This window comes from Perissodus microlepis, chromosome 7 (genome assembly GCF_051167445.1).
Source record: "Perissodus microlepis isolate ML-2025 ecotype Zambia chromosome 7, ASM5116744v1, whole genome shotgun sequence".
NCBI classification, from domain to species: domain Eukaryota; kingdom Metazoa; phylum Chordata; class Actinopteri; order Cichliformes; family Cichlidae; genus Perissodus; species Perissodus microlepis.
This window is the reverse complement of record NC_140467.1, coordinates 18,881,736-19,025,281: the sequence shown is the minus strand read 5'-3', so window position 1 is coordinate 19,025,281 and position 143,546 is coordinate 18,881,736. Positions and strand designations below refer to the sequence as shown.

Sequence of the window (143,546 nt, the reverse complement as noted above, 5' to 3'; positions counted from 1 at the left end):
TCTGACTAGATTTAGAAATAAAATGTTCTTTAATGAAAGATTGTGTTTAGGGTTAAAGTATGGCCATACACAACAGTGACGCTGTAATTGAAAGCCTGTGTCCACATGTAACACTTGTCCACAAGCGATGAATAGATAGCGAGACCCGTCTCACTTTTTCCATATCCTGATCTATGGCACCAGTACCAAAGGATGCATTGTATGTATTTGTGAGCTGCCTGGCGGTTTGTGGATTTTATTTTTGCCTTATTTGGTTGGTGGTGTGGGTTAGCACTGTTGCCTGACAGCTGTTCTGGGTTTGAACTTATTGGTTGGCTGGGGCCTTTCTGCATAGAGTTTACTGGCTTTCCTGTGGGTACACTGGTTTCCTCCCACAGTCCAAAGACATGGTTGTTAGGTTAAATGCTAAAGCTAAACTGGCTCTAAGTATGTATCTGTTAATGGTTGTCTGTTCCTCTGTGTAGTACTTAAATAAATTCATCCATGATTATACTGCCATCCTGGGAATTCCAGGTGAAAAGATATAAATTATCCATTATTTCCATATTTATCACACTATAAACCATATTTCTATAAGTCTTAAATATCTGGATTAATAACACCCAAAGAAAAATTGCAACTTTTCTTATGTTTTAAACTTTCCGCTTGTGACATTACTCTATTGTTCAATTGTCTGAATTCAGACAATTGAATAACACATAATGTGTATAAATAACACATGAACTGTCTTCATCAATTTTATCTCTTCTCTCCATTTACTCTTTTCTTATTATTACCATATTCTTCTGTAGTCACTATTTTAGCTGCCAATGAGGTCTGGATGCGATTCAGTACCCTGGAGAAAACAGGAGACATGGACTGTGTTTTTTCTTGTAGAGCCTAGGGCCATACAGCTGTTCCTAAAATTAACAAAGATGTTTTTAACTATTTAATGTGCTGATGCATTGAATATTATTCCAGTGTAATTCTTTAGAGAGCAGATTTAAAGTAAGGTTTTCTTTTTTCCTTGTGTTCGGGGATTTTTGGTTGATAATTTTTTCTCGCTATAAATAAGATTAAAAATAAATAAGATAAAATTACTATAAAATTGTAGATGCAAAAAATTTAAAATGGGTCATTTTGACAACTACAACTACAACTAACAGCTTCCATTCCCAAATAAAAACTAGTCAGCGTCCACAGTCTTACTATTGAATCCAAAGAACACTCAGCAGGATTTACTGCACTCAAGCAGAAATTATTATTATTAACTAATAAGTAAAGACTGCCAAATCTGACAGTAAATATACAGTAAATTATTATTGGCATATATAGCAAATTTTTACTGCATATGCCAGAATGTACATTCATATGCATATATTAGCATACTGATCACAGACATGTCACTGAGGTAAAATAAAACAGGAAACTGGCTTATGTTTCAACTTGCAAGTTGTCCACAGGTGGAAAGAAGAAACCAAGATCAAGCTGCAGCATGATCAGTTATCACAGGATATTAATCATATTTCTTCTACTGTCTCTTACAGATGAATACAGACATTTTGATGATATATAAAATTGTGGCAGACATGTCACAGCACTTCCTTTGACTGCATGCTGAGCACATACACATACACAAAAAGGAAAATCCCCCCATGCAGCTCCTCTAGTTGTAACTCTAATTGAAGCCTCATGCCAGCAATTGCTACATTTGCTTTTATAGCCCAAATTCAGCAAATGATTTTAATGAGAAGGTGGCACGGGCTCTAAGATGCTAACCTACTGCTTAAGTGGACACTTGATTAAAAACAAATGTTCTCACTCAGCAACTAGAAATTCATCAAACTCTATGAAACTTGGCAATGTGCAAAAAAAGAAAGAAAAGCATACGTTTTTTTCTTTAATTTGATGACACGTATTGTCTAAACATGCAATATTTTAAAGTAATGCTTACAAAGGGCTTTCCCCTGCTTTTTCAGTAAATCACAGAAGCACAATATTTTCTTTTTTTTGTGTTGTGACATGCAGTATTTTGAGATTTTTATTGCCATCATGTCACATAAAGAGCATTCTGGGCAACAAAAAATTCCCTTTGATACTTCATGGCCAATGTCTTTTAAGTAAGTCTGCCAAAACAACCTCAAAGAACCAAAATTGCTGTTTTGGGGAGGCTGGTGGAACATGAAGCACATTTGCCCCAGGGCAGCTCTGTCTGGGGAGGGCTCCACTCTGGCTCCAGTGGTCTACAGTTAGTTAGGGAGTCTTCAGACAGATGTGGAGAGCTGCATGCGATCACTGCCACTTTAATTTTAGTTTAGTCATCATGTGGTTGTGAACATGGCTGGCTGATGCCAGGCTGGCTAGAGGTAAAGTGGATGGAGCCCTCTTCAGTCACCACCCTGCTCAATGTCTTTCTCATTTAAGAAAGATTCAGTTTTTATTTTTATTTACTTTGAACTCATTATCAAACTTGCATACAATATAGTTTGATTTATAATATAGTTTGTAATAATTTGCACCCGATACACCACTGAATACTGATGTAAATTTGTGGGCCTGGAAGCATCTCATGGATGCTCGTGTTATGATTCTGTGGGAAAGACTCCTTCAAAGATGAAGGTTTAAGCTTAATTTAGACTTGAATCTATATAGCAGTTACAAAATAGTCAGCACAAGTGGCTGAGAAGAGATTATAGATGTGACATCGATAATCTATACTAGGCACGGATTTAATGCAGAAGCAAAATATGTTGTCGTCTTAACAAGATGCCTTTGTGCCCTGAATGATGCCGCACTGTCCTTTTTGTGAAATAGTTAAAATTATTTGTGCAGGTTTTCGTTAAACAAATATGATGCACACATATATATATATGTCCACACCTCTCAAACTTCAGAATGACTGGTGGAAACAGTGTGGGTGTTTTTGACCCTGAGTGTGAGGTACTTCCTATATGTAATGAGTAGGCCCTGTATATTGAGTGGGAGGGCAGCAGCTGACCATGAAGCAGTACTGTCAGGGTCAGTCTATAATTAGCAGCTTTTGGCATGTCCAAATAGAGAAGAACGGAAGTGTGGCTACAGTCTAATCAGCTTTACATCAGAGAGTAGGAGGAGGAAAGCGCCACACTGAATATATGGAAGGTCAAATTACAAACTGTGGTTACATGCATCAACACAACCCACACACACCCAGCTGTGTTTCCATCACTTCAGAGGACATCACGTTGCCTTAACTTAATCCTAACCATACCACAACTTGGCTATGTTATAACCCTACCTCTAGTCTACAGCCAGACTTTTAACCCTAAATTTAAGGATTTGTGTTGTAAGCAGAAGGCGGGTCCCCACAAAGTGACTCCGACAGATTTACAGCTCTGAAACATGAGTAATATAAGCAGATAGAGAATTTCCAGCAGGCACCTACATTCAAAAGTCAACAGGCAAACACACAGGATAACTTTTGAGTACATTTCCCCTCTTTGTTTCTCTCTGTCTCTCGGTCTTACACTCAAAAAAGAAACTTCCCAAGTTTTCAGGTTTAAACGTCATTCTCATCACAGTTTCATAAGTCATGTAATTTCTAAACAAAATTCAGTAAATGTTGAATGCTTATGCTGTCCTGTGGGTCTGTTTGTATACAAAATGCAATTCTTAACCACATTCTGTATTTGGCGAGCTTTCATTAGAGCTATTTTGGAGGAGAAATTACACTGACTTGAAATTGTTATATATTACTTAAAAGACCTTTAGAAGCCTGTGAACTAAGTAAAGGCTGAGGTATGCTTGAAATGCCCTAAAAAAAAGGCAAAGTAAAAAGCCAGTCATCACAAAGTGAACTGAAATATACAGACAGTGCATTCTGGAGGGTATTGATAGCGTTTGTTCACATGAAAAGTGACAGATGAAAGAGTGTGTGGGGTTTAGAGGGGAAATTCAAACATTGGAAAGCAGATGTGGTGGGAGGGGATTTCATATACTGTTCATTCATCAAACAGATTTTCTGATGGGCTCCAGTATGCTTTTCACAGTAACAAATACACAATTTTTTTCTGTGGGTATGTATGTATTGTTTGCAGAAAGTCACACATTCTTGTTCTATTAATCTTATTCTAAAAATCATGCCGAAATTTGTGTTTTTTGTAACACTTTTGATCCATGTCCAGCGATAACTGTGCAATAAGTTATAACTGCTAGAAGATGCAGTAAAGCTTATTATGATAGTTCAGAGCTAGAATCGTACTATATGTTCACTTTGTGTAGGATAAATGCTTTTTTGTGTGTTTGAACACAGTAGTTATTTGAATGTGTGTTTATGAAGGTGTCAGACAAGGAGGTGATTGGGCCGTGTGCACTGCCAACGACCTTGACGTTTCACTGTCACATTTTTGCATACCAAGTGCAATTACTTAATTGTGGTGGTTTGCGGTTGCTCGCATATGTTGGCAAAGCCTTCCGAAAGAAGCATGCAGCTGGTTTAAAACAGTGGCTCGACTCTTCCCTCTAAGACAAAGAACCCAGGTTTGAATTCCTCCTCATGTCAGTATGGGTGAAATTTAAGCTTTCCCTTCGTAACCTCAGCCTTAATCATAGTTGTTTTAGTTTTGCAAACCATTACATGTGGCCAACAAGGCAGTGGGAAGTCTAACTTGAACTATTGTCACATCATTTGTGGTAGAGGATCATACTCATCACATAATTTGTGTCTACAACATGTAATCTGCATGTGTTCTTTTCATCAAGTTTTGGGAGACATTGGTTTTGGAGGCATAACTTGTAAAAATAATATATATCTCCTGTCTCACGCCATGTCTGTCCTTGGATATCTGTTACAAATAATCTTTTACACTCTATTCGCCTCCACCCTCACCTCTCCCTTTCCACTGTGGTGATAGATGTTATCGGGGCTTCTGCAGGAAGAGCTAAAAAACTAAAAAACAGCATATACAGAAGGTATAACTGGCTCAGTGCCCAGCTGTGAGTGTGGTTGCAACACCCCAGTTGTGTGTGTGTGTGTGTGTGTGTGTGTGTGTGTGTGTGTGTGTGTGTGTGTGTGTGTGTGTGTGTGTGTGTGTGTGTGTGTGTTGAAAATGGTCTAGAAACAGCGTTTGAGTCTATATAATGTGCGTGATGGGGGTAGATTGGAGAAACCTTCGTCTTGATGTTTGCTTAGAGTGGTTGGATGTTAGCCCAGTGCCTTGAAGATTAGGATTACTGGAGAGCAAATTGACACTTGTGTGGATGTGCTTGTGCTAAGCAGTTCACTGCAGGTTGCAGCAGGAAGATATTACAAATGCATATTATATTTGCAAGCAGTATTTTGAAGTATAGTCTTCTGATGATGGGCAAATTTTATGATGGAATTATGCTGAAAAACGCATATATACAAGTATACAAGTTAGAAATAAAAATAATAATAAGGTTTACTTTATTTACTTTTGCTGAATCCTTTAGCCTTCCACAATGAGACTGTAAAAAGGACATCACACTGTCCTATCCAGGAGTGTAGCTATCAGAATTGTTGTCTGAAAGCCAATAAAATGCCAAACCCATTTAGTTTCACAAGTGGAACATTACATCATTCACTATAATTGTCCACTTGACAGTCATATTTTATTATTACTTTATTAGGATTTTTTCATTTTGAATTATTACAACCATAACAGACAAAACCAGGGAACAGAAGAGGAAAAAAAGTGAAGTTGAGGAGAAAGTTAACAGAAAGAGGAGGAGGGGGAATTGAGAGAAAGGACGAGAGAGAGAAAAAACGCTGAGAATCTGCTTCAACACATGTTGAAAAAAAAACAGCAGAGAAACCACGGCAACAACAAACGTGTATCAATAACAATGACAATGTTACTGAAAAGCACACAGCACTAATAATACAAGACATTTTTAGAGGCAGCAGCAACCCAAGATAGTGTGTGTCTGTGCAAACCTGTGTGAACACTTGCGTGCATGAGTGCACTTGTGTTCATAAGGTTTCTCCATGCAAGTGTCTAATAGTGGGTTTGGGGAGCATGAAGAAGGCATGGAGGAGAGCGGGGCCCCAGAGGCTCCCCAGAGGTCACCCAGCAGTCACAGTGCAAAAGCCCCATTAAGCTGCAGCGACGAGCCCGCAGGGTCAACCGGCAGTCGGCTATGCTAGAGCAGACCTGGCTCTGGGACCCAAGGGCACCCTTAAGAAGGGGCCTGACGGAGTCAGGGGGCCCAGGCGGCTGCCAGGAGCCAACCAGTACACACCCGAGCACCTAGCCTCGGACACCGAGAACCTCCAATGCACTGATGGGTAAGGTGCACCAGCCACTGGCAGGGGAGTGTGGTGGGAGGAAATAGGTTCCACACCTGGGGGAGCCTATGATGTTCTAAGGCTATGTCCAAAAGAATGCGTTTTCATTTGAAAACACATCGTTTTCTCTCCGTTTTGCCCTCCCGTCCTCATGGAAAATGCAGCGTTTTGAAAACGCTCTCAAAAACGCATACATTTGAAAACGGTGCAGCAAAAATGCAGACTTTCTAAAACGATGATGCGTGTTAGTCATATGATGCAGTTATGTGACCAATTAAACTAAGATAGCGGAGTGCATTATACAGCAGTTGTTTTGTTCGCTCTGAATTTTGACAGCCCTATTAAAGATTAATATCAGGGGGTGAAAAGACCCAGGTCCACTCTGCCCACTCTTATGTGGTTTTGTTGCGTGGTGTTGTAAAGTGCATTTAAAACAGGTGTGGACATGGTACCAACAGGATCCTCTGCCAGACAACAGTTGGCATCAGCACGGCCCCTCTCCAGGACCCTTAATGTTTGCATGTGATTTAAAATTGAAAAGTGGACACTTGCATCAGAAGTGAGGGTGAATAAACAGACCCATTCCCCACCCCACCCCCCACTGGATGCCGGTGACTGTGCCCCCACCCAGGGCTTTATCTGTAGGTGTCATGAGAATGTAATCAATGAGAGTGTGTGTGTGAGTCTATATGTCTGTTTACACTGTGAGGTCATAGTGGATGTGTTAATTCTGATTGCGTATGTGTGTGATCATGCCATGCAGATGAAATAATCATTGCGTAAAGATCGAGGGTGCAGAAACAGTAACGAACAGCTCAGAATCTTAGAGGAAAGTTCTGTCTGACTAAGTAGGAAAGCAGATGATCTGCGCAATGAGAGAAGGGAGAAGGAAGAAAAACATGCAATGGGGCATGAAAGAGAAGATTTAGAAGAAAACAAGAAAATTGTAACCAATACCTTTAAGCTGCGGAGACTGCTGCTGATTTATCTGTTATGAGTCACATCGAATTAACAAAATGACATGAATAGCGCTGGCAGATATTAAGGGAAGAGGAGGAGAGAAAAATGTAGTGGATTCTTATCTGGAGTGACAATAATATAACCAGGGAGTGGTGCTGGGGTTGTGGTAGAGCTGTCCATTCACATAGAGCAGCCATGACAGCAAGGAAAGCCCTTCTGAATGAAGGTAGGTCGGACTGGACCTTGCATCGCTCCAGGATCTCTTTGGGGATACTGGTCATTTATGCTGAAGTCACTTTCATTCAGCTCCCTGTCGTAATTCTTCACTGTTTCCTTCTCATTGAAATGTTTGAATTTGGTCACAATAGGACACAGCCTTTGGGCTTCAGGCCCGCTGGCTCCCAGGCAATGGATGCGGTGGAAGGTGATATTCTTCACGGTGTTCCCCAGAAGCTTCAGGTGGGTCTTGATGAAGGTTTTAACTGTAACTTCTGCGTCCTCCTCAGGTGACTCTGGGATGCCTGAAAACACCAGGTTATCTCTCATGCTACAGGCCTGGAGATCAATGACAGTCTCTTTTATTTTTTATTTTCTTCACTGAGCTATTGTCGGTATGAGCCCATACCGAGGTGTTTTCAGTAGCGAGTGTTTCTGCCTGCTGCTGGCCAAATTCCAAAGATTCCCTTAGGTATTAGAATTCCCGTTGTAGAATTTTGACCAAAGACATCGCATCATCGCATCAAAACTGGACAATCACTTATCAGTTGAGTCCATGACGTCGGCAGTCTTTTACCAGGCAGTGATGTTGTTCTGGGGGAGTCAGATCTTCTCTTGGAAGACAGCTTCTCGTTCTTCTCTGAGGAAGAGGAACTCTGAGCTTTCTCCATGACTATAGCGTCGAAGCACCAGTGAATGTACTCCTGGAGAGCATCCAAATTCTCCCTGTTGTCCCCCAGGGTGTTGGAAATGATTATGCGGCTGTGTTTTGCTGTTTGTTTAATTCTGAGCAGTTTCTTCAGTTTTTTTTCCACTACGTCTCCAGCATCTGACATCACCTACAGCATTTTCACTCTCCTCTCCTCTCAAGATTAAGAAGGACATCACGTGATCTATACAAAAAGCAATGTAAATAGAAAAAGGCTTTGACAAATAGTAGAAAATGCATGTGAACAAAAATATTAAAAGCTCGCTTAATAATAAAACATTTTTGAATTCAGTGGTACACATGCACAGAGTTGGACCAAAATATTGTTGGACCATTAAGGTTTCCTCCGTGATCCTGTTCTCAAATACATAAATTCAAATCATGCAACATCTTTTATATTTCAATGCTTCTGTCTATCTACAATACACCACCAAGACATCACAGTCACTGGCCAAAAAGGAACACTTGGTCAAAGCCAGTTCCCCTTTATTATAGGACAACGGCAAACATATCTGTGGCCCTCAAACAGAAGTTTGGTTTCTTGCAGCATAAATGTCCTTCTGCCTTTTTTATTCTGGGTTAGTTCGTATGTATTATGTAGCTGTAACAGTTGTGGTTATATGTAAAAAGAACCAAGCATTTCTGAATTTGCTGCTTTGACTTACAACAAATTTCTCAAACCACGTTATGTGTTATGGTATTTAAAACAATCACACCTGATTCTAGGAAAGTTTAAATAATATGGTTAATACTTTATCTAGTATCATTTTAATTATTATGGAGCCTTTGCTTATGTATAATAAAGTACAGTAGTTATGTTGCCCTCTCACAAAGTTAAACAAGTTTAAGACTTTAAACTGGCCCTTCATGCCTGCCATAAATTACACATGTCAGACGGTTGGATAGGGTCAGAAATTCTATCTGCCTTCACCTTTCCAAAATCAGAAAATGGGGGGAGGTGTCTGTGTTAGCCATTTGCCCTGTGGGATTGTAGACCCACAGAGGCATGTCTGGGCGTCTGGATGCTGCGTGATTCACTTATAAAGCTCCAGAAGATGGAAACACTGAGCTGATTGTCGTCTGACTTAGTCTACAAGTTTACTTTAAGAGGCTTTGTGTGAGCTGACATATGTTAGCAGCAGAGAACCACATGCAAGAATTACAATCAAGTGTCAGAGTTGACTGGACAGACAGAAAAATGCCTGTTTAGGCTCACCAGCAATGATTTTAAACTGGGGTGCACTGTGTGTGCGGATGAGACAAGGAAGAGTCACAATGAGAACATATTGAGGTGACTTTTTTTTTTTTTTTTTTTTTTTCTCTTCTTTTGAGGTGTTATGTTTATACACTTAAAAACAAAGCAAGGTTTGTTTGCTTTGTTTTTGCCATTATTCCTGTTTATTAAACAGGAATAATTGCATTTGAATCTATATATTCAGAAGTGAAATAGCTAAAAATTAGAAAAAAGTTGCATTATTAATTACTTGAATCTCCCTTTGTGAAGCACACTTTGTCATTTGGGTCATTTGTGGTTTCCAGGATGGGAGTTGGAGCTGAATGCCTCACTTAAAAGCTGAAATAGATAAATATATCTCATATATTAGAAACACAATCTTCCATCCTAATATGTCAAAGGCTACATTTACTTTCCAGGTTGCACCATGTGAGGGACCAAGCAGCCAAAGCAAAGAGGACACAGGCAAAAAAAAATATCTTCACAAAAAGGGTTTTCTTTATTTTAACCCTCAAAAAGTCCAAAATTCACCAAATTCAAAAACATACTTAGCAGGCCCATAAAAGAGGTCAACTAAATATAACTCTACAAAAAGGAATTTCCAGAAACTTAAACAAAACAAAGTGAGACACAACTTAACTCACAAACTGACCTAATTACAAAGACACATGAGGGTAGCTTTTATAATGATTTGGCCAAACCATTTGAACACAATAGGGGGGAAACAAAAAACACACACTAATATTAACTAAGCACAGAATAACCTAACTAAACCAAACACCCCTGCTCCTGGTAAGCCCATGGTTAGACCTGCTGAGCAGGCATTTTGTTCCCAGAGTCCTCAGCCACGCCTTTTGCCCAGACAGGAAACAGCCACCGCCCAAACCCAGGTAACTCAAAGAGAAACATATATAACAAAACATTTTAGAAAAACCACACAATGTTACTATGTGCGCGCCTCATAATACCAGTGTTAGGTTTAACCAAATGATTAATGAATTATATTAAAGAAAACTGCAAAGCAAACTAATAAAGTGAAAAATGGACTAATTTACCCCTGTGTGGCTGATGCCATCACACACACCCCCCTCTTCAGGACTCTCGCTGGTACAGCGAGAGAGGAAGTCGGCGGTAACGTTGTTCTTCCCAGGAATGTGCTTGATGACAAACCGGAAAGGTTGCAGAGCAAGGTACCATCTTGTGATCCTTCCGTTCTTATCTTTCATCTTTTCCATCCCCTGAAGTGCACTGTGATCCGTCTCCAGGGTGAATTCTCTTCCAAGAAGGTAGTACCTGAAGGAATCAAGGGCCCACTTGATGGCAAGGGCCTCCTTTTCCACTGTTGAATACCGAACCTCTCTTGGGAACAGCTTTCGGCTGATATAAGCAACAGGATGACGTTCTCCTTCCAAGCCTTGAAGTAGCACTGCTCCCAGACCCCAATGAGATGCATCCGTTTGAAGGAAAAAGGGCTCATTAAAGTCTGGACTGTATAAAACTGGTTCGCTACTCAGTGATTGACTGGTGTCCTTGAAAGCTGCTATGGCCTCCTCTGTCCAGTTAATCTGATTAGGACACTTGATGCCTGTCAAGTCTGTTAGTGGAGCTGCCCTGGTGGAGAATCGTGGTATGAACCGACGATAAAAGCCTGCCATGCCCAAAAAGGATCTTAGTTGCTTCCTTGTCTGTGGGAGAGGACAAGACTCAATGGCTTGGATCTTACTGACCTGAGGCTTGATCACCCCATTCCCGATCACATGGCCCAGGTACGCAGTCTCAGCAGAGGCAAAAACACACTTAGAGGGGTTCACCGTCAACCCAGCAGTGCCAAGACGGTCGAAGACAGCATGCAGATGTTCCAAGTGTTCCTTCCATGTGGTGCTGTAGATTACAATATCATCAAGATATGCAGATGCAATTCAATTCAATTTTATTTCTATAGCACCAAATCACAACAAAAGTCGCCTCAAGGCGCTTCATAGATACAGAGAAAAACCCAACAATCATATGACCCCCTATGAGCAAGCACTTTGGTGACAGTGGGAAGGAAAAACTCCCTTTTAACAGGAAGAAACCTCCGGCAGAACCAGGCTCAGGGAGGGGCGGCCATCTGCTGCGACCGGTTGGGGTGAGAGAAGGAAGACAGGATAAAAGACATGCTGTGGAAGAGAGACAGAGGTTAATAACAGATATGATTCAATGCAGAGAGGTCTGTTAATACATAGTGAGTGAGAAAGGTGACTGGAAAGGAAAAACTCAATGCATCTTGGGAATCCCCCGGCAGCCTACGTCTATTGCAGCATAACTAAGGGAGGATTCAGGGTCACCTGGTCCAGCCCTAACTATATGCTTTAGCAAAAAGGAAAGTTTGAAGCCTAATCTTAAAAGTGTAGGGAAGCATGTATAATGTAAACAGAATTGGTCCTAGCACTGAACCCTGTGGAACTCCATAATTAACCTCAGTGTGTGAAGAGGACTCTCCATTTACATGCACAAATTGGAGTCTATTAGATAGATATGATACAAACCACTGCAGTGCAGTACCTGTAATACCTACAGCATGTTCTAATCGCTCTAATAGGATATTATGGTCAACAGTATCGAACGCTGCACTGAGGTCTAGCAGGACAAGCACAGAGATGAGTCCACTGTCAGAGGCCATAAGAAGATCATTTGTAACCTTCACTAAAGCTGTTTCTGTGCTGTGATGAGCTCTGAAACCTGACTGAAACTCTTCAAATAAACCATTCCTCTGCAGATGATCTGTTAGCTGTTTGACAACTACTCTTTCAAGGATTTTTGATATGAAAGGAAGGTTGGAGATTGGCCTATAATTAGCTAAGACTGCTGGGTCTAGAGATGGCTTTTTGAGTAAAGGTTTAACCACAGCCAGCTTGAAGGCCTGTGGTACATAGCCGACCATTAGAGATAGGTTGATCATATTTAAGATCGAAGAATTAATCAATGGCAGGACTTCTTTGAGCAGTTTTGTAGGAATGGGGTCTAAAAGACACGTTGATGGTTTTGAGGAAGTAATTATTGAAGTTAACTCAGAAAGATCAATTGGAGAAAAAGAGTCTAACTTAACATCAATGGTACTAAGAGTAGCTGTAGATAATATTACATCTGTGGGATGATTACTGGTAATTTTTTCTCTAATGATAAAAATTTTATTTGTGAAGAAGTTCATGAAGTCATTACTAGTTAACGTTAAAGGGATGGTTGGCTCAACAGAGCTCTGACTCTTTGTCAGCCTGGCTACAGTGCTGAAGAGAAACCTGGGGTTGTTCTTATTTTCTTCAATCAGTGATGAATAGTAAGATGTTCTGGCTTTGCGGAGGGCTTTCTTATAAAGCAGCAAACTATTTCTCCAGGCTAAATGATGATCCTCTAAATTTGTGACACGCCATTTCCTCTCCAGATTACGAGTCATCTGCTTTAGGGTACGTGTTTGAGAATTATACCACGGAGTCAGGTACTTCTGATTAGAGACCTTAGTTTTCACTGGAGCTACAGTATCCAGAGTCGTACGTAGTGAGGAGGTGAAATTATTAACAAGATAATCGACCTCTGTTGGGGTAGCGTTCAGATAGCTGCTCTGCTCTGTGTTGGTACAGGGCATTGAAGATGATAACAGTGGGTGGATTATATTCTTAAACTTAGTTACAGCGCTTTCGGAAAGACATCTACTTTGATAAAATCTACTCTCCACCGCTGTGTAATCAATTATTGTAAATGTAAATGTTATCAGGAAATGATCAGACAGGAGAGGGTTTTCAGGAAACACTGTTAAATGTTCAGTTTCTATTCCATATGTTAAAACAAGATCTAGAGTGTGATTAAAGTGGTGGGTGGGTTCTTTTACATTTTGAGAGAAGCCAATTGAGTCTAATAACAGACTAAATGCCATGTTGAGGCTGTCATTTTTAGCATCTACATGGATGTTAAAATCACCCACAATAATTATTTTATTTGAGCTCAGAACTAAATTAGATATAAAGTCTGAGAAGTCAGACAGAAACTCTGTGTAAGGCCCAGGTGGATGATAGATGATAACAAGTAAGACTGGTTTCTGAGTTTCACAGCTGGGGTGGACAATGTTAAGCATCAGGCTTTCAAATGAATTAGAAGTCTGTCTTGGTCTTTCATTAATTAATAGGCTGGTGTGAAAAATTGCTGCCACACCGCCCCCTCGGCCTGTGCTTCGAGGTTTCTGGTAGTTAGAATGACTCGGGGGTGTTGATTCATTTAAACTAACATAATCATCCTGCTGCAACCAGGTTTCTGTAAGGCAGAGTAAATCAATTTGTTGATCAATTATTAAGTCATGTACTAACAGAGACTTGGAGGAGAGAGACCTAATATTTAATAATCCACATTTCACTGTTTTACTCTTTGGTTCAGATGTGGATACTGTACTGTTCTTTCTTTGTAATTGTTTATGTTTAAGTTGTTTGTTGCTGGTTTTTAGTTTGTTTTTTGTCTTTTTGGAAGCTGACACAGTCTCTATGGAGATGGGTTTTTGGGGGGGTAGCAGGAGGAGAGAAGCTGCAGAGAGGCGTGTAAGACTGCAACTCTGCTTCCTGGTCCCAACTCTGGATAGTCATATTTTGGGGGGTTTAATAAATTTGTCCATATTTCTAGAAATGAGAGCTGCTCCATCCAAAGTGGGATGGATGCCGTCTCTCCTAACAAGACCAGGTTTCCTCCAGAAGGTTTGCCAATTATCTGTGAAGCCCACATCGTTTCTGGGACACCACTCAGACAGCCAGCAATTTAAGGAGAACATGCGGCTAAACATGTCACTCCTGGTCTGATTGGGGAGGGGACCAGAGAAAACTACAGAGTCCGACATTGTTTTAGCAAAGTTGCACATCGATTCAATATTGATTTTAGTGACCTCCGATTGGCGTAACCGGGTGTCATTACTGCCGACGTGAATTATGATTTTACTGAATTTACGTTTACCCTTAGCCAGCAGTTTTAAATTTCCTTCAATGTCGCCTGCTCTGGCCCCTGGAAGACAATTGACTATGGTTGCCGGTGTCTCTAGCTTCACATGTCTGAGAACAGAATCACCAATTACCAGAGTTTGACCCCCGGCGGGTGTGTCACCGAGTGGGGAAAAACGGTTAGACACATGAACGGGTTGGTGGTGTACCTGGGGCTTCTGTTTAGGACTATGCTTCCTCCTCACCGTGACCCAGCCGCCCTCTTTCCCCAGCTGCTTGGGGTCTGCCGGGGAACAGCTAGCGGGGCCTACGCTATCTTCGGCTGCACCAGCTACAGGGGCCTGGCTAGCTACGGGTGAATGAAGGGTGCGAAGCCGAGTCTCCAATTCAGTAATCCTGGCCTCCAGAGCTGCAAATATGCTACATTTGTTACAGATATCATTACTGCTAAAGGAGGCCGAGGAGTAACTAAACATCTGACACAATGAGCAAGAAAGTGCAGGAGGGACAGGTGAAGTAGCCATGGTGCTAACGAGTCGGCTGCGAGCTAAGCTAAGCAAGCGAAACAGTACAGAGACAGTGAGTGAATACTTTGGCTATAAATTAGGTAGTGAGTACACAGAAAGTGTGCTTCGGATGAAGCACGTGAAGATTATACTATGAAAGAAGAATGTATTTAAAAGTTGTTAATTAAATTGCTAAGCAAATAAGCTACTCAGAAACACCACTGTGTTTGAGCAGGAACAGGAAGTGATACTCTACCGCAGAGCGAGCGAACACCAAGTGACAGCGCCACCAAGAGATACAAAATCTGAGAAACCACATAGTACTTGGTCCATTAATCTCTGAAAGGTTGCTGGAGCCCCATGCAGCCCGAATGGCATCACTGTAAATTGGAAGAGACCCCAAGGTATTCGAAAGGCAGTCAACTTCTTTGATCGCTCCGTTAGTGGCACCTGCCAATATCCCTTGCACAGGTCAAGTGTGGTCAAGTACTTTGCCTTCCCCAGCCGTTCCAGCAAATCATCAATGCGTGGCGTGGGGTATGAATCAAACAGTGATATTGAGTTTAGGTACCTGAAGTCTATACAGAACCTCATGCTTTCATCCTTCTTTGGCACCAGGACCACCGGATTACACCACTCACTCTTTGATGGCTCGATGATCCCCAAGGACAACATGAGGTCAATTTCCTTTTTCAGGGATATCAGCAGACGTTCAGGGATCCTGTAGCTCAAACGCTTTACTGAGACGCCCTCTTTAATGACAATGTCATGCTCAACAATATCTGTTCGGCCAGGATTCACTTGAAGCACCTCAGAGTTGCATGCAGCTCTCACCTGAAGCTGTTTACCATCTGGCAGATGACTAAGGTCAAAATCTACCACATCAGCAGAAGGCAAGTATTGCTCACCAACCTCTTCTTCCTCTGGCACACCCCTTATGAGCATCACCTCTGCTGTCTTTTCAGGGCGCTGCGCCCATTCCTTCAAAAGATTTATGTGCAGAACCCTGCTGGAGCGTGGCTTTCCAGGGATGAACACTTGGTAAGTAGTGGACCCCAATTTCTTCTGAACCTCAAAGGGCCCTTGCCACTTAGCCAATAGCTTGTTGTTGTCAGTGGGGAGGAGCACCAACACCTTTTGTCCAGGACTAAAAGACCTCTGACGAGCTGCTCGGTCATACCAAAACTTCTGCTGGATTTTGGTCATATTTGACTGAGCAAGCTCACTCATTTTCTGCAGTCGCTCCCTCATCTGCACAACATAGGAAACAATGTTAACAGAGTCCATCTTTTCCTTGCCTCCCTCCCAGATGTTTCTTAACAGGGCTAGAGGTCCTTGTACCTCATACCCATACAAAAGTTCGAATGGAGGGAAATCAGTGGAGGCTTGTGGCACTTCCCTGTAGGCAAAGAGAAGATAAGGAAGCCACTGATCCCAATCAGCACCATTCTTATCTACCACCTTCTGGAGCATCTGCTTCAGAGTCTGATTGAACCGTTCTGTTAGCCCATCAGTCTGAGGATGGTATGGGGTGGTCCTCAGGCTTCTAATGCCCAGCAGCTTGTACACCTGTTTTAGTAAGTTGGACATAAAGTTACTCCCCTGATCAGTCAGTATTTCCTGTGGGAACCCTACTCTTGTGAAGAGCTGTACGAGGCAGAAAGCTACTGATTTTGCCTTGATGAATTTCAGTGGGAAGACGTCTGGATATTTAGTTGCATAATCAGTGATTACAAGCATATAGCGATTCCCTGACTTACTCTTCTCAACGGGTCCAACAATATCCATTCCGAGGCGCTCAAATGGGGTACCAATAATAGGCAGTGGTTGGAGTGGAGCTTTGGAAGGGACTTTGGAGGATGTCATCTGGCACTGAGGACAGCTCTTACAGAAGTAGGCTACATCTCTATGGAGGCCAGGCCAGAAAAAATGTTGTTCAATACGAGCTGTGGTTTTGTGCTTACCAAGGTGGCCAGACCAGGGAATAGAGTGTCCCAAATTAAGCACGGTTTCTCTAACTTCTTGGGGGACCACTAGCTTCAGAAGTGAGCCCATCTGATGGTAAAGTATGCCATTTTGCAAGACATAGTCACTTTTGTTAATGCCTGCCTCCTCTACTTGGTCCTTGTCTATTGCTCGCTGAAAACAGGAAGCTAAACTAGGATCAGTTTTTTGCAACTCTATTATATTGCCAGGAATTTGAAGTCCCAAAGGCAAGTCTGGGTCAGTATGCATTTCTGGGTGTACTATAGTATGCTGGAACTTCTCCTGTCTCCTCTGTCTGCGACTTTTCCGAGGCTTCACAGGTGCAACTTCCCATTCCTCATTAAAAAAATGGCAAGGCACTGAAAACTTCTGAGGTTTCACTAGATTTTTGAGCTCGGGCTCTAGTAACAGCCACATTGCATTGATGATTCTGGTCTGACTCCAACAAATCAAAAAGCACTGGAAAATCTCGTCCCAGAATAGCTGAATATGGCAAGTTATCAACCCCCCTTACATTTAGAAGGTAAGTCTGTCCATTAACCTTAATGTACATGTCAGCTGTTGAGTACATCTTCTCATCTCTGTGCACACAACAAATGGGGATGGTATCACTGACACGGACAATATTGGGGGCACAAAATCTCTGTGTATCAACGTACGAGAACTACCAGAATCAAGTAAAGCTCTTAAAGTTGTTCCATTAGCTTCAATTTTTATCATTTTAACAGTCTGGTCACACTGGAACCCCTGTTCAGCATGTGAACGTGGCATGAAACACATTTGAACCATCTTAGCTGAGGTTTTTGGGCACATTGGCTTTGTGTGGCCCTCTAACCCACAGAGGTAACAAAAGATCTTTTTTGAATTTTTTAATGGTCTGCCAGCAAACTGGTTCTCACCCACAGGAGTTTTATCTGCTGACAATGGCTTTTGATGATACATCTGGGCTGATTTGGGGCCTTCCTTTTGCATTTTATTTGCATTACAGGTCCAAGGTTGCCCTTTCCTCCTGGCAGCTACAAACACTTCTGCCAGCTCAGCTGCCTTCACTGCAGAAGACGGATTGTGCTCTCGAATCCAAACCTGTAGCTCAGGGGACAACATTCTCAAATATTGTTCAAGGATGATTATTTCACCAATTTCTTGGTTCGTTTTACCTTTTGGCTGAATCCATTTCCCGTACAGATCTTTAAGTCGAGCATACAACTCCTTAGGGTTCTCATCAAGCCTGACTTCCAGTGAACGGAATCGCTGCCTGTAGGTCTCAGGGTTAACATCATACTTGGACAAAATTGCAGCTTTAACTTTGTCATAGCTGAGAGAGTCATCAATATCCATATGAACGTATGCCCCTCTTGCCTTGCCCGTTAGCAGTGGTATTAATCGAAAAACCCAGTCTGTTTTTTCCCAACGATATGCTAAGGCAATGCGTTCAAATGTAGTCAAAAAATGCTCAATATCATCACTATCAGTCAACTTTTCCAGTCTGGGTTCATGCAATGAAAACTGACCTGATAATGACTGACTGGATTCAGCTTGAGGAGAACTAGAAATGTGAGGTAGCTCCCTTGACTCTGGTGACTCTGTGGTAGATAATGGTAGCTCTGGTACTGGTGATGTCCGGGACTGCACCTCTAACTGTAAAAGCTGAAATTGATGTTGCAATGCTTTGAATTTTTGTTCTTGTCGTGCAGTTACCTCTTCTTGCCTTGCTTCCCGAGCCTCCTGTTGACCCATATGAGCTTGCAATATTGACATCAGATCTGACAGAGATGGCTCCCTTTCTTCAACCTCAGTGCTCTCCACCATTTCAGAGACTCCAATTTCCTCCTCAGCATCAGCTTCCTTCTGAACAGTTACTCCTTTCTTCTTTTCCACCTTTCCTCCCCGATGCATTTTCCTTTTTTTCTGGGGGTGAAAAAACCTCAAAGGAAAAAAAACTGTGTCCTCAACTGGCAGATCCCACCGCTGCCACCAATTGTGAGGGACCAAGCAGCCAAAGCAAAGAGGACACAGGCAAAAAAATATCTTCACAAAAAGGGTTTTCTTTATTTTAACCCTCAAAAAGTCCAAAATTCACCAAATTCAAAAACATACTTAGCAGGCCCATAAAAGAGGTCAACTAAATATAACTCTACAAAAAGGAATTTCCAGAAACTTAAACAAAACAAAGTGAGACACAACTTAACTCACAAACTGACCTAATTACAAAGACACATGAGGGTAGCTTTTATAATGATTTGGCCAAACCATTTGAACACAATAGGGGGGAAACAAAAAACACACACTAATATTAACTAAGCACAGAATAACCTAACTAAACCTAAAACACCCCTGCTCCTGGTAAGCCCATGGTTAGACCTGCTGAGCAGGCATTTTGTTCCCAGAGTCCTCAGCCACGCCTTTTGCCCAGACAGGAAACAGCCACCGCCCAAACCCAGGTAACTCAAAGAGAAACATAATTAATATAACAAAACATTTTAGAAAAACCACACAATGTTACTATGTGCGCGCCTCATAATACCAGTGTTAGGTTTAACAAAATGATTAATGAATTATATTAAAGAAAACTGCAAAGCAAACTAATACAGTGAAAAATGGACTAATTTACCCCTGTGTGGCTGATGCCATCACACACCACATGTCCAGACAGGCTGCATTCATGGAAAAGCATTGAGAGTACAGCTGTGTGGCAGGATTCCACTCAGTATGACTCCAAGAAAATTTAAGAAAAATTCATGCCTGAACTTGTAATAAAATAGAAGCTAATGTTGCACACAACTATTGGTTTAATAATTTGGTTAAAATTATTTGCGTGGCAAACTCTAAGTTTATGCACTTGGAACAGAAAGTCCACTTTTTTAAGTTTGTATTGTTTTATTTGGTTTGTTTTAGCTGAAACTGCTCAAGTGCAAGCCTCTTTAATCAGGTTATAAATCTGACTTGTTAAGGTTTCAGACTTTGATAACATTCAGTTTTTATCCAGAGTTTGCTGCCAGTTGTTTGTATCTAATTTTCTCTATGTTTTTAATGGAATACGTTTCAGCCAAGCAACAGTGTGCTTCAAAAGGATTTCTGGAAGAAGCTGAGAACTTAAATAAATGTAACTGACAAAAACGCACTGATTTTTCTGGCCTGGCCTACATATATAGCACCTCTAGCTAGTTTTTTCAAATTCTTAGTGGTGAGTCGAACACACTCATTTTAGTGACTATTAAGTCACTAAAATGAGTGTGATACATTAAAAAAAAAAAAAAAACTTTTATAAAGATAGTAACATTGCATTTGCAGGGGGATGAAGAAATTAACATAATTTAAACACAAATCTAAAGAATTTTGATTTATAATCCCATATAGCAATTAATAATTAGTGAACATGTGTACATGTCCCCACCATTAAGGAGGCGATAGGGTGCAGACAGACATATGCTACATGATAGTAAGACTTCTAGGACCTTGTGAGTGGAGGCATTTATCTAATGTGCCATAGCAAATGTAATGACAAATCAGTTCATTGAGATGAGCAAATTCAAGTATATGAACTGTAATTTAATTGAAATCTTTAGGATCGTCTCTGAGAAACATGATCCTGCTAGAAACTTTGTTGAGATCAAATTCATTGCTGCTCAGCTGGTGACACAAAACTAACAGGACTGTCAGTCATTAGTAAATCATTCTTAATACTATCGAATGCTATTTGATTGGCCCTTGAACATAACTTATTTCAATGCATATGTAATCCGTTTGGGACTCTGGATAAAGTACTTACTGTCATTTCTTAGTGTTCATTTTTTGTGACCTGTGACCCTGTGTGAGAGGAGTGCCTCTATGTTGCCTTAGTGATGGGTCAAGTCACAAAGAGGAGATGAGAGATTTTATAGATTTTTAAAGAATTTGTTAGCTGACAGTTCAGGTGGGAGACAGCAGAGGACTGAAGCAGTGGTTTAGTATATGAAGGAGCCAACAGTAGCCAGTGGATTAGTGAATGTTACTCATTAACCCAATCATAATAATTTGACTGGGTTTGCTCTTGGCTGTGGGGCTGTATGTACGTACATATATAATAACAGCGTATGGAACAGCAGCAACCCGGTGGGTGGATGTCTGCCCACCCGCGGTTGTCTAAGGGCTATTTAGGGGGTCCCCTGTCTGCTTTGAGAGGTTATTATAGGGGATGCGGGGTTGGACCAAAGCTGGGGGCATGTCAGGAGATAAGGGAGGTCCTTGTTGGAGGGGCCACAAATTTAGTATAGGTTTCAGACCCTGACTGCTTTTTTTTTTTTTAATCTAGTAGAAAGGAGGCAATGATTGTAATTATTTGATAGCCCACTCATTTAGCTGAGTTACAACCCTCAGTGGAGTTGTATAGCTCTGATCCACAGCTGCTCTGAAACACAGTTTCATTTGTTTTCACCATCGTCTAGGGGTCATGGCATTATTAATGATGCTTGCAGGTCTTTAAGTGACATGGGCTGTGTTATAGAATTCGCGTGCTGAAAAGAAAAAGAGTCCTCTGTGTATAGAAGCAGTGCCGAAAAAAAAATCACACATCAGATAATTGAGCCACCATTTCAGTTACGAGCGTGGTCAATTAGTGAACAAAACAACATTTCTGTTTTTTAACTAACCTGAAAAAAAGAAAAAAAAATGATTACATTTAAAAGCCACAAAGCTGCCATTATTCTCATCACAGATTTTGATATTATCAGTAAACATATTTGCTTTTCCACTAGAAAACACCTTAAAGGTTAAATGAGTTTAACAGAAGAGTAAATAATACCAGTAATGCTTGTTTACCATGACAATTTGGAGCCTGACTTCTTTCCTGTCTTAACATGACTTTGCTGACGTACATTAAAGAGATGGCATTAACGGACACTATTTCTAAAGGCATCATCCAAATATACCCAGCAAAACAACCAGCCACAGCTGCGTTTCCAGAAAGCCAATCACAACTGAATCAATCATCCCTCTGGCTGATTCCATCAAGCAACAACTGTTAGAAAATTGATTTGATTAGACATGAGACATGCACAGTCAAAATCTTCCATCTGACTGCCAATTAGTGGCACACAGTTGTGCTGTGTTGACACTGAGCCCGATCTAGTAAGTGTGCAGATGCAATTTTAGAGGAAAGTGGCATTGGACACAATGCCCGCATGCTCAGATGGTATCAGATTCATGGAAAGGAGTGCATGTATGAAAGGGGCTTTATAAAGTCATGTAACTAACATAGTTAGTAAAACACAGTGCATTTTTCAGTACTGGTTGTCAGTCTCATTGGCAGCTCTTTTGCTCACGCCAGGTCTCTCAGCCTATCAAAATAAAGTAGGCTCCTGACACTCCCCGGAGACGCTCTTGTGGTTACTGCTTGGGTATTTTAAGGTCCTAAAAGCCCCGTTGAGCTCAGGTAAAAGGGCTGTTGAGCGGGTTATTTTCAGCCACCAGGTGTTTATCAAGTGCAAACATACGTTGTGTGTGCCCAATGTCTGCTTTTGGATTTGTGTATTTAAACTATGTGCGATAGCTGCATACTTGGCTGTGTGCAGACTTCATCATGGGCAGTTCGTGCACTTATTTTACTGGGCTTCTCAAAATAGCTCTGGCCCCAGTGTGATTGTGTGTTTATGTGTGACGGACACTTCTAAAAGCCGGGGGGAAAGCTAGCCTGGCAGCCCGAGTTGTCTTGGAGCCAAACCTCCAGCTTGATGTGTGGTTAGCCTGCACAACTATACTTAGTGTATCACACCCTGTGTGCAGTTATGTGTGTGCGTATGTGTTTGTGCATGTGCCGTGTGGGGTCTGGCAGACAGAGACAAGGGGATGTCTATGTGCACCCCTACCTATTAATTCTGTTGGGGTGGGGGCTGTGGCTAACGGTTAAAGCTAACCACAGCTAAATTGAGCTGTTTGTAAATCCAGGCCTAGAACATATCAATGTGAGATGTGTATGTAAAACTGTCAGCTTAGTTCAAAACTTTAAGGTTCTGTGTGTGTGTGTGTGTGTGTGTGTGTGTGTGTGTGTGTGTGTGTGTGTGTGTGTGTGTGTGTGTGTGTGTGTGTGTGTGTTTGATTGTGTGAGTCCATATTAGTCATCAATTACTCGTAGTACAGGGACATTGCTTCTTTTAGAGACTCAAGAGTTCCCATAACAAAAATCTTTCATTTTTGTGGACACTCAGTTTCAGTTTAAGATCAAGGTGCCCTTAAGTTAATATCTGGTTAGGTTATAGTTAGCTGAGGGTAATGCTGGATCAGTCCCCGTGATGTCAGTTGAGATGTGAGAGAAAGTGAGAGACGTGGATGAATACTCCATATTTACAACCAACTTAGGAAGGGAGTGAATTAGGAACAAAGAAACAGTGAAAGAATATTTAATAAAATGAATGTGGCCTAAAAATTTCTGTCATCATATGTATGCTTTATTGGTACAGCATCAAAAGTGTTTATTGAGTTTTGTTTATCTCTGGTCAATGAGTTTATTACATGGTGAAAACATTAATTAAAGATGGATATCCATAACGTTTCATTTATTAAGGGGGGGGAAATGCTGTTCTCACCCACCTGGCCCTGCATGAAAAAGTAATTTCCCCCTAAACATAATAATAATTGTGCCACCTTTGGCTGAAAGAAATGTTGTTGTAATCAAGCATTCGCAATAACTGGCAGGCCTTTCACATTGCTGTGGAGGAATTTTGGCCCACTGATTTGTTTTTATTCAGCTCCACATTGCAGGGTTTTCAAGCATGAATGGCTTGTTTAAGTTATCGCCAAAGCATCACAATTGAATTTAATACCAAACTTGAACTAAGCCACTCCAAAACCTTTTCTTTTTTTCTTCTCTTTTTTTTTTAAGCCACTAAGATTTGGACTTGCTGGTGTGTTTCAAATCATTGTTGTGCTACAAAAGCCAAAGTGTAAAGTGTACTTCAGTCATGAACTGAGCATATTGCGCCCAAACACAGCAGAACCCTTCCTCCCACTTCGGTGTGGGTGTAGTGAGTCGCCACACATCCACACATGCGCGCCCCCCCCCCCCCCCCCTCCCCCGAACACCTAAACAAACAGTCCACTAGTCCGGGACCCGGGGCTTAATCAAACGTCCAGAACGGCTGAAACGGGGAGTCCGAGAACTGGCTGTGGGTTCACCAGGCCGGGAAAGACAGGTCGAACCCTCCGCTGGCCAGACGAGTGCTCGCGGGCACGGAGCGCTCTCAGAGGGAGGGTCAGAGTCCAACGTTCCAGCAGGGGCCGGCACCACAGGAGCATCCTGCAGAACGTGTGGAGGCTTAAGGCGGTCCACTGAAACTACCTCCTGCCGGCCCCCAAAATCCAAAACAAAATGCTTGGGATCTGGTGCAATAACCCAAAACGGGCCGTCGTAAAGCGGATGCAAAGGGGGTTGATGGGTGTCACGCCGAATAAAAACGAAACGAGAAGATTCCAACGACCGCAGAACAAAAACATCTGGCAGGCAGTGGTGCACAGGGCCAGGGACAGAAAAGGGGCCTCCAGGGGAGTGGAGAGCCGGCACCGAGACATGCCCAAGGACCAGTTCAGCAGGAGAAACCCCAAGGTCCTCCTTAACTGCGCTGCACAACCCCAACAAAACCCAAGGCAGACGGTTGACCAAGTTACCACTCGTTAAGGAAGCACGGAGCGCGGCCTTGAGCAACCGGTGCAACCGCTCACACATCCCGTTAGCCTGCGGGTGGTATGCCGTGGTGCGGTGGACCTTGACCCCCAGGCCGTCAGCCATGGCGGACCAAAGTTCTGACACAAACTGAGGGCCTCTGTCCGAGGTAATGTCAGTGGGGGGACCAAAACGCGAAACCCACGTGGACACGAATGCCAGGGGAAACACCTCCGGCCACCTGGTGGTGCGGTCCACCACAGTCAAAAGGTGTGTGAAACCCTGCGACTGTGGGAGCGGTCCGACCAAATCGACACATCGCACATGGTCGAAAACGCCTACCAGGTACGCGGAAAGGTTTGAGGGGTGCCTGAGTGTGCCTGTGGACCTTTGAGCGTTGGCACGGAACACATATGGCAGCCCAACTCTTTGCCGCTTTCCGCATGCCCGGCCAAACAAACTTGTCGCTGACCAGCTTGACCGAAGCCTGGACGCCCAGGTGAGAAAGAGCATGGATGGAGTCTAAAACACGATGGTGCCACGAAAGGGGAACGACGGGGCGCAACCCGTAGACACGTCGCACAGCAAACGTGGACCGCCATCCCACACCAGCGTGTCTTCCAGCACGAGGCCCGTCTGCGATGAGCAAAGGACGAGGACGTCCGGGTCGGCGCTCTGCTCCACAGCCATGGTGGCGTAGTCAACACCGACATACACTGGGGAGACCAGCGCGCGGGACAGGCAATCAGCAACCTGGTTGGACTTACCAGCTATGTGCTGAATGTCTGTAGTAAACTCTGATATTGCTGCCAACTGACGCTGCTGGCGCGCGCTCCAAGGATCAGAAACCTTGGACATGGCAGATACAGAGCAGATACGCGAGATACAGAGCCAACAACTCTCTGTCGAAAACACTGTACTTGCGCTCAGCGTCTCGGAGCGTGCGACTGAAAAAGGCGAGGGGCTGCCAGATGCCGGAGATGCGCTGTTCCAACACAGCGCCCACTGCTACATCCGACGCATCGGTGGTCAATGTAATCTCCACTGACGGGAACGGATGGGCCAGCAGAGCAGCGTCGGCCAATGCCGACTTCGCAGCGGAAAACGCACGGAAGCGGTCAGGGGACCAGTCAACGGGGTCTTTTGCTATTTTACCTTTTAAAGTAGCATAGAGTGGTTGTAACCAGTGAGCAGCCCGGGGAAGGAAACGATTATAAAAATTGACCATCCCCAGGAACTCCTGCAACGCTTTAACCGAGGCGGGATGCGGAAAAGCTGTGACGGCTTGGACCCTGTCTGGCAACAGGACCACACTGTCAGCGGAGATGCGGTGCCCCAGGAAATCCAGGACCGGAAAACCAAACTGGCACTGGCACTGATCATCAACCGACACGAACTCCTCCCGAGCGACGGACAGTTTTGCGGGGTCGAGGCGACGAGTGCGGGCGAACACCGGGGGTCCGACCATGGACATAAAATGCTCAACTCCGTGTTTTTCTGCCGCGCTGGAGAAATTAGGAGTTGACAGCGACGGAAACTCTAACAGCAAATGCTGAAACACGTCTCCGGAGGCCACTAAATTGGCCTGGATGAGGGGGTCGGCGGCCCGGGTAAAACGGGGTAGTGAAACAAATGACACAGCATCGATCAAACGTCTGTGGGCAACATCGACTAACAGCCCATGGGCACGAAGGAAATCTGAGCCTAGGATAGGCACAGAGCTGGTAGCAAACAACAAAGTTCCACTGGAATTCCCTGCCGTGGAAACTAACAGTCCAAACATGAACTGAGCATATTGCGCCCAAACACAGCAGACCCTTCCTCCCAGCTTGGGTGTGAGTGGAGCCCTCTAGTGGGTCGCCACACAACTATTTTGCTGGTAATACCTGAAATGAGTAAAGAAAATCAACAGCCTATTTATGCAACATATATTCATAATTTTATTGGGGGGGGGGGGGGGGGGTATATTGGTTGGTTCTGATTATTGGTGGGGTCATAACCCCCCTAACCCCCCTGGAAATTATGCCCCTGGTAGAATTCATGGCTCCATCAATCACAGCAAGTTGTTCAGATCCTGAAGCAGCAGCCCCCAGACCATCACACTAAGTCTGCCTGCTGGTATGATGTACTTTTTATGAAATGCTGTGTGAGTTTTATGCCAGATGTAACAAGACACAAACCTTCCAGAAACTTCAGCTTTTGTCTCATCAGTCCACCGTGAGCCCTTGCAGCTGACCTCTCATATGTCAGTACATGATGTCTTTTACTTTTATTACTAGCACCTTCAGTTTCTTTAGTTTAGTTTAGTTTAGTTTTTCACATCCTCAGTTTGTTTTGCCTGTTGTTAAAAGTTGCTGGATTTTATTGACCTTGGGTACCATTGCTGCTGTGTGTGCTCCTTTAGACGAAGAAGAAAACAGAATGCATGCAGGTAGCCTTTGTGGTGTTTTACCATCATGCAGTTACAGCTAAGTTTTTATCACCAGATTTAGATATATATGTACTTGGATGATTAATTCTGTGAGTTTGTAGAGTATGTGAGCATATTTCTGTCAGTGATAATAGATGTGGACAATGACTTCACTCCCCTTTTTTTGTACAAAATTGTCTTGATGTTTCTTGACCAGCATAACTGCTGTCTTGCTAGTAAAGAGTTTCCCACATTCAGGCATCTTTAACGTGATGGATCAAGCACAACCCATACAAAAATCCAAAATATTCAGACAATAATGCAAATTCAGACATTCTTTTTCTTTCATGCTCCTTTTTATAATACATGATAACAAACTAGTGTCCAGTGTAACATTGTTTCATGATATCCAGCTACATTATTCCTTCTTGTTTAGTGAACCAGTTTTTAAACTGCTCCACCAGCAGGAATATTTTCTCTTGAATTCCTCCTTGTTAGAAGCTCTCAGGACATTATAGCTCTGACTTTTGGCCTATTTGTCATTAGTCCTATTGAGGTAGGAAGTGAAGCTTATTGTATTGTCTCACACATTTTCCTGTTCTAGTTTTTTCCAGCCCAAACAATGGTGTCTTGATCCTTTCCCGTTCAAACAAGACATAAAAGCAAACAGCTCTGTCAAACACTGACTTTGATTTTGGTCAGTGGTATTATTTGGCTTTCTTTAGCTATCTTTAGGGGATAGACATCTATTAAACAGGTGATTTCACTTTAATTTTCCTGGGTTTTTAAGTCTTATCACCTTACACACAAAGAGGAATCTATGAGGGCTTAGTGGGGTTAAAGCTTTGCCTGACTTGCCATTTTCACCCTTCTTAAAACAGCAAGACCCCCCCTTCTTTAGTTTCCTATGACCTACTGATTTATAACCTAGGTAGTGCTTATTTCATTTGGGTCGGTTACAAAACCAAAATTATGCTATTTAAGACTTGTTTGGGATCTCAGGAAGATTTGTGACTCTCCACCATGGGGGGGCTGAAGGGAACAGGAGAGAGCTTATAGAGCCACAATGGCATGCTTAATAGTAACTCGTTATTACACTGGTGGGATTTTGGGTGATCATTTTATAACTTCGAGACTGTCAGCGAGGCCTGAAACATTTTTGAACGCTCACTTGTTTCACACAGACGAGAGAGCGAGAGGGCAGGGATTGACTTTAGTGATGGATGTTACAGTCTGGAGGGTTGTGTGGTCCAAATAACACCCCTACCCCTTCCGGCTTCACCTTTTAACTTCAGGAGTAAAGAAAAGGGGTTTAACACGATTAAGAATCAGTCACTGTATTCAAGATGGCAGGACAACATGGTGGCTTCCGCAAACCAGCACCCGCTCCTGTGTAGTTTGTGTGAATGAATTGGTTTGCGGGAAGATGTAATCATATACTAATGAGTATAAGTAGATGAGTACAATATTTTTTTTTCTATTAAACAAACCTTAAAAAATGACTGACTGTACCTTTAAAATGACCAAATACCAACAGAAGAAAGAGGTCAAATTAATTACCTTTGTAATTATGTCTGACATACACAGTAATTTAGCCTCGGGTCACTCCAGTTTCTGTCATTGATATTTTTTTTTTTTTTTTTTGGGGGGGGGGGGGGGGTTCTCTGCTGATGGATGTAGTGAAGCACCTTATCACTACAGCGCTCTGCGTTTACTCTGCGTTTACTCTGCAGCAAGGTGTGATGTAAGCCTCCTTCCATGGTGTCTTGGGCAGGAACAGCACTGCCTCATCCTGCTGTGCAGCACCAAGCTGCAGCGGAATTTTCATTATTTTCAAAGCTGCTGCTCCTTCTTGGGTGGTCCTCGCCATGTGTCGGCCCCCAGTATGCGTAAATATGTGAGTGTTTGAGTGTGTATGTGCGTTCGTGAGTTTGTGTCTTGTTGCTTGCACATTTTCTGAATAAATTTTATCTACGTGGCTTCTCAAGTATATATTTTTGCCAAAAGCTCCACAAGTCACAGATTCCCTCCCCAACTAATTAGCCATAGCTGCATTTTATGAGGGTGATAATCTAAAGTGGGCAGCAGCCAAGTGGTTAGATACCTGTTGATGCCTGTTTGTGATATCTTATCTTTTATCTTAGGAAAGCAGTCAAAAAATTTAAGCAGTGTAATAGTTCTGATATATCTTTCCACATAGGCTGCAGATGGTACTTAGAGTATTCACAAGTTGTTTAAAGATACCTAAGGCAGGATTTGTGGCTTAAAAAGTATATTTGAGAACACTGTACGTATAATATTGGATTACAGTGACACTCAGTTTGACAACAGATCCATTCTTGGTCATTTCAGGTTGTTTCAGCATTTTCAAAATAAAAAAATGGAAATTTCCTTTAACATATTTGTACTAAATTGCACTTTTGCTTCAAGGAAATCTTCCCAGCAAAGTATGAGGAAATTAAGCACACAAAAAGGCTAAATGACCTACACACTCCACACGATTGTGTATTTGGACATTTGCACTCAGGCATGAATTTGAGCTTTTTATGAGTTCACTGTGCATTGTCTGATGATGTCTAAACTATTCTGTGGAACAAGTTGAACAGTACTCTTTTTGTTTATGAGTCTAGTTATCGACTTTTTAATACGAAAAAGGCAGAAATCCAGGTATTGGTCAAAATTCTCATTTATTTTGCTTATGCAGAAGATTATATTGAATATCTGTCTGCGCAAAAATTCCTTCTGGCTGAGTGCACACCCAGTGTGCATGCACTACAGCTTGATGTAGAAAATCATCCGCTTAAATATTTGTGGTTGTTTAAGAAGAAGCTTGCTTGGAAATTTGACTCTTCCTCCTCCAAAATGATTTTTCCGTTGTTTTGGCCAATTCCACAGAACCTGGAAACAGAGCCAAGCTCCGAGCCAAAAGAGCCAACTATTAGTCCGTGCAAAACTGCACATGTTCTGTAGAGTATAAACCAGCTGTATGTGCCATCATGCTATTATCACAGTACAACTGTAGCACATGATCATCACACAGAAAAACTGCAACCAATTTTCTTGTCATGAGGTGGCTGCATGATGAGGACTATTCCTGATATGAAGAAATGTGTAAAGGAAAGTGGAGAAGTCAAAACACTCTTTATGCTATTTTTTGATACTATGGACTATCATTCTCAGACCCAGAGGTGCATTATAGTTTCCACAAGAGCTTTATGTGAGAATGGTTTCCGCATATCTACTACATAGCATCCTAACTAACTTCCTCTGCTGCTGCCGCAGAACTAAAATTCTCTGATGCTGTCAGTTTACTTTGAGCTCTGGTGAATCATTTCTACATTTGAGGTTAGGTCAAAGCTGAAACACTAATATTGTGAATATTGTGAATATTGTGAACTGTGTTGAGCATTGTCATTGCAATGTAGCAAGGCTCCTACAACAGTATCTCGAAGATCTGATGCAAAGTCAGAATTTTATAGAAAAAAAGGGGATTTGGATGTGGGAAAGCAAATTCAACCACTGAACAATAAACAAGCACACACACTAGTGAGACCACTGACTTTAACTAAGTTTAGAATAGAAAAGGAAAGAAAACAAAAGGTTTTAAAGAAGAGTTAGCAACAAATATACTTCATTCAATACAGTTTTATTTACATAGCACCAAATCACAACAGCAGTCACCTTAAGGTGCTTTAAATTGTTAGGTGAAGACTCTATAATAATATAGAAGTCCCCAATAAACAGACAGCCGCTTATGATCAACTAGCAGTGGTAAATAAAAACTCCCTTTTAACAGGAAGGAACCCTCCGGCAGGACCAGGCTTAGGGAGGGGCAACCATCTGCCGTGAGAAGTTGGTTCGCTTAACCATTACTTTCACAAAGTGATATCATGCAGGCTGGCTTCATAGAAATACATGAATTGGCCATGTCTTCTTACCACAATATTCTGTTGTGGTGACACCTAACTGGTTAAAATAATACATGAGGATTAAAGCGGCTGGTTTGTCGTTCATTGTCCAGGTTGCTAGCAATGATCAGTCCCACTTCCATCATTTTCAACATTAACCCAAGTAGTTTAGATGCCTGAATCTAGGAAAAATAGAGAGAAACAAAGAAAAAAAAATGTCTAACATCTAAAAACAGTAACCTCAAATACATCTCAGCTCAAATACAGATTAATGAAAATAACTACTTTGTGTGAACTGGTTTGAAATGTAAAGGTCGATTTTTGTTTAACCATGTTCAACTCTGATTCGGCGTGTTACTACATGATACCACACCTGTCACCAGCTCAACAGGTTTTTAAGGAAAAATCAGTTACCTACAGAAAGCTTTCTTGTATATCACCTACCTGCAGCCAGAAGACTTACATGTAATAAGAAAGGAGCATGCAGGCATGAATTTAACTGATGGAGTGTGGAGAGTCAATAATAAGTCTACAAGAAAACGATGGAGGCCAACACCTTCATTAATCAGATGAGGTGCTTGTGTGAATGCAAATGTCAGATGCAGCAACCTGTTCTTTGCACCCATGTGTGTCCGATCGCACCCATGTGACAGTGGCATAAGTAATAGTCCGGTCTGAGATATCTTTTTTTTTGAGGGGGGGGGATTCTTAGTATAAAAGTGCACACGAGTGTGTCTCAGTCTGAGTGACTTTGTCCTTTTTTGTGCAAACATGCTTCTCTCTCTCTTCAACAATCTCAAAAACAATAGCCTGTGGTGAAGTCCTGAGAAGCAGCCAAAGCTAGAAACAATAAGAGGGGCGTTGCATGTCTCAGCAGGAAGCTGTTCATTGCCAGAGTCTTGATCAAGGCAAATGTGAAAGACACAGCAAAAGCTGCAGCTGAAGTCAGGTGAAATACCTGAAATCTCAGAATCATACTGGGCTGCTTGCAATAGAGAATTTGCCCATTAAAAGACTAGGAGCAGAGAAAGTGATGGATAACTTTCACTGTTCATAGGAGTTTGTTAGGCTGGGAAGGACAAAAAGGCAATGGAATTCATTGACTAAAAACTCAAGATTAAATCACTTCTCTCTCTCTCTCTGCGTTAGCTGTGCAAAAGACTGGTGAACTGTCCAGAGTGTACCCTGTCTCTCACCTAGGGATGGGTATCGTTTAGGTTTTATCCAATACCGGTGCCAAACCGGTACTTTTGAAACGGTGCCGGTGCTTAAACGGTGCTCAAACCGATGCTTAAAGAATGGAGAACACAAACTTGGTCCAAAAACCTCTCATGTTCAGCTGTTTTTTTTGTAAAAAGATAACAATGTTAGCCTTTTCTGCAGCTATGGGGCATATATGGTATCACTCTTGGCTGGAAGCAGTGCTTAAACAATGGAAAAAACTTTGTCCAAAAACCTCTCATGTTTAACTGTTTTCCACTTTTTCTTTGGTCATTTTAGCCTTTTTGGCCAGGGTGAAGGGAGCATCTGCCATCAAACAAGAAGACAGCCGCATGTAGCTATGATGATGTTTGCTAGTTCACCTTACATGCATTAATGTAATAACGTGGTTAGCCTACTCAACGTAAATTATACACGAACAACATTAAGCTACTCACGCAGAGAAGAACGGCTGCTGCTGCCATCATCATCTGTCATCATTTCTGCTACACTGGCAGGGCTAGGGGCCAGGACTCTCCTCTTCGGGTTTTTGGGGGATGTTGCTAACTCCAGGACCGATAACAGGCACCACACCCGCAGTAGATGTGCACGGTGTGAGGTCTCGCAGCAAGCTATCAAATACGGCGCATTTTTCAGCTTTTTTAAAAAAAACGCTATGCGTCACCAGGTGTTTCATCGGATTTGAGGTGTTACCTCCTTTGAAAGTATCACAGTATCACCTTAAAGCACTTGTTGCAGGCTGCTGAGTTTCCATATTTTGCTGTGAAGTACAGCCAGACTTTTGACCGCTTCGCCTTGGGCATTTTTAATCTGTAGCTCTGCTCTAAAAGAACGTACGTACCTGGGCCCGCCTACTATCCTCGGAAACGTAAGATGATTGGCTAGAATCTAAAGTGTATCACAGCTCAGGAAAAAAAAGCACCGAAATGTGCGCTGCTTTTTGGTCTGGTTACTACCGTTTATGTCAGAACCGGTGCCATCATGGCACCGGATACTGGTACCCATCCCTACTCTCACCCTTCAGCAGCTGGGATAGAGTCCAGCCTCCCTCCAACCCTGAATTAGAAAATGAATGAATGGATAGAAGAAACAGCAAATGTTTATACCCTGATTGCAATTTGAGGGATTTCTCAAATGTTCACAGCAGCTAGGATCTTGTAGTAGAAAAAAACCTCCTAAAACATCAATCTTTGCTAAATCACCTTTTGTGAGTTTTATATACCTTGATAAAGGTGAGACAAACAGATATACAGAAGCTCTTCGCATTATTTTCCTGTTATTTATTTATTAAAAGCAAAATGTTTTGAATCAAATTTAAAATAGAAATTCAGCTACTGAAATGTGTTATCAATCAAGTCACCAGGCAGGTAAGACACAAGGACAAGTCTGGCCTTGTCTATCAGTCTCGGTGCCAAGTCAATATTTTCATAGCCCTGAATCCCAAATCACAAGTTTGACTAAGAGTCCTTGCCAATCTGTACAAACCTTACCCAGCCCCTAACTGCTGCTTCAATAATTTGATATAAACAAGTAAGAGAGGCTGTGTGAAAACAAGCCTGGACACATCGGTGTGCTCACTTTCACTTTTTGGTTCATCCCAGATCGTTCAATTATTTCAGTCTGAGGAAGGACAAGCACTGACTGATGAAAAGAAAATGCAGTTTGAACACGATTAGGTAAAACCCCCGTACTTTCCCCAGACTAAATCCTGCACACATGAATAAATAAAGGAGAAAAAGCCCACTTACTTAGTTCTTTACCTTTTGCTCTTTCTCATTCTGCTTTTTGTATCCATGTTTCTCCTGCTATCCTTCCTCTGTATCGCCCTCAAAGTCCTTTCCTGAAGTGTGAACGTTATTAAAACCATATTGTGCAGCACCGGCCTTTTTTAGATATCATTTTTAATTCATAGTCCCTGTGGAGTGAGTGAAGGTCTCCTTTTTCCTCTGTACTGTCTTGTACATTTACTGAAATCTTATACCTCTCCCTCTCTGTCTATCTGTGTTTATACAAAGAGCTGTCAAACTTACCAAAACATTAATTTAAAAAAAGTGACAAGATATATTGTAATTCCTCCAAAGGCACTTTATAGTACTGCCAGATGATAATTCTGAGGGATGCAGCAGAACAGGCTCACACTAAGAGGCAAACACATACGATTATGTGAGGTGTACAGCAGCAAAAGCTTACCACATAGAAAGGCGCTCTTCAGATTAGACGTGTCATATTGTAAGCAAATAAACATCAGCTGCAAGTGGAAAAGTTCTTGTTTTATTCTATTTTCTATTGCTAAAATTGAAATGAAAATATTTCGGAATGATCAATAATAATAGACATCAGTAATGCAGGCCGCAACTGTTTACATCTTTAACAACTTTAAGTCTGCATTATTCGCCTTCTTCATTGCAGCCTTAAAGTGTCCCGATGTCTTTGTCACCACATTAGAAGATCCACTCACTTTACTGGTAACTTGCTTCCCTAAACATTTATGTATGCTGCCAAACAACAATATGTAAATTAATAATTGTTTAAATCACTACCACTTAGTACTGAACCCTGAATGATTTAACCATAATAAAGCCACTTTACGCAAGGGAGGAACTAGTTTGGCACATAACAGACAATTTAACCCATTTTAAACTGTATTTTTGGTAATAGAAGTATGTCACAAAAAACTGATTGCTGTAGTTGAACCTCTGACAGATGTCAAAGATACTGCAGTTTGACGGGCATGAAATTATATTTTTACACCAACAAGGTGAGTCCCAGAGATCTATTAGCTGAAAACCTGGCATATCTTGGCATCATGTGTAGTGCGTCCTTAGAACAAGAGCAGGACAAAAGAACAAGTGGCAATCTCAAAATCTATGTACCGCAGATGAACATTTGTGCCCTGAAGAAATAAGGAGGAATCTACCAACGGACCTGACACTACAGTGTAGCCGTCTATGGTTTTGCTGAAGTCTCATCGGAAGGTGTCTCAGTGGAAGGTTGACTGTCAACGAGCCAGTCTTTAGGAATGAAAATAAGGAGAAAAGACCAAGGTACATCAAATTACATAAGAAATGGACTAAAAATCATCAGCAGCAGGTCTTTTGCAGTGATGAATCCAGATTTGACATGTTTGTTTCAAATTGTCAGTATGTATGGAGAAGGTCAGAAGAGAGATACAATAAGTAGGTCCTTCTCTTCTGGCTAGAAAGCCATCAGTAAAACATGGTGGAGGCTCTGTCATGGTTTGTGGCTGCCAGAAATTTTGTGGATATTGTCAAATTGATGGAATTATGAATGCAGAAAAGTACAGTCAGCTTTTGACCATGCAATATCATCTGGAAAGCATCTGATTGGCAACAGCTTCATTTTCCAGTATGACGACGATTTCATCCACACTGGAAATTCACTAAATCATAACTGGATAGAAAAAACATCCAATACAACACTATCAGTCATGGATTGACTTCCCCTGAGCCTGGCCCTCAACATTATTAAAGCAGTGTGGGATCATCTTGACAAAGAATGGAACAAAAGACAGACAAACATTATATGATAAAAGTCTGGTTTGAATATATTGTCTTTATGTGGCCAGATTCTTTAGCTAAAGTGATTGCATTAATTGCATTAATGTTAATCACTTTAGTGTTCCAGTTTCCAGCTTCCAAAGAAGCCATCTATGTCCACTGTGAGCGACCATCTTTGAACAGAGGCGGGGGTTTACGACACCAACTCTCTGCCATCTATAATCCAGTTTTGAGATCCCTTCCCAGACGCCTTAACGCCCACTCACATCCTGGGCCATCTGACCTCAGGAATTCGCATGATAAGGTGGGGCCAGGTTTCACAATGAACACACCCGAAACTCTGGCTGATTGGGACCCACACCCAGTTTCACACCTTGGCTCAGGCGATTAGAAGATCATCAGGGGGTCCTTTTGTCCCTCTGTGGGGGGATACTCCCACTAGGTTTATATCTGGGACTCTCCACCATTTGACCTTAGAACTGAAGAAGCTTCTCGGATGAGAGGTGAAACGTCTTCAAGTAAACTTAAAGAAGTCCAGACGCTTTTCTTTGCAAGCTCCTTTGACTCCAGTGTTAAAGAAAGCAGAGTGCTGAGCTGGAAGGGGACTAGAAAAACCACACGATCTTAGAAATCCAGTTACAATAAAATGTTTAATCTGTATGAAGCCTTACTCATGTGACTGTTTGTTAATTAATAATTATACAACTCTGAAAACTGTAAAAATCTGTTTTATCATTCATCACAATGCTGCAAAACGACGCTAAAGTACTTTAGTCACTTCATTCAAAAAGATGCCATCCAGTGGTGAGTGCTGTGGCCACACAGCAAGGAGTTTCCTGGTTTGAATCTGTTGGCCAGCTGGAGCCTTTCTGTTTGGGTACTCTGGCTTCTTTCCGCAGTCCAAAGTCATGCACGTATGGTTAATTGGCGTTTCTGAACTGGCTGCAGCAGCGAATGGTTGTGTGTCCCTCTGTGTTAGCCCTATAATGGATGTCAAGGGTGTACAGTGCTTTTCAGCCTTTGGTATGGTATGGGCTTTAGCACTCTATCTCCATGAACTGGAGAAGCAGTTGAGAACAAGCGTGGACAGGAAGTGTATATAGATGTGTATTGTCCCAAAGCTGCAGACAGTGTTTCAATAAGGCTGAACCAGCTTCATTTTTCTGCAGGACCTGTTTTGCCAAAGCATTAGTTCATCAATCCCACTGATGAAATCACTTGAATCAACTTAATGTCCACGGTTCAACTATAGTTCTTTAAACTGCATTTGCAACACCACATTTCAGGTATATGATCATTTTCACCTCAAAGAAATACTTTTGTCGTAAGATTTATTCAGGAAACGCAAACCTCAGTGTGCTCCAGTGTCTTGGGTTGTTTTGTGCAGGTGGGAACAGGAGGAACGCTGTGAATGTTGAATATGGTGTTGCTGAAAATAGCAGGTGTGCACAGCAAACCGATGGAAGTCAAATTTTTAGGGTCTGCCTCAAGGGACTTTAAGCATTAGTCGCTATAGCAGAGCCTTTTGACAGAATACCCAGGCCTGTTTATGTAACTACATTTCCAGATTTTGCATCAAAGGGACTCTTTGTAGCCATCAGAGTTCAATTTGAATTTCAAAGGGAATACGCCAGTGCTTATTAAAGTACAGAGGATAAAATCAATGTATTCATTTGCAACACCAATGAGTTGAGTCAAATTAATTCTGTTTAATCTGCAAGTTTTTTGGCATTCACTCTTTGAGTCCCTGCCAGTGTTTTAATAAACAGCTTCGGGATCATGTTTGACCCTTCTGTTCCAGCGTTCTTTCCTTTGTGCAAAATCTCATTTAATCACTGTTATTGATTCTTCTTAATCACTACTGCCGGTTTCATCTCATTTGGTGACCTCATCTGCAGTACTAATGATATACGCAGTGCCATCTGTTCAGTTTGAAGGCAGATCTGGTTATCTGCCAGGTGGCACCTATTCCCAATTGGCATACCCATACAAAGCTCAAATGAGTTGGTCATTCATTACAGAGCTTCTCCTCCACACTAGCTCATTATGTACTACTGAACAGCATTTATACTTGTCTATTTATTACTATTGTTTATTACACTCTTACCTGGTAAATGTTGAGTTATTGCTATTTACTGTTTTAACCCTTTTTTTTTTTCATTTTTTTATTTTTGCACCAATCAAAATTTTATACCTTAGTGAATATGTTTTGTTTATGTGACCTACATGACCTAGATGACTGAAAACCTACACAGACATGTGCAAAAGATCTTCACTCGTGCATCACAAATGCTTAATGCTTAATGTGTTGAAATGAATGCAGGTGGGATGGGGTGGTGCTTTAATTATCCCTTCAAAATTCACTATCTTTATGTAAATTCTCTCAAGCAAGCATGGTCTTTACTTCAAAACATGCATTATATTAAACCTCCTTTTTAAAATTCTCATTGCATTTTTCCCGGTGGACAAATTTCCACTTGTGGTAACTGTTAAATTATGTGCAGGCGACATACGCTGAACGTGACATGTTAAACAAATGGAAATCATAACATTCACAGGGGGATGATGAAATGAAAAGAATATATACAAAAATAAAAAGAATTTGGATTTATATTAAATCTGTTCTTTTTTAAACATAGGCTTTGATAGTCACTGTATGTGTGAATATGTTCGTGCAGAGTTTCATTCAGACATGTTCAGGAGGAGATGGGGTACACACAGGCACATATACACACATGTGCTACAATCATAGTAAGATTTTACGGCAAAGCGTAAAGTTATAGAAAATAATGGCAAAGGCCAACAGAGGGTGGGCCTCCAAACTCAAGCATATCCCTCGAACCAACCTGCCACAACAGAGACAAAAAGGCAAACAAATCAAGCAGTGCTGACCAACAACTGAATTGTCATTGAGTGCTTGTGCTCAGAGCAATGATAATGGGCACTCTGCACTGTGTCTGACAGCCCACCGTTTTATGGCCAGAAGAGAAGGCCTTTTACTCTCTGGTAACTCAGCACCAACAGATGTGTTTACGCAACCTTTATTACCTGTCATTAACGAGCTGTCATTGTGTGTGTGTGTGTGTGTGTGTGTGTGTGTGTGCGTGCGTGTGTGGAAACAACTGAAGGCTTACTTCAGAGGCATATGTGCACAGGATGTGACTGAAACTGTGGGCTCAATCAAAGAATGGGTTAAAATACTAAGATGCCTTCAACAGAAGAAGCTCTCAGCATGTCTGCTCTTTTGCCTATATGAAAAGGCAGATACTAGCATTGTGTCTATCCAGAAGATAGACATAGCATGCTGGAAGCAGAGAGGCAATTCATGTTTGTGAAGCAAGCAGGTGTAATCGAAGCTCCAGTTAAGCAGGGATTACAGTAACTACTGTATTTCTAACACTTAGTGTAAAATGATATTTTAGTAAAGAAGACAAATCCAGCAAAACCGAAAATGACCTAAAGCAGGTTTTCAAAACATCCTCAGCGTATTTTCTGGGTTTTAAGCAAAGATCATTTTGGCATTACTATTTCAGTAAGCTAGCCTGTTGGAATAAAGTGCTAAACAAGTTTTGTTCCTTTTTCTGCAACAAAGCCTGTTGCAACATATTTTATCTATGAAAAACAGTTTTTTCATGTGATGATATTTTTCGTGTTGTTATTGTTGTTGCCATTGTTTTCAGCATACAAAGATGGTGAATAGCATGCAAAAAGCCACAGAACCAAGGCTTGAAAAAGAGGAAATGTTTATGATACAAAGATAAAATCATAACATTTTGCCTACAATTTCAGTGTGTGCAAAATGTTACACCATCAACTTATTTTTCAGCGTATAAAGATAAAATGTGGAGAAGTCAGAGTTGCTAAACAGGAACTTGGCATGCTTGAAAATATGCTTGTTCCCTTTTTTTGCTGATGCTTAGATAAAAAGATGACACTCATATTGATCCCTGTCTCTTATGTGAAAGAGGAAGGGGGGTGTCTGCTCTGCAAAGACAAAAGCTGGTTATTTCCCTTCGTTTCAGAGCTTAGTGCTAAGGTACCAAGTATCAGTAATAGTAATCGTAATAGTTTGTGGAGGCCCATCCATGACTGATAGTGTTTCCACTGTGTGGTTTTCTATTGACTTTGGTTTATACTGCATTGGCAGTGTGTTTGGGCTCATTGCCATGCTAAAAAATGAAGTCATTGCCAATCAGATGCTTTCCACATCATATTGTACGATAAATCAAAATCGGACTTTACTCTTCTGCATTCATAATTTTTTCAACTTTAACAAGATTCCCAGCACCACTGGCTGAAATAATGCCGAATCCGTGGTAGAGCCTCCACCGTGTTTTACCTGTAGACACTCACCTCTCTCCTTACATCCTGAAAACAATTTGAAGTTAAAATTTTCCATTTGAATTCATTACTCCATTGCGCCTGTTGCCACTGATTTGCTTTCATCTATTTTTTTCCCATGTTTTAGCGACAGACTGCTAATAATAAAGTACTTAAAGATAACATTTAAAATTGGCCCTTACCCTTTAAAAAAAACACAAGAGTGTGTGTCTCTTTGTCAGTTAAATATAAAGAAATGAAGAATGAGGGGGAGTTCAAGATTGCATAGCATAGTACAGGTGCAGCTGTTTTACTGTTTAATAATGTATTTGCACAAGGAAGAGGAAACACACAAAGAATTGTAAAAAGAAAATAATCTATTACATTTTTTAATGGGAAATGTTACTGAATATATAATAGAGGAATTAATTAAGATGTAAATATATACAGAAACATTAACGGCATATGAATTTATTCACAGTTTTTTTCTTAATTATTTCTGTATTTTAGCATTTTTGGTCCACCAGAAAGCACTTCTGGAAAAAGAAAACAAGAAGATAAGACAGTAAAGAAAAAACACAAAACAGTAAAAGGAACAAAGAAAATTGCAAATAAATAAATAACAAATAACACAGGCATCCAAAAATAAGAAAACAGCCATGACAGGACCAATAAGAGTGTGACTGTGAGGATATAACGAAAGCCCATGGTGGCAATGATACTACCGCAACGAGCAGCTGCTATGTTTGCGCTCTGCTCGAATAAACAAGGCACAAAAACTATTTACTGAAAAAAAACCTTCCCTTTATGTGCTATGAAAAATCTGGCAATCCTATGAAAAATGACTGGAGAGGCCAAGCTAAAGACTAAAGTGTCTGTTTATTTTCCGCCTGTTCAGAGTTTGTTTCTGTTTCTGGTTGACTGCACTGTAAGCTTTGGAGAGGTCCACAGCTGCAGGCTATAGTATACCATACAGACCACTGCAATTATAGTAGAGCATGTCAAACAGCTACAGTGGACACTCCAGGGAGTGTGTGTGCTTGTCTTTTCTGTTACATTGTGCGTTTAGTTATATGGACAGCTGCCAGTGGAAGGAGGAGGGAGGGGCGTCTGGTTGGATATCAGTGTTTGCCCTGGCTCGGCACCAAGAGACTCCTCTGTTTTTCTCAGCTGGCGATAATAAATGGAGAGGACAGAGACCGAGAAGCCTCTCGGCTAGGAGAAGGGGGGAAGAAAAGGAATAAAACATAAAGACTGCCATGTACTGTGTAATAAACACAGAGAACGGGAACAAAAAAATATAGGCGATAAAATCAGAAAAGGAAATATAATATTTATATATATATAATATTTATAAATATTTATATTTATAGATATTTATATATATTTATATATATATATATATATATATATATATATATATATATATATATATATATATATATATATATTTATTTATATTTAAATATTTATATATTTATATTTATATTTAAATATTTATATATTTATATTTATATATATATAAATATTAGGAAAGAAAGAGGTGGAGAAAACACAAAGAACAATACAGGGGGGAACAGGAAGAAGGAAAAAAAAGAGGAAAATGCCAAAAAGTGCATAAAGTCTGTGTATAAGGATGAGGAAGCGCTGATCACATTTCTGAAAGCTCTCACATTTCCTTTTGTACTATTGTACAGCAAAACGTGAATAGTAATTAGTTTAAGAAATCAGCCAAATTATGTTTTGAATGCCTTGTACCTTACAGACGTTTTAGAAAGAACAACCAACAACAATCAAAAAATGACTGTTTCTATTCTTCTTAGTGAAATGTCTGTGTAGGTTCTCAGCCATCCAGATCATGGTAATCTACAGAGACTGGACTTGTTTAAGTTTCTTGAAGATGTTTCACTTCTCATCTGAGAAGCTTCTTCACTTCTAAGACCAAACAGAATAAAAGAGCCACTTCAAGAGGTCAAGACTCAGGTGTACATGTGTATCTAAAGGTGAAAGGTCACTCTTTCGAGGAGGCCAATGTTCACATTTTTGACAGAGAAGTTTGAAACAGGAGTGAAAGAAGTCATCTATGTCCACTGTGAAAGGTCATCTTTGAACAGAGGGGGTGGCTTACAACACCAGCTGTCTGCCACTTACAGTCAGTGTTTTGAGGCACCTTGAGGCCCACTCACAACTTGTGTCAGTTGATCTAAATAAGCACCATGACAGGGTGAGGCAAGGTCTCACAATGGTTTCACCTAAAACCTCCACAGCCTTTTTCACACCTTAGCTCATGTGATGAGGCACATGATCAATTGTAGGTCAATGACCCTCTAAAGGGAAAACTCCGACTAGGGCTTAAAAACCTGGGACTCAACACAATTTGGTCTCAGAAGAGGCAAGTCCTTAGATTACTCAGTGAGGAGCATAAATTACTCTGTTTATCACTGATTCAGAAAATGTTGCCTCTCCTTAGCTCAACAGTTAAGCAGTATTGCTTTCAATCAATTCACATCACATCATCAGACGTGGTGAAAGTCCTTTCCACAGTCTAAAATTCATGGATTCACCATTTTCAAGCTCTGTAACACTGAAATCTTTACAAAGCAAATTTCTAATTGCTACAGTCTCAGTCTGCCTTCAGTTTGCTTTGAAACACTTCGTTAGCAAAATTTATTGACATGCATTCCCTATTGTTGGAAACATGGACACATAAGCCTATACCTTTCTTCAGTCTTCTTCCTAGCACTGGTTGAGTGTGGACACTTAAGTCTTTCTGCTTAACAGACATGCTTATACATAACATGTAATACTTTTTTAATGGCATTTATGGGACTGTGAATAGTAAAGCTCAATGTTTGGTTAAAAAATCTGGAAAAGCATCTGATTGTTTGATGCTTTTAAAATGGGACATTGTAGTGTATTGTTACTATTTTCTTTTTTTCCAGTGTAGGAAATGAGCTTATATTTTCAACATGAAAAAAACATCATGGATGCTTCACCAGTGACTCTAGTACACATTCTGCACTTGTAAGTCTGTTAGTATCTGCTGGGGTCTGGTAGATGTGAATTTAATTATCAGAGTCAGTATGCATGCGTAACTTTCAAAGCACAAACTTTTACAAGCCTTTTACAAACACACGCAGAGAGGTTAGCATGTTAGCGTAATGTTCGCTCATCAACCTGTACAGCAGCTACAGTCATAAAGAATTACAACTCGCGAACCCATACATTACCTTCTCTCTGACACAAGCTTGCACACATGCAGCCTAGGGCTTATCATCTCAATTTGTTGCTTTGATCGCAGCGACCACAAATCCAGCTGGAGTGGTGTTTATAGTGTGTAGTTGTCGCCTCTCTGTGACTGTAGAGTGGAAGACGTGGGTGTCATACCACGTAACATGGCTTCCAACTTCATAAAGATCAGCCAATTAGTTGCGTATTTACACTGCAGTCCAGCTACCCAGCACCTCATGCCCTTTTCATGTAGGCTTCCCTGTCTGTTGGATTTTCTGTCTGGGGTGTATGGTGAGGCAACGTTGGCTAATTGGGACCCACATCTGACACGGGCTTGCTCACTGATGTCAGAGCCCAGCCCAGATGTGACGCTGTGGACAGATGAAAGAGTTTAGTAGGCGCATTTCTTTTTCCATCAAGGGAAGCAAGGAGTGAGCGGTGATCTGGTAGAAGAAAAGATTAAATAACTGGCAATAATCTTAACTGTAATGGTTCGATAACAACGAGCTTTCCGCAATCTCCACGTTAAGAGCGGATGGGAGGGAGGCAGATAAAAGAGGCCGGCTCCTCGGATTCAGATGGCTTTTAAAATGTTTGTTGTTGTTCAGTTTGAAGTTTTCTGTTGACGATAAGAGCCCCCTCTGATCACAAGACCTATTATTGAACTATTCAGAAGGCAGCTCATTACAGACATCTGATAAAAAAGGAGAAAAAAGCTAAACAAAAAGGGGTGATTTGTGTTTTCAAGACAAAAGACAAACACACAATATCTAAGTCCCAGTGGGTTTGTTTGCTTGGTTTGCTTGCCCCCCCTCTGAGCTGTGCTGCAAGTGTCTCTTAAGGCTGACAGTGTTTTTCGGGTGGGGTGGGAGGGGGTTCTAATCAAAGGGGTGAAAATCCTCTTGGATGCAGTAAAAGTAGGGATTGTGTCAGTTAATGAGATGACCAACAAGCTTCTCAACTGCAAATGAAGCCTTCTGATCCACAGTGAAAAGACATGATCTGGTCCACTCGCTAGTTTGCTGACGGGAGTATACCACAGGATGAGGAGTTTACTTCACCTGTCAGCATCTGATATGGGCCATTGCAGTTTTTTGCAAACAATAAAGTATCTTAATTACAATTATTATAAAAAAGGTATTTTTTTATTGTTTATTTGTAATATAATAAATCCAATTTCTTAACCAGTTATACAACTAGTGTCCTGGAACAGAACAGGTCCTGTGAGCCTGTTCCAGATAATACTGGGTAGGGCAAGGTACATCCTGGACAACTTCATATATTTATATGAATTTATGTAGGGGCTGTTAAGTTGTGGGACAGACAAAGGAAATGCAAGCTAAAGCTATAGAGCTTGTATTTTCACATTAAAATTCAGCTGCATTTTTCATTGCTATTGTTATTTCTGTTTTTACAGTCTAACCTCTATCTGAGATAACCAAATAAAAATGAAAAAATAGAACAACAGAAGATGTTAGATAAAGCTCATTCTATATATAATCACTCCCCGCTCGTCTTTCTACAGTGCATCAGTTTGTTGGAAGACTAGTTCCACACTAATGTCATATTTAAGATGCTATAACATGTTTTGACCAGCCAATTAGCCCACATAGGATAACCCGAAAGCAGTTTTTCAATTTTTCTTCCACAAATCAGAAAAGCAGATCAAATATCCAGGGCTCAGTGCTTATTATAGACATTAAATTGGTTTCGTTTTGCTACTCAAGCTATGATGTATCCCATTACATTGACTGCACTGATGCTCAAAGCTGTACCTAGGGCTGCCATTATGGTCACCAGGTTAAGTAAGCGATATGTCTAAAAGGGCCTGGTTTCGATTCTGCCTGAGGCCACTTCCTGCATCTCATTTCCCTCCATGTTCTCTTCTTCCTTTTTTTGATCTGCTGTACTGACATGCTGACGAATAATAAAGGCAGAAAATAAATAAATAAAATGTTGCACGTAATAAAATGTTCTGGAACTTTAGATTTCCTTGGGTTTTAACTGAAAAATTCCTACGTCCCGTACTTGGGAAATTATAAAGGACCAGAATTACTGGAAAAATAAGTCAAATGAAAAACGCTAAAATTTGAACCCACACTTATGCATGTCATGAAAAATGTTCACAATATGAAGGTAAAATATTGCATGGTTACATATAACAAAAGCTTCAACGTATGAGATATGCTAACAGTGAACAAAGGTGGGGGCCTACGTCACCAGCTATCAGCAACCTATAACACACACCTGAGATTTTTTCCCGGGTAATTTAACTGCCATTTACACCTGACCCGAGTGACCTTAATGACTAACATGATGGTAGGGTGGGGCAATGATACACAAACATGCCCTGACATGTTTGGATTCTGGGCTTGTTGGGACCACTTCCAAGGTGACAGCCACGCTAGAGATTAAGACTGATTTTCCATGGAATGACCATTGCAACAGTTTTGCAAAGTGTACCTTGGTCATAATGATTTGGCTACATTGTTTTCAATTGTAGCAAAAAGAAGCTCAACAGTAATTCCACAAATAATGTTGCTCATAAAAATCCCCCCCTTCCACCGAAGTTGCACAATGAGCTGGGTCAGTCAACGGTAAATCTACCCACAATCATCACAGTGAGTGATAACAGATGGAAGTGTGAGATTCAGAAAGTGAAGGTGGAATCAGAGCAAATAACTAGAGGAAAAAAGCTTTGACTAAAAGGAAGGCTACACAGATTGACATTAAATTATAGATACAGAAGATCAGAAATGACAAAAGGCTTCCAAAACCCAGAATCAACACTGACATGTTATTTTTTTTAAAAAAGAAGAAGAAGAAAGTACAAAAAAGCCTGCCTTCCTCCTGCTTTGACCCTTTACTTCTCCCAACTATCACACGGGGGCATACTTGAACCAGCAGACCGCTTTTTCTCACCCTCTCCGGCCTGTTGTGACATATGCACGCAAGCTCGCACACACAAACACACGCCCTCACTCACCGAGGGCTCCGACATTCACTCTCACACAGGGCGACACCCCCTCTCTTTTGAAAATCCACAATCACCATTCACTCTGCAAAATCCACACACACCACGTCCTGTCTGCTTGGGTACACTTCATCAACGCACACACGCTCCTGCCTACACACATACACTCACACCGACTTGTGCATACACACTTCACAGAGGGCCCCCTCGCCTTATTGCCTCTCTATTTGACTGGTGCCATTTGTTTCACACTTTTTATCTGCTTAAGGCTGCTGATGAAAGCCTCGTCCCCGGTTGTTAAAGACTTATGTGATCACTTAAGATTTAAACAAAACGTCAGCTAAATCAGTATAAAGATATTTTGAGCGCTCAGCATTTGAAAACTGATATTCCATCCATCCGTCAGTCATTTTTTTAACTACTCACCTGATTCAGAGTCATAATGAGGGGTGGAGTCTATCTCAGGTGACTTTGGGCTATCACAGGGGACTGATAAACATCATGTACATTTAACTTATCTCAGAGTCAAACTGAACGCTGCCAACCAGCTAAGGTTGTGACCTCTATGGAGCTACTCAGTAGTTAAACTAATGTGTTGCTCTTTATTAACCTCAAATATCTCATATCATTCCATGGCAGACAGTGAGGATCTGTTGCACTTAACGTGTTTGACTGTGAAAGTGATAGCGTCAGTCATCTGAATGAGCACATTTTTTATTTTTACATAATAATCTTGGTCAGGTCTTTTTTCACATGAACGCCAGACTGTGGTCCACACATTATGTTGAAGGTTTTCTGTTCCACATGTAGCACAAAGGTGTTTTCTTATTACTTACACCAGATTTATATACGTTTTATATACGCTGTATAACGTTTGATGTAACCTGATGTGGATCTTCCGGGAAATGAAACTACACGTCGGGTTGACACACCCCACAACTGTTGTGTCTGGCCTGTCCACTGCTGTTGAATCCTCTTGTATAGTTCTGGCTATTTTTGTGCTTGAGTTTGTGAATTTATCAGTGAGAGAATAACAATCAACATATCACTATAAGGAATAATAACCATAGAATCAATATAAGGATTCACAAATATCAGAATAAATGTGAGGGAATCTACAAAGAAGTGGAAAAACTGGATAGACAAATATGTTTCCTCCCGAACAAACTGGCACTGCATATGAAACACTGGGACAGGAGTGCATGGTAATTAACACGTAATACACTGGCACAAGCATGAACGTAGTTTACATCTTAGGCTCTACAAAGATTTCCTGTAGAAGTCTAAATCAGGAGTTAAACTGTCATTCACTGGACAATTACCTGTGCTATTCTCACATGGGTGCGAGTGAACAACACTCAGAATTGTGTTAGAGAGCCGGCAGTATAAAGTGTGTTTAATGTCCCATCTGTCTGACCCACCTCAAAAACAGGGCTGCAGTGCATGTGCGAAATCTGCACTAAGAACCCAGTGAATCACGTGCGTCTCTGCAACAGTTTTGGTTACATCTGAACGCAGATGTGTAAAATGTTAATGTGAAACTGACCTCTGAATGACACAAGTCATAAATGTTACAAATGCTATGTGCGAACGAGTCTTAACTACTGAGGACCAACACTAGACTACTGAGCTGAACACTACTTTTCAATGTGGTTCTGGAGATTGATGAGTGCAACCAAAATTGGGTTCTTGACACCAGGACACAAATGTCGCGATGCTTTACCCTATTTTTCTAACTCTGTCTTTTATCAGTGACTTTCCAAGATGCCTAAATTCCTAATACCCTCAAGAACAAAACAAACCAAGTTGGAATAAGGAGGCTGACAGGTCTTTAAAGATCTGGACAAGTGGCAAAAGATGCATTGGTGGATGACTTTAACTTCATAATTTCCAGCTTACTTTATCCTTTTTTGATATCTCTGTTAAGCTATAGGACAAAGCAACTACATCACACACCTGATTTCCTTCCCTTCCGTCTTCCTCTCTTATTGCCTTTGAAAAAGTTTCCAGTATTTATTGTTCTCTCTGCGTGCACATGCAGGGGCGCACAAGACCAAGAAAAGCATCTGATTATGCTTAAACGAACTGGACCACACACCAGCACGCTCGTAAGCAACGTGTGGTGAACACACACCTGAGCCACGTTTGGCTCAGTGGGTGGTGAAGAGATCACCACATTTCACCTCGTTAAACAGAGCAGAACTATTCGGCACCATGCGGAACAATGTGAACTGAATGGGAGAGCTCCTTAACATAGGGCTGAAAGAGTAAGAGTTGGCATCTTGATAAAACATATCGGTACCTTCACACTTTGTAACGAGGTTTGCAATCTCTCAAAAAGTCTTGGGTACTTACATCTTTGTCTTTGCTCCTGGCATAATAAAGCTTTATAAATATCAACTTATAATGTAAAATAAAATTAAGCTTGTACTCTCCAAACCTCCAAAAAATAATGCTCCTTTTTAAGCAATATGTTTACAAAGATCGTGTGCAGCAACTGTGCACATCTCAAGCAGCAAGAAGATCCCCATACAGAAAGTTGCACAGGTAGGTAGAAAGCATTATAATTTGTAAAGCCCCTAAGCAAAGTACGCAAGGTGTTGTTGTCCTGGTTCCTCACTGACCTGCTCTCAGAGTATAAAAACAGTGATGGTTGAACATATTTCTATGAAAAGAGTAGTGTGTCAGGTTATATTTTGCATACACGACATGAAAAGCAAAGACTCGCGCAATGTAAATTTCCCAATATCCTCACCAGAATCATGTCTAACGTTTAAATGTCTGAGTACTTTTTTTTCAGCGCTGTGAAATAATAATTGTGGGTCAACATTTTTAAAAAATGATCCACAGAAATGTAGAAAACAACCATTGCTAATCCTTAATTTTAAATAAGTACAATAAAAAGTCTGGAAATCACCGATCTACACAGTGATTGCTAATATGTTATTTGGGGTGTTTTGTTTATTTTAAATTAGTATTAATAATAATAATAATAATAATAATAATAATAATAACTTTATTTATAAAGCGCTTTCAAACAAAGTGCTGTACAGCTATTTGAAACTGAAAAGACAAATAAATAAAAGCGATACCTAGCAATACAAGTTAAGACCAGTAAGAATTTTAAAAAGGCATAGAATTAAGACATGTAAGATAGGGTAAACAAATGTGTCTTCAATTTAGTTTTAAAAACCTCCACAAAGCATGCCTGCCTAACATCTTGAGGGAGGTTGTTCCCCAAAAATGGGGCACAAAAAGAAAAAGCACGTTCTCCAGTTGTCTTTTTTCTGGCTCTAGGAACCTTTAGAAGGCCAGAGTCCTGAGATCATAGAGCACGGGATGGAACATAAAGGTGTAAATTAATAAGCTAAAGAACAAAAGCGCAAGTTAAAAGTCCAGGTGCATTTATTCACTGCACAAATCAAAGAAAGCTGTTCCCTGTCCATGCTGCTCTCCCATCCTCAACCACTCTCTAGGAACAGATCAGGGATCATACGCAGGTTTGAAGGGGTGAAAGGTAAAAAAATAGAATAAAAAGGGCGTGGGGGTGAATTTGGGGGACAGACAGGAAAGGGGGGTGCCCACCATATCTGGGAGCAGATGGCGTGCCTCTCCCTCTCGCTCTCTCTTTTGGTGACGTCCACTGGGAATTGAAGAGGCCTTTAAGCATTCCTTTAGAGGCCAGAGACAGATAAGTGAGTTATGCAGTTCACCACCATCTGGGCTCAGACAGCGCCTGGACTGCAGCTGACAAGTGTGTGAGTGTATGTGTATACTATAGTAATAGTAGTGGGGAGGGGTAGGAGTAGGGGCGTGTTTCCATAGCGATAGGTCCTATTCCTAGAGAGAGGTCTGTGCATACACTTGGACGGTGCCCTCCTCCGTGGTGCGGTGTGGTTATTGTTAACTCTGGATGCTGACTTTGAGAATGCTTCTTTGTGTGTGTGTGTGTGTGTGTGTGTGTGTGTGTGTGTGTGTGTGTGTGTGTGTGTGTGTGTGTGTGTGTGTGTGTGTGTGTTTTGTTGTTTTTCTTTTTTTTTTTCTTTTTTTTTTGTCCGCTGTCATTGTCGACAAATTTTGGGCCCATTCTTGTGCAGCTGACAGTGTCTTCATGGAACATAGCATCTGTTGTGAAACAGAGGGAGGGAGTGAGGGATGATGGCAGGATACCATGTTAGGTTTGCCAATTTCCCTGTTCCCATCGTCGAGGGCTTTGTGCACATTGTAAGATGCTCTGCGCCACTGCCAATTCTGATCTGCGCTTGACCTGCTGTGTATCTGCCTGTTGTTATCTAGGTCTACTCTTTTGTTTTGCTCAAGCTCTGCAAATGCATCTGTGTATATAGTTCTGGAGACGTGTTGTATTTTGCAGAGTTTTTCTTTTTCTTTTCTTAAATCCAGATACAATATTTACTACTTCTTGGACATCAACCTCTGCTACTATATCGACCACACTTAAAACTTTTGTAATGAATTAACAAAGTTGCCGACTGCAGAAGTTGGTAATAATTGGTAATACATAAAAGTTGGTAATAATTGGTAATACATAAAAGTTGGTAATAATTGTCTCTGAATTCCAAGAGATAAAGGATGCAAAACAGTCCAAGGGAGGTGGCCAAGCTAAATGAATAAATGAAAACAAACTGAAGATGTGCAGTAATTCTTTAGAATTAATTTCTCAAAATGTACTCTGTTGCAGCGGTTCCCTTTTTTTTTCTTCTTCTGTCCGTTCATGCAGGATGCTGAGAACTATGACGCATCACACTGTGACACATCGGGCCTTTCTGTGCATTGTAATCTCTTCCTTGATTAGCAAGAAGTAAGTTAATAAGTGGGGAGGGGAGACCACAAAGTACGTGAAAATGACCATCTACGTCAAAAAATTAATTAATTAATTCAGCAGGCTGTGTTGTACAAACTACCTGTCTTGTGGCTTCAATTTGACAGGGTATGTCAACAGCCCTCAACCACAGTACGTCATCTGTGGGCTGAAAGCTAAAGAGAGAGAAAAACAACAGCAGGAGGAATTGTTTTATTTTGTGAAAATGCCTGAAAAAAAGCAATGCTTAAAAAGACTATGTCAAACTCGTTTCAGGTCGATGACCTGAAACGAGTTTGACCCATGAAACTCTCTTTCTGTCAGTGTATGGAAATTTAACTTACATATAATCCCTGACGAATCTTAACATAAGGGGGGAAAAGTGCAATTTCAGCAATATGTCCGAGTTTTTCTGCACAATGAAGAAATCAGAAATCAGCACAACTCTTTGGGCTTATATTGTAAAAAGTAAAATGTGTAAAGTTACAGAAATCTAGAACTTGCTTACTTTGGTGTGGTATGAATGACCATGGGGGAGCTCTTTGTCAAAGCTGTAAAACGTGTGTTAAATACAGTTAAAACTACAAAAACAAAAAAAATCCTCTTTGAGTTATATTTTCCAAAGCCAGACTGGAGTACTCATTGGGCCAATTCTGGCCCCCAGGCCTTATGTTTGACACCCCTGTGCTAGAAGTATGTGTGAAAAAAAAAAATCCATAATCAGTTTATGAGCGACTGGCATATGATCAATTCTAAAATTTAAACGAACAATAATGATCAAAAACATTTACTGTTGTTACATTGCTCCAATCTTGGCTGCTGAGGAAAACACAACATTTTCATATTTAACATTCTGATCCTCTTTGGGGTTAAAGCGTGGTCGCTATGAAGATAAGCTGTTGCTCAGCTCCTCGATACATTGATTTCCATGTACACAATGTAGGCTGAATTCCCACTGTGTAAGTACAAAGCACCAAAACACACACTGAGACAGTTTCCCTTTCAATTCAGTTGCCCTCTCCCTTTCTCAATTCTTCTTCAAAGCAGCCTTCCGTCACATCACCTGCTTCTTTTTTCCTTCTTAGCCAGCTATTCATCCATCCTTCTTTCCATCCATACAGTTTATATGTGTGTGTGTGTGTGTGTGTGTGTGTGTGTGTGTGTGTGTGTGTGTGTGTGTGTGTGTGTGTGTGTGTGTGTGTGTGTGTACACACTTGCATATGGGTGCGTGTCTAAGCAGGCCTTTCCTGCTGTGTAATTGCAGAGTGCATATCAACCCATTTCTGCTGCCCAGCGAGAAGAGTAAAAGATGTTGCTAATCCGCCAGGTCAAGCAGCCAGCAATGGCTGAATTCAACCCCAGGACCACAGCCACAAATTAGGACAGGCTGACAAGACCCTGAGGCATTCTGGATATTGTTATGAGCTGCCAACAGCCCTCCAAAGCTTCAGATCTTGTATGAAAGGGCAGCCAAAGGAAAGGTGAAGATTAATAGTGGCTTGGTGACCTGGGAGCATGGCTGTAGATCTATATCGACACCAGACACATTCACACACGCACATAATGTGAAAGTTCAGCACAGAACAGAATTTGTGCAAACAAAACATAAGCTTTTAACACTTTGCAAGATGCTTTATTTTTAATTTAAAGAAATAGCCTTGAAGAATGAAGACTACACGCTGCACTTGCTCAGAATCAACATTAATTTATTAATGCATGTATGGTTCGTTCTTTTTTAAAATACCTACACCTGAGATGTTTGAATCTGTGCATAATGCCTTCAAAAAAAAAAAAGATAAAAGAGCCATGAAAGAGTGCGGAAGATTAGAGGAAAGACACCCATGCCTGAACACGATGTTGGCTAAAGCGAGCGACTGAGTGCTAGCGGGATGAACCCAAATTCTGCCACCGCTGGGTGCTTTGCTGCCTGATGAATGATGGCCCTTTGTTACGTGTCCCATAAAGGCTTCCACAGCCATCCCTTTTCATTGGACCTGGTGAGCAAATGTGAGGCGTGAATAGCATTAGTCCAAGTCAGTGCACCCATAGCAGTGTAGCCAGCCCTGAAAACACAGCCTGCTAGCCCTCCTCCCTAAGTTTTATGAGCCAAGATGATTGAAGGAGAAGAGAACAGCACGTCCAATAGAGAGGACCAGGGAAGAGAGGAGCAGGGAGGAGAGGCCTCAGAGATGGATGGATGGACAGATAAAACGTAGACAGCAGCCGCTCAACAGAGGACTCACATCCCGAGGAAGAAGGGATGTGAAGGGGAACAGGTTTGCCTGAGACACACTGAAAGGGATTCGCACAAAGGGACAAAGGAAAAGAATGGAGGTGGAGGACTCTGTCTGTCAGGACTGGCGCTGGGATGGAGTTAGATCTCATTTCTCAAGTGTCATCACACTATCTGTGTCTCCTCCTCTCTCCTCTCTGTCCAATTACTGTCACAATGAAGCAGACCTCTTCCCGTGGAGCTGCATATGGCTCTCTGGTTGTAAGGCCATCACTCCCAAGCAAAGCTATGCACTTTTTGATATGTACAGTATGTGCAAAGCTCAAAGGGCCTCAGTAGGTTGTTGTTAGACCTAGCATGAGCGGCCGCTGGGACACTCTTGTTAACACGATGTGTTCTGAATGCTAAGATGGAAAACACTATCACAGACTACGACAACTGAGTAGGATTAAAGTATCTTCTGCATATGTATTAGAGCTGGGGGAGAAGAATCGATACAGCAAAGAATTGCAATATTTTGCATTGTGATATTAGGATATTAGGAGCAACAACTGTCAATATTATAATACACAGTACAATCACAAGGTCTCATCTCACCTGATAGCATGTCTTTTGTCCTGTTTCCCTCCCCTCACCCCCAACAGATGGCTGCCCCTCTGTGAGCCTAGTTGTGCCAGAGGTTTCTTCCTGTTAAAAGGACATTTTTCTTTTCCACTTTTGCCAAAATGCTTGTTCTTAGGAGGTCATCTGATCATTGGGGTTTTCTCTGTATTATTTTGGGGTCTTTACCTTGCAATATAAAGCACCTTGAGGTGACTGTTGTTGTGATTTGGTGTTATATAAATAAAATTGAATTGAACTGAGAGGAGGCAACCTTTCTCCAAACAGTTGCAGTCTGACTCAGACTGACTGCAATCACTCTCGGACAGATTTTTTAAGGTTTAAAACTAACTGCTGTCTACTTTATAAATAACTGAAATTATAATTTATAAATGCAAACAGATTTCTGGCATTTTTCCATCTGAAAGAGTTAACATGTGCAACCTGAGGGGACTGGGTTTAACTAGCTGTCGCCTGGTTGTATTTTGGTTAAATTACTGTAGAACAGAAATGTTGCTGCACACAAATGGAGTAATTCATTGTCAATTTATATAGACAGCAACGCATGTGATTTCTGACTATTTATTACACTTACCTGCTGGATTATCAGAAAGCGATTGCATGTAAGTGCCAACTTGATCCCATTCAATCACAGAGCCGCTGATAGCAGTCTTATGCCAGCATTTGTACATTTACGACAGGTTTTAGTGACGGTGCTGAGTGATGCATTGTGATAAAATCGTATCATGGGGTTTCTGATGAGTCCCACCTCGGGTATGTAAGTATGTTTGCTTTTTGTTAGGATGACTGACAGTAAGGTAGATAATAAAGATATACTATCTACCGGCCAACTGATTGATGGTAACGCTATTTTGATTTGAGGATACTGCAAAGTCCAGGTTCAACAGGTTGCTGCTTGATGTCTAATGAAGCTGCTGCCAGATAACAAGTAAGTACTCCAAACATTCCCATGTGTCATTCATGTTGTAAAGGCACTTGATACTCACACAGCATCACTGGTGTGTGTCCTGTGTGGGAATGCAACATATGCCATATGTTCATGGTAATCTGTCATGGTTCCACAGAGACTAATGCTTTGTGCAGTTAACCACAGCCATGTTGCCCTTTGCTTTATTTAATTATTTTTAAAATGACATTTAATCATATTAAAAATTACAAATTACATTTCTGACAGTTGTGTTGATTAAAAAAAAGCAAAAGAAACAAACAATAGTTTTCACAAAAGGTTGAGAGGTCACCACATAGCACTCGACTAGACATTTTTTAAGTTGTGGAATGCTGCAAATATGTACAAACATACACTGTCAAGTTTAGGTGAGCTTTACTTAAGGCCTGAGAAAACTTGAGGCAGCAAGTTACATCAGACTGTTCATTCTGAGTGTCGGGGGGCACAGCGGTACAATGTTTTGCACTGTCGCCTCACAGCAAGACGGTTCTGGTCCTGTGTGCGATCTTTCTGCATGCTTGTCAGGATAATTGGTGATTCTAAATTGGGCTTAGATGTAGATGCAAGGGTGTGCGTTTGTGTGGCTCCTTCTGTGTTAGCCCTGTGATAAACTGGCGACTTATCCAGGGTGCACCCTGCCTTTCACCCTATGACAGCTGAAATAGACTACAGCCCCCGACACCACCCCCCACCCCCACCGTGTTGTGTGTATGTGGGGGGGGGGCTGTATTCTGCTGCCCCCATTAAGGAAATGGATGGATTTAGTAAGTAAGAGGTCGCTGCTTAAATTAAACATTGTTAATAGACTTTAGTATTCCTGACTTAACTGTAACAATCTCTTATGCTATGCTAAAACTTTGACTGTGGATGACAAGATACATTTTGTGTCATGGAAAGTTTCTCAGTTATTGTCACTGTAACTAATGTTTTGACAGCCCTGAACTTGAACAGAGGCCAAAAGTGATTAATCATTACTGCAGTGTTGGTTATGGTGGCCAAGCTCAGCTTTAACACTGTTCTTGGCCACACAAATAATGGAAACCACAGCACACGTCCATGATCTAAGTTTTAGCACAACCTAGCAGATTGTAGCTACGTACTATTGATAATAACACTACTGAATTAATTATTATTAAAGGAATTAAGCAATCAGGAAACATGATAACACAGTGTAGTAGGCAAACATAAAACACTAGTGTCAATTGTTTGTTATTTACTTTAGAAATTAGAAGCAACAGTACAAATACGCAGGAGTAATATGACATTGGTATAGCTAACAACATCAGTTATGCCTCCATTCTAATTTTTCAGCCAGTACAAGAATCCTGGTATTGTATTGAGGTGCCTCAGTCATTCTTATGGCTGACAGGGACACTTTAATGGTACTGTGCCATTGTTAATGTTATTAGTTACACTTGCTTTTCCTGCTGGGCAAATCCAGCTGCTGTTTTCTCCAAGTCTTTAAGACACATGTTATATAGAGGCCTGATCTGTGTGCACCTAACATAAGCACCTGAAGACAAACTCAAGACAAATAGAGATTTGGCTTTTATTTAGGTTGAGACAGGCATGCGGTGAGAAACACTGTGACTCATTTTGAGCCTTTCAGTGGTGGAATGAAGACGGTTTGTTGTTGAGCCAGACGTGGTGGACCTTTTCACCTTTTCAGGGGAAAAACAAGCCACCTTTTATTTAAATAGAGAGGCTTTAACTTAGACCTTAAACCTTTTACACTATTTTTGTCTTGTATAATGTTTACCTTTAAAATTACAACCCACAGTGGGCTCTAGTCAGAGAAACATCATATGGGACTTTTATATAAATATACCAAAATTAAGACTTTTTTGTCAAGCCTACAAAAAAAGAAGGAAAGAAGAAAATATTCAATTTGACAAGATTTTTAAAAAACTAACATTTATGATAAAAATCACATATTAAACTTTATTATAGTGATTAGGACTTTTTTTGGTTACTTGAATTGTGCCGAACTTGTACTTCCTGTACACACTTAAAACTGGCCTTGAGCTACAAAATTCCTAAATTGGGATTAGCTACAAAAATCATATATTTATAAAATTGATATCATCTATATACTGTGCTGCACATGTCTCCAGACTCTAGTCCAAAACCTATGCGAGCCACTCCCTCTTTCTTGTTGTGAAACATTGCGAAGGAGGAGCCTTTATTTTTCTGCGCAGCATTAAATCCGATCCCCTTGATGCGTGCGGAGAGGAAAGTGAATTAGAGATTGAGGTGCCAGCCCGAGTCACACCCCACTCCCACCCCATCCTCTACCCTCACCTCCCTCCGCCTCCTCCACCGGAGACCAAAGCCGTGATGCAAAAAGGAGAGAGAGAGAGAGAGAGAGAGAAAAGAGAACGAGACACAGAAAGAAGATATTTGAAAAGCTGCCACGAGTTCCCTGTCACACCGCCTCCTGCGTGGATTGAGCCGTGCTCTTTGTTATCTACAGGCATGAATACTGAGTGGATGTAAAGGGGGGGGGGGAGGGGGGGACAGGAGGGAGGAAAGGGGGAAACACGGATATGTCTGCATATGGTAGAATCCAAATTGAAAATCACATGACTTACATTTTTCTTTGAATTCTCTTGTTGTACTTTAATATACGGAAATTCCCTGTGGTGTCATCACCATATGCATGACATAACACGACAGCCCTGATATTATTTGGTATTTGTTTTTTGAATGGTATCATCGTGAGAATGCTCACGTGAATTTTCTCCTTTAAACCCGCGAAACTGTCTCAACATTAATTTTTAACTTAGTTAAAGGCCTCTGATTTTTGATGCAATCCAGCAGGCTGTTTGCATCTCACCGTGTGCGTGATGTTTTGTGACTTAAACGGTCCACGAAGATCCACTGCTTGTTCTAACTGTGCGAGCATTGTGTTTAAGACTTACTTTAGCTTTAACCCCCACACACAACGTGCACACACATACACACAAACAGCCAATTTGCCCTACACAACAATACAATCACCTTTCACATGCGTGTCTACCCACTCCACTCAGCCGCACTCAGTGGAGGAGGACAGGTGTCCCAGCTAGCTGTCCAAGTCTTATTCATCCCCCAGATACGTTCTGCACAGAGCACTCCTGCTATTGATCGCACGGAAGACAACAGGGTGCAAGCTTCCGGGAAAAAACACACACACACACATATATATATATATGTATATATATCATCGTTAAATACAAGCAATGCGCAGGAGAACATGCAGAGACTCCTTAAAGAGTTACTCATGAGTAAAGATCGACAAGGCCTAAAGATATATCAGAGCTTATCGAGAGTCACTCTTTTTTTTTCTTTTTGCATTTCTATCTACACATAAACCAAGAAGCCTCGTGTTTGTTCAATAATTATAATTATTTATAGCAGGGAACATAAACACAGCTGTACTACTAATTTGAACTTGTGTTTTCTTTGAAATACACGCAGATTTTAATGATAAAGAGACGAACAGACCTGCAATATTGCAGTTTGCACTTTCTCAATAACTCCTTCTTTTGACAGTTTTGGTCTGCAGCTCTTAAACATACACAGGCCTGGACTTAGGCCCCCATTCGTCACACTATAGGTTTTTTTTTTTAAGTGTTTTGTACGGGAGGGGGGTAAAGGGGGTCAGGGAGCTTTAACTCGGTGACAAAGCCTCATTTGCAGGTCAATGCGATGGCACACTCGCCTCTCCTCTCCATCCAGCTTGCCTTTGTTCCCTGTCGCCTGCGCCGATGCCAGATGGTCATGGAAAATGCTAATTCCCCCTGACTGATTTTCCTCCTTTCTATATTTAATTGCAGTCTTTGTAGACTGCCCCGTTAATTGTGTGTTTTGAGTGGAAAATGTGCTCTCTGGAATTATATTTTTGGTTGCTACATTGCTCGAAACCAATAAGATATAGGCCTACTAAAGAAGCACATAGATAGAAAACAATAGGGCAGGGCGTTTTAAACAAAACACCGACGCATTTTATAACATATAGTTCATAACAAAGTCACGAATGCGAGAATCTAACCCGTATGCCCACCAAACCTTCAATTTTATAAAACTTGACTTATCTTAATTAATCAAAAAACATCAAATAAGAGTCAGACTTATAACTTTCTTTTTGCCAACTTACATATTTTCATTGTCTAGTGTCACATTAAAGGACGAATAAAATGTGTTCGTTTTTCGTTTGTTGGGGAGAGGTGTTTTTTGAATCGTAATTGTAATATGGTAAATGACAGTAAGAACTACTTTTATTTCTTTAAAGATTTGAGAAAATGATGATAAATCGTAATATAAATTGTAATGCTCAACATATAACAACATCGCAAGAAATGGCTATTTTATTTATTTATTTATTTTTTTGGTGTAATGATCGAAAGTCTGCTATATCACATAATCACGTAGCTCATAGCTAATGTAAAAAGAAAGCTACATTTTTATCCGTGTATTGTGGGGCCTAATGAAGCACATGCGCACTGTTTTGCTCGTGACTGAGGCAAATGTATCTGATGTGAGTTAAAGGTCAGACGGGAGAGTGTAGGGCCCTTGAGGCTGATTCTCTCCATCAGCAGCTGGCTGTTTAATGATATTCATGTTAATGGGGTCTGTATGTTGGCTGTCATCTCTTTCCTTTATGTCCATCATATCTGGGCTCAATTGAATGAAGTCATAACTGCCAAACAGCAATTTCTGTGAAGCTCAAACCTTAAAATATCCACTAACACAGTTTTAGGCGTTGACCTTGAAGCTGATGAATGAAATGTGATATAATACAGCTTATTATTTATGTGTAGTCGGATAAAATTATTTTGATTTTCTATATATATACTCCAAATACAACTAATTATCACTTTAATAATTAATTCTGCTTAAACGGAAGTCTACCAGTTGATTTTCAGGCTTTAACCCGTGACCTCTCCCATAATGGATCCAGTTCAATAGCTGTTTGAAAAGACGAATACGAATTTAAGTTCTATTTACTGCGACAAATTTTATATAGTTACACAGCTGCAGAGACAAATAAAGGAAGATGAGCCTTTTTAGCACGGTGGGGTATTGGAGCCCCCAGAATGTGTCCAGTCTCCAACATTGGGACTTCATTAAAGTAACACATAAACAGCTGTTGTCTTTAACATGTAAACTATTGAGAATTTAAAACTGCGGCTGAATGGCCCCCGCAGCTCCCCGTGGGCATATGGGCGTTAATTAGCTGGATATAGCCATAGATTAATTATAATATTTTTTCGCCCATTCGTATCAATAGACCAGGCAGACAAAGTGTCTTTTGTTCCGTGATGCAGGACATTCTGTGGCTGACTGAATAGGTCTTGGCTATGTCTACATGGATTTGCCATATGGCAACAAAAAAGAAAGAATGGAGCCGGAGAGCGCTTTGTGTTGGAAATCAGAACAAGCTCCGTCAGAGCTTATGGCTGCATGGAAATGACAAAGTCACTCTGGCCATCAAAAGTCTCCTTTTTTTTTGTCAGAAACACTCGTGTCACGCAGTCAAAGCTGCTCAACGAAGGGAGAAACTTGTGGAAAATTATGAAATGTGGCTTTATTTACTTGTGAAAACAGCCCAAAGGGCCGGGAGCGCATTCACACAGACGCAGCATTTGGCTTCTTTCAATTAAGGGTAAACTTGCAAGTATGACCTGCTGAATGGTTTGTTTCAATAGACGAGGACAATTACAAAGACTAGTAGTTTTCTTTTTCCAGCTCTGGCAGGTGGCCTCCACGCCCGGTGTATCTACGCCGGGGTAAACAGTGTGTGTGCGTGTGTGTGTGTGTGTGTGTGAGAGAGAGAGAGAGAGAGTGGGTCTTTAGAGGGGCTTGTCGAGTGCGGGTGGATGTGGGGGTGTCTTCGTGGCAGACAAAGCGGGATCCAAAGGCAGCTGCTGCTTCTTTTAGGGAGCGAAAGGGCCTTTAAATCCTCGCCTTATATCCCGCAGCTGCCAAGCAGCATACGGCTGCGACTCAATGCGTTTTCCTCCCGCAAGAGTCTGCGTGAAGAGGACACACTTCCACCGGGGGGAAGGTGAAATCAGGTAGACATGTCTGTCACAACAGCATGTGTGTTCTTGTGTTCTTCGCAGGGTTTCTTGTGTAACTTTGCAACTGAGTGACCCAATCTCAGAGTGATCGAGGAGCACGATGCAGTTTCACAAGTAACCCGGCCGCTGATGATGGCAGCTTTGTGGCAACCACGCAAAGACGTCATCTGCCTCCTATCTCTGTTTCAATTTCCCTTTTCTTGTTACTCTCATAACAAAACACACAAACACATGTGTTTAAAATTAAAGTGGAAGAAAGAAATTTTTATTCACGTCATTCGCAAGACATAATTAGGTCACTTGTATAGAAAAAATGCACACAAAATGAAACCGGCTCAGAGATACAAAGAAAACTATTTTTTCAAGTGTGGGACTAATATGAGGAAGCTACATGATTGCGAAAGTTAAGAACAACAAACCAAAAAAAAAAAAAAACCACAAAATTTCAAAAGAAAAATGTAAATAATAAAATTAAAATTACAAAATATGCCCTTTGGCTAAATCAACAAGGCATTTATCAAATATGAACGAACATAAATAAATTATAAGTTAGAATAGACTTAAAAAAATATACATTTTACCGAACAAAGGGAAAACAAATAATAATAAACACGCACGCATACACAAACGAGAACAGAAATAAACATTTATAAGGTATTGTCTCTATAAAGCTGTACACTTTTGGCCAGTGTAGACGATTCTTTTAAAGAAATTTTTTTTATAATTGCACAGATGTTAAAACATTTAACACTGTCGAGTGGCTGTATGCAAAAGCAACAATGAAATGCTACATTTGTACTGGATAGAAGTCATTCGGAGAAATCTCCTCTCTCTTTCCTTTTCTCCTGTCCCCCTCCCACCCCACCCCCAAACCGTTCAGAGTCTTGAGCCTGGTCAGGAGCTCGGATTGCGCTCCGCCGGGGCGCATCGAGCCACAGCCGACCGTTCGGACTTCTTTGTCCCCCCAACACCGTCCTCTTCTCTCTCCCCTGCGTTTCAGTTGCTTGAGTGGATGGGTCGGTTGACGGGGTGGTGGAGAAACAGTCTCCCGTGATCCTCAAAATGCGCAGGAAAATAGTGCAAAACGAACAAAAAACACCTGAGGAAGAAACAAAACGCAATAAGTTTTATGAGAAAAGAAGAAGAGGAAAAAAACCCTGCCATTCCTAAGAAAGACGGCGAGTCAGCTTTCTGAGGAAACCTGAGACTCGCACTCAGCAGAAGGCGTCACCCTTTGCCAGAGCCCTTTTTCCCGCCACATCGTGACGCACGAACACTCCTCCCTCCCCTCCCCCAACCGCTGGTGTTACTACATCAACTACTATCACTACTACTGCGATTTCGCCACCGCAGTCTCGCCCCCCCCCACCCACCCACCCACCGACACACACACACACACACACAAATAAGGCTGTCTGTGCCTTTTGGCTCACGTAATCCGCTGCAATAATTAAAGCGTAAAAACCATAACAAACACACAAAGACCCCCCCCCAAAAAAAAAAAAACAAAAAAAAAAAACGAGGATGCTGAACATGAGAATCTGTTACTCTCTTTATAATAAAGCTTCATTGTCTCCTCTGAGTGTGTAAAAGAAAACAATTTTGATTCGTTTAGAAAATACCTTCAACGGATCCTCTTCCGCGGAGTTTGTTCCACCTGGATTGGAGACTTGGAGAGGAGACAGGCGGTCATGTCACTCTGTTTTATATCAGCAGGCCTCTTTCGTTTCACGTAGAAGTCTGTGACAAAAGAAACAACAATAGTGAAAAATTAATTTGGATTTATGAGCCGTTATGAAATGATGCGCTGCGCACAGCGGGAGGATAGGAGGATGGTGTGGATGCTGGTCTAGGAGCCAATAGCAGGCTCGATTTTCAAAATACGAAAGCCGCTGAATTTACCTGTGATGTGTGTGTTGTTGTCAGGAGCGGCCGTTCTCTTGCGCCTGACACACGGGAGCTGCCTGGTGGTCGCTTTCCCTGAGTTGATCTTGTCTATGCGGTTCTCCTGGTTGATCTCCCCCGCGCAAGGAGAGCTGCTGCTCTCTGGCACGGCCAGGCGATCCAGTGCGTCCGCACGAGGGCTCTCCGGAAGAGCAGAATCCGAGGGTGACTGCAAGGGCACTCGGATTTTGCCGTCCTGCACAGAGTCCTGGTAAAACACCGGGGTCTTATCCGCAGTCACCGCCTCCCACTCGTAATCCCCTTCCAACGGGGTGTTGGCCTCGAAATTAAAGTTCCATCTCTGCTGGTCCCGTTCGGAAATCTCTCGCAATTTTTCTTTCATCTCCCGGTTCAGCTCGTCGTGATCCACCGGTCCGAAGAGGTTTCGACAGACTCCGGTGCGCCTCTGGAGAGGGAAGGTCTTCCTGGCCACCAGCCTCTCTAGCGTGGTTGATAATTGGACGTGGGACATCTCCAAAAACAAATTTCCCCTGGAAAAAAAGAATCCAAAGTGATAGACTGATCCCTGCTGAGGTTGTATGTTGATAAATGTTGTTGTCGTTCAGCCCGAAGTGCGTTTATATGTGTATCCTAATTCTTAAGCTCGTGCCTATGCACGCCGCACCGTTCCGTTTAAATGTACAGCTTTCATAGTAAGTCTTTGGAGTATATAACCTCCTAACGGGCACCTTGATCGCCCTTCTCATTGGTTGCCTGGAAGTCCAGCCCTCTCCAAAACCCCCACCCTGATTTCCCATTTCCCGTTGTACCTATTGGCTTCGTGCCGACCAGAGCGCAGCGTTTTGATTTTTTCTCTCTCTGAGTGTCAACCCTCGGGGAAACGGAGCAGTTTTTTTCTTGTGTCAGCAGGAATGTGTTTTACTTCGCATTTGTGTATCTGATTCTATTTTCGGACACCTTGGTTTTTGGTCTTGTCTTCCGTGTTTAGTTGTAAATGCCTCCGACCAAGGGCGTAAAAACGCACCATCGCATTATTTTCATACTTCATATTTAGTGTTCAGCAGTTGAACAGCTTCAGTGTGTTATTCTTTAATATGTAAGGAAAGAAAAACAAATGCTGAAACCCGATCTAACCACTTAACTGATGTTTGACCCTGCCATGTCATCCGGCACATAAATCCACCCACTTTTCGATTTCTTCACGTTTTCGTTTATTTATTTATTTTTTCGCCGATCGCAATGACAGCGATTCCAGTCTGCGGGGATTTGCCCCACAGTGAGCAACTCTGTCTGCAGTACAGAAGCAACGTAAACATTAGTGAGACCTCAATAAACCACAATTTAAGCAGTTTCTTAAATGTCTTTTCTCATTTACTTAATAAAGCAAGGCAACTTTTCGAAATCATTTTTTCTTTTCTAAATGCGTTTTGTTGCATTTTTTATTTATTTATTTATTTATTTATTTACCTTAATATATAATATAGCAAATCGAGAATTTAAGCACCACGCCGTGTTATTTTTGGCAATTAAACATGTACGTCTATCCACTCACAAAGGCATAAATCACGCAGGTCACAATCCGCCTGTTACCACTAATGTGTGCGTGTGGCTCTGGGGATTGTTACTGGTAAATAGTCATTATTACTTATGAATAACTTCAAAATATGTACAGTAGCATTTACTACAATACAGGATTTACGTTTTAAATATCATAGCAAGCTTTATTATAAGGGGAGACTCGGGGAGCTCATTCTCCGCCGAAGACCATGCAATATTTGGCAATTTTGAAGAAAACGATCCGGATCCACACCAAAATGTACTGAGTGCTTCAGCTGCCAGTGTTTCACCACACAAACGAGTTTCCAGAAATTCCACTGTATTTATTTATTTTTATTTTATTTTTCTCGTGCATAGTCGTGCTGACAGTCAGGCACTGGAAGCACAACTTCCATAAGTTTGACTTCAGGGTACCGGCTGTCTTAACAAGCAGGGAAACAGTCACGGGAGACGGGCAACGCCTTTTTGCAAGCAATGATGGGTGCATGGCGTCCCGTAGAGGTTCCAGTCTGATACTGCAGCTCAAACCTCAAACTAAACGCAACCATCATCCCCAGAAGAAAATAAAGGAGCAAGACTTACAGTGTATCACCTCCTAGTTTACACATGTGCACATAGATGTTTTTTTAAGTGACACTGGTAACATATTCAGGAGAAAATCTCTATAAAAGAATTTTATCCACATTCATCCTGAAAAGGAGGATGAATGCAAGCTCTGTGTAACAACGTGATGTCACATAAGGTCAAGAGGTTTACATGTGAGCGTCATCAAAGCAGCATGAAGAAGACAGAGGGACACAGGGTCTGGCCATATGTGTGCAGGCTTCCTAAAACACTTCCAGTAAAGGTCAGGTGGTCTCATGTGACAGCGACAGTAATATGTGACGCATTTTTCCTGATTCAGGACCGTAAACTGAATCCATGAGGACTGAAACGATATTATAAGGGTGTAACGTTCATTAGAGGGTTTTTTTTAATGATTTTGAAAATAATTAGCTTTCTTTTTACAAGAACAACTAATTGTCTATTAAGAAGGAGCATTTAAAGCACGCATGCTTGAACAATGCTCTTCAACAACAACAAAAAGATTTGTCTTTTAACCTTGAAGTGACCATCCTGGCTAGATTAAATGTGCTTTAGTGATTTTGTTTAATAAACATGCTGCATAGCACAAATTTGTCAGTCTACTCCTGAAAATTTTACAGGTATTTGTTCAATGTTAAGTGGAATTTTCAGTTTCTCTTCACTACACTGTATTGTTTGCAGTCATAGCTCACAGACCAAAGATTGTGTGTGTGTGTGTGTGTGTGTGTGTGTGTGTGTGTGTGTGTGTGTGTGTGTGTGTGTGTGTGTGTGTGTGTAAACCACAAATCAGTACACTCACAAAAACAGCATGGTCACTTGAGGGTTAAAGTGAAAATGAACGTAAGCAGGCAGAAATCTCACTGTCTTTTGGCGCCCTCTGCTGGTAATACAAGTTTACTAAAAATTTGACCCAGCTGGTGAACCTAATTTGAAGCCATGTAAAGTCGATGTAAATTAATAAACACATAAATCGGTTTTATTTTGCTTATACTGATGGTAACCAATTAACTGCACACACAACATCCTCCTAAGCAGATCACAGATAAGGTTGATCAGTGCCTCTGCTGCTGATTATTTACATATAACTCAGTCAGTGCTAACCAAAACTTATCTCATCACTTCGCTCAGTCCCAAGCTGGTTACAGATTTGCTTCACAATTCTTTGATTGTGGGAATAACTCTTCTGCTCCTCGGGCGTACTCCACCAGCTGATACTATCACCTGATGGTTTCAAGTCAATTAAAGTGCAAAGAGAAAGTCTGGATTCATTCGTTTTTCAAAGGGGAAAATAATCTCTTTCATCAGGAGTGGTCAGTCAGCTATGTAGCCTGACTCATTTAGCTGACACATGCAGGAGTATGATTCTTTCATCTTTACACACACACACACACACACACACACACACACACACACACACACACACACACACACACACACACACACACACACACACACACACACACACACACACGCTACAGATGACTTAACTTGCTCTTTGACTTGAATGGAAATATCCAGAGGGCCCAATCCAAGTAAAAAAAAAAAAAGACCCCTGAGGCTCACTAGACTGTGGGCAACATGTTGATTGATGGAACAGACAAAGAGGGTTGAGCTCTAACTGTGTTTAAGCTATTGTCAAACACTTGATTAATCAAAGGAAGGCCTTGAACCAAATAGAACAGAATGTGAAATTAAACTGAACTCAAATAAAACATTTAATTAAAAAGTGCATATGAGCAGTAGGTTTTTGGATTGGATTTTATTTGTTTTAACGTGTTTCCTTTCCACTGGTCACGTTAAAGCAGTAAAACAAATGTGCATATATGTAGTATATGAAAAAAAAGAGGCCAACAGCTATGGTCTTTTTTTTAAAGTTAACTGAAGACGAAAGAATGTAAACACAATAGGAAGAAAACAGCTGTCTACTGATTTATAATGAGTGCATTAATCCCAATTGATGTATTTAACTAGGGACTTGTGTGTTTTTCAGGTTGACTGTGCAAACACATTGTTTGTGTTCTGTTTTTATTGTCGCGGCTCTTGAGTAACTAAAAAGCACACACACGCAGACCCCTCACCTGAACAAACTGATCCTTTTGATCCTGCAGAGTGTCTGCAGGCATCACCGCTGGGACTTTTAGCAGATGAATATACGGTCATCGAGGCCCGCTGTTCCACATGACAGCTATAAAACTGTTTTGTCTGCATGCTTTCTCTGAAGACTGAAGCTGGCAAACATGTGACACACCCATGACGACCCACTCCACGAGTGATGAGCCACTCCGTCAAACGACATTTAAGATCATCAGACCTTTTACAAAAAATGCATATTCTACAATACAAAGAGAAATGCAACTATAGAGACACTTCAAACTTCTGCTGTGCTACTGATGCAATCATTCGCAACAGCACGACATAGGCAAACATCTGCATATGTTATTTTTAAAGTTGTGCATTGCTGTCAGGACCTTGAAAATACTACCCATTACTGACTATTGCCTTAATACATGTCAGCAAAAGAAAACAAACTTGAAAATGAAAATGTTATGTCACGAAATCAACTTCTTTTTCTGACAGAAAATTGAAGGAGTACATGCTTCATTTGCTTAGTTAATCCACCAGCTACCATCCAACTGGATGGTACATTTCTGCCAAATTGTGAGCTGTAATTATATAAGCCTGTGTCCAGTCCTTTAAAACATTCTGTGCCAAGCTGTTTGTTCAGAAGTTAAAATAGTGCTTTCAGTGTTTTTATAGCACTTATGCATGAGTAAATATCTAAAATGTGCTGCGGTTTGCGGCTGACTTGTTCTATTTCTCTTCAGGCAAAAGACTTTATAGTTCATCTACATGACCCCTGAACATTTTTTGAACCCTGCCTCTCAATTACTTTAGCTGCAAGGGGCTTTACTTCCTTGATTTATGTTGTGCTTTATAATTTTAAAAGTTTTATTATAACTATGGTTAAAGTGCAACATGCCATGTTCTTAATCATAGAGAGGCAGAGGAATGCTCTATTTAAAGCAACATATATACTTTAATGCTACTGTTTTTAAAAGCCAGCCAATCAAACTGTTTCCAAGAAATGCTTAAAGCTTCGGGCTACACCATTTATTTCCGTTATGAAAACAAAAGCCAAACACATGCTTCACTCATATGAGTCACTGCACTCAACATTATACAAAGCTAATTAAAACTTGCTTATTATCACTTTGACCTTCAGCTCAGTCTATTGGCTTTGACAGAGAGGTCAGAGGACAAATATGACATATTTTAAATATTTGTATGGTACTTTGTATTTGTTGATAAATTGACAACACACACTACACGTCTACAAAGTTTCATTGGAATTCATTCAAAACTTTTTGAGCTATACAACTACCTATACAGATTTATTACTGCCATTGTTTGTACTGAGAACATATGGGCTTATAGGCAATGATATATGGGTATTCTAAATATCACCTTATAGTTTGCATCCAAATATCATATCATATTTGACCTCTGACCTCGTGTTTACATCTCACATCTAACTTTCTTTCAAGTTGAACCCACAATGTTTTATATCTTTAAAGAAAGTGTCGTCAAAACAAAGAATGAGCTGCCTAGTTAGTTTGAAATATCCTGTTGTATAATATTATATAATAAGCTAAATTATTCAGGTCCTCTTATTTACAAGTCAGTACCTTTTACCCATTACTAACCCCTGCATAATGTTTGTGTAATCACTGTAAGTATTTTTCATGCTACCCTTATCTGATTTTTACGGCTTCACAAACGTATTAAAGTATGTTTAAAAAGAACAAAGAAAAAAGAATATATACAAAATAGAGGGATTGTTAGTTTAGTTTCGATAATAACTTCAGAACAGCTTTCCCACCTTGCGTTTTCACCTTTGGCAAGATCTCTAGTTACACAACACATAATAATAGCTGCCATGTGCAGTCAGGTATGTTGAGAGGGACGTCTTAAGGAGGAGCTTCTGTTAAGATCGTGAACTAAATAAACTCGGTGAGGACGTTTTAGCAAATATTATACCAACCTCACTGTGGCAAACTTTTAAAAGTTTCTGTAACAGCTGTCAGAGAACAGACAGTACAGGCACATGTTAACATCTTGGCAGATTGCTCCATCTACGGGTAAATAAGACTGTCAAGGAACATTGGGTAAGTTTACACCACATTGATTAGTAGAGACAAGATCTTGTGTATCAGGCGCTAAAGGTCCCAATTAAATATTTTGATTTAATTGGGAAACAATAAGTATGATAATAATAATCAATAAAAGTATGAGCTATCGGATAGTAAACCTGTAATTTCAAGAAGGCCAAAAAAGGAAACATATTGTTTAATAAGTAACTGACTATTAACGTCAGAGGTGAGTATTATAAACACTATTTGTGGAAATTGTGGAAAGTTGTTTGGATTTTATGCTTCTTATGTTTTTCACTGACTTTATGAATGTAATGCTTCACATCATCAGAAAGTCAGCACAGTTGAGTTTTACTGAATAACCTGGCAATGCTTTTGTATGCTCTCTGAAACAATTACGCATATCATTTTGTCATATGAAAAACAAAACTAAAAAAAAAAGTTTGCTTTAAATAATAAGTACAAATACCATTTTGTTTATTTATATTTAACTGATTATTTAGCCATTTCTGTATGCAAATAACGTCAGACTTTTAAACTAGGCGGAAATGACGACATACCAAAAACCCATATATAGCACTAGCCAAAACAATGCGGTTTTAATAATAGTTTTATAGTCTAACCAAGTTAACAGTGCCGTTTTTTGCAGTTACTTGCATTAAAATTTACTGTTACTGCGAAATTTCTAAAACTTACCATTTACTTATCAATATTACATGTAAACGGATGATCCTTAACTAAACCCGCCAAATAGGTCAGGCTATCAATGTGTTAAATTTACGGTAAGTAACGAGAGTTCAACTTCCGAATGAAATATTTGTATTTCAAAATAAAATTGCGTCAATGTAGCGCATCGTAGAGAACTTTGTTGTGAAACGAATAAACCGGATGCCGCTTGATTGCTCAACCACACACCGGCGCTTTCGCTATGCCCACGTGACGCGCGTAGACGGTAAGGTAGCTGATGCGGTTTATCTGTTAGTAGTATCAATAAAGACGGGCTACGGGCTACAGTAATACACCAGTATACTTCATTTGTTCCTCGGGTTCTTTTACTTTTATACAAATGTAGCTTTTTCTAATGGCAAAATACATTCGGACTCCGGTCAGTAAGCCCGTAAATTCAGCTGGTAAGTAATGTTAGCTTGATTATTTTCCCGGCAAGGAATAGGTAGCTAATCAATAATGGCATAAGTAATTACGGTTTTGCCTTGATTGGTTAATTGATAAGGAGCTTGTCAGTCACCGCAGTCTCGCTGGCAAGGTCAAACTGCTACAAATAGCTAACGCAGTTCACCAGGCTGCCTTATATCAACGCTACGCACCCATCGAAGTGCAGGCACAGTGATTTTGTTTACCGTGTAATACCCCCACCCCTCCTCTCCCCAGTGGGCATGTGGGAAAGTGGTCGCCATTGCTGACAGACAGAAGTGTTACTCTGAAGGTTATGTAGAAATGCTTTAAAATAAGTAGGCGGTGTCAAACCTGACTCAGTTGCATTTCTCATCAGCATGTGAGTGCGGCTGTCCGTGCCGGGCAGGTCAGCTCAACAGCAGGGCGTGATTTTCAGGTTATTCTCCCCACCCTTCAAGTGTCGCCCTGGTAACGTTCATTTCCCCGACCACCACAGGATGCTGACAGCCACTTGGGTGGGGCTGACGCGGATGACAGTAGACGGGAGGAACGCTCAGGGATAAACCAAAGCGCACGGGATCAGTTTTTTTAAAGCAGCGCAGGGCGGCTGGTCGGTGAGAACCATGACCAAGCCGGAGTCGAAGAAAAGCGGCGTGGCTGCGGGCAAGAGCGTCGGCGAGCAGGTTAACAACGGCTCCGTGGATCCAGCGTGTCCGGATCAGAGCACAGCGATCAAAGCCAAGGTGATGAAGCAGACCTCCAGGGAGAATCTGCACCGGAGAAACACAGAGTGCGAAGTCTACGACGACGGAACCAACACCTTTTTCTGGTGAGTGTTTGTGTCGGTGTCAGTGGAAGTTCACGGCTCCTGCAGAGACAGAAGGGGAGGAAGCATTTGTTAGTTGACAGCAGGGTGTAATATGTGCTTCAAGGTGAACTGAAAGACAGGCCCAGAGCGACCTCCATTAATGACAGCAGATAATGTGACCTTGCTGTAAATGCCAGGTCAAACTGAAATGTTTGTTGTTGTTTTTCCATCCTGGTGCAACTATTCCAGTAAACATGATCCACTAAATGTCACTTCTGAAGGTGTTGTGGGGTTTGCAGTGTTGTCATGGATGCTCACATTGCACATCCAAGCTCAGGGCTCAGATATGACACTTGAGAGATTCTTTGACATTCACGACAGATCTGAAGGTGTGCCAGGTATAATACCTGTCCTGCAAAGTGTAGAAATGAGCACATACTTCATTTGCCTTTCCTAACACCACATGTTTTATTTCTCACTACGTAAACAAAAGTATGTATGAGCCAACTAAAAAAGAAAAAAGCATGCACAATGGGAATACCACACGCATGTTGCAGGACACGGGTTTCGTTATGATATGCTATGCAGCTAGTTTGGAAAAGTGACATTCTCTTCTGCAGCCCTTTTTAATTTATAGCTACGTTAGCTTTCCAGCCTGTCACTGGAGGAATATTTAAGCTTCTCTGAGCGTGTGTGCGGTTTTCATTTCTGCTTTGTGTACAAAAAAAAATATGGATTGAATAAGAATCTGCTAAGCTATCCAATATCATTGGCAGCAGAGGAGGCTGGTCCTCCCAGTGGGAACCTTAATGAGAATTTCTCATTACTGTGGTACGGCCTTTGCATCAGATTTCTGTAGTGAGGTGTTATCAAGAGCTAAAATACCTTTGTCTGTTGCAGTTATGAAAATACAAGAATCTTGTTTTTATGTGGATTAATAATCAGGGTCACTTGTCCAGAACAATATTGACAAATACATGAGGGCAGGGTTGCTGTATTAGACTGAACCTAAACCAGGTTTTACCCACTTATGTGGCAATTAAATGTGTCGGCAGTCATCCAGATGCAGTCTTACGACATAGCATTGTAAAGTTTAGAGCTGGCTTCTAGGGCTTTTTAGCTGTTTGCTTTAGGGGTCAACATAACAACAGTCTGTGGGTGTTGTTGATTGCATCCTGAATTTTTGCCGTCTAGTATTACATACATGAACGCATTAAAAAACAAGAACGGAAAGTGGTTCTTCCTGTGAGTCATTTGAATTTACATTCTGCAGTTATTTGTACGATTGAACCTTTTTTGTGGAACATTTTCAAGTGCTGACTGCAGATGATAAACCTGCATGTATGAAGCAGGTTAGGAAAAAGATGGCAGTTGTTGGTGTATTTCCAAGTGTGTAGGTGGTAGGGGACCACATGGACTCGGTGTGTCTCCCAATGGTTCAGAGTTCATAGTAGAAAGCTGTATGGCAGCAGCTTTTGGTTAAAAATGGTATGCACATGACATTCAGCCTGCATCACTGGCACAGGAAGGAACTGACAACGCCAAACTCTTTTTTTTTTTTTTTTTGGTAAAGTTTTAATATGCCTTATAAAGAACTCGGACTTATTAAATGTGATTGTGCTGGCGTTCCACTTTTATTTTCCCTTAAACTGATTTAGTGCTGAGGGATTTCAAAATGATGGCAGTTTTGTTCACACTGGTTTCGGCAAATGTTTAATTAGATGAAACTGACAAGGAGACGCATTGTATTAAATTGTTAGTTTGTCTCTGCTTGTCATTAAAGTCGAAGGCTATTTTAATCCAATTTCATCCTTAAATCTAGACTCTGATTAGTCATGAGGCTGGCATGAAGTAGAATCTTTTCTTCTGTTTTTTTTTTTTTATTTAAATCTTAACTTCAAGCTTAGAGGTGCACTTTGTTTCTAAGCTTAGCTGGTTGCTCTGTTGCACAAAACCAGTATTTCTGCTGCACCTTTCCACTCTTGGTGGTGGTGTATCGTTGTCAGCGAAGAGAGAAACCATGTCCTCCCCCTGTGGCTCCAGCCAAACAGGTTGGATAAGGAGGTGGAACAGGAAAAAGGCTGACAATACCTGGTGTGCTGTCTTGCACATCAAGCTTGAAGCCAAAAGAAATGTGACTCAAAGTTGGCACTTTATTATTTTTAAAAAAAGCTTCTTACAGAATTGCTATACCTCACTTTCAGGTACCCTTTAATTATTTTTTCTTTTAATCTAAATTCTCAGAGCAGCACATTGCCTCTGTAGTTTTAGATTAGATAGATTTATAAAGTATATATCGCTTGGCTGTTTACCCCAAAATATTAAGGCTACTGCAGCTGGTGACCCTTTCATTAATGAGAGGGCTGGCAGGAATAAAATGCACTTGCTGTAATTGTTCTCCACAGGTTTAAAACTTGAGGCGTGATGGCATCTGTCACGTAAGATGTGTTATGGTTGACATTTGGTTGTCACACGGTTTTGTCTTAGCTTATTACAGATATTTAGGTATTCACATAATGGTTAAGTAACAAAAAAGGTATCGTACAAATGTTTCCTGTAAGTGCTTTGTAACTAGTACGAGTAACACTCAGATCAGTCATTGGTACACATTGTCATGTAAACAGGTCGACACCAGTGTTGATTGTTTTCTATTTACTTAAGCTTAACAGTTCACCTACATGTTGCATGTTTGGATGCTACTTGGTGTCAGGGTATATAACCCATTACTTTGGGGTTTTAACCAACAGATGAAATGAGTTTTAAAAATATCTGGATTAGCTTTATTCCCAGAAATCCCTCGTCCCTAATGAATACTGGCTCAGTCCACCTGCAGCCTGATCAGCGTCAACATTCCAGGAGTGATAAGGAAACTCTGTGACTCTGCCACTGTTCTCAGCAGTCACCCCATTTGTCTTTCTAGAACTTATCAACTGTTATGCACTTGTCAGCATTCCAAATACCATTCAGGTCCTTTTGTCTATTTCTAATCGAGAAATCTCCCATTATATAGCGTGTATTCTCTTGACCCTGACATTATCGTAAAACTTTGCCCTGTCAGCTGAGGTAAATACCTCAGGTTGCGTGGACGTATATCTAAACAACTAGAATGTCACACCACAGAGGCCAAAGTATGTTTGCTGACATGGGGTGATGGAAGACACAGCTTGGGCCTGTAGCCAACAACATGGCTATCAAACTCCAGCTCACCTTGTCTGCCAGAGCATACAAATTCTGTTGTTTAAACAGACCTGATATAAAGCTTTTCCATCCACTGTCAAGCACGAGACATTTGATGCAAAAGCTATTTTTGACTTCAAGTTAAAGAAAGGTTTGAACTGAAGCTTATCACACACTTTGTAACTATTTTTAGCTATAGCAACACAGTTTCCCAACAGATTTCATCTCCTATTTTGTCCTTGATCTACCCCTATATATGCCTTTTGATAGGCATATATAGGAGGCAACAAAGATGGTTTTTCGCAACGAGCAGATTTACGTTCAGATTTGTTTAGACCGTTCCAATGTTGTAGTGTTATCTCAGTGTTGCTCAACGTTGTCCCATGGTGATGTCAGACAACATCAGCCAATCTAGGGTTTTTTTGGTTGTTGTTTTTTTATGTCCTGTGCTGACTGGTATTTGACGTTCCTGTTCTACAAATGGTACTATCGTCCTTCTCTCTGTCCTTTCCCCCACTTTCACTGCAGGCGAGCCCATACTGTCACAGTGCTGTTCATTCTGACCTGCGCTCTGGTCTACGTCACGCTGTTGGAGGAGACTCCTCAGGACACGGCCTACAACACTAAAAGGTCAGTAGGTTGCATTTCTCCTTTCCTCAGTGTCACCAAAGCCAAAACACTCCAAAATCTACTTTAACCCCAGGAGGCTTTTAAACTGAAGCTTCATGATATCATTTTTGCACCAGTTTATTTATTTATATATATATATATATATATATATATATATATATATATATATGAGAGAGAGAGAGAATGAATTTTGTGTTTGGTCATTTTGTTGTAACAATGTTTGTTGACAATGCATCTTATACTGTTTGTTTCCCCTTAAATGGTGCCACAATTTGAAGCAACAAGCATTTGTGGGTTGAGCAGCTGAGTTAAATATGCGGGTTGTGACCATGGAAAAAAAACATGCCAATCTTCTCTGCCAATCCCAGACAGCTTATTCTGCTACTGAATCTTGTTTTGAGTTTCTGGAACGCTGGATGCTGCTAATCAGATGCCAATAATGGATCGTGCTACAGCGGTCTGTTGGTGTCTTCGTGGCACAACTGACTGATCTGGATAGGGCCGTGCCACAAGGCAATGTCAAGGTGATGTTCTGCAAAATCAAGTCTCAGGATTATTTGGACCTAGTACCATCTCCAAAGTGAAGTTCCATATAATGCGGGATATTATATGGAACTTTACCATTGTGTCGGCCCATGTATATTTAACAACTCATTTAAGCTTTATTGGCTGAAAGTCTTGGAAATACAGTTCCAGCTAACCAGCTAGCTACAGCCCTTCCTACCTTGTGTTTTCCCTTCTGGCTGGGTCTTGAACTAAGTTGCTATTGTGGTCATCCTCCATGTCATTCTGCTGCTTCTGCAGAGGGCATCTCTTACATACTTTTATCTCCACCGTTATAGACTGCAACTGGCAGCAGCAGCTCTTCTTCTGCTCTGGAGATGGGCTATGAGTCAGACAGTCTAACTGGAACAGCAGCAGTTGCAGACTGCTGAGGTTTGAGTTCATCTGCTTCGTGAGGGACAGCACATTTTATTGCTCAGTTTTTTGGTCACGACACACTTGGAGAACAGATCAAATCTAAATGTGGGGGTAACGCCGCAATGCAACCAACCAACCAGTAGCTACTCTGATTTTATTTTTTTTTTAAACAACATTTGGAATAAACCACTTATTTCCTATAAACATGGGCAAGGAGCAAAATTCACCATTTGAGATGAGTCACTCGCCTTTACAGTCACACTCACCTTGAGCTTACAAGGCCATGTATAAAACCGTCTTGGCCATAAAAAGAACACTATAAATACGAGTTGAGTATTTAGCAAGTAGATTTAATGGGTTTTATTTAAACTTTGGAGAGAAATATACATCCAACTTTATCACGTTTAGTAAACCACAGAGACTTGGATAAATGCCAAATTATTTCAGTTTCTTTTATTACTGCAAACTACAGAAAGTTGCAGAGCGACTGCTGGAAGTTGTACCAGCTACTTTGTGCTTCCTGGTAGGAAAAGGCAGTAAGTAGGAGGTGCAGTTGAGTTTCAAAGTGCTCTGCAGGCTGGTTGCACCAAAGCAGTGTTCCTATGGGAATACATAAGCTGTTGCAGAACTTGTTTTTCTTGTGGCTAAAGTTTTTTTTGGAGCTGTTGCCATGCTGCTGAATAAATATGGAAATGATCAGACCTGTCCCTGATAGTGTTTGTTATAGCTTCTTGTATTTCAAACAGGGAGATTTAGTCAAGGCAAGTTTGCATGTGGCTTAAAACTCCCATGTGTTACAGCTAAAAATCTGTGAAACAAAGCAGGGTTATAGTTAGTTGTTCTTACTTTGTACTTAGGAGGTGTATTGAGAAGGTCAGGCACAAAACAGGCTTTATCAATGATGTGTGTTTGCGACAGATGGGGTGATTTGTAGGTTGCGTTTGTGTGGATGCTCCTTAACAGGATTTGCTGCCATCAGCGTAGTCCGGCTCCTTGGGATAAATACCCTAAGAGCTTCACCCTGGAAGCGGAGCTCACTCTCAGGCACTGCTTGGTTACTCCTCGACTCCCAGTCAACCCTGCAATCCGGGACCACTCTCACTAGTTCACACAGAACTTCACTTTGTGTGTTGTATTCTTTGAACACACATTCATTTGATTCCAGACTCACACAGCGAAGAAATTGATCCCTAAATCTCACATGCTCATGCTCCTACGCTTGTTGGCTAGCACGCACTGTAATCCCATTGTATGCTCAGTCTTTTAAGCCTGCTCTGTTTACTTGTAAGGTCAGGACAGTGTCCTCGTCTGGTCATCCGGTTTTCAGAGCTTAAATCAACAGCAACTTAAGCTCAACTTAGCTGGTCTGGTTCTTAATAAACACAAATAAAGTTGTAATATTGAAATAGAAGCAGTAGACCAGACCTCCAGATTCAAGTTATTTAATTATTAATTCTCCAAGCCATTATGCTCCCATTCATGCCTTGTCTGATCTTAAAGGTTTACGGGGTTGAAATGCTGAGACTTGTACGTGTAGCTGTAATAAAAGCCTTCGTGGCCCCTTTGAAATGCATACTGATTTAATTGAAGTTACAGTAATGGACAAACACAATTTGACTGAGCTAATAAACACAAACAGGTGAACTTCATGTATTTATTGAACACGCTGGGTGAACATGTTGAGCCATCGCCCTTAGATGTGTCCTGTAGCTACTTCTGAGACTTGAACAGTGATGTGGTGGAATTGTAGGCCATTCTTCCTACAATACTGTGAGTTCATCAATATTGCTTTAAAAAGCCTGTTTAAGGCATTGCCTGACATCTCAATTGGGTTAAGGACAAGATTTAATTTCTCTCACATACTAATTTGTTTTGGGTCAACACTTTCCAAACTGTTAAATGTTGTTGTACTGTCCTTTTGTTTTTCCTTCAAACACAGAGCTGGACCCTTTTTGTTACACAGGACAAACAGTTTTTTCAGTTTACCCACATTCCAGTCTCATATCTGTAATTTGAATGCTGGATTCCAGGTTTTTGGAGAAGTAGTTAGCATAGAGGTTCACTTTTTTCCTAGTGTAAAGACATGAAAATAGGCTGTTTGTTTGTTGGTGGTTCAGTAAGAACACATTATATGAGGAATCAATACAGAAGTCTTTGTGATTCCAATGAATTCCCAAATGTGTGTCCTCTAGGGGTATTGTGGCCAGCATCCTGGTGTTCCTCTGTTTTGGAGTGACACAGGCCAAAGATGGACCTTTCACCAGACCGCATCCAGGTATGAAAAGCACATTTATCACCAGGTTAAAGTAATTCATGTCAGATCTCTTTTTATATTGAGAATATAGCATAAGTTAACAAAGTTGGCACTTGGAAATGCAAGTCAAAGTTCATATTAAAGCCATGTAGTGTTCTTTTTATTGAACCCTGGTCTGTTTTATTATCTTTCATTAAATACTGGGCAACATCCAGGATATGCCAGTTTGACGTTTGTTTGGCCTCTTAAAGCTTCCAGATAAGTGAAATGATTGAAATGCTTTAAAACAAAGGTTGAAAGGGGATTGTGAAAACTGATTATATAAAAAATATGTTTGCATTAAAAGCAGCTGACAGTTGCGTCAGCAGTTCAGTCGGTAGTAATAACATTCTCATCCTCCTAATGGAAAATACACATCCTGGTTAGAATCAGCAGCTGATTGAAGACAGTCATCAATTTAAATGAGTTTGCAGACAGTACAGACAATCCCAAATCATTCATTTTTATGAGGCTTTAAAGCTCAGTGACTAATTTATAATGGACTGTATGGTTCTAGTAAATAAACAGTGCTTTAGGCATTGCAGTGGCATTAGTCAGTGGCCACTGAAAATGGCAGTTTGTGACAAGCTCACATCTGATACAGTTTTTTTTACCTTTTAATGTAATCAAACTGTTGGTAAGGTCTCCACAAAGAGGCTTTTGCTTGTGGCATGCAAATGAATTTATATGAAACATCTTTGATCTTGTCATCCAAGCGGGAGAGGATGGAAAGAGATGACATTTCATTACAATACAGATGCAGGGTTTTCAGGGCATATGCATGGGAAAAGGGAGAGAAAGAGCAATCTGTTACTTGTCTGCATTATATGACACTGAAATGCAGAGCTGTTGTAGGACATGTGAAAAGCAATTGTTGATTATGCTTGTACGAAAACCTGTTGCTCAGGTAGAAAAATCTACGTGCCTGACAGCACATGCAGCACATAAGCTGTGGCAGTTGGATTTCTGCTCTAATGCTTTTGTAAACTTGCATCCTAACAGAATCTTTTCCTTCTTTAAATCTGATGCAGTTTGTAAAAGGTGCTACTATTTAAATAAGAGCACTCACAGCTTTTTAAACAGAGCTTTCATGCAGAAAACACTTAACATCTCCCGCACAACACACACACAACAGCTAACTCTAGAGGGAAAGGGAGGAAGGAAGGAGGGAAAACAGGGCGTGGAAGGCAGATGCAGCGACATGCTCAATACTGTCGGTTGTAGGTAGGCGTGAAGTAGTCGAGCGAGTATTTGACTGCATTACTCGCACCTTTTGTGGGCTGATCGAGGGATGTGGTTGTGTGTGTATGCAATTGCTTCAGTCTTTTGCTTGTTAATCCAGCAGGGTAGGTTCTGGTGTTATTCACATTGCCACCTTACAGTTGACTCTCCATAGAATACCATCATGGGAAAAAGACCCAGTAGGGTTTTTTTTTCCTCCTTCAGATTTAAAACCTGTACCTCCTGCTGAATCACGGGCTGGGTGTGTCAAAGGAAACTGAGCTTGTGAATGTGAATCACCACAATAATTCAGCTCAATAGCAGTTGAAATAAAAGCACTCTTCATGTGGGACTTTAGGAGTCCCACATGAGATTGGTGTTTACCACACTATATATCAGTCCTTTTTACTTGATGTTATATTTCTTAATGAAAATCATTATCTCTGTCTTAAATCTTCAGAAACACATTATGACATTATGTGTATACTGAGGTAATTCAGACAGATGTTTATTAGTGGAAATGAGCTAATGATTTGGGGTTGAACCAAATACCAGGACTAGGGATGGGTATCGAAAACCGGTTCTTGTTGAGAACCGGTTCCCACTGTTTCAATTCCTTGGAATTGTTTGCCATTTTTGCAAACGATTCCCTTATCGATTCCAGTCGCCCCAAATGACGTCACCACGTTGCGGAGCGTCATTTACCTGGCAGGAAACACGGCGGCTCAAACGCTCAAAAGTTTGATTATACTTTACGAGAACGGATGACAACAGGGCAACTTGCAATACTTGCAAAGTAGATATTTCATTTAAGGGAGGAAACACTACAAATATACAAAAGCATTTGCTCACAAAACACACAATAACCTTAAATGAATGTTTTTAATTCCGCTCCGGACTCGTGAATCTCAACCCAGCAGCAGCGGTAACGTTTGCACGTCCTCTCCCGTTAATGCGGCAGGTAAATAATCAACTAACAGTGCATATTATGTTAGCGCGATCTGCCTTATTACAAAACCTGCCATTACTGTGCATTTAGGTGACCATGATGAGAGAGACAGAGTCTGGCTGGCTGAGATGCTGGCAGTTCTCTCTGCAGTCTAGCGGTAGCGTCTCCTTTCAGGCCAGGATAGACGAATGTCACCGAGCAGTGACTGAGTTTGTGGTAAAAGGCTTGCATCTATTTGCCACAGCAGATGCCCCGATTTTCACTAAGTGAATGTGTTTAATTGTAGGCAGGGACATTACTGGATATTCTTGTGTAATTGCTACTGAATAATTTATGTTATACTTTGTTTTTGCTACAGAAGAATATTTATTTTATTATTTTACATTTACAATTTTTTTTTTTTTTTTTTTTTTTCCTGGGGACCCTGTGACACCCCATTGAAGAGCCGTAGGCTGTGGATCTCTTAAGATCTCACTGTTGGGTTTGTAAGGCCATGTTACTCCTAAATTTCTATCTTGTTCAAAGAGAAGATATAAAACAAAGTTCTAAGCTAATCGACCTTAGTGTTCTCCTTTTTTAAAAAGAATCGATAAGAGAATCGATAAAGAATTGAATCGTTAAACAGAATCGAAAATGGAATCGGAATCGTGAAAATCTTATCAATACCCATCCCTAACCAGGACCCCTAGCAGCTCATTTCTGTGTGTGTCGTCAGGTGCTCTTTTTAACTGTCTTTAACCAAAACCCACATTATACGTTTGTTTATGGTGTTTTTGTTGGAAAACTAATGGGAACTAAATGTCAAACTTGGGGCAGCAACGTTGGAGTTATGTAACCGGGCAGTAAAATATTAGTCTGGACTGAGTGTCAAATGTTCATAACTGCAGGGAATAGAAGTAGTTAGATTTGGAACGTGGAATGTTCAGCACAAATAGGAAATTGTCATGTAACGTTGTTATTATTTGTTTTTTCATTGTGTTTAAAAAAACATAGTACTAATTTAGTTTGTGTTCAGTGTAACTGATTTCTCTCTCTCTCGCTCTAGCTTACTGGCGTTTCTGGCTCTGCGTCACTGTCGTCTATGAACTGTTCCTCATCTTCATCCTGTTTCAGGTTGGTGTGGTGAGAATTTTGCTGCCTGGAAAGGCTAAAGCACGTCAGATCAACATGTGCAATGCGAATTCTTAGCTCATGGGAACTCTGTACACAATCACATGACAATTATCCCTCCCACATCAAACTTCTCTTTTTGAGTTTTCTACTCAGTGATTTTGATGACATGGGTTTTCTGGACGTTTGCTTTGACATTTAATTATAATCGTGGTCTCCAAAAAGAAGGCCAGATGGAGTCCATAAGTACTTCTTAAAAGTGTAGTCAAGCCTGGGCAAAATATCGGGCTTTTTTTCCCCTCCCACTATCACATGTCTGTTCCAGTCTCTGGTGCTTTTTCTGCTGTGATCCCTGGAAGCCTCTTTTCACTCAATTTAATTAAATTGTCACTGAGCCAGGCCCTTCAGACTGCCATGGACACTGTAAAAGAAGAAGAATAAAGGGGGAGTATATTTAACCATCTACTTCCTGTTTGTACAAGGATAATTTTAAGTTGTTGCTAGGTAAAAAGCAATAAAACTTTACTTTTATGCCACAGAAATCTGCCGTTAACTGAAGGAGGACATCATCTGATGTAGCCTGTGTAGAAATGTAAGTTCTGGTGGTACTTGCTCTTATTCTTATCCTCTTTTATCCAGACGGTGCACGATGGACGACAGTTCATGAAGTACATTGACCCCAAATTGGGGGTTCCTCTCCCTGAGCGCGATTATGGGGGAAACTGCCTCATTTATGACCCTGGAAACACTACAGACCCTTTCCACAACATCTGGGTGAGAGAATGAATTTTTTTGCTTTTTATGTTACTTTTGTCTCCTGTGTATCTTTGCAGGTAGGAATGTTTGTAGGACTTGATTTTTTGATAGTATTATGTCGTTGAAAACAACTGAGTAAGAAACAGGCCGCCTTCCTAAGAGTAAAATTTCTTGTCCAGTCATGCATTTATAATTTTGTGCATATTGTCCTCAATTATTGCTATAAGGAAGTGGCCCAGATACAGAAAAGAAATATGGCAGCTTAGATGAAAATGTGTATGGCCTTTTGTGTTAAAGTAAAACTTCTCTTATCTCTTTTTCTTCTGCTTTATCTCTCTTTCATTCTCAAACACACACAAGAATACAGTTACTGTGGAGGTGTGCAGCAGCTTGAGTCTGGGGCAGATTACAGTCCATCAATAGAACCAGGCCTTCCTCTGTCTGCTGCCATGACCCAGAGCCCACCTCCACTAATAGTCTGATTTTAGCCTCTAAAACCCCATTTCTGTGAATAGACTTTTTAAAATGTCAAATTAAAGCCACATATTTATCAATAAACTTTACTTCGGTTGTTGGAAGTTGCATGTGAAAGGTCAAGCTAAAAAATTAATACATAAAAATGTGCTGGAAATAGCAGAAATAATATGATCCAAATAGTAAGGGTGGAACTGTGTGTTTAATTGCATTTTATTTGTGCTTTGTGATGCCCAAAGAAGTTTTGTCCTGTTCAGTGACCCAGTACTCTCTGTGCTCATTTCTTCCTGTTTCCAGTGTGATCTAGATGCGATGCTTTATTTGAACACAGATGGTCTTATTTTAACTGTCCGAGCACAAATAGAAAGCAGCAGGACTTTTTAGAGCACAGGCTGTGTGTGTCTCCAAGCACACTTGCTGTTTTGGGTTATATCAGTGGAGCAGTGAAACTTAAAACAGGGCTCAATGAACTGAAATGCAGTTTGGAAATGTAAAGAAATGCACAGACAGTCACAGATCTGTGTTTTAATGGAAAGTTAGAAACCATAGGATGCTTATCATAATCCACTACCAGTGTAATGCAACACATCTCCCTGTTAAATGGGCTACTTTGCAGTAAATATGGTGGATGGTTGGCACTGCACTCAGATGTGGAATTTCACAAATCAGTGGCTGCATGGTTATCAAGATCAGGGTTCTGGTGCCTACATGTGGCTGCTGGGATATAAAACACTGAAGGAGCAGCTGTGTGCAGTTTCTTACAGTGCATTGTATTTATGTGTAGATAAATGGAGAACAGTCAATATACAGGCTTGGAGTGATTAATAATTGTTTGTATTGACAACATATAGGCTTACTGGGAATGATATATTTGCATATTCTAAATGTCACTTTATAGTTTGCATACGATTATGTCACATTTGATTTCTGATCTCACATTTACATTTCACATCTGTTTTTCTTTCCAGTTGACCCTAAAAAAAGAGTTATTTTTACCCCTCAGTCGTAAAAGGCTGAGGGGGTATTTATCGGCACCCAACTTTAGAAATGCAATAACACGATCATTAAACACGATCAACAGTTTAATGAAAGGGCTTTTCATTCATTCCCTAAGATTTAGGGGCAAAATTGTAGTTGGGCTTGCTGTTAAACATCATTTGTCTCTGCAGGACAAGATGGATGGCTTCGTGCCAGCTCACTTTCTCGGATGGTATATCAAGGTAAGTTTGGAATTAGCTGTCTGACATGTTTCATAAAAGCAGTTGAGCGTGCTGTCCTCGCTGTTATGTACACATCACAGATTTAAATGGTTTGACTTTGCAATGATTACAGAGCACCTAGTGAATAAGTACCAAGTGAGGTCATTCCCATGCTAGTGTGATCATTTATTGACAAATAAAGTTGCACCTTTTTTATTGTTTATTGTCTGTTATCTTGCTGACCTCCTCACACTCTATTTCCCTCCAGACTCTAATGATCCGGGATTGGTGGATGTGTATGATAATCAGTGTCATGTTTGAGTTCTTGGAGTATAGCCTGGAGCACCAGTTGCCTAATTTCTCAGAGTGCTGGTGGGACCATGTACGTACATTTGTGCTGTTTTCTTCTAATTACAAAATACTGTGTGACACACGTTGAGGTTATTTTGGTTGTTTTGTCTAAGTTTTCTGAGTGAGTCTTTTGTAATAAGGCACAAATGGTAAGAATGAACAATATCTAAAAAAAAATGCTTGGCACATTGAAGAGAAATGAACATAAGATCAAGATGTCTTCTCTTTAAAGTATAACAGTGTTTACTGCAGATATAATCCTGCCTAATGTGGACATACTTTTCAAATGTGTCCATATTAGACAAGAAGTTTCTTTGAACCAAAGTGTGAATAGATAAAATGTTCAAAACAAGGATTGCATTGTAAATGTATTGTAAATTTAAAAGTAAAATTAAAGGGTTTTACGGACATTTTGCAGAACACATTATATTCATCATGTGTTAAGTTGGGAGGTTCACAGATCTCTTGCTCTTCAGCACATTGATAAGTAAAAGCACGGAAATTGGAAGCATGTGAGTGATTATTTTGCTAGTGATATTTGTAATGGCAACAAAGTGCTCATTTGTTTGCATGATAAGAACTTCATACCAGCAACTAACCAAGTGGTCTAATTAACAGAAGGGGTAGCTGGTAAAGCCAAGTGAGCACTGCTGGAAAGCAACAGAAAAAATCCAAATATAAACAGACAGCATAGGTATTATGTAATTATAATCACGACTGTAAAGATAAATACTGTGGTTGCTGTTGCTACTTGTTACACACAAAAAAACCTTAGTTATAGTAAATGTAAATTATATTCAAGGTGGAGGAGAGGTGTGTGATAGTTGGTTTGGAGGATTACTGCACCTCACCGCACCTACCCTTTTTTTTTTTTAATTGTTTCTCCATCTAGTGGATCATGGATGTGTTGGTGTGCAATGGTTTGGGGATCTACTGTGGCATGAAGACCCTGGCCTGGTTGTCAATGAAACCGTATCAGTGGCAGGGCCTCTGGAACATTCCTACATACAAGTATGACTTTATGAAAGACATTTCTTTGCAAACATTTTAATGTTGGGCTTCTGTATTTGTTTATATTTAATGATATCTCTGTCTGTATTTGGCAGGGGGAAGATAAAGCGTATAGCATTCCAGTTCACACCTTACAGCTGGGTCAAGTTTGAGTGGAAGCCTGCTTCAAACCTTCGCCGCTGGCTTGCTGTGTTAGGCATCATCTTTATGGTAAGAAATGCTAACATGAAGGGAAAGCATTTGTCTCACTGCAAAAAATGATGACATCACCATGCAACAACAATGCACAGAAAGCGTAATGTATTTAGACTCTGATATATAGATAATACATGTTCATGGACTGGCCTAACCATTATATTGATTATTATATTGCTGATATATCTCTATCTGGATTTGTGACTATTGATAAACTGGAAAGAGTAAAAGAAGAGATCATAGAAACACCCTTCAACCATGTTTTGAATGTTGGCGTTGCTTAGTTTGTCTGCCAGATGCCACTCTGCTACTTCCCTGTTAGCAACACATTGTAACGCTGAAAACATGACAACCACCCGATGTGAGCAGAGGCGGGTGGAGCATAAACATCAAATCCACAACTTGTGACAATCGATCAACATTAAGCTTAAACAGCACTGTCCTGTCGTCTTAGAAAGGACTCTCAAATAACTGCACATAACAGACGCATAGGAAATGTGTTTCATGAATCGAGGAGAGAGGAAAAAATATCAGATTTGTAATTCATCAAATATGGGCGTAGTTATGTTGGGCCCTATTTCTGTTTTTGGTTCCCTGTCTGACACCTGAATTAGTTCACTAAATGTAAAAGGCTAGTTCTTGTTAGCTAATGGAAAAGAAACCGTGCCCAACATGGACTGATTGTTGTAACTTTTTCTTCTTTTCTGTGTTGTTTTTGTGTTCTCGGTGCTTCTAAATTAAGATATTTTATCTCCTATCTCGCCAGTTTCTGTTGGCAGAGCTGAACACCTTCTACCTGAAATTTGTGTTGTGGATGCCTCCTGAACACTACTTGGTGCTGCTTCGCCTGGTCTTTTTTGTCAACGTGGGGGGCGTAGCCATGAGGGAGATCTACGACTTCATGGATGACCCGTGAGTAGCAATGTGCAGCTTTTCTTTGGGGAGTTGGACAGTTTGACCGGGTGTATAATAAAAGACTGTATGTGTTTCATACACACCGAATAAAGAACTTGTTGACATTCAGCACTGATTCAGTTTAATCAAGTGTTTGCTCTTGAGTTTTAAACTGGTTATCGTAGTGCAAATTGAAATCAGAAAACTAGATAAGCACAGCAGTGAAGAAATGTTAGTCTTCTGTGTACTATACACAGCAAAATATTTAGTAAGAACACCATTCATACATACCAGCCATGAGCAAACATGTGCATTGATAAGAATATGGTTACTAGTAACAGAAACAGACAGAAATGTTTCGTTTTCTGCTATTTTTCCAGTGTTGGGTCAGTGTTGGGAGATATTTCTAGTGATTAACTGATTAAACCTGAGGGATTATAGTCTCATTAAAAATAAACTCAATTAAATATGTCTATGTATCCCATATGTATATAAAAGCCATTTTTAACTGTTTAAATACCAAATGAAGGGAAATGTGTGGCGCTCACGCACAGTGTCAGATTAGTCTGCCAAGTATGACTAGCATTAGTGGACTTTACTTGCAGGTTAACGTCGTCACAGCTGCTGTGCAGAATGTTGTTAGGAATTACTCTGATTGCATTCCAGTTCATTGTAGAACAGCCTACATACATACATTCATTTGCTATAGCTAAGTACTGCAGTACTGTACTAGTTCTGTTTAACCAGTGTTGTCCACTAACAAAATTCGTATAATTACTCAGACTGTAGTATTTCTGGTAGACTAGAAATGGAAGTATCATTTAACTATTGACTATTCACATGCATGGGTAGTGATATAGTGCTGTGCATTACGGTGTTACATCACAGGCATACATGTAACCAGTAAATATTAAAAATAAACCTAAAAAAGTAAATGTATCCTCCTTATTGAATAATTTTTCCATAATAACATTGTTTCATTTTCCCAACAGGAAGTTCCACAAGAAGCTCGGCCAGCAGGCGTGGCTGGTATCAGCAATCACAGTAACGGAGTTCCTAATAGTGGTCAAGTATGACCCCCACACCATCATGCTGCCCATTCCTTCTCTTATCATTCAGTGCTGGTTTTTAGGAATCCTCCTCATACTTATCTGGACCGTGTGGCGGTTTTTCATCCGGTAAGTAGTGGGATGGGTTATTTTATTTATTTATTTAATTGTTGTTGTGGTTGTTGTTTGTTTTGTTTTTTTGGGGGGGGAGAAGCTGAGGGTGACAAACAATGTTTGTTGAAAGGTAATGAAAGTCTGTGCTCTTCGTGTAAAAACAACTAGGCTGTAAGGAGGAAAGATTTCAGCTTCTTAACCATTTCTAGCTTGTGTCTAGTAAACACAATAACTACATTAGGACCAAAGTCCAAAGTATCGCTCTGTTTTTCTATTTTGGTTCACTGGACATCGTGCAGTCTATTTGAGACAGGTCCAGTCTGCCTTTGGGTCGCTCTTCTCTTTTAAGTTATTGTTTTTGTGTGTGTCAGCTTTCTGTGGGTTTTCCACTGGTCTGTTTCATATAGAGTCCAGTTATGGATCTGTAGAGACATCTTACATGCTAATTATAGAAAGGGAAGTTGGGAATTGGCAAAAAGCAGCTGTTTTCCAAATGAACTTTATACACTCATGCAGGGAAAGATGACAATCTGCTTCCATGCTGCTGTTTTGCACTTCACTTTTTCTTTAAATGCACTGTTCATGGTGACTGATGAGGAAATACAGTTTAATTACAGTTTAAGAAAGATCTCTTCACACGTGTGAGACTCCATGGAGTTTGTTCTTTTTCTTTTCTTTTTTGAAATGTAATTAAAATTTTTTTGAGCTGCCTTATCTTTACTGTGTTGTTAGGTCCAGCCTGCCCTGGCATGTTAGGCTTGTTGTCTGTTTTCCTCTCCCCCCCCCCCTTTGCCTTTTCCCTCCCCTTCCTTACTACTTTCTGCTCTTGCTCAGCAATAATGCAGTAATGTCCTAGGTATAGGAAAAGCGTAGGGTTTTTATTTTCTTTGTTTGTTTGTTTCCACTCTTCTACCACATCACCATTTGGATCTATAATCATTATTAGAGGATCTATGGGATCCTCTAGAGCAGCGGTCTCCAACCTTTTTTGCGCCACGGACCGGTTTATGCCCGACAATATTTTCATGGACCGGCATTTAAGGTGTCGTGGATAAATACAACAAAATAAAACTAGTACCAGTACCGACAAAAAGAAGATTTATTCATAACACACGTGAAAAGACCCAGGAAAACCGAGTAAACGATAAAAACGATAACAAAATAACGCTGAAAACCGATAAAAACCCTGAAAACCATACATTTCACACCTGAGCCTCAACTCTCGCGGCCCGGTACCAAACGACTCACGGACCGGTACCGGTCCGAGGCCCGGGGGTTGGGGACCGCTGCTCTAGAGAACGTCTGTGGTGAATTTTATCATCTTAATTTCCCTTCACATCATTTTTACTCTCAGTTCCAGTCAGTTTAGTGATGCTAGAGGGCATTCAGTTTGTGCTGACACTGTTTAAGTGAGTCAGGGCAGTGAAACCCAGAGGAACTGATACCCCCCCACACACACGCACACAGACACACACAGACACACCCACACACCAACCATCACGTGACAAGAGCAATGAGATCAGCTCAACCACTTCTTCTTGTCGACTAAAGACAAAAGTGTTATTCTGATCAAAGTGATTGATTTTTTTTTTTTTTTTTTTTTTTTTTTTACCGAGAACCTTAAGAATTTGCAAGCACTGTTTGACCATATTGTACACTCCCAGTCTGTTACCTAATATGCTTCATTTAGTATGAGTGGACCGAAGCAAGTGCTGAGTGCATGTTTTGTTTTGAGGTGTGTAACTGCTTGGTGCTCTTCCATTAAGTGTTACAGAGGTCCTCATGAGGAGCATTCAAAATAATATTAATGTTAACAATAAACATAGTATCAATAATAAGTACTTTTTGTATGTTTTTGTGAAGTGCTTCCCAGAAACAGAATAAACTTACACGAAAAGAAATGTTAAAATGTATTTATATATCATTTAAAATAAGTTCAGTATCAAAAGAAAACTAAGATAAAGAGCCGAAGCGATCGCCTTTCACCTGTAAGCATGAGATGGACACAGTTAACGGGTTCCTGCCAGGGGATCTCAGACCGTGACCCGGTTGCTATGCAGCAGTTGAAGTACATATTCTGGAGTCAGGCGATGAAATGCTTTAAAAGAAATAAGTAAATCTTAAAATCGATTCTAAAAGTCATGGACAGCCAGCGTAGAGTCATTAGGGTTGAAGTAATATGTTCACTTTTCCTGGTTCTTGTAGGAAGTCTTGTTGCTGCACAATCTGAGCACAAGCAGAAGTCTGTGTATTGATTTCTGATTGTTACCTGTTAAGAAACTATTGCATTAACCAGAGAGAAGGTAAAACTGAAAATGAATGTCACTGAAAACTCAGTGTTGATCGTATCCTCGCACTATTCCTAAAAAATGAGATTAAAATCAAACAACACACCCAGATTTCTGGCAACTCGGTAAACTGATAAAGTTGGTACTTGGATGCAGGCTGTCCAACCCAGATCTAACAATTTTTGTTTTATTGGAGTTAAATTTTTTAATAATAATATGTTTTTAAATGCACATATCTGTTTCTTGATGTTGGTTAAATAGTTTGTAAGGTTGATGAAACTTGTTGAACCTTACTGGGAAATGGAGCAGTGGGTTATCAGCATAGCAGTGAAACAAAATGTTATTTCACTGTATAATGTGGCCAAGTAGTAGCGTATATAATGAAAAAAGTATATTATTATTGTTAGAATGGCATCCAGCTTATTTTGGGACACACAAATGACATTTGTTGTCAAATACACAAAAGGTCCCTGCCCTCATCCCCAACCAGTGGTGGCAGATGTCTGCCCATCCCTGAGCCTGGATCTACCTTCCAGTTCCTTCCCACTGTCACCAAGTGCTTGCTTAAAAGGGGTCGTTTGATTTGGTTTTCTCTGTCGGTGGTCTTCTCTGTTTTATTCATTTTTCCCCCTGACCTTCCTAAAAGAAGGGATTTCATACAGACTGATTAATCGATTCCTGTAGTAATGGATTTATTTAACAAAGAGAAACTAGGAATTTTTCTTATTCTCAAAAAGTAAGAAATGCAGCTCACGTGAGACTGAGAGCAGAGCTTTATCTTCTGTTTGTGATGTTTGTTAAAGTAATCAGCTGTTTCGTTTGTTTGTTTTTCTTTTAATATAATCCAGTGTATAGTGTAGCCGTATGAATTATAACAAATAAACATTCTGTGAAAAAAGTTAGTGGACCAGAAACCATCTGGGAAGACATGACCCTCAGGGATGACACACTATAAATAATGCGTGTGCTCTTTCCTTCTGTCTTCTCACAGTGACATCACACTCCGCTACAAAGAGACGCGCCGGCGTAAACAGGAAGCTCCCGCTGACTGGGACCGCCCGCTGGGCAACGGCAGCACAGCCACCCCCTCCGGTCGCAGCAAACTGAACGGCAGCTCCGAGACGCTGAGGCAGCGGAAGTCCTGAGAGGAAGCCGGTCAGTCACGCTGTCTGCAGCGAATGAAGGGGGACAGTGAGAGGAGTTGAGGAGAAATGTAACACAAGAAGACACTTAGAGGATGGACACATACTGTTCTTGTGCCTACATGAACCAAGTAGTTATATAACACGGGCAAGGAGGTGAAGGGGGCAATTTTCATTCGGTGTATGTGTAGTTATTGTCCTACTTCCGGTATTTACCTCATTCTGTTTCAAAGAACATTTGGTGAATTAACAGACAAGATAGTTTTGCATTAGTAATATATATTTTTTGAATGTTTGGTGATTAAGGTGAATCAGTACAGAATCGGAAAGTAGATGTGACCAATAATTTTTCCATTTTCTCAACTGCACTTTGTCTTTAAAAACAAAAAAAGCGAGAGAAGAAGAATGGAGGAGGAACATATCTGCCACTGTAAATATGCTTAACCCTGTGTTGTGCAGTCATATCAGTGCAGGTGAGAAAAAGGAGAGCATTTAGAGGAGTTTCTGAAGGTGTAATGACTGATCTGGATTCTGTTTTAGTATCCACTACTATGCAATCTTCAGTATCAAACTGGGCGCAAGTAATGATAACAACACATGGCTGTTCAGTTTAGTTTAAGTGACACTTACTTTACCAGCTAATTCCTGATTCATTCTGACAGCTTACACTAGGTTTAGTTCCAGGTACATGATGTATTGTTTACATGTGGAAGACAATTTAAGCTTTTTTTTTTTTTTTCTTTTTTTTTTTTTTTCATTTACAGTTCAGCGTTCATTCCTGGAAGCACTGAGCCTTGAGGGTTCTTGCTCAGGATCCTCCTTTAGTCACACACAAGAGAGGAAAACTGGTCAAAGCCTTTCTTTCCTCTCAAGCTTTGTTCTTGACAAGAACGACAAGAATAAAATCAAGATGTACTATATTCTAGTTATTTAACTGGTGAAAATAATATACTTGGTGTCTGGGATATAGTTTGAGTGTTTTTTTTTTTTTTGTTTGTTTTTTTTTTGTAGCTGTTTTCTTATCACTGTTATTTCTTTAGGGTAAATCAATGCTAAACACTAGATTCCTTTTTTGTGAAATGAGGTTCAGAGAAACCTGCAGCACTAACATCCACAACAGTCGCATTGATGGGAAGCTGTGCTCAGTTTTCCTCAGACTGTGACGCGTTTGTTCCCTGCAACAAAAAAAGGATAAATGGCAGAGATGTGGGTGTTCCTCTACACTTTTTACCATTTGTCACTTTAGAATTTAATATTCGATTCCTTTTATGCCAAACATTCTTCCAGTTTTACATTTTGGGGGTTTTTATGATTTTTTTTTTTTTTTTTTTTTTTTTTTTTTTCTTCTCAGCTTTGCGAGGGTCACCATATTGCACATGCAATCAGCCAAAGCTTAAGATCTGGTTCTTGCTAAAGCCATAAGTACCATCCACCATGAGGTACCATGCACCTCAAACTGCTCGTTTTGATTCTTTCTGAGTTTCAGCGTCGTCAGTGTCTGCGTCTAGTTATAGTGTTACAAAAGGTCACCTGGAGGTCAGGCGGCTAAAACCAAATTCACCTGTACAGCCACGATTACAGCTAAAAAGTCCTAATTATGAGGAATTGTCTTAGTTGCTTTTGATCTGTGTCGGTGACAGCTGCTAAATGTAGAGCTGCCACGATTAGTCAGCTGATTATGAATTCATCCTGAAAACATCCAATCACTACTTGCTTACACATTTTCTTAAAATGATCAGCAGATTAATCTGATGATGAACACAAGTGTTAATTGCTGCTCTAGTGAAACATGAAAGTGTTTCAAAATAAAAATAAGCTTTACATTAAAATTATTTAGGTGGTCAAACTGAAAAAGCTGGAAATATCAGCATGTTCCAGTTTCACTCAAAACTCTCACTGTTACCAAAACATTGCGTCCGTGTCCTGTGACTATTGGGGTTCAGTTAAATCTGTGTTCCTCACCGTGTCCCGGTGACTCTGTGCTACATAAATGATATCTGTGAAATGAGATCCAAATTCTGGTCTGTTTTAGTGAGGCTGCAGTCGTTTTCTCGTGAATGTAATCCAGCAGATTCAGATGTTCAGATTAGAGGGTCACAAACACTAAGCTGAACATTGTTTCTGCAAGGCTGCACCTCCTGCCGCAACATTTAAACCACCTGCCTGCCTGGGTAGCTCTGACCACACAGGGCTCAGCCAAAGGGCCTCCAGGGGAGCTCTTTGGCGTCTGGCACTGGGATGCTAATAAGGTCTTCTTTGGGTCTTGTGGGTTATTTGCAGTGGGTCCTCCAGTTTGACCTTCTGAGGGAGGCCCCTGTTTATGGGGGAAATGTTTAGTTGGGAAGTACATGATGGAGTTACTTATGGATGGACTCAAGGGTTTCCCAGCAGACAATTGCCTTGTAACGTGACCGATGTTAATCACTTCACCTGTCAGTGGTTTGAGTGTTGTGGCTCTTGCTCTGACTGCAGCGATTTCTGTGTGAATTTCAAACTAATGTTTAGCTGATATTTCAGATTTTGTGCTTATTTAACCTGTGCTGTGCTAATTTGGCTGCTTGAGGGTTTTTTCTTTTCTTTCCTTTTCTCTATCAAATACTTTCAGACACGGGCTGGGTATCCACTGTGTACCTGTGTTTGTGCCTCGAATTGGTCAAAACTGCTTTTGTTTGAAGTAACTGAAAACTTAAACCCAAGTTATGAATTTGCACATCAGCTCTGCATTAGAAACAAGTGAATTATAAAAAAAATAACTTGAACATGTAGAAGCAGTGTGGATCAAAGTGGAATAAAAAAACAAAACAACAAAAACAGGAACTTTAGTGTTTGCGGTTCAGTTTAGTTTCACTTGCAGCCTCATGGGGGCAGTAGATGCCTCGTTATCTCTGCCCTGTGCAGTCATGTCTCCTGGAGATTGATCATTGACTGCTTGCTGTAAATGCCATTTTCAACTTGGATTGTGTAAATGTGAAGATGTTGATCATAAAAAGTGAATATGCTGCTGCAACACATACTTTTATAATGTTTTCAATAAAATAATAAAAACTGAACTTTGCACAGTCTTTTTTTCTGAATAAATCAGGTGACAGATGTTTTAACTGCCTCAAATTGAATTAACTGTTGGTGCTTCAATGCAGTTACAGTGACCACCCATCAGTAATACTATAGGTAAGTATTGTGTCCTTTGTAATATCTATTCCAGAGTTTCAGTTTTGTTTTTTGTTGTAAGGGCAGAAAGTTTATGCTTGGTAAGTTTGTATACAGTGTCACCATGGAAACAAATTCCATCAAATCTTTATCTGTTCTGCTCTTGATGTACTCGTTAGACGGGCTGGACATGTGCGTCTACAAGGGGAAACTGCCACAAAACTTGGGAAGTAACTACTAAAATGCTTTGTCACACATCTGTGGCATACACACACTTTTTTTATTCTCTTCTGAAGTTTGAAATGTTGCCAGCTTTCCAGATTCCTCAGTTTTCTATAAAGTTACTTGTGATTATGGATTTTACATAAGATAAACATTGCAAATAAATAGTATCACCATTGCGCTTCCGCCAAATTATCACAAGATAGTGGGCTTGCAAAAAAGAAGTCTTCAACATTTGTCAGTTCCAAACTATCCAATCCACCAGAATAAAATATCCTGACGACTATCAGTTCCTCTTGGGAAAGAACAGTAGTACCTCAGTAATCAGAACTGTAAATAAGCAGAATCCAAGCGGACTCAATGGCACTGATGAGCAACAGCACCTCTGCAACTTTGAACTGGATAAGAGACTAAGGAGATGGATGAAATGATACCCCTTTGTAAAAAATAATAGGAGATCAGCAAGTTCATACATTGGAGTGATATTTGACTTTTTATTGCATAGCTCCAACAGGTTTTCTTCCCATGAATCCCTTTCTATACACACACAGCCTATTGGCATACAGTTGCATAGTTCAGTGAACTGTAATAAACCCCCAGGAAGAAAACAAATTCCTGTGGCCCATTACAAGAGAGACTGCAGGTCTTCTGGTACCTGGCTTGTAGTGCATTGGTACAATTAAAAGTCTTCGAGGACTCCCTGAAGCAGCAGGAGTGGATTTAAAGATCACCTGGTAAAAGGCATTCTAAAATATTGTTTAGAACAGACAAAGCAGTGCATTCAAGCATACAGTAAGCAACGAGTGACAAAATATTTGTAGAAGTGCAGAAAAATGTACGAGGAATCATTTCATCATAACAGAATAATAATAGCAAAACCTGCAGCTGAAGAGTGCAGAGAACAGCTTTTATGCCTGAGATCCTCCTCTGAAAACGTACCGTCGACTCTTTGGTTTAAGGTTAAAAACAATCAGCCTAGCAAGTTTGAGTTTTGGTGAAGCTAAAAGGCACCTGTGTGAATGTGCAGAAAACCGAGGTGGCTCAGATCTAACAGTCAATACGGTGCTAAAATGTGCAAAATAGGGTCCATGTTCAGTCTCACCTTGCATTGTGTATTTGTCTAATGTCTGGGGAAGAAAGAATAAGATCTTCGAATCCAGTCACATTAACTACTAACTTTGTCAACATCCCAATCAGTAACTGGCTTATTTTAAAGTAACTTGAAAGGATTCTGGTTAACAATCTTATAATCCAACAGCTGCCCGTCTTTGGGATACAAAAAGAATAAAAAAAATTAAAAAAAAAAACCCCAAACCTAACAATAACAAAAAAAATCAACTTTAGAAAATATTTTTTAGAAATATATTCTTCAAATAAAAACAGGTTCACACATATTTCTATGATCTGACCAGTTTGAAGCCCTGCCCCGTGTCCAGTATTGCTGGTGGAAACCAGTTGAGCTTGAGTCTCTTGAGACATCGCAGGCAGGCGCTGCAGGTCCACAGCAGGTTCAGGCTGCCGCACCACAGCGCCAGCTGGACCACGGGATAGGTAACCCGGGGGAAGTACATGCTCCAGTGATTGGTGACGTCGCTTCCTGTTGGTAGGTGCAGCGTGTAGTCGCCCCAGTGTTTGGAGATGCCGTAAGCAGCAGAAACCGCCCTGCCCCTCTCTGACCACTGGATGTTGCTGTTTGAGTTGCAGTTGTACTCCACCCACTCGGAGGTGAAGTCTCCGAGCTGCGGCAGGTCATGCAGCTCGACATCCGCCGCTCTGGAGAGCGTCGCTCCCTGGACGGCAACATACAGGTTTTCCACCTTCCTAACCGCCTTCACCCATGGCAGAGAGTTGTCACAGTCGAGCACCACAACAAGGCGGGAACAGAAGTTGGTGTTCTTTTCCCTCCACCACTCCAAGATGTGATCCAGATGTAGAGTGTCTCCACCTAAAGATGTGCGCATGAAACAGCTGATTACAGATGATTCCAAAACAATGGCACACATTCTCAGTTCAATTGGGAAAAAAAAAAAAAATATATATATATATATATATATATATATATATATATATATATATATATATATATATATATATATATAAAAATTCCCCGCTTGCCCTGTGGGCGGTTAATCCTTCAAACTCGGGTCCTCTGCCAGAGGCCTGGGAGAGGCCTCCATTTCTTTTCTTTCTTTTTTTTTTTGCATTATCCTACTGCCAGGGTTTTTGCTGGTTCAAAATTGGCCTCTGGGTGGAGTACCTACAGACATATGCATGACTGATTGTACATTTAGGATGTAGTATGCATTAATATGCATTTTCCTGATATTTCTGGCTATTTAATAAACAAAACAGCATTTTATACTCAAATAAATTAAACTTCAATTCAATATTTGGTTAAAAATATATGTTTTTACAACAACCCAGGTCATGTTTCCTTTTTGGGAAGTGCCAAACTTTTTTTTTCTTCAAATACATACGCAGGTTTAGAAAAAAGCGATTCCTAATCATGACTGCTTCAACTTAAAGCCTCTCTCACCTGCCAGCGCCCACTCGCCAGTGCGATGCGTATGGCCACTGTAGAAGATTACGTAGGTGTCGTGGCGTGGGCCGTCTGGGGTGCGGAGGTCCAGAAAGGATTTCATCTTGGACTGCAGAGCCTCCAGGGTTACCCCGCTGGTGGAATAGTCACAGCCAAACGTCTCAATCAGGTGGTGGGCAAAGAAGCGCTGCATGTTGTTCAACATACCCGTAGAGCGCTTGTTCAACTCGTGCACCTGGCCTGGAGGCAGCAGCATCGGCTGACCATCAGGACTGTAACAGGAAGGAGAATTATGCCACTTTCAGAATTCCATTTCATTTGAGCGCACAGAATATCAATGATGTAAATCCAAACATGAATCTGAATGTGGTCTAAATTGAAGATGTTTCTAATTCTCAGATACAACGCTGGACCTCTACCTGCAGTAGTTGGTGGGAATGACCACTGCATAGCCCACGCATGTTCCTCCCAGGGTGTTCCCGAGCTCATGGAAGAGTCCATGGAACAGAGACTCCAGGGGCAGAATGAGCAGGAAAGTGCTCACAAACAAACTGTTTTTGGCCTGCCGAGCAAATTTACAAGAGTCACGTAAAGGAAAAAATGAAACAGGAAACAGAATAACCCGTGTGCTGCAGCACTAAAGCATTTTTGAGACAGACCTACCTGCCAGCACAGAGCACCCACAGCTACCGTGGACACCAGAGTAAAGAACACCAGGCGTTCAGAGATGAGGCAGAAATGTCGCATGCCTTTGGAGGCCATCACCTTGTCCAGGCCGCTGACCTCCGACCCCTGGGACCAGCACAGCCTCTGGCATTCGCTGAGCTTAGAGTGAAAACCCCACACAGTGATGACAAACACCATGTGGCAAATACCCCAGAAGAGCGCACACACCACGAAGGCTGGGATCGTGCGGTACCACTGTTCCAGGTCTGAAAGTCTCCCAGCAGAAAGGACGATGAAGCTCACCTCCACCGCCAGCAGGGGCAGGAGGGAGACCCGGCGCCACAGCCCCCTCCACACCAGAAACGGTTGCCAGCGCTCGGTCACAGAGAGACCGCTGAAGTAGACATCGAGCAGAGGGTCGCAGATGAGCTGGCTGAAGAAGCAGGAGAGGGCGAACGGGTTGGTGGTAATGTTCAGAGACTTAAAGAACAGCACGGCAGTGATGACAGCGAAGCACGCCAGGTTGGCGAGCGCCAGGAGCGCCTTCATCCGCAGCGCAACCATGACCGTGCCCAGAGCGACCACGAGCACCATCACGCTCAGGGACTTCTGAATGAGCAGCGCGGTGCTGGCGATCGCAAAGCCAGCTAGCTCCAGGCGCTCCGCGGAGGTCAAGAAGGCAGGGCGATACCTAGCACATCCAACCAGTCTCTCCAGCAGCGCCCACAGTGTCCTCAGAGCCACGCTGGCCAGCAGCAGGTAGTTGGTAACCTGCTCCCTGACGTCGACGTCCAGGGCGGGGGAGTTGAGGAAACACAGGAGACCCAGCAAAAAACCGAACCACAGGTGGAGGATGCTGAGGCTCATCCTCTCCATACTGAAGTAGTAGAGGCCAATGGCTATTCCGAGGACAACCAGGGCCAAAACAAAAATGACAAGAAGAGCGGACTCCGCGCTTGTTTCCCACCGGACATAGAGACCTATGCACAGGGCTACGAGCAGGTTAAGCCCGGACAAGTAGCCTAGCCACCGGACTGATGACCACATGCTCATCTCTCCGTTGACTTCCTCCAGCCGGGTCATCGCTGCGTGAAGGCAGTGACTGACACAGTAACGTAGAAAACGACACATTTTCCTTTTAAATTAAATACCAACGACCTGAAACCAAAAAATGTCATTTAAGTCAGATATTACCCGGTCTGCTGTCCGCTGTGACATCTGAAATCCCGCGACATTCAAACTCGGTTTAGCCAGCGGGCTAACTTGTTGAAAGTAGCTAGCTTAGCTGGCGTTAGCTCCTCAGCGGCACATCTTCAGGACGGTTAGTATCAGCGGTCAAAACACTCACATCTTGGATGTCACTTGTTTGTATTCTTCCATCTGACGTTTGGCACGATTATAAACGATCGCAGTTGGGTTATTCTGACGCCAGCCAGCGGGACTGTGAAAGACATCAGTTCAAAAAGTTCCACATCAAAACTTTTCAGTCAGATGACAGTCGCCATGATTGTGCTAAGACTACGGTAAGCATAAAGGGTCAGAACTGGTGTTGAAAAGTTCAAACGTCCAAACCGTATTGTTGATGCAGTTTTTTTCTTTTATTTATTTATTTATTTAATGAGTTCCCTCAGTTAAACTAAGATAAGACCCCCCGCCGCCAAAACAAAGACAAAAACAGTAAAGTAAACTTTCTCCCTGCTGGCAGGAACTAACAAGTGACACATTCAAGGAAGATCCGATTATTTGACCCCTGCATTTAGAAAATCCAGTTTGTTGCCGTTTTTCCCCCGAAATGGTTTAGGCCTACATTTTCCCTTGTAGATATTTACAATTTAATTAACTTTTTTTTTTTTAGTAATCGCCTTTTTCCTGTGGACATGGAAGCGGTCTCTTCCATGATTTTACTTCTATCCTCAGGGCACGAGGGGTCGCTAAATGGTTTGACGAGCATGAAAATTATGTGAGTTGCATAGCTTCATATTCCCAAAATTTTAACCCTAGTTGAACGTGCCAGTCAGTGCACTCTGCTACTATTATTAAAACACCAGATGAACAATTGCATTTCTGCTTCTCTCCACTACAACTTTAGAGACTTTGGATGAGCATTGTTTAAAGCACACTTAAGTTGTTCTGATTTCTGTGTGGGCTCAATGTGAGACCCTACCAGCTACTCTTTTGACCGCATATGTGTTTAGATAACCCTTTAGAGATTAGAGGTCTCCCATCACTTTACAGGGGTGTCAAACATACGGTGCGAGGGTCAGAACCAGCCTCGCAAAGACAATAACTGGATGGCTTTGAAGGAGTTCATAAGAGTTTCTTTGTGTGGTGCATGTAACAGTTAAACAATGAAATTACCAAAAATTCCATCACATCACCAATTTCTTCACCATCTACTGAAGAAATGTTAGTTTTTCTAAAGTGGGTCTGAAAAAAAAAATCTGAATTAACAAAACGAGACTTTATAAAGTTGTTAAATTTTATAAACCTGATAATTTTAGATTTTATAAATCTGGGTAATAAGCTACAAGAACCTTTTGTTATTTTACACATTCTATCATGAAATTGCACTTTTTCCTTATATTATTATAATCTCAGGGATTAAAAGTTTAGTTAAATGTGTCTGCTCTGACAGAAAGGGGAGTTTCACTGCTCTGGCCTACTTGACGGTCTAGCCCCATCAAAGTGGGCTGTACGGGGCCCACAATGTAAAATAAATATGACATCCCTTCCTTACAAAAATACTAACACTCTTTTTTTAATATTATTAATTAAAAACTCTGCGGCCATGGGGTTTGAATGTTTTTAAAAAATAAATAAATAAATAAAACCTATTTCTGTATAGTACTATCAGAAGAAGATGAAGAACTTCTGATCAAGTTGTAAAAGCGAGTCGTGGACTCTTCATAACATTCTAAGTTGTAAACAACTGAATTTTTTTTAAATATAAAAATCTTAGCACAAAAGAAGGAACACACACCGCCACCTTATATTTACATTCATTTATAAAAGAGAAATACAATGGTACTGTAAGCACACATTGTTCTGCACTGTTGAAAATGCTGATAATGAAGATGATCCATGTCATGCAAATAGGCCAAAAGAAACACTGGAAGACAAAAATCACAAAACACGCTCCTTTAAAGTCTGAATATGTACTGTGAATTTTTTTTCTCCTGTTAAAAATCAGGAAGAAAAAACAAAACAAAACAGCAGAGATATGCATTAACCAGAAAATGATATGGAAATGGCAAAAGCACACTGCATTACACAAACACATATCCACTAATATGATGGACAAAACAAAAACACAGAAGGCACCTTATAGTTATTATTGGTATCGTTTTGTGGGCCTATCACATTGGTTGTAAAATTGTGAAAAGAAACAACATTTTGTGACACCCTTTGGGATCAATGATAAAGTGCCACTGACAAAAAAATAAAAATAAAAAAATTCTACACACTAGAAATTCACTCCTTCAGTCACACAGTCTAAGCCACACCCACACATTTAGTCTATTCAGGAACCAGCAGGAACACACAATAACATTTCACCTGGTAGTGTCTTAGCTAAAACCTCCCTGCAGCATACAGCATTTTCAGATCTGACCTCGCTTTCTAAATTTTACAATATTTCACCTTTTTTACAAAAGTGAGTGTAAATTTCTCTCTGTGATTTTTCTAAGGAACTCTGCATCTGCTTTTGTGGAGTGCTGTATTTTCACATCAAAGTTGTAAAACTGTGTCAAAGGAAACTGGTGTAAAGTCACTGACATGCAGTGTTGTACCAATCTGCTGCTTAAGAAAAAAAAAAAAAAAAAAAAGATTAAATGCAACAGCAGGAAAAAGATAATTCAGAATGAAGTCAGTCTTTAAGAGAAGAGCAAGACAAAAACCTTGTACCTACTATGCACTTGTACCTTTTTAAACACAATAAGTAAACAGTTAACGTTTCACATTAGTAAACCTACTAATACTACTGTATGGTTCTGAAAATGTTTCAAATGCTACAAATACCTTTTTTTGTTGTTTTTTTTGGTAAAAGATACACAAAATCATTCATAGAATGCCAAGTTACCAAGGCATTGCCACAATTTACAACACCAATGTTTGACTGTTTGACTATGGATATCTATTTCCAAACAATTTTTTTATGTCTTGGAAAACTAAAATGAACATCAAAAAAAGTTTTCAGGAAGTATGTGCCAGAAGCAAACACGCCCGTCTACTTATTCCATCTCTGTCTCGCCAGTGCAATCAAACCCCCGTCACGCTGCTTAGGTTTGCTGTATTTGGCTTTTTTTGTACAGAGCAGCCTGCGACTCTAGCTTATTTCAAACAGAGACTGAGTACAGAATGTAGACAAGCTGACTTTTGATATTAAGAGGAGCGGGGAGTTCAGAGATCTTGCGGGCATTCGATTTCCAACTCTTAAAAAACCTAACTATTTATCAAAATATATCCATCTTAGTGTGTGTGTGTGTGTGTGTTTGTGTGTGTGTGTTTGTGTGTGTGCGTGCGTGCACACTCTGAAAGGAGTGTGGATATGAGAAAATAATCTGTAAACTTTTCTCTTTCACACTGTGCAAACTGCATTGTTTTGAGAAGGAGTAGAAGTGGGGTAAGAATGCAGCTGGTTAAATTTGGCAGCGCAGCAGTTGGAGGGGAGACGACAATTAAGCCCTTTTCAGACACGCTCTCCATTTACGGTAACCTGGCAGCATCGAAATGTGTCGGCTTCACGTCTCAATCAGCATCCTGGTCGCTCTTCGGCAATGGCAGTCTTACTAGGTCAAGCCTTGAAACATTAGCGCGGGCACGGCACAAGTCTGCATGTGTCCTGTGCTTCATTGTGAGCTGCTCAGCTGACCAGAGGATGCATTAAACAGCAATAACATGGACTTAAATATGTCTCATATGAGAGTACTAACCTCCGTGACCCATTTCTATTCCCATTACAGAAGAGAGATCCCTCCCCCTGTCTCTCTCTCAGAGTTTGAGTGGGAGAGCCTCCTTTAACTTTCAAAAGCGTGGTTACACTTCTAAAAGCTGACACTGATAATACTGTGTGGCAAACCTCATGCTTGTACTGTAGCCTTCTCTCTTTCACTGTCAGGGATATATTTGATTTAAAGCATTAGGAATATTAACTAAATATAATTCCATCGCTTTTCTAGACTTTTGAAGCCAGCAATGTTATGCTTTCCATGTCTGAAAGGGGCTTTGGGTGGAGAAAAGGGCGGGAAGGGTTGCTGGTTTAGCCTAGCTCTGGAGCAAGATGGGATCCTCTAACTCATGAAAGCCGGGGACGGAGCTGCTCTGGCTCTCCCCAGAATCGGAATCATAGGGTGTGTCTGGTAGCTCCGTGAAGCCCCAAGCTAGCTGGTCATCCTCAAACTCGGAGCGTGCCTGCATTGTGATGTCTTCACAATCTTCCTCCTCATTGGAATTAAAGTCCTGAGGGATGTAAAGCATCTCAGGGTAGTTGTGTGACACCAGGTCACTGGTGGTGGCCAGAGACACCTTTCGGAAGGCGATGAGATGCATGTGAGAATACTTGACATATTTGTAGCGCTTGAAGCCTAGCGACTCTACCGCGACACGCCAGCTGCGCATCATGAGGGCGTGGCGGTTTTGGTGAGAAGAGTCAGGCGTGATGATGAGCAGCAGGCCATGCAGCTCCAGCAGCTCATGGGCCTTCTTGCAGCAGATCCAGCGCTGGTATGGCGAGGGGAAGTAGGACAAAAGCAGGGAGAAGACCACCACGTGGAAAAGCTGAGCGGGCAGAGCATCGATGGGGTTATGGAGCTGGCGGAGGAAAGCCTCGACTGCATCACCCGCCAGCTGGAGCGGCTGCTGAAGCTGGAGGTTGAGGAAGTCACACTTGTACACACTCTGAAAAAGCACAAATTTAACACAAATCAGGGTTCAAACTTGATCTATGCCAGCAAACATTTCTACACAGCTCGTTTGTTTTCATGACTTGCAGCTGTTGGGCGTCACTTTTTCTGTGTTCTGCTGATTTTCTTCACGTAGTCTAACCACAGCACTGGCAAAGGACATGACTCATTTCTGGTGTTGTTTTTGCTTTATAACGCAAACACCCAAGTGGGAAACTGTATCCATTTCATGTGAATAAACAAATGGTATAAAAGCACATAGTCATTTAAATTTTAAAACAGAATTAATATGCATTCGTACCTCAACCGCAGGCACTATATCAATACCGACTGTGAGGAACTCGTCAAACTTCAAGAAAGGGTTAAAGCAGCTTCCCACATCAAGAAGGCGCATTTTCCCCAGCTGAGAGATCGAACTGTAGCACAAACAACAACATGCAATGCCTGATGAGTATAATACACAAAATCATATGCATTACACGCACTATAAGATAACTCTTTGTAGTTGCACAGTCAATCATAGTACAATAGTACAATGAAATTGGAAAACTGTCCCACATCGGCACTACGTACAACACGACACAACACAGTGACTTAAGTAATAAAAAGAAGAATCAGTGTATGTTTATTGCACATTATTATTACTATAGAGTGAGGGCAGGTCGTACCAATTCATTTTTCTTGTTTTTTGGACATAGACTTTATGATAATACTGTTAACTCATGACAGATAACACTCTTACTTCATCTTACCTGGGGATGGTGCTGTACGGCTGGGCACTCGTAGATGCTGTACCCACACCCATAGCAAGCATGGCACTTTTCTGATCCTTCTCTAACACTCTTTTCATTCCACCATCCAAAAAGTACTCTTGACAGACGCTGTGGAAGTGACATCAAAACACTGCGTTTACAGGAGCTCATTTTACAGGCTAAGATTAGTCCGATTTCACCAGGCTCTATAAAACCTAAAAGATGCCCGAAGACCTTTGGGGGCGTTCATACCTGCGACACCATTCAATCCGGCCCTCTCCTTCACACTTTTTGGTCCAATGGTTGTCAGCAAGATTCTTCATGGCGAGGGCGTACTCACTAAGTGTCTGCTCATCCTCGCAGTGCTCACGCCAGATCTTGTCAAAGTCGCCCACTAAGTGAGAAAATCAAACCCCCCTTAAAAATAAGGTCAGCAATATCCAAAACATGGCAAAAAACAGCTTCAAGTACTTCAAGTCTTACTCTTGTATGACGACAGAAAAACATTCACAACCTACTTGCAAGTTTTGGTTATCCACTAAATCACCAAAACCAGATCTTAGAAAAAAAAGGGGGGAAAAAAACGGCTGAAAAATCTCAGGTCACTGCTGGTACTTCAATATTGCCTATGTCTCACTTGTTTCTTCTTGCACAGAAGCAGAACTGTGCATCTAAAAAAAAATAAATAAATAAAATAAAACAAACCCACCCTCAAAACAGTCATTTCACAATAAAAGTTACGTCCACAAAATTTTCCATTTGCAGCTGCTCAGACGTTGACAGCCCGTAGCACAAGCAAACATGCCAACAAGGGAAAAATCCCATGACCAGAAGGGAGAAAAGAAAACTATATCTGATTTGCAGAAATGAAAGGACAACAAGAGGAGTTGGTGGTAAACAGCAGTGCTTTCAAAACATGACCACTGTGATTCCATGCCAAGCCTACCAGATCATGCTTCACTTATTAACCAATCATGAGATCTGCTCGCAGGATGACTTCTTTATGCTCTTCTAGGCTCCAAAACAAACAGCTACTCTCTCCAGTGCTGAGGTCTTATTCAAACCACAAATTAATCTAAGCTCATTTTAAATACACTACCAGGGTTATGCAGTGTTTTATGGTGGTAAAGTAGGGCAGCGCATACACAAATAACACCAAGACTTGACATTTTAATATGCCTGCATTTTACTATGACACTATTTTAACTATTCAAAAAAAAAAAAAAAAAAAAAAAAAAAATTTCCAGGATTTCTTTCATATTTCTGAGCAGTGAAATGGCCAACTGTATAATTTTGATTCAGAGCCATTCAAATGAAACAAACTAGCCATGCATTCAAGCAGGAGATTAATTCATATTCTTAGTTTATACTGGAAGAAGAAAATATAAAGAAATCTTACAAACCATTGTGTCCTGGCCATTGACTCATCCAAAGATTTATTTCCTCTAGATATTTTAAATTTACCTCTTGTGCACTCCTCCCACATGGACTCCCTCACTATGCACAGCACAACGTCATCACCAGAACAAATCCTAGCTTCTGTAGGATTTGTAGCTAAATTTAAAATTCAGAGGACGTTAAAAAATACATCTTTCATCAATATATCTTTCAACTGCTAACTCAAACATGGAGTTAACCGCACTGATTGGGCTGTAAAATAAGACAACAGATGCTACGTATGCATGCTGATGAGCTGAGATCGGGGTTTTCCAAACTTCCCTTTTTTTTTTTTAATTGAAGCAAGACAGATGGTTGGATGCTTATGAACTGATACAGTGATTGCAACTAAAAGATCCATTACCTCCTCCCATTTCATCTACTTGAACACAAACATCAGAGCATGTGGTTGCATTGTGTTTTGCATAAAAAGGGCCAATAATGATTTGGTCATTTTATTTGTATGTTGTTTCAAGGTTTGCCAAACAAAGAGACATTAATACCCACCAAATTAACAAATCAAAGAAATCACAGTACTCTGCTATTAAACAGACACTTTGTTGCTTCTTTAATCGTCCCCAAATTGCCTGAAATAAAACTCATTAGAGTGGTAAACAAAGTTCCATTAGAGACAGTGTTTTCCCTTGTGACCAAAATGAGAATATTTATCAAAAAATAAAAAAGGAGAAGACTCACGCTTGTCTCTCATATGTAGTGGCCCCAATAATTTAAAGAAAGTGAATGATTCACCTTCCACAAACTTGCACAAACTTCCTTCTTTACATGACGTGTGTGCAAAGAAACAGCAGGAAGCAACAGCCACAGACAGGATTTAACCTGCTGTGTCGTCTTTGTGGTTTTTCTCCTGGCAAAAAGTAAGACGAGGTTCTTTTCCCCAATCTCAGCTCCACAGTTGAAGATCTCCTTTGGCTCTTTTATCCTTCAAGACACAGTTAAACCTCCACTAGAAAGGGGGGGAAAAAAAAAAGTTCTGGCCTATTACAATGTGTCTTTTAATTAAATTATTTTCGCTGTCTGGCTCTGAACGGTAGCAAATCTCAGAAACAACACTAATTAGGTTGTATAAGTTACGGCAACTGTTTGCTCAGTCTACAGAGTTATCTTTTATTGACACCCGGGAGCCAATCGGAAGTTACCCTTTTTCTTTCACCAGTCACATATTAAGATGTGTGTTGACTAGGTTTGAGAGCGAGAGATAAGATGTTGTTTGCAGAAGAGCCTTGTGTAAGCTGCCACAATTTATTTCTAAGGAGCTTTAATCAAGGCCTCGCTTGCTTGGTGCAACCCGCTGCTGTCGACTGGAGTCTGCCACCACAACAGCTAACCAGAAGTAAAAAATTTAAAAAAAACAACAACTTACAAATCCGTGATTACCGGATTAACCGCTAACTTTTTAACGTTACTTCAACATTTGTGAGATAACTAACAGTATCAGCCCATAGGCTGCAGGGCCACAGAGAAACAGAGGGGCCCACTGAGGCTGCTTACCCTCCCTGTATTTCCTACGCAGTTTTCTGTGGACGTTTTTGACGACTCCCGACAGTTTCTCCTGCTCCTTCTTGCACGGTGCTTCACTTGGAATTGGCACGTAGAATAGCTCCGACTGGTTTTCCGTCTCCCCGGTCTCGACATTGTCCCTGGGGTCCATAGCACCGCACCACCGATGTTACCCTCCGCCAGTCGTTTCCCCTTTTTCAGGCTGCAACCCGACCGGCGAACCGGCGCACGAGCCAACAACAGGGAAGCCGATTGGCTACCTGGAGCATACACGCGTCATAAACTGACAGCGCGTCGTCCAATCACAGGCGTGGAAGCATTCTTGAGCTGGCGTGCGTGCTGCGAAGCATTCAGGTGCATTTGGAAATCTGTAAATTGCTGAAAAATCGTAAACAACACATCAGACAGTGTAGTTTTGTGTTTTGCAAAAGTTTTTATCTACAAAAGAAAACTACACTTTGTTTTTTAGCCAACTGATTTATTCGTTTAAACCCTAAAACTATTCAAAGATAGTAAATTACAAAAAATGTATGTTCTTAGACAATATCCCACTGAACTGAATAACTTTTTGTGTGTTTTTGTCGTTGTTTGCTTTCTTTTATTAGTTCTCCAATTAAAATATTGGACATGTGTTGAAGAAACTACTGGAAGCACTTCCTGTAAAATGAATTTGTTAGCATTATGTTATACAAACCTTGTTCTGAAAAAGTTGGGACACTGTATATTATGCAAAATGACATCAACGTCATCATTATCACAATATACAGTATCACCAACAGGTGATGAGACTCTGGAGAAATCTCTGTGTGCAAGGGAAGAGGCTGAAAATCAAAAGTGGATGCCCTATGGCAGTACTGTCATGTAAATCACTGCACGAGCTCAGGAGCACTTCCAGAAATATCTCTCTGTGAACACAGTTCAACGTGCCATCCTTATATATCATTTCCCTTCTTTGCATGAAGCTAAATGATTTTTATATTATAACAGACCCATATATAGGATCTAGTCCCCCGCCTCCAACCCCCATCATGATTTAAGACAGGGTGACTGGAGAGGATGTTCTGTCCTGTTAAATGGGATAGTGTAAGAAGGAGCATTTCTAAAGCTGTACAGATATTAAACCTTTGAAAAGATGATGCAATGTTTTCTAAAATAGGCTAAGAATTTGAAAACCCACAAGTGATGCCAATCCATGGTTATTGTTTCTGGAAATTGGCTTGGAAAATCCTGATGGAGAGCATTATAGTCTGAGATGGTAATTTGACTCTGGCTAATGAAAACAAACTGCCACTGTCTGAACAACAGGGGAAAAAGTTAAATACCATATATGTCAATGCTGTTTGCAGGACAACATCTATTATTACCTGCATGTTCAGTCATTTCAGAATATGAGGTAATGCCTTACGGTGGACACTGTGTAACCCCAATGAAAATAATACAGTCACTAAATCCACATTGGTAGTGGACTTATTACATCTGTGTTCAGCAGAACCATGTCCACATGGACTCGAGGTAATAACAAATATTAGAAATCTACAGTTTTATCACAGGGACTACATTCTACATGAATAAAATTTTAGATGCCTTCCTGTTGTGTGTGGCTGATCATGTCCGTCCCTTTATGACCACAGTATTCCTATTTTCCAGTGGACGCTTCCGGCAGGATAATAGAGCTCAAAGCTCAAATCATCATAAACCGGTTTCTTGAACGTGACAGTGAGTTCACTGACCTCAGATGGTGTCCACAGTTACCAGATCTATGTCCAATAGAGCGTGCAACAGAATATTCACATCATAAATGTGCAGCCAACAAATCCACACTAACTGTGTGACGCTATGTTAATAGGGACCAAACTATCTGAGCAGTGTTTCCAGCACCTTGTTGAATCTGTGAATTGAGGCAGCTCTGAAGGGATAAGGGGAGTCCAACCTGATTTTAGTACAGTGTACTTTATGAAGTGTCTGGAGAGGGTGTCTATTTATTTGCCGTTTAAACACGGATTTCATGTGAAGTGAGGACAGCTGTAGCTTTATTTAAACTTTTGTTGTAGTTATAAATTCTTAAACCCTCTGACAGTGAAGTATTTCTCTCTCCCAAAATATCACACATCACATGGTGGCTAAGGCACTGTTTATTTAGCTGGAGATATGCTTATTAGATGTACTGTGGAACCCGAGACATGTACTAATATTTTGGTGGAGGAAAAAATGGCCCTATGAGTTACAATTTATTAAATTGCGTCTCATCTCGGTTTAAATGATTTTTATTGTATCAACTTGATTTCCCTTTGCTTCTAAAGCAATTCTATGCTTCATAAAGTGTGGCTCACACAATACACAATATAAATCATAAATTTTTCATGCTAGTATTTATAATGAAACGAACTTTTAAAAATGCATTATCCCCATTCTCACGGCACATTTGATTTATCATTGTATCCGAGTAAAAACATCTAAAAAGAGGTCAGATAGGCACCTGTTAGTCTGGCAAAAACGACAGTTGCCTGACTTCACTTTGTAAAAGTTATTAAACAATCCAAGAGGTATAGGGTTTAGTCAACATGCCAACCGGCCTAATAAAACTGCATTGCTATTGCTCTAAAGGGTTTACTTCTGAGAGAAACACCTTTTTAGGTCAACTAACTGGGTAGTTTCATGGCTGCAAACTAAACAAAGTCAGTGAGCTTCCAGACAAAAGACAGCATTACAACGTGTTTCACATGATACCTCGGAAACATCCTGTCTTTATTTAGAAACACTTCAAATCAAAAAGAAGCCCCTGTGTATACCTTTTGTGTGTCCGGCTTATAAATGTTATGGTGTTTCTTTTTAAAAGAGAACGCTAATCCTTTTTTCCCTGAAGTCATACAGCAGCTGTGTTCAGCTTGCACAGCTAAAAGTCAAAGTTGAAAACAAAAGTTATGGGTCCAAGTGACTTGATTTCTATCTGGGTTTATTCATTCATCCCAGGAACTTCAATGACCCCACTCAAACCATTGGGGTGAGTGTGACCTGGCCAAAGAAGATACTAAACGCTGAGTTGCTCCCGGTGCGTTCACTGGACTGTAAATGTTAGTTAAAAAGCACTTAGATGCAGGAAAAAAGTGATGTAACTCAGTATCATGTGTGTGTGTGAATGGGTGTGGCATACGGTGTTTTGATAGCTTGAGCAGAAAAGAACCATTTACCATTTACCTCACCTCAGGTGACCTCAGTCGGTCACATGATGGATTGGGGAAAGGTCTCATAGTGGTTTCAGCCCTTAATCCCTGGTAACAGTAATGACTCATACCTTTTACCAGAGTCTAAATACTTGGACCTTCTACCATTTTTTAGAACCGAAGAAGCCTCTTGGATGATTAGAAAAACATCATCACAAACCCAAAGAAGTCCAATTTCCTTCCTTTCCTTAGTCTCTCAAGCCTACCCTGACCTGGATGAACCTGCATTTTTTTAAAGCATGATCAAAAAATTAAAATTAAAATTAAACATCCTCATTAGCTTCAGTGAGTAGTGTATTTCACCTTGAAAAAGCTGCAGAACTGATCAATGTAACCATTGTAATGTAGGTTTTATGTACAGTGAAGCCTTGAGAATAATGACTTATGACAGCAAACGTGTGTGATACCTGCCTAACTGTGTCTTCTTGAGCTTAATTTGGACTTCTGCTGGAAATCTACATCCTAACTCACGATGTAACCGGAAGCCCCTTTTCCCCCTACGCCACATCCATCCACGCTGTTCGAGTCGATGCTGCGACACCCCGACATGTAGTTACATTTCAGTGGGCTTGCAGCAGGTTGCGCGGAAGGTTATGGTGCAGGGTTAAAGGAGTTTACAGTATAAGTAACAGCATAGATCTCCTGCAAAAATCAGTCTAAATCATGCATTAGTCATCACTGGTTATAGAAAAGAAGAATTGGGTATCACATCAGTACCATGTACACTCTGAAAACCTTTAAAATCAAACAGATTGTTTTTTTTATTATTATTATTACATTTTAATTCAGCCCATTGTGTTGTCGTTTTTAACTGGTTACTTCTCTTCTCGGCAGCAGAGCCAAACCAGAGATATCAAGTAGAGGCCCAAACAGGCAAAAAAGTCATAATGGTATGCCACAACTAAAAACACCACCAGCAGGGTTGCATATAGCAGTGATTTTGCAATATTGCTACAGGAAAATGTGTCTGTCCAGGACAAAACACTCTGACCCATGCGCTCCTCTGCAGGGGAAACAGCGGCATTGCTGTCTTCAAGCTTCTCCTGAAGGCAACTGAGGTGTTGTTCTTCATCCTGATATTCAGTGATGGGCGGCATAGTGGCAGACAGCAGTTTGGTTCTGCTTAGACGGGGCCTTTTGCTCACAGTGCTCTTGTCTTCGTGGGACCATCCTCCTGTGCCGACGGCCCTCAGGCAGTGCATGTACAGCTCCACCTCATCACCCGAGTCCGACTCTGCCGAAGCGCTGTCCTGGCTTGTTTGATCACTTTCAGGTTCATCCGTTAATGCGCCCCCCTCTGCAGCGGCACAACCATTTCCATCTTCTGACTGAGCTTTTGTGGTGTGAAGACATTGTTTTTCAGTTTGAATGTGTGCACTTTGCTCTTCTCCTATACTTTCTTTCACTGGTACGCTCTCGTCGCCACCCTCCTGCCCGCTGTTCACCAGAGCAGATAAAACCTCTCCATCCTTGCTTCCTGCAATTTCTAACTTCTCTTCCAAACACAGTTCTGGATCTTTTTGTTCCTGTTTCGCCACACGTGAATGTGATTCTACAAGCTCTGCCTCTACTGCTCTGTAATTTAGGAATTCGTAACGTGGATCCAGCTCCTCTCCGTTTCCCTCCTTTGGTTCTTTCTCCCGCTCTGCTCCGCCTTCACCTTCCTTATTCAAGTTTATTTTCCCATCTCCCTTTATCTCCTCGTTTTCTTGGATGTGTGCCCATTCGATACTGACCTCTTTTCCTGTAAAGTGTTTTTTTGTGTGCAGCTCTGTCTCTACTGGTCCCTCTGTTTCTTGTACTTGGTTCTCCTCAGTTAATTCTTCCCTTCCACCTGTTTTGTTCATCTTTATGACTTGAGCACATTCTACCTCAGTACTGGCACCATCTTCTCCAGAGACAGCCTCTCCGATTGTTTCGCTGTCCTCTTCTACTCCTGTCACTGCCCTCCCCTTGACAAATTCCTCATTTGCAATTTCTTTTTCTCTTACTTCACAGACGCCTGGATTTAAATATACTATCTCCCTTTCTTCTTCGTGTATTAAAATGTTGTTTTCTTCTTCTTTAACCATCATTTCCCAGTCCTTCCCTTCAGTGATTTCTCCTAAACAGAGAGCCTCCTCCTTAGCTTTGATTTTGCAATGCTCTGTTTTTTCCTGTGTCTCTGTAGTCACGCATTCAGCCAACTCCCCTGTTACCTCAGTTTCACCAGAGGATTTTGATTCATCTTTCAGTGAGCCGTGTGTCATTTTACTGCCTTCTCCCATGTTGTTAGTTTCTCCTCGAGCTTCCAGAAGTGTCTTGGGTGTTGTGAAATCTGATTTCTCCACAAGTTTGCAGTCAGGAACAGTTGCTTTTGTAACTGAATTGTCATTGTGGTGCAAATTCAACTTATGCAAGTCTTCACATGGTTTAACCTCACTAAAAGATGCGTTACCAGGACACAGAGCTTTGATTAACTCACATTCATGGCGTTTTTCTTCTAAGCCGCCGCTCTGTTGGTTAGGTCCTTCATTAACATGTCCCAGCAGGTCCCCAGAGCTTTCAAGTTTTACAAATGATGTTTGCGGACTGGTCCTGACTTCATGTGTATCGCTTTTTGCGTGCGTTTCATCCAGATTAGTTTTATCATGTGTACATGGATTCTCTGGGAGTGGACACTGTGTTGTTTCTGCTGTAATTTGGCCTTGGGGGTCATGTGTTACACTGTCTTCCTGTGCTTCTCCCCAGGGATGTAAACTCTCAGCCGGTATTTGTGGATTCAACAAATCTGCTTGCGATAAAATGTTTACAGTCTCAGGACAGCTTAATGTTTCTTCTAAACAAGTTCGTGAAACCTTAAGTGTGCTTGTGCATCTCCGGTCTGTATTTTCAGTCCCAGCCAGAACCTGCAGAGTCTCTGCATTTAATGTCAGACTTAAACTTGCTTCTTCTTCTCCTTCAACACGATTATTGCATGGTGCTATGTCTGTGCATTCCTGGTTTGATTTCTGGTTATTAATCACATTTCGAAGTGCTTTACTATTGTTACTTTTAATATCTGTTGAAACAGTGCAACTAATCTGTCTCATGCCAGTGTGAGGATGTAAGCCTCCAATATTCAGTGTAGCCCGTGCAGGATTTTCCCAGCCAGCTCCTCTCTGACTTTCACTTCCCACTCTGCCAAACACCTGGTGATACAGCGGAGCCACCACAGTGCCAAATGTGAAGCTGCTGGTCTGGCCAACAAGGCTTTCATTTCTCACTGCTGTTCTGCTAATGTATTCATGACCCATGTCTGCCTCCTGACTACTGTCCTGAGATTTGGTATGTTGCTGTTCTGCTTGAGCAAAATTATCAAACAGGTCATCTTGGATGTCCGTGGCACTCTCACCTTCTGCTAATGTGACTGAGGCAGCCAAAGCCATGCTCTCAGATTTCTCTGCCTCGTTCTCAGACTTTCGGTCAAGTGCTGGTGACAAAACATGTGAAACACTGAGGAGGGGTTTGCTGCACTTTGCTTGGGAACCTTCTGGTTTGCGGTTGCTCTCAGCAAACAGTTGCACATCTGTATGCCTTTCCTTTGGGGTTTCTTCTCGAGCTGCCTGTGTTACCCCTGGAGGCGATTCGTCTCTATCTGCGTTGTTGGCGTCTCCGTTTCTTTGAGCAAAGTAGTCCCTCACCCGGGCCATCCGTGCAGCCTTTCTGCGACTCCTTTGGCTGTCATTTACTCCGCTCTCAATCTGTCCACCAACACAGATAGATTCATTTCAACAACATGCCCCTTAAAGAAAACCAAGTGAGGTAAAATTTAAAGTTGCATTTCTCACAACAAGAAGACATTTAAAAAAAAACAAAGCATGCCTGACTAAATGTAATTGAAACTGTGAGAAAGCACAAACTGCAAGTATCACTTCTTATTTTTGTTTTTTTTAGGTGCACAGCACATTATGTTATACTGGTGGTACCCAAGTCCAGTTATGTGACCCTCTCTGAAAAAGTGCACCAGGGTCATGTTAAGTTCTCTGCTCCTCCTGCACCTCACAGTCATACCGATCCTTTAAATGCCTTTACACTGCTAATAATACATCATATATGTAGAAAACTTAACACAGTCTACAACAGGGATGTCAAACTCATCTTACATTATGGCCCACTTCAGTGTTTCGTGGGCCGGACCAGTGAACTACATGTTTAATCCCTGAGATATTATTAAAAAAAAGGTACAATATTAATAATACATCTCATTTTTTTCTACATGATAAAGAAACGTTGCTGTAAAATGAAAAGAATCTGTCAGCACTACTCTTTGGGTTGTAACGAATGTTCAAATTACAAAAAAAGGATAGGAGTCTTTGCTGGGCCGATTGTGGCCCCTGGGACTTATGTTTGACACCCCTGCTTTACAACATTTTGCATGTGAGGATTTACAATGTCAGGACAGAATTGGAACTGTTGCGTCATCAGTCATATCGGCAACATTTTTTTTTCCACTCACCAGTAATTTCTGTCCATGTTCCTCTGACATTCCTGACTGATCATTCTTAGATTTCAAAGTGTCACCCTCTAGTCCACTGTTGGACACATCTGGAGACAAGAAACATTTTATCTATGATCCTGCTGGGCTATCAAAGCAGTTTTCTTCAATTTCAGGTCATTTCTTCATTTCACAGTGGAGAAAAGGTAAATTTTCACCTGCTGCAATATTTCCCTGTGTTGACGACTCCTTTCCTGAACAGTTTTCCACGCTGGAGTTCGAACTGTAATAAGTTAATTAATTAAAAATGCGATCAGTCAGGGTTAATTCGCTTTTCTTTTTCCACGTAGCTTCAGGTGATTATCGTCAATCAACAAACCACGTAAGGTGACAGTGCTGAGATACACAAATTGTTTTGATTAAAAAGTGTTAAATTGTTAAAAACTTGTAAGTATTTATATGTGTGAGATGTGAAATTGTGTATTTTCTAACTGTGACTGCTGTCCATTTCACAAAGTCTAGATTGGTTATAATGTAAAAAAAAAAAAAAAAAAAAGAAGAAGCATATTTCTTCTATTTATATGAGTTATTCAAATTATAGACCTCACATAGTCATCACCAAAATAAACTTAAGTTACAAAACTAACTAGCAAAGGACATTTTTAATGAAATGGAAATGGCCTTTACAATCTTCCATAACAAGCATAATGGACATTCCCCTGACCATGCACAATTCCTATAATTAAATAAACCTAAAAAATGTGCCTAAAAAATGTTTTATGAAATCACTTTGTATTCTCACCTGGCTGTCTTGAGGCAGCTTTTCTTGTTCACGTTTTCCTTCTGTGCCTGATCGTTTTCCTTTGTTCTGCGGAAACATGACAGCACGTAGTTCTTGTTGGCGTTGTTGGCCCAGAACATCCCCACAGGTGTTTCATACCGCAGACAAAAGTCAACTCTGGCCCCCTCGTCCCGAAATGGAGGCCACAAAGTGAGCGTGAATGAGAAACAGTCCGTCAGCCCATCGCTGGAACCAGGGATGTACTCAGCCAGGAGGTCAAAGTGGCTGGACCAGCAGTCCAAAGTTGTTCGAACATATATCGCCTTAGTGAAGGAGATGTTGAGGACGCGCACCACCCCTTTTACTATTGTGGTCCCTGGAAGTAACTCAATTTTTTCCAGCTCTACTTTCTGCTCCTGGACCTTGGTCAGTAGCTCCTCGGTTAATAACGGGAGGGAAAAATTAAGAGGTGAAAGAATGTATTCATCTTCATCATTGCCTTCCCCATCAGATGTGTCGTATCCTGGCAGTTTGGGCACGTCCCACGTGTCGAACTCCTTCACTTGAACCAAATTGAGGCCTTTGGCATCTGCGAAGGAAACTCTCCTGGAGCCACACATGGGAGGCTCAGGCTCCGAGTCCTCATCAGACACAGAGCTCTTTCTCCGTGGGAGAGGAGAGGATTTAGGCCTGATGCCGATGACCACCTCGCCCTCATCATCGTCCACGTCCCAGGAGCTGAGGACTGGGACTCCTAAGAAGTTACAGGCCCCAGACCCTCTTGGCTGTCCCCAAAAATCCATGAAGCTCTCTGTGAGAGACTCAGCGTGAAAATGAACTGCGCTGCTTCTGGCAACTGACATTCATGCTCTGACTTAACAGATGGAGTCAAATTACAGATGACATTGTTGCGAGGGCCAACACTATAAATAGGCCAGAAGGGACTTAAACTATGTGCAGTAGTCTAAGTCTTCTCCTGAAGAGAATGTATGACCCAGTGCCGTATTTGTTTTTTTGTTTTTTGAAGGCTTGTATGACCTAATCTAAACTATAAGTTGATAATCATCTAAGTTTCTTATTACAAAACCACCCCAAAGTCTAAATATTTTGTGGACATCTTTGTAGAATCCATGACTCCCAAGGGAGTTATAATGTTATTTTTACAGGCACATGGGATTTACCATGGTAACTATTTATGTTTTGTTACTTCTGGCCCACAACGGGCTCCATTGCACTTGCATCCTGTTTAAAATAATTTCCAATCTGTGAATATCTGATAATTTAATAGCTGTGAAAGTCTCAAGGTGAGAAACAGTCATTCCACATTAGATTTATCTATTATCCACCTATCACATTGGCAGATACCATGATACAGTTTATGGCTCTAGTGTGTAATATTTCCTGTATTTATCTTACAGGTGACAAATTTGCATAATTGCCAAAAAAGTGGTGAGCGCTTAGTATTAGTGAGTAAAACATGTTTAACAGTGAATAAGAATGAATGGTAAGCACTTGATTGATTCGTATGAGACAAGGCTTTTGTCCAGGCTTTTATTGCAGTGCTCAGTCGTGGAAGGTAGGGTAAAAATAAACCATGAATACAGAGGAAGGAAGCGTCGTGCTACATATTATTGACACTTTTTACAATATAGAAGAAAAAAGCAGGAAGTGATTTTAACCATGTACCTGAGACAGAGGAGAGCAGCATCATTATAGAACTAAACATGAAGCAGTATTTACTTTTAAAACAAGTATTGTATTTTGTATGCATTCATTTATTTTTCTTTCTTCCTTTTAAACATGCTCTAAGAATTTGTAACTCAGTAAACATCCGATAAGGGCAGCATGACAGATGTTTACTGTAAACATTATGTATCAGTAGGTAATGGATAATAGGTAGTGATTTGTAAATGAATGTAGATAATATTATACTACATTATATTTCAAAATAACTAGGCAGCTCATGCTCTTTCTCTTGATCATACTTTTTTTAATAGCTAGAAATCTTTTTGAGGTCAACTTGAAAGAAAGGCAGATGAGGAAAGTAATGAGGTCAGAGGTCAAGCGTCACATGATATTTCAGTGCAGACTATAGTGTGATATTTAGAGTCCTCATATAGCAGCATCATTTCCTAAATATCACCAATACAAAGGCAGTAAAATTTTAAGTGCAGTTTTAAAGATAAAAGTTATGAAACTTTGACCTTATTTGACTCTGAAGAATAGGCCAGACGTTCCCAGTAAAGCGATATTTAGAATTCCCATATATCATTCCCTATATGCTTATATGTAGTCAATATAGGCATAGGGAATATTTAGAAAGCATAGTTTCTCACATAATTTATTTTCTTTATTATCTATTATTATTATTATTTATTTTCATCTTTACAAGGTACTTTCAATATGCTGATAATACACATTACACTTATAAGAATCGTAGTTTCTAATTTATAAGGCTTTTTGTCCATTTTAAATCAATAATCCATGAGGTTGACCTGAAAGACCTTGGTGGATGGAAGTGAAATTTTAATGGGTTATTAATATGACCCCACTCAAAATTCATTCAAACCTTTTCGAGCTCTATTTGGTGTATGACCTCCTTGGCGGCAGTAATAACTGCAACAAATGCTGTTAGAACCTTTTCCAGCATCCTTACTAACTCTTCCTAAATCTTCTGAGGACACATAGACCTTGTCTAAGCTCTTACTCTGTGGTGTTGCTCTGATGGCCAAAGTCATCCTGTCTTCCCCCTCCCAGAAACTCAACCTGAGGTTTCTCTACCTCAGGAACCCCGGTCCTGTTTGGAGGAACAGCAACGAGCACAACGACTGGTTTGTGAACCAAGTCCTTGGCTCAGGTGGAGCCACAATGCCATCTGCAGGACACGTAGAGGAATAAAATGAGGGGACCTCATCACATTATGAGCCTTAGAGCATCACAGTGGGTTGGTTGCTGAACTGAAAGAGAGTCACACACAATCAAGGCTAGGACACCACCACTGTAACCCTTTAGGTTTCCAGTCTCCAGTTGTGAAAGAGTGAAACAGTAAAAGAGTTTAGAAAAACAAAAACAAATAAAATAACTCGTTTCAAATCCCTAAATGATTTTATAATGAAACAGAACAAGCTGGAGGCAGAACAAATATAAGATGTGAATACACACAACACTAGTAGTATTTAATGATGTATTGACTTTTAATTCGATGGTGTTTTCCAACTGTTATTATATCCATATTGGGATTTTGATACTTAATTGCTTGTAAGGTGTCCTTGGGTGTCTTGAAAGGTGCCTATATATAAAAAACACATTATTACCTTTTTCATCCAAATTGGAAGGCAGGTAAATATTAATCCAGTAGGTGGCAGAAAGTTACCTTGGTAACAATATACACAAGTCAGTCATTACCTGCTATGAAGTCTAATCTTGTACTTTTTGTGAAGATGTACAAGTCCATTTCCCTCAGCTGTTACTTCTGTGAATGTACACGATGTAAAAGGCTTCTTTTTAACACGTTTTATCGTGCATTATTGCTATAAATATTTTTTAAGCTAACACATCAATTCTTTGTCTGGATTATTTGAGGGAAAACTAAAGGTTTCTGAGCCTTTCCTTGCGATCCCTCATACCAACAAGAGATAAATTACAAGGACGTGGCTGTCTGGCCTTTAGTCCTCACCCTCGTCGAGGACGTTTATATGATAAAGGTGGCACGCTGAAAGTAAACATTTTTTTAAAATAAATCCATAATGATTGTGCAGAACTGTCTTCCACAAAGTTTATTTTGTCTCAGACATGTCGAGAGTTATTCAGGGTGTTATTTGTCAGTTTGTCAGCTGCGTGTCTGCACTCTAGGGTATACTGCATTCATCAGCAGGCTAAATTAAACACTTCTATTTGTTTTTATGTACTGCTGTGTTTTTTTAAATTATTTTTTTCAAATGTGCAGACGCAACTGTAAATAGCCCTTTGATAAGAGTTTGACAGTTGTGTGGTTAGAGAGCCCTTTTTTCAGACGTCTTAGATACTGAATATCTAAATAAAGTAAAACTATACTTGTCTTCTCTAAGAAATGTAAAAAGGACTCTTTGTTTTTCATTTAAGACAATAAATGATGTGTGTTAGGGGGCGTTTTGCTTATTGCACTGTGTACATCTATGAATATCTCAAAGAAAAATAGTGTCAGGATTAAAAAAAAAAAACAGGTAGTTGGGAAGCACAACGCTGTGTGTGCTGTATGCACTAATGTGAATAATACATGTTCTATAAATGTGTGTATTCTTACAATGTAAATAACATTAATCAATTCAAATTTTTAGAGGAGCTTTTTAACATTGCAGGAGACTTTTGCCAGCACTTTTATGTTTTAAATATATTTGTTGCGCCGTCTGATTTTATAATATTGTTTTTCCTGCTCACAGTGCTGTGACTCCTCCCCTCGAGGTAGTCACACAACTCCATCAGTTATCTCTCATCCACACTCCAAACTGCCTAGTTGAAGACACCAACTCTTCTTGGCTGCTCTGAATTCAGCTGTTCACCTTAACGGTACGAAGCTTTTGTTCGTTTTCAGTAGGAGAGCTTAGATTGTACTTCCTGTGCATTTTAGGACTTTATATGAAAACTTAAAGTCATGTTTTATATAACAGGATATGTGTTTAAACTATTGTTAGGGAGCTTTTTATTAGCTTTGCCTTTGTGCAGTGGTAAGATATGTTGACTAATTTTCTTTAATGCCTGTACATGTTATAATCTACAGATCGATTTTCTGGATACATCCGGTTACAATCAATCATTCTGATTTTTGATGGTATTAAATGATTAAATCTTACAGGGTATTATCGTTTAAATGTTAGGAAGTCAATAACAGGTCAAAAAAAGGATGCACTAATGTTTTTTATGATTGGCATTCATTAAAATTGTTGAAATCTTTACTTGAAAGTCAAAAATGTATCTATATTTTTTTGTCAGCAGTCCTCTAAATATTATCTGCAGCATATTTCAGCCTATTTTAGGCCTTCCTTGAAACATTTTATTTTTGTTTTGGTTGTAAGAATATTTTTTAATTAGAGTTTCTTTGTCCTGTCTTTGAGATTTTCTTTTTTTCAAATAGCAGTAGAAGTTTGCAGCTTACATCTTTGATAACCAGCTTCTTTTATGATGTTAGCTGAGATGCCAGAGTCCCCTCTCAGTCCCACAACAGCCCGTCAAAACCCAGCCAGCAGCCTCCTCAGTCACACAGACAGTAGTGGAGGGGAAAGAGTCGCTAATGGGAACGCTGGCGCTCTGAGTGGCGACGACTGGCAGACTCTTCAACATAAACAGGTATGTGTGTGTTCTGCTACTCCTTCATCATGCCCCTCATCCTCCTTTTCTTCATCCTTCAGCTCTTTCCTCTCCTTCATAAGTGGAAAACAGAACACTCTTCCTCAAACAGATGTCAAGAGAGAAATACCCCATGGCCTCATATTGGATATCCTCTGGCAGGACACGAAACCCAGAGCTCACGGCTCTGTTGACAGTGACAAAGATTTCATATGAGATCTGAGGGGAGCGGGGAGTTGACACACAGAATTCTTGTTTGTCCTTCATTATTAGTTTGTGAGTCAGAGCCAGGGAGGAATAATTGTGCACAGACCTAGGTCAAACAGATGCAAGTGAACGGCAAATAAGCATGGCCCAACACAATTTTATGGTTGTCTCTTGCAATTCCATCCCTGGTAATCTTAATCTAAGGGATCAATGAAACAACCGAGATAATTAGCGGCCAGCAACAGCGCTTCCTCCAGTCCGTCCTGTCATCTTGTCACTTTTGTTCTGTTCTATTCTCCTAATTCACTTTCTAAATCTGGACTTCAACTTGTGCCAGCACTCAACTGCATGGTGTTAATATTTAAAGATCCTGTTTTTTGGTTAGGGGGGGCAGATGGGGGGGGGGGGGGGGGGGGGGGTATTTTCAGCTGACATAATAACTTTATCCTGTTGCAATGTTGTCTGTCTGCCAGAGTGTGATTCTGGTCTTAAGAATTTAATAATGACTTGTGATATGAATATTTTTTTTCAATCTGAAAACCCTAAAAATATTACAAATAAGGACTATTCATGTAGAAAACTGTTTTTTTTTCTTTGATAATAAAAGGCAGGGACCTTCATCTTTAATGCATTTCTTGCTTACCTGTATCCAGGCTGCACGCAGCAAATGGATGCACGGTGATTTGTAAAGCGCGATAATGAAGCCAGCTGCACCTACATGCAAAAGAACATTCAGGGAGAACAAAAAAAGCTTGACACATATATTTGTCAGTCTTGTCTTAAACTTTTATATTTTTAAAAATGTGGCATAACCACCGTGTGGTTTGTGTTTTTTGGGGGCGTTGCTTTTGTTAACAGTGGTAGTTGAACTTTTTTAAAGCTTTTTTTTTTCTTTGCTAATTTTGGTAAAGCGTCTTTGTCCTCCCCCTGGTTTTTGAGAAAGTATGTCTACATAATCTTGATGGTTGATTTAACTTCTGCCAATCAACCAGTAAATTAAAAGGCCAGCTGTTTCAGCACTAAATAAGACCACTGCACCTCCTTCCTTCCTTGTTCTTCATGTAATGCCTATTGCTCTTAACTTTCTCAGTCTGGTTGAACACAGGGGGCAACATCTCAATGGACTGATGGGTGGAAAAATTACAAACTTGAGGTCCTTGGTGCATTCTTTCATTACATCCTGCAGGCTGCTGGGATATTACTTCAATATGACAGCTTTACCAAACTCAAAGAACAGCCTTAGTCTGTATATAACGGTTGATGTTTTATATATAGATAAGGAGACCACATACTGCAAAATTCAAATAAATTATATTTTCCCCAACAATCATTTAGTAGCACTTTTTTTATGTGTTGTTTGTAATACAACATGTGGAATATGCATGTTGTTGTTTCTTAATGCAGTCATGGTAATTGCTGTAGGCTCTGTGTGACTACAAAGGGAGACAATCGCCCTGTTATTTGTCACCCTATCAGTGACAGCGCAGATCAGTTATTATTCTGGGAGTGTTTGCCTTTATTAATACCCATACACTTCTATTAGGAGCCACAACAAGCTTGAAATTGTGTTGCTAATTAACTGGTCAGCCTATCTCCAGTCTCATTTTGGGTCAGTGACACAATCCAGCATGATGATGTTCACAAAAGGTTGACAACACTGTTGTGTAATTGGAAAGATTCCCATTTGATGGTTATTACTGTTTATCACCTGACACTCTGTCTCAGTTATTGTTTTGACTGCACTCCTGACTGTCCTTTAAATGTTGTCCTTCCTCTTCTTCTTTGAGGTCTTTCTTGCTATGATGGCCCCTCAGCAGATTCAGCAGTTTCTGGCTCCCAGCCAGCTGCAGGCTCTGATCCACCAGAAGCAGCAAGCCCTTCTGCTTCAGCAGGTATTTGCACAGTTAACATATATACATATCAGGGTGGTGGTGTTTGATAAACATGACTTACATAACACAGCAAAGTTTGTAAATTGGCTACTTTAACAACTATTTATTTGTTTATTTATTATTTGCATATACATATAATTATTATTATGATTGTTGTTAATTTAGCCTAGTTAACTAGCTAAGAGAAGTCACTTAGCTAGCAAGCGTTAAAAAACTACAAAAGTCTTATCAATGGGAACTTATGACAATGAGAATACATTGTGGTTATAGGGTTAGATATTTGAGTTAATGTTACTGCAAAATGATTTAGACTGAGGCCATGATTAACATGAGCTTAAAGCTATCAAGGTGAGCTAATTTGTAAGTTAGTCATTCCAAAGCAAACTGGTGTTCCAAAGTCAACCAATCAACCAATATGTATAATAATAATAATAATAATAATAATAATACAATAACACAGCAGCTTACTAAATGTTATAATACATATTTAACATTAGATAAAGTGCAAAAGTGCTAGTGCTAGCACATTATGACTTATACTAGGAGAACCAAAAGGTATAATTATTAAAAAATAATTAAAAGGGCCTGCACTTCTGGATTTTAACTCAACCTTTTGACTTACCTAGACTTTCTCCACTAAGGTTTAACTCCATCTCATTAAATAGAATGTATTAATTTTGGCTTAGTACCATCATATCACCAAGATGTCAGTGTTTAAAATGACAATGTTAGCCTATGACCCCGTTCTTCTGTGGTTTCTGTTGTTGTTGCTTTGTTGTTATTTATTCTCCTCTTGTAGCAGGGAAACAACAAAGAATCATGATTTTTATAAAGAGTTTGCCTGGGTTAAAGTGTTTTAATGCTTAAGCACGCAGTCTTGGAACAGGTTTAATATCAGACAGCCTATACCCAGCTAGTGTGTCTGTAAATCTCTATCTTCAGTAAAAACCTTTTTGTCATTCTTTCCACCTTCTGTAATATACCAAATACTGAAATTGTACCACACACCAAAGATTGGCAAACGTGAGGCTGCCTAAAATAAATAAAACAAACAAACATTTCTACCAGTAGCAGTTATAAGTGTCTAAATCAGGGGTGTCAAACTGAAATACACAGTGGGCCAAAATTCAAAACTGGAACAAAGTCACAGGCTAACATTAATATTTATTGAAAAAAAAAAATCTTCCTCCAGATATAAGAATGAATCTTTTCTTATGGACTCAAACTAGTTTTGCTGAAAAACTGAATATGGAACAAGCAAAGCTTAATACTAAACAATATATATATTAGCTGTATAATACCAGTAGGCCAGTTCTAATAGTAATATGGTATGGCTTCGCGGGCCAAATGTAATTAGGCTGCGGGCCAAATTTGGCCCGCGGGCCAGAGTTTGACACTTATGGTCTAAATGATCGTGATAATGCTACATTTTTTGATAGCATCACCTGAAAGAGTTCTACAAGAAGCAGCAACAACAGATTCAGCTGCTTCAGCAACAGTCCAGTAAGAAAATCAAAGAGGTAAGAGTCTCAGGCTACAATATTACACACCTATATATTTTTGGAGGATATCCTATTGTTGAAGATTGATACACATACACATAAAATAAATATTTATTTCTTTTTCTTTCTCTGGTTGTAGAGATTAAAGTGAAATAATGAATGGATTTGGGCTTTTATTTTGAAAGAATTTTGACATCTGAGTTTGAACAGAAATAGTATGTGGATTTGGCCTTTTATTTTAAAATAATTTCAGCATCTGATGAAGTCATTAAACGTTATCATTAAATGGTGCTATCACCTGACTTAAAATTATGCTTTTCCAGCCTTAAAAGCCCAGAATCAATATCGAAACATCTACCAGATTTGACCCTTAATGGACTGACTGGTCTCACTCTGGTATGGCAAAAGAGAGTGAGGGCAGTGTTTACTACCTCAGTAGAAATGCTTTCTTTCCCCATCCTCCAGCTCTCCTCTCCCCAGCTCGTCTTCCAGCAGCTCATCCAACTCCAGCAGCAGCAACAGCAGCAGCTCCTCCAGGCGCACAGACCAGTGCTGTCCTCTCCCGCCCTCTCTCCAGGTCACTCCTCTTTACATCTATTTCCAAAAGTTATACATTAAAAAAAAGTTTCTTCAAATCAACTCTTTCATTTTGTGTATACTATGTGTTTTAAGTCATCATTTCGAGATTGAAGGAACAGCAGGGGCTCTGTATAATTAATGTACACTGAATAACAAATGCTACATTGCTAGAAAAATACACCACAGCTACTTTGCTATTTGCAGGAGTATTGATAGACTTTGTGTTTTCAATCATCTTTTAGCTTGTCTCAGCCCTGCAAAGATGCAGCAAGTATGGAAAGAGCTCACAATTGGAATGACTGAAGATAAAAGCACAATAAAAGAGAATCGAGAATCTTCCACTGGCAAAATAATGTCAGCAAAAGTCCCAGGGAGACAAGCCGATGACCAGCAGTCTGCCTGTCCTCACAGAGCTGAAAGGTAAGAGCCGTCTGTTCTCGCTGTAAGCAGCAGGAGTGCTCAGGTGACACTGCCTTTTTTCTGTTAACATCAAAGACTTGTCATCTGTAGACATTTTTTTTCTCTCAAGGTGCGGGTGACGAGATGTTTGCTTTTGAGACTTCACTTTTAATTCCCCTTGGGGACGATGTATTTTGTATTGTTTGTTTGCTTTGTGTTCTGCCACCTGAAGTGGATCAGCAAAGAAAAAGTTTACGTAACTGCAGTACACGTCCCGAATCAAAAGTAAATAGTTATCCTGTTTTTTGTGCTTTTTTTTGTCAGTGCTCCCTGCCACCTCTCTCCTGTCATTTCTGCTACCTGAAAAGAAAACAAAACACTCTTATATCTGTTTTATTGCTGTTTTGTTGTTTGCCTGCTGCGGTTTCTTAAATCTTGACAGGCCCTTCTCTCTCTCTCCCTCTCGATCAGCACTGTTAAAGGTGATCACGCTGCCAAACACGCCCTCTTCGGTCACGGCGTGTGTAATTGGCCCGGTTGTGAGTCAGTCTGTGAAAACTTCAGCCAGTTTATCGAGTAGGTTTAAACAATCTTCACACTTTTAATTTTTGACATATAGCAGTGAAAACAAAGCAGCAGAATAACTGACATCTCTTAACCTCATCTTCAGATAGTAATGGATAATATGTGAATTATGTAATCACATTTTTTTTAATGAAATTGATTACATTTGAAAAGACACATAATTAGATAATAACTCCACTGTTATGGATTTGCTTTTTTCATTTTGATTACTTCTTTCAAACTTCACAATTTTAAAATTATGATTTTGATCAGCTTACAGTTAAATATGTTAATTATTATGTTAGCTTTGTTACTTTGTGAAAAAAATCTAGTTATTTAAAACTAAAATTAGAAATTAACACAATTTTATTGTTTGTGTTGCTTGTTTGTTTGTTTACTGTTCACTCAAAACCAAAACGAACATTGAGACATGAGAATAACAATATAAATAAACTTAAACTTAATTTTTCTTTCTGCAAATATTGTAAAATCCTTTACTTCATAACCACACAGCTGATTTGAGTTTGATTTATTTTACTTACTGTTGTTGCTATAGCCCATAACATTCACTTCATCATCAGTGTGGATCTAAATGTTGTTTTATCCACAGTATTTGATAAGAGATAAAAGATTCTTCCTCTACTTCTACATTTAAAAAAAATCTCCTAACATATTTGCTCTATTTGTTTCAGGCACATAAGCAGTGAACACACTCTGGATGACAGAAGTACAGCCCAGTGCAGAGTCCAGATGCAGGTGGTTCAGCAGCTTGAGCTTCAGGTAGGGACTCTAACTTATAAGTATCCCTGACAGAAAAGGAAGCAGCGATGCTTGAATTATGTCCGATTTATTGAAACTTGCACAGTGTTAAGATGTTCTCAAGGTCAACATTGATTTTATCACTTTATGTGCAATTTCCAACTGAGGTCTACAAACCAGAAGCACGAGTGTTCATAAATCCAGGCTTAAAGCAGAGGAGATAGAGCCTTTTCAGCAGTGTTTCAGCTGCCCACGTCTCTGTTGAAAACCTACTTATTCTTGCTTTCAGTTCTAGTTGAGCAGAGAACCCTAGCTTTTATACTTAATTGATTGTATTTGATGATTTTTAGTATGTATTTGGTGACTGTTACGGATGAATGCGCATTTTGTATAACCTGTGCACTTTGGTGAGCTGAGTTTTTTTTAAATGTGCTCTAGGAATAAACTTTGACTTGACTTTCAGAGCGTTCTTTCAGTGCTTCGCACGTTACAATAACCTCTAAATTGTTATGGATCATGTGGGGGATTAGTTGCTACGTCATCAAAATGTGTAATATTCTATAGACTGAATGATGAACTGAGATGATGATACAGTCATAATTTAAAACATGGGTGATACCTGATATTATGCATGAGATAAGAGGATTTTTCTATATACTTTATATATGCCCAACCCAACCAAGAAAAAAAAAGTTTATATTTGGAGCAAGGCTTGTCTGCAGTCACTTCAAACAAGAAACACTTGATTAATTTCTCCAATGCTCGACTATCTAGAAACCTTTCTGTTTATGCTAAATCCTCATGCAACATTCAGCCCCTGCTGTGCTTTTCCTGGTGTTTGACACAGAACGAACGCTTTCTTCCAAAGATCTGTCAGGTTCACAGCCTTCCATTTCAATAACCTCTGTTTGGTGATTACAATGTGACACCATCCACTACAATTTCCGCTTCCTTTCTTCATCTCCTCTTACAGCTCTGCAAAGAACGGCAGCGTCTGCAGGCAATGATGGCTCACCTGCATCTGCCATCTTTAGAAGCTCAATCGCTCTCGGTGCCTGCACAGTCGCCACAGTCCGACACGGCTGCTGACCCGTGCGGCCCGCAGGTAGGCAGCGTTCAGTAATAGCTGCGCGAACAACACAGGTCGAGTAAATGAGCCGTGATATTTACTGCGTCACGGGGGGGGGGAACTCCAAATATGTGGAGAAAACAGCACATCTGGCTTCACCCTCATCTCTTCTAGCGCTGATAAAGATACTGCCAGGCTGTAATTGACTTGTTGAACTTTTACAGTTGAATGAGTTGCAAAAGCAAGCTGACATTTCCTTAGGAACAAAAAACCCCCAAAACACAGCTTTGAGGCAATGCTATGTGGGATGAGGGTCCTGGTAAGAAATATTTTATCAAATTGAAACACAAATTCATTTTTTGAAAAAGTTTACAAAGCACCTTTTGACTATGGCTCTAATTTGATCTTTGCTCTTTTACTTTGCGGAGCCCTCTGTGCTTTTTCAAAGCGAGGACGCTAAATGTACAGAGTGCTTCCTCTCCTCTCCGTGTCCAGCTGTTGGCACAGACGTGCTGTGATAATGTGGGAGCTAATCATTTGTTAATCTTGCAAATATTGCGCCATAATCACAACACCCACCAAACAATTTCACCCTATAATTAACAATAATTGGCTTCCTCCTTATTGTGATATTAGAGGAATCACCTCTGAAGAGGCGAATCCAATCGCTCCGTTACGCCCTGTTATGAATCTCCCACTCTGTTTTGTTTCCCTGTCAGAGTGTTTGCTGCTCTCGATCCTTTGTTAACTTCATGCTTTTGTCATTCTCAGCTCACTTCAGTCAAAAACAGCTTGCCCTCGCTGAGACCATCAGACACAGCCCAGGTGTCCCCTCGACCTCTAGATCCTGTTGGCACTCCATCCCAGGGGTGTGAGAAAGAGTTCCCCTCTCACACGTCAGGCGTTGGGCCTATGAGACGTCGTAATCACCCTCTGGTCTACTCGCTGTCTTCAGGTGAAGTGTAACCTGGCCACTTGACACACAGCAGCTCGTTCCAGATTTTTTACTTTGCGTTTTCTTTATTCTGCTTTCTTCTTGTTTCAGAAAATGAATATGAGCTTTACAAAAACACTGATCTCAGACCACCTTTCACCTATGCCACACTGATTCGACAGGTATGACAGGTTTTTTTAAAACTTTCTATTCGCCTTCTTTTATTTTGTATTTGCTGGTCCCGTATTAATGGATAAACAACGTTTTCATGGAATCTCTATGTTGCATATTGATTTGAATAACTTGATTCAAGTGATACAATTTTCAATCAGTGTTTGAAGTTTTTATCAAGTTAAATATGAATGTTTTCCTGTTGTTTTAGCAGTCAGCTGGTTTTAGAGCGTGAATATGGAAAAAACTGACATGAGGTCTTTTTACAACTGATTAATAAGTAAAAATAGTTTACACATGACTCACTAGTTAACTATAAGACAGAATAATGTTATAAAACAGAATAAAAAAATTAAATTTTCAATATTTTTATCCACCTGACATCAAAAAATGTGCTTGTTTGTATTTTTCTTTTTATATCTTTTATATTTAACCTCTGTTTGTATATGTAAGTTTAGAAATTTTGTTCTGTTTGTGTGTGTGTGTGTGTGTAAAAGATTGTATTAGGTTGATGTTCGTATATTAAATGTCATATATGTGTATGTAGTTAACCAATGCATTTACATTTTTGATGTCTCATGTGGAGTCACAGTGTGTTATATGTTGTTTTGCTGTTGCACAAAATGTAAAAACTGTGCAAGTACACTTTAACTACGTCGATAAAATAAGTGTGAAGAAGAATCATTAACTGAGTAAAAAAAACTGGACAGAAATGATTAAGCACAATAAAAAATACAATAAAGTAAGTAAATAAAAAGAAGGAAGTAACTGCCTACTTCAATTAAGAGTCCAATTAAAGGTCGGTTTTACATTTCTGTTTGGAGCTTGGAGTGTAAAAGTTCCCTCACCAAAGGCATTGCGTCCTGTGCTTTGGAGCAACTAGCAGACTCATGCCAGAGAATCCGAGCAGTCATACCAGCTCATACTTTGTAACCATGTGAGACATCTAATAGATCACAGGATGCTTCAAAAACATCTGGAAGCAGTAAATGTCAGGAGTCTCCTTCTGGTCCAGATACATGCTCACCTGCAGGGTTGTGAAATATCTGTAATTGATTTTTTTTTTAAATTTTCGTAGCATTAAAGTGTGAATCTTGATACAAAAACATGCATCTGTTTCTACTATAGCATTATTTTTGCAGAATTGGCGATTCCTTAAATTTAAACAAACACAAAAGCCGTATCTTTGTTCCTTGCCTTCGATAAACTAGTGAAGGCTTTAATTTGATCCTGTATTGTGCTACAGTGTATTATTTCCTTTCCATCTACAGGCTATCATGGAAGCATCAGACATGCAACTAACCCTCAACGAGATATACAACTGGTTCACAAGGACATTTGCTTATTTCCGACGCAACGCCGCCACTTGGAAGGTATCCCACCTGCAGACGATTAACTCTGTATCCCACTGTGTGTCATACCCGATACATGCAGCATGCATTCAGAAATATCTTCCTCACTCTGATTTCATCTGGATCAGAATGCAGTTCGACACAACTTGAGCCTGCACAAGTGTTTCATGCGCGTGGAGAATGTGAAAGGTGCGGTGTGGACTGTGGATGAGGTGGAATACCACAGGAGGCGATCCCAGAAGATCACAGGGTACAGTAGATCCTCCTTGTTTATCGCAGTGCCGCCATCAGGGTATCTGTACATATTTCATAAATATAATGATAATTAATTACACAATAATCAAAATATCACATTTTAATCACAAAACACAGCTTTAGCATGAGTCACCACAAACTTCTGCTGTTTGTAAATTCACAAATTTATATTCAACCTTATGGTCTACAGTGCTAAGTATCATCTATATTATAAAAACCAAAAGGAAAGATTTAGTTTCCTTATTTTAAAGACAGACATCTCTGCAGGTGATTTATTTAAAACAGCTGAAAATTGCTGTGAAATATAAGGCGCAATATTAATGGAGACAAAAGTTAAATTTTTAGCATTTCCAGGAATCACGACTTTGAAATTTAAGTTGAAATCAATCCATAAATTCCAATCTGATCGCTCTCCTTTATCACTCAAATCCGACGATGGTAATGTTGACTTTGAAAAAATTCTCAAAAATCTTTAAAATATAGATAAATGTGGTTGGAAAATTCAAAATTCCATTCAGTAGAGGCCCTTTACTCTTATTCATCTGTTAAATACATTATGAATTTTCATTGCTGTTATCTGTTATTTTCTATTATCTGCAGAAATCCATCACTGATGAAAAGTATTTCCTCCAGTGCAGGTTATGGAACCCTAATGAATTCTGGCTTGCAGGTGAGCCAATGCATTCTCAACGCAGGAGTGCTAACAGGTTGGGGGCGTGGCCACTCTTTCATTTATGCTCACTTTTCTTTTCAGACCGCACTGGCAGAGGCGTCACTGCCAGGACTCAAGAAAGACAACGTAAGAGGAAATTCAAAGAGTCAAATACAAAAGAGCAGCATGGCTGACAGCCACAGAAACCAAAACTTCTCTCCTCGTGTCCAGCCGTGAGTTTAGCTTTGATATAAAATTCACTCCAAAAAAATTCAGCGATATAACTCTGAAATTTGATGTCTTTTCTATTTAACCTCTTACAGGCCGCTTTTCCTTGAAGACAAAGAGCTGAAGGTGAATGACCAAGGATGTCTGATACAGACAGTGAAACCAGTCAGTCTGCAGCCGGACATGAGTGAAAATGATGGAGGGCATTTGTTTGACCTTGAATGACTCTTTGACTGTTAATAAAAGCAGTAAAATCAGCATTAAACCCATTTAGAATATTTTCTATTCATCTGCAAATGTAATAAAGTAAATTTAGCTTTGAGACAGATTAGAGCAGCCTCAATTTCTCCTCAATTTCAGCCAAACAGCAAAAGAAAGTAGAATATAGTGCCACTTGTGGTCTCTGTGCTGGGAATACTTTTATCAAATATTTAAATATTGGACTGTATATCTTAATAACAGTTATTATTCAAATATCAAACAGACATGTAACAAGTTGACTAGCATTTAAAGGTGACCGAGATTAGTTGCATTTCTTAGGATAATAGTATTTTTTGTTTGTTTGTTTGTTTTGTTTGACTTTCTAACGGACATCTTGCCAAGAAAATGGCAGCAATTTAGAACAATTTGTGATTTTTCACCAAAAACAACCCGTACGCTTTTGTATTAATTATTTATGATGATATAGAAAATGTTTGTTGATAATGTTTGTTAATAGTTTGTGTCTCAAAGACACTTTTAAATAACTGAAAAGCATTCGTTGTGCACTGTTTCTTCTGTTTTCTCTGTTATGATTATTGATAGAAAATATGGGATTTTCACAGGTCAGTTTTTTTTTTAAATGAGGGTCTGAAATAAAGATTCTGTTTTTGTTATTGAGAACACGGTCTGTATAATGTGTGTAAAGATGTGTCAGTCTGTAGGCTTGTGTCCAACATTTAACAATAAAAATATATATATAATAGTTTAATGTTGTATTTATAAGGCTGTGCAACATTATGCTTTTTCCTTCAGTTATCAACTTGCATACTTAAAAATGTAACACCCATGCGTTGGGTATTTTTAATGCTGATTTATACAAAGTAAAAAAAAAAAAAGGCAAATTTGTAGTGTCATGTTTGGATTTGTTTGACATGGTGCATGTACTTGTAACCTAAACACTGTGAGGTTTCTCCAAGCCATTGTTTCAAAAAATGGCTGCAGCCCCTGTCAGTACAACCATAACATTTTAACATTACACTTTAATTTTTACATAAATTTCACAGTACTGCTAACTGTTTCAAAATTAGATAAAGCTAATTAAATTTCCATAAAGACAGTAAAATAACTTCTGCATTCACATCATGCTACCATACCCTGAAATAAGTATTTTCTATATTACTATATGAATATATTATATTATATTTTACTTTTTTTCTTTATGGTCTCCTAAAGATCACTGATAAGAGGTCTCAGCTACAATCCCTGTTAAATTATTACAAATTAAAATAATAAAATAAACACTCCCAACATTGTGTCATCAACTGATACACACCCTGAAGTGAAGCTGTGACTGTAGACTTCACAACCAAACACAGAACAAAAGGTTTTTCAGCTCCCTGTTTTGACTATTGTCAGTAATTGTCTTTGCTGATAACATGTTAGCTTTAGGTTTGCTGTTCCTTCTCGGGTCTTGCTTTGATTTGCTGTCAGCCTATTAGATGACATTTTCTTCTGATTGCCTCCGTGCCGTGTGCGTACTGACTGAAAGTTAGCATGGTGCTAGACAACTTCAACAGCTTCACTTATGTGTTGCTTTGATGTGCCATATACTCACTGCGAGGCGGGCCAGTCAGCATGTTTTTTAATGTAGCACTTTTGACAGCACTTAATCAACAGCCCCTCCAAAAAGGCCGGTCTCTGTTCATCTTCTCATCAGTGGGTAATGATGATGCTGTCGCACATGTGCTCGTTCTGTTCGCGAAGTTCTCTTCTGCGGGAAAAACAATATCTCCACATGCAAAGATTTAAATGTATTTAAACTACTTATTACTGATTTCATCTTTTAAATCCAACCATGCAATGATGTGGCAAATCTTTACATACCAGAAACTGTCAAGCTCAATTTTCAAGTCAAGTTTAAGCAATTTATTTTTATTTTAGTCTAAATTGATCTTGTGAGCCAGAAATGTAAAATCTTTGGAATGTCTGAATTTTAAAAAGTTTTCTTTTGGTGTGAAAAGAAAAAGTAAAAGGATATTCTCAAAATGTTTCTATCTAATTAACCATCTCTTAACAAATAAGTTAAACAGCTGAAAAAAAAAATCACAATTCAGAAATAATGCCAGACATTTACACACTGATTGCATCTAAAGTCATTAAAAAGAAACTTAACGTCATAAAAACGTTCTGAGCAGCTTCTTGGCGTAACCACCTTATTGGTAATTATTAAAACCCCTGGTCCTGATGAAATGAATGATTGGAGATTAAAAAAGAAAAACAAAGCTGGCAGCTTTAACGCTCTGTTTCTCCACAGAAGCTCTTAGGATTAAAACAAGCATGTCAGGCTCAGGACTGAATGTTGGCTCGTCAATGACAAATGTTGACTTTTTACTCTGTTCTTTTTACATTTTAAGGTATTTGAAAAATTGTGAAAGGCAAACAGAGTAATGGACAAAACAGGAAAACACATAAAAATATGACTTTTCTTGAAATTAGTGGCATCTTCTCATCTCACATGGGAAATATTACTATGTTATGCATACTAAAAGCTAGACAGCAGACAAATTTTATCGGTTTGGCTTGTGTGAGAAAGAGGGAAGAGAACATACACAATATTCAGCTGACACACTCATGGGGTATGTGTCTCCATTGTGTTAGGTGACTAAAAGCAGAACAGAGAAAGCAACTTGAAGTCACTCAGCAAGGCCTCGGCCTTCTTTGTGCTCTGTGATCAGCAATGTTTGGCACAGCCGCTCTGTTGGGAAGGGGATTGTTATTAACTCACAACAAAACACACACACACACACAAAGAGCACAGCTAAAAGCCTCCTGAGCGGTGACTCATGTCGGCATGTTGGGTGTTGGTGGAGGTTTCCTGACCCTTTGGTGTGGACAGAAGCCAGAGGGTGAAGGAGGAGATCGAGTGAACAAAGCGTAAGAAGGATCCTGAGCAGTCATGTACACCAGACATGTTACCAGGAGAGCACTTATCTGTGGATGGGGAGGAGCAAAAAACAAGCCAGACTAAAGGTAAGTGCAGATGATGTGATGTAAAAACAAATAATTCAACTAACTTAGAGTTATGTTAATAGGATTAAGGACGGATTATTTGATGGACATTGACAAAAGTCTCGCTCTTTTTCCTAATTAGCATATGTAAACAATGGTGTCATTTTTAAGAAATCACGAGAAATGGGTGGGTGTGAGGGTGGAGGTGCAAGGTTTTATAGGTTTTCTCAACCAATACAGAAATAAGGACCAACATTTGGTTCCTCTGTTCACTATTTGTAAGGATTTCTATTTTTCCGTATTTAAAGGTTTTAGTGTTTCTCCACAAGAAAATGGGCAAAGGGTCAAAAGCTTTTTGGACACAATAAAGCAACATGGGACAGCAATAACAGCTCGCAACTTAAGAGGTTTCCATTATATTTGTTAAATATCGCAATATTCTGGCAAATATATAAGAGCTGAGTGAATTCACGATAGAGCTTCTTGCCTTTTTACCAACTCAACATCTAACTTGTCTTTCTTTTTGTGTCTCAAGGTAGCACGTCTCTAAAATCAGCCCAGGAAATCCTTTCAGTGGGTGACCCTGTTAGCAGAGGAAATACCATCACCACTGATCTTATCAGCTGTAAGTGGAAACAAAGAGACCTGCGAAGCATTATTAATACAGTAACAAAAATGTATTGTTACTCTGACTGATCAGGTTATTTAGAAGGTGTAAACTAAGAAATTTCCTGTTTAATTCACATTGTAATTAATCATTGAAATACTTAATCAAATTATAACTAATGATAAAGACAGACATATAACGACATGTGCCAGAAAACTGTTTCATCCGGCATTTAGTTGCAACGATCTCACGAGCTGATCCTTCCATTTCCAGCTCAGCCTCTGCCTGCTGTTTCCCCACCAGCAGAGGCCTCACAGGAGGCAGCAGCGTTTAAGAAACGTACATATGACCACCAGCAGAAGCCCGTGTGTCCACGGTGTGGCCTCACAGCTCCAGATGACAGACTGCCGGGCTCCAGGTTGTCAGTGCACAGCGGCAGCAGGAGCAGTAAAAGGAGAAGGGAGACAGGTGCTGCGGCTGGATCACACCAAACTGCGGCTACACCTGCTGGTAAGTTCTACAGTATGACTTGATTTACATAATGTAAAGAACAATGACGATGTGAACAGAAAGTACAAACTGTAACGTTTATTTTGATGCACACAGTAAGCAATTTTAATACGCTAGCAGATCAATGATCCTTTCCAAGACAAGGCAAGTTCTGTATTTCTGGACAAAGACAATAATAACTGTGATATTAACATACACAATATCAAAAGTTATTACACAGTAAAAATCTTTTTTTTTCTATATTACTGCTTCTATATGGTTATATTGTGACATCTGTCTGTTCTCACTTTTAATCTGAGGAATTGATTAAGCTAATAAACTGAGAACATACAGTTAAGTCAGGAAGAGATTGATAGACACAATATACAGGGTGGGCCATTTATATGGATACACCGTAATAACATGGGAATGGTTGGTGATATTAAAGTCCTGTTTGTGGCACATTAGTATATGTGAGGGGGCAAACTCCTCAAAATGGGTGGTAACCATGGTGGCCATTTAGAAGTCGGCCATTTTGGATACAACTTTTGTTTTTTCAATAGGAAGAGGGCCATGTGACACATCAAACTTATTGGTAATGTCACAAGAAAAACAATGGTGTGCTTGGTTTCAATGTAACTTTATTCTTTCATGAGTTATTTACAAGTTTCTGACCACTTATAAAATGTGTTCAATGTGCTGCCCATTGTGTTGGATTGTCAATGCAACCCTCTTCTCCCACTCTTCACACACTGATAGCAACACCGCAGGAGAAATGCCATCACAGGCATCCAGTATCCGTAGTTTCAGGTGCTGCACATCTCGTATCTTCACACCATAGACAATTGCCTTCAGATGACCCCAAAGATAAAAGGGGGTCAGATTGGGAGACCTTGGGGGCCATTCAACTGGCCCACAACGACCAATCCACTTTCCAGGAAACTGTTCATCTAGGAATCCTCGGACCTGGCACCCATAATGTGGTGGTGCACCATCTTGCTGGAAAAACTCAGGGAACGTGCCAGCTTCAGTGCATAAAGAGGGAAACACATCATCATGTAGCAATTTCAAATATCCAGTGGCCTTGAGGTTTCCATTGATGAAGAATGGACCCACTATCGTTGTACCCCATATACCCCCAAACCATCACTTTTGTTGTTCCAACAGTCTTGGAGGGATCCATCCAATGTGGGTTAGTGTCAGACCAATAGCGGTGGTTTTGTTTGTTAACTTCACCATTCACATAAAAGTTTGCCTCATCACTGAACAACATCTTCTGCGTGAACTGAGGGTCCTGTTCCAATTTTTGTTTGGCCCATTCTGCAAATTCTGTGCGCCGATCTGGGTCATCCTCGTTGAGATGCTGCAGTAGCTGGAGTTTGTAAGGGTGCCATTTGTGAGTAGCTAATATCCGCTGAAGGGATGTTTGACTAATGCCACTCTCCAGTGACATGTGGCGAGTGCTACGCTGTGGGCTCTTGCTGAATGAAGCTAGGACAGCCACTGATGTTTCTTCATCAATGACAGTTTTCTTGCGTCCACATTTTGGCAAATCCAACACTGAACCGGTTTCACGAAACTTAGCAAGCAGTTTGCTAACTGTAGCATGGGAGATGGGTGGTCTCGTAGGGTGTCTTGCACTGAAATCTGCTGCAATGACCCGGTTACTGCGTTCACCAGATATCAACACAATTTCGATCCGCTCCTCACGTGTTAACCTCTTCGACATGTCAATGGCTGTGAACAAAGAGAGACTTGTAAATAACTCATGAAAGAATAAAGTTACGTTGAAACCAAGCACACCATTGTTTTTCTTGTGACATTACCAATAAGTTTGATGTGTCACATGGCCCTCTTCCTATTGAAAAAACAAAAGTTGTATCCAAGATGGCCGACTTCTAAATGGCCACCATGGTCACCACCCATCTTGAGGAGTTTGCCCCCTCACATATACTAATGTGCCACAAACAGGACTTTAATATCACCAACCATTCCCATTTTATTACGGTGTATCCATATAAATGGCCCACCCTGTATATAAACTTTATTTACTTACCTACTTACTATTACCAAGTGAGTATTCACTCACCCATCCAAATGATTAAATTCACCTGTAACCCTCCATGGTCACAGGAAGTGTTGGTCAAGTTACTTGAAAATAGTAATTAGTTACTGATTACTTCTCCCAGAAAGTGATCCCCTTACTTTACTGATTACTTATTTTCTAAAGTAATTAGTTACTTTATTACTCAGTTACTTTTTAAAACATGATACGCAACCTGAATACTTTATAAAGCAATAGACCTTTCAGTCCAATTCTATTTTTTTCTGCATAATCCATCATATAAAATGTAATCAAATGAAAAAGTCTGTTTTTAAAACTTGTTTTATTAGTTTTAATCTTTTAACTTTATGCACATTACATCAAGCAAAAATGAAATTATATGAAACATCCTTTGACTGGAAGAAACTTGTTTAACATTTAAACCTATTTTCTGTATATTCCAGCATCTAAAATAAAATATTTTTTTGTGTTTATCTAATTAGTTTTTTGCAATAGTAATAGTAATACCTTGCTCATTACTTGAAAAAAGTAATCAGACTCCCAGTCTCTGGTCACAGGTGTATAAAGTCAAGCAGCTAGGTATGTAGACTGCTTCTACAAACATTTGTGAAAGAATGGCTCGCTCTAAGAAGCTCTTAATGTTTAAGCACCTTTGTTTGGGATGATTTAAGGGTGGAGCCAGGCCTTCTCATCCAGCATCAGTGTCTGACCTCACAAATACAGTGAAGAACGAAAGAATGGCCCAGAATTCCCATAAACACTCTCCTAAACCTTGTGGACAGCCTTCCCAGTGGAGTTGAAGCTGTTATAGCTGCAAAGGGTGGGCCTACATCACATTAAACCCTATGGTTGAAGAAAGGGATGGCAGTCAGGTTCATATCTGTGTGAAGGCAGCTGAGTGAATACTTTTGGCAATATAGCTTACATTCAAATGAGTTACCAAAGAAGATAAAAGTGACTCTTTCTATACAAATTTAGCTGTTTCAAGTTTTGCTGAAAGACTTTAAAGCTGCACTTTCTCTTGTTTTCTCCAAGTGTGCAATGGGCCGCTCCTTGTTTATCATTGTGTTCATGTTGTTATCTCTATGAAGTTACTCATTAAATCAATACAGTAGCCACAGATAATGCTCCGTTTTCATCTACGCACAAGTATTACCATGAGTTATAGGTGGGGGGTGTATAATTCGGGCGGGTAAGCAGGAAAACGCTCAACCCCACTCCCCAGGGAATTCTGCCGCCTCCTTTTCATTTATTTCCTTCAGTAAACAGGATAAAACAGCTTGATTTGCATGATATCACATGCTATCCAGTCCGTGTGAGGATGAAAACATTAGCTTCGTAACAATACAACTGTTGGGATCGCGAGAGACGCCCTGTAACCCACTGGTGGGGTTAATGTATGCAATTTCATCTGCACCTAATTTAGGAAGCGGCACAATTATCATGTGACAGCTCCTTCCTAGTTGTTGTTCATCACTGGAAGCCCTCTGCGGCCTTTTTTATTTTCCCCCGAGGACTGAACAAAGCTCTGTGATTAAGTAAACACAATCACACTTGATCATTGCGGCACAATAGTTTATCTTTCAACTTTCAGCTGCCACTGCAAACAAACATGTGAGAGATTAATTTAGGGTTAATAGAGTCGTTAATCCCAGTTTGTGATGGGATGCGGCAAGCTCTTAGAACACAACATGTTTGACCTCACGTGATGAACGTTGCTGAATCTGTTTTGTGTCTGATTTTGCGTGTGTTCTTTGCAGACACATGCTTTCACCTGCTGCTGGCGTGCCTGTGGTGCCACTGCTCCGTGCTGCTCCTGGGTCTCCTGGAGGCTTGCTCGTCATGCCTTCACGCCCTCTGCTCGTCCTGCTGCCACGGGTGCACCCACTGCTGTTCAGCCGTTCAGGAGGTTCCCGTGGAGGAGCTCAACTGCCACGCCCACTGCCACTCCGTCTTGTTCAAGTCCTGCTGCGAGCCAACCGAGTGTCTCGAGTTTTGTCTGGAGTGTTGCGAGATCTGCCATCGCAGCTAGGACACTAAAGACTGTGGGCCAATAAGAGAAAGTAACACAAATGTGGGATTTATTAGTATACTGATTAACTATCATTTTATTAACCGTGATGTAAACATATGAGCAAATGTGAGATGTGATGAGTCAATATTTTTTCTCTGATTTGATGCTGCTCGTCTTAAGCAAATGAAATATTCTTGGTATGCCAGATAAAAAAAACAAAACAACAACAACAGTTGTGCAATTGGGAAAAAACAACAGTAAAAATGGGTTTCTTCATGATATATTAGAAGTTGAATCAATGAAAAAGACCCAAGAGTCCTTTAGCTTAGGCTGGCATAAAGACTGAAATTTAGGGGACACCAGCATGGCTGCAGGCCACATTTAAAAGGGAACTCCTTCAACGACTTTGTACAGATCTTGGAGACTACCAGTGCCAGTGTTGGGGTTGTAACTAATGCAATACATTACACATAACCTTTCCCTAAAGCTGCATTACTTTTATGTTACCTAGTCCTTGCTGTAGGAAGTAATGTGTTACACTAGTCGTTACATTACTTTCCTAATTCTTTGTAAAATGACATGACGCATGTTGCAACATAACGACAAGTTAACAATATAAACCGCACACTAACACAAACACACCAACACCAATCCTAATGAGGACCGAGATACAACAACAGAAAGCAAAGTTGAAAACTCAGAGCGATCCCCGAAGCGAGTCTGCTTTAGAAACTTGAGCAGGTAGAAAGAAGTCTTTAACATCCTGCTGGGGTTTTTTTTCTGCTAGCTTTGTGTTAACATCCGGTCTGCAGCAGGTTGCAAAGACCTGAAGTTCTTGTATCAATATTTTTGCTGCTGTTTCTGTCCTGAACTCAGTTTGCATGTCCCTAATGCTCTTATCCTTTCTTGAAATAAAAATAAAATCCATGTTCATATCTCCACTCCTCAAAGTTGTAGACTACTCCACCATTTTGACCTCCTGCACCCGAAATGAAATTGACTGTAGCACTAGTTCAGATAACCGAAGGACATTTGTAATGCAAGTAACAACATAATTTTAACTGTAATATAATAGTTTAATATTGTTACTGAGAACTGCAATGTCATTACAGTAAGCAGTTACTGACCTGTTAGCTACTACTAGCACAGCATATTATAATTTCTGACCAAACTTGGTCGACGGCACAGGTCATGAAATTAAAATGACAGAATGGCTGATTCGCTTTGAGAGACGGCGCTTCTTTCTAAAAAAAATTGTACAGTGTTAGTCCGACAGTGTTATAGCAGCGCAAACCACAAGGGCTCACCAAATTCTACAATAGAAGTAAGTGGACAATGTAAAAGTATTGTCTGCAAGGCTGTGAATTTTTCTTCAAATATTTTGTTTGACAAAGTTTTTATTCATTACATATAAAGAGATGAGGAAATAGTTAGCTTAGCTTGGGAGAGGGACTGCTATCTTTGCTCTATCTGAGACATATCCAACACACACCCTCAACCAAACGTATGGCAGCAATTCATTGCATGTAGACATGGTCAACACAAAGTTCAAGCTTAGTATCAGAGTAAGGAACAGAGGTGATTTGAGTGGCTTTGAACTTGGCATGGTTCTTAATGCCAGAAGATCTTGTATTACTGCTGATTTACTGTGATTTTTCCCACGCAACCACTTCTACAATTTAGAAAATTATCTGAAAAAGAGAAAATCTCCATTTGCTGTTTGTGCCTTGTGAAAAATGGCCACACTGCTTTAAGTTGATGGGAAGGAAACAGGAACTTGTTAACTCCTTGTTACAACAAAGGTATGCAAAAGAGCATCTTTGAATACATAACACATTGAACCTTAATCACATCAGCGGCAGAAAACCACTTCTGTCAGCTAAGAGCAATAAACTAAGGGTGCAAATCACAAGAGCTCATCAAATTCTACAATAGAAGAGAGTGGACAAACGTAAAAGTATTGCCTGGTCTGGTGAGTGTTAATATGGATCAAAATCTCTAAGGAATGTTTCAAACACCTTCTTGAATCTGCATGTTGAAGAATTAAGCCAAGGGAGAAGGGTCCAACTAGTCCAGCCGGGTAGTCGGAAGCTGTGGCTAATAAAGTGTCCAGTAACAAATAAACTAATGAAGCTCATGCGCGAGTTCAGATAGATAGATCTATGGCCTCACATTTGTCCACTCCCAGGTGCTGTCAGCTTAATCTAAGCTTATCACTTCCACTTTCCCACACTGTCAAACTGTTTGTGTCATCACTGGTCTAGTCCAATCAACTTCCCCCTAGGTTAATAGCACTTAAATATAGTCCATCTCTTTGGTAATATGTCAAACTACTGCTATGCATCTCACTTCACTGCAAGTCTACTGATTTAAAAAAAAAAAACTGACTACCTTATTTATTTATCTTGAGTGGTTTGTGCACAACATATTACAACATTAGAATTTATTACAAAAAACCTTCAAGGCCTATCCTCAGTTAGTCAGCAGAAAACAGTGGGGAACACAATAATCTAATAATGTGATTCCTACTACACAAATGGTCTCTTTTTCATAAACACAAACTGCACAAAAAGACTCACACTGCACTGTGCACAAACAGAGTGTTCAAGATTCAGGCTTTATTCCACAGAAATGCTTTTTGTTTGTACATGAAGTTCCATTTAATGACGTTGACCCAGCAAGACCCTGAATGAGAGGGGTCTATCTCTTTGCAAGGTTTCTAATGTTAAAAGATTGCAGGCTTGACTTCTCCCTGAAAAGCTCTGTGCAGCTAAGGAACGGGGCGACGCAAAAATTGTCAGCTCTTTCTTGGCTCCCTTTTCATATTTGTCATATGAAGCACTTAGAACATAAAAGGATGCTTATTGTCTCCAGATCTCTAAAGATCTAAGCAGGCTCTTTTAAAGTGCTAGTACGAGATGACAGCAGAGAGGCAAAGTAAACAGCCAAAAATAAAACAAAGTGGCGATAAAGACAACGCTGTCAATCTGTCCGGGCGAGCCAAGAGGCTCATTTAAATCATGTTAGAGCAAGTAAATCGCATTTAAGTATCTCTTTTGCCCACAGCACATTTGGATTCTGTTCGTGACAAGAAACAGTGGTGACGTCTAATTTAGAGCATGGCGAGTACACAGCATCAGATAAACACCCTGGCTTGTTCCACTTGTCCCCCTTGATTTGTTATACCCTTTACCCACAGCTGATGCCTCCCTCCACAAAGAAACAGCTCATATTGTCAGATTGCCGCATACGTTGGGCTCCTGCCACACGGAAACAAAGTGTTGAGAATGGATCTATGCAGAGTGCCATGAACCGCTGGTCAAATTATCTGTTACTGTGAATTGTCAATTAACAGAAGCAAAAAAAAGGTACAAAGTTCAAGAAGATCTACAATGTGGAAGCTACTCCTCCACATCGAAAGGAGCCAGTCGAGGTGGTTCAGGCATCTGACGACCTGACCTCGGATAAGTGGAAGAAAAAGGATGGATGGATGAATTGTCATCCACTCTTAAAGTTGGACATACTTAATTTAAAATCTTTATTGTGGAAAATACTTTTAAAAAACCCCACAGAAAACATAAATTAATAATTAAACAACATAACACTTACTTGGGACCTTACTTTTTTCTTAGAGGAGCAAACATATTCATTATGAGTGTCATGTTTTCATTTGCTTCGCAATCAAAGTTTCTGAGATGTTATTCGCACATTCGAACCGTAGCAGTGTGATTTATAAATAGATTGGCCTGTTTAGTTGACAACCTCGTCACGCGCTGGAGGCTCGAGGTTTCAAACCGACACCTTGTTTTTCTTAACAGTTGTTGGACTGGCAGCCTGAGATAACAAGACTGGGCATCACAGATGGAAGATGACCCAGTGTGGAGCAGTTTGTTTTAATCCTGAGTTGCTATTCAAAAATAAGTCTTTCAACACTTCCTTTAAAATAAAAAAAAAATTTGAATCTGTTTGTATTCTCTCGCCTGCCTCCAAAGCTTC

At 40.4% G+C, this 143,546-nt stretch overlaps 7 protein-coding genes across 10 annotated transcripts; 3 read left to right on the top strand and 4 right to left on the bottom strand.

Annotated features, from left to right (window-relative positions):
* Positions 1-60,963: 60,963 nt before the first annotated feature.
* Positions 60,964-70,562, bottom strand: LOC146382957 (cyclin-dependent kinase inhibitor 1C-like). Its single transcript, XM_084934008.1, has 4 exons — positions 70,411-70,562; positions 62,630-63,162; positions 62,350-62,467; positions 60,964-61,826 (listed from the first exon to the last, which is right to left on the bottom strand). The coding sequence occupies exons 2-3, from the start codon at positions 63,141-63,143 to the stop codon at positions 62,352-62,354; spliced, it is 630 nt and encodes a 209-aa protein (XP_084790134.1). The 5' UTR covers positions 63,144-63,162; positions 70,411-70,562; the 3' UTR covers positions 60,964-61,826; positions 62,350-62,351.
* A 120-nt stretch (positions 70,563-70,682) lies between these two features.
* ptdss2 (phosphatidylserine synthase 2) lies at positions 70,683-93,691 on the top strand. The gene is made up of 12 exons (XM_084934005.1): positions 70,683-70,888; positions 74,573-74,674; positions 77,788-77,870; positions 81,104-81,171; positions 81,808-81,942; positions 83,568-83,618; positions 83,866-83,979; positions 84,841-84,959; positions 85,055-85,169; positions 85,921-86,066; positions 87,041-87,226; positions 90,491-93,691. The coding sequence occupies exons 1-12, from the start codon at positions 70,683-70,685 to the stop codon at positions 90,642-90,644; spliced, it is 1,479 nt and encodes a 492-aa protein (XP_084790131.1). The 3' UTR covers positions 90,645-93,691.
* Positions 93,692-94,490: 799 nt separating this feature from the next.
* On the bottom strand, positions 94,491-100,099 carry tmem168b (transmembrane protein 168b). Its single transcript, XM_084934000.1, has 4 exons — positions 97,213-100,099; positions 96,969-97,111; positions 96,547-96,821; positions 94,491-95,955 (listed from the first exon to the last, which is right to left on the bottom strand). The coding sequence occupies exons 1-4, from the start codon at positions 98,344-98,346 to the stop codon at positions 95,408-95,410; spliced, it is 2,100 nt and encodes a 699-aa protein (XP_084790126.1). The 5' UTR covers positions 98,347-100,099; the 3' UTR covers positions 94,491-95,407.
* Positions 98,651-132,129, top strand: LOC146382952 (forkhead box protein P2-like). Of its 3 annotated transcripts, XM_084934002.1 has the most exons (17): positions 98,651-98,738; positions 119,699-119,825; positions 120,445-120,602; positions 122,597-122,701; positions 124,141-124,221; positions 124,669-124,780; positions 125,025-125,202; positions 125,653-125,757; positions 126,438-126,525; positions 127,478-127,609; positions 128,345-128,528; positions 128,619-128,689; positions 129,950-130,051; positions 130,159-130,280; positions 130,886-130,955; positions 131,040-131,170; positions 131,261-132,129. In XM_084934002.1, exons 3-17 carry the CDS (start codon positions 120,450-120,452, stop codon positions 131,388-131,390), a joined length of 1,764 nt encoding a protein of 587 aa, XP_084790128.1. In that variant the 5' UTR covers positions 98,651-98,738; positions 119,699-119,825; positions 120,445-120,449; the 3' UTR covers positions 131,391-132,129. The 3 variants fall into 3 exon arrangements, with proteins under 3 accessions (XP_084790128.1, XP_084790127.1, XP_084790130.1); XM_084934001.1 differs by lacking the exons at positions 98,651-98,738; positions 119,699-119,825 and having other exon boundaries at positions 120,434-120,602; XM_084934004.1 differs by lacking the exons at positions 98,651-98,738; positions 119,699-119,825; positions 120,445-120,602 and having other exon boundaries at positions 122,570-122,701.
* Positions 100,203-107,068, bottom strand: samtor (S-adenosylmethionine sensor upstream of mTORC1). The gene is made up of 5 exons (XM_084934006.1): positions 106,814-107,068; positions 104,120-104,261; positions 103,868-103,996; positions 103,417-103,531; positions 100,203-103,110 (listed from the first exon to the last, which is right to left on the bottom strand). Exons 1-5 carry the CDS (start codon positions 106,971-106,973, stop codon positions 102,478-102,480), a joined length of 1,179 nt encoding a protein of 392 aa, XP_084790132.1. The 5' UTR covers positions 106,974-107,068; the 3' UTR covers positions 100,203-102,477.
* Positions 108,913-116,127, bottom strand: ppp1r3ab (protein phosphatase 1, regulatory subunit 3Ab). Its single transcript, XM_084933999.1, has 4 exons — positions 115,302-116,127; positions 114,718-114,782; positions 114,521-114,609; positions 108,913-113,765 (listed from the first exon to the last, which is right to left on the bottom strand). Exons 1-4 carry the CDS (start codon positions 116,081-116,083, stop codon positions 110,859-110,861), a joined length of 3,843 nt encoding a protein of 1,280 aa, XP_084790125.1. The 5' UTR covers positions 116,084-116,127; the 3' UTR covers positions 108,913-110,858.
* Positions 132,130-134,205: 2,076 nt separating the features above from the next.
* Positions 134,206-140,491, top strand: LOC146382951 (uncharacterized). Of its 2 annotated transcripts, XM_084932529.1 has the most exons (5): positions 134,206-134,396; positions 134,684-134,782; positions 134,911-135,000; positions 135,256-135,492; positions 139,297-140,491. In XM_084932529.1, the coding sequence occupies exons 1-5, from the start codon at positions 134,336-134,338 to the stop codon at positions 139,566-139,568; spliced, it is 759 nt and encodes a 252-aa protein (XP_084788655.1). In that variant the 5' UTR covers positions 134,206-134,335; the 3' UTR covers positions 139,569-140,491. The 2 variants fall into 2 exon arrangements, with proteins under 2 accessions (XP_084788655.1, XP_084788656.1); XM_084932530.1 differs by lacking the exon at positions 134,684-134,782.
* The last annotated feature ends 3,055 nt before the right edge of the window (positions 140,492-143,546 follow it).

Excerpts from the sequence above, each read along its gene's own strand:
- LOC146382957 (XM_084934008.1), bottom strand. The coding sequence starts at position 63,143 with ATGTCCCACGTCCAATTATCAACCACGCTAGAGAGGCTGGTGGCCAGG. Across the intron at positions 62,468-62,629 it reads CAACAACACACACATCACAG|ACTTCTACGTGAAACGAAAG; the intron begins GTAAATTCAGCG and ends CTTTTGTCACAG.
- ptdss2 (XM_084934005.1), top strand. The coding sequence starts at position 70,683 with ATGACCAAGCCGGAGTCGAAGAAAAGCGGCGTGGCTGCGGGCAAGAGC. Across the intron at positions 74,675-77,787 it reads ACGGCCTACAACACTAAAAG|GGGTATTGTGGCCAGCATCC; the intron begins GTCAGTAGGTTG and ends TGTGTCCTCTAG. Across the intron at positions 84,960-85,054 it reads TGGAACATTCCTACATACAA|GGGGAAGATAAAGCGTATAG; the intron begins GTATGACTTTAT and ends TGTATTTGGCAG.
- tmem168b (XM_084934000.1), bottom strand. The coding sequence starts at position 98,346 with ATGTGTCGTTTTCTACGTTACTGTGTCAGTCACTGCCTTCACGCAGCG. Across the intron at positions 97,112-97,212 it reads TGGGTGCTCTGTGCTGGCAG|GCCAAAAACAGTTTGTTTGT; the intron begins GTAGGTCTGTCT and ends TTTGCTCGGCAG. Across the intron at positions 95,956-96,546 it reads TGGCGAGTGGGCGCTGGCAG|GTGGAGACACTCTACATCTG; the intron begins GTGAGAGAGGCT and ends GCACATCTTTAG.
- samtor (XM_084934006.1), bottom strand. The coding sequence starts at position 106,973 with ATGGACCCCAGGGACAATGTCGAGACCGGGGAGACGGAAAACCAGTCG. Across the intron at positions 103,532-103,867 it reads CCGTACAGCACCATCCCCAG|TTCGATCTCTCAGCTGGGGA; the intron begins GTAAGATGAAGT and ends TTTGTGCTACAG. Across the intron at positions 103,111-103,416 it reads ATATAGTGCCTGCGGTTGAG|AGTGTGTACAAGTGTGACTT; the intron begins GTACGAATGCAT and ends GTGCTTTTTCAG.
- ppp1r3ab (XM_084933999.1), bottom strand. The coding sequence starts at position 116,083 with ATGGATTTTTGGGGACAGCCAAGAGGGTCTGGGGCCTGTAACTTCTTA. Across the intron at positions 114,783-115,301 it reads AGCTGCCTCAAGACAGCCAG|TTCGAACTCCAGCGTGGAAA; the intron begins GTGAGAATACAA and ends AACTTATTACAG. Across the intron at positions 113,766-114,520 it reads AACATGGACAGAAATTACTG|ATTGAGAGCGGAGTAAATGA; the intron begins GTGAGTGGAAAA and ends GTTGGTGGACAG.
- LOC146382952 (XM_084934001.1), top strand. The coding sequence starts at position 120,435 with ATGATGTTAGCTGAGATGCCAGAGTCCCCTCTCAGTCCCACAACAGCC. Across the intron at positions 128,690-129,949 it reads ATGCCACACTGATTCGACAG|GCTATCATGGAAGCATCAGA; the intron begins GTATGACAGGTT and ends TTCCATCTACAG. Across the intron at positions 131,171-131,260 it reads TTCTCTCCTCGTGTCCAGCC|GCCGCTTTTCCTTGAAGACA; the intron begins GTGAGTTTAGCT and ends AACCTCTTACAG.
- LOC146382951 (XM_084932529.1), top strand. The coding sequence starts at position 134,336 with ATGTTACCAGGAGAGCACTTATCTGTGGATGGGGAGGAGCAAAAAACA. Across the intron at positions 135,001-135,255 it reads CACCACTGATCTTATCAGCT|CTCAGCCTCTGCCTGCTGTT; the intron begins GTAAGTGGAAAC and ends TTCCATTTCCAG. Across the intron at positions 135,493-139,296 it reads AACTGCGGCTACACCTGCTG|ACACATGCTTTCACCTGCTG; the intron begins GTAAGTTCTACA and ends TGTTCTTTGCAG.